A 144,179-nucleotide genomic window follows, 5' to 3' on the forward strand; every position below is an offset into this window, starting at 1 on the left:
CCCCTCAAAAACAAAGAAACAAAGTACTACAAAGTTATTATTATTATTTTTTACTTATTCTAGTTCCTTGAGTTTTGAAATCACACAAGGTCCTCACCATTTACTCAAATCCTCTGCATCTTGGTTTCTCCATTTGCCAAATGAAGATATGTAGATTGTGGTGAGGATTACGCAAATGTAAAAGTGGGCCTGATACAAAGTACTCAGTAAGAGTTACCCTCTATCGCTGTAACCATTTGAAAGCGGATGATAGTATATGTAAACATGCATTCAATTAAAAAGTAACTTTGTAGTGCCTAATGGTTTCTTTGTTTCTTTGTTTTTGAGGGGACACACTGAAGATTTCTTTTTCTTCAAAAAAATTTTTTTTACATTTATTTATTTTTGAGAGACAGAGCACACGTGGGGGAGGGGCAGAGGGAGAGGGAGAGAGAATCTGAAGCAGGTTCCAGGCTCTGAGCTGACAGCACAGAGCCCAACACAGGTCTCAAACTCACAAACCGTGAGATCATGACCTGAGCCGAAGCCGGACGCTCAACCGACGGAGCCACCCAGGCGCCCCTGAAAGTTTCTGTAAGTGAAGAAACAAGGCTTCTAGCCTATAGACATAGAGACAGGACAACGAAGGAGAGCTGGACTGCTTGGCCCTGAGATCCCCATGTTTTCTCATTAAAATTTTGCTTCCTCGGCTGTCTTGTTCAACATTGCTTTCTCAGCACCCAGGTATGCAATCAATATTAGCTAATGAATGAATGAATACATTTATGAAATCTGTCCAAAGCCAGAGAAACGGAGGATGGCCACAAAGAAGAAAGTCTGGCTCACATCATAGATTTTTCCAGGAGAAAGGAAATAGAAGGAGAAATATATATGTAGGAATAGTGTAACTGTTGCCTAATGGATAAAGAGTCAATTCCTGGAGATAAAAAAAAATAAATAGCTGTGCAGTTGGACATGCTGGCCCAAAGAATCATTGGGTTTGTTTTTGTTTTTAGTGAAGTCAGGTATCTTAAGAAGGTAGTGGAGAGCACTCGATTTTGACAGTGGTATTCTGCAGAGATTTCCAATTTTTAAAAGAGATCATTCTGCAGGTGTCACAAAGAACACCCTATTAGAGTGTCTGTCTCCCTGAAAATGAATCCTTCTTCTTTGTACTCAGGGTGTTTCTCTGTTAATAATAGCCTCCTACGATGACCCCAAGTTTCACAGCCTCCCTGAAAGTAAAAGCTGCTCTTTGTGTAGGCTGCCTTCCCCCCCCCCCATTCCTAAACACACTCCTCCCCAACTGGGGTCATGGTAATGCCATTGCTACTAAATGTATCACCACTGAATCAAAGGACAAGTCAGAGCAACTGTCTTTGTTTCCTTCTCTACCTCATCATGTTTATTTAGGTTGAAATGGTTTTCAATAAAATTTGACAAGCATTTACCCAGCACCCATTGTGAACAAAGCACTGTGCTAGGTCACATATGCAACATAAAGTCAATTAGGCATGGTTTCTGGCCTTGAGAATCTTGTATTGACTTGCAGATTATTATGACTGGCAAAATGTTTCAGTATCTCTCTTCAACATGTCCAGGCTATAGGTTTCTCTTAATTTGATTTGTTGCTCTAGAATTCAGTTGAAGGTGAATTTGAGTACATTGGATTTAACAGAAGTCTTGAAAAAAACCTTCTTGATCCCTCAGCTAGATGTTCTCTCTGCACTTTATAACTCTTATAGCACTTAGCTCTTTTACATTGTATTATATTTATCTATGTACATGTCAGCCTTCATAATCTAGGGAGAGAACAGGAACCGGGAAAGGTGCCCAAGGAGTGGAGCCAGAAGACTGGTGCTTGTTTGGGAAGGCAGACCCAGATATGAATCAGCCATGAAATCTTAACCTCTATGACCCTCATTCCTGCATCTAGAATTGCAAGATAATAATAATTCCTATTTCACAGAATGGATATGAAAATTAAGGTAGTTAATGGGAATGTGCTTTGTAAACTAGTACTCACACGTTAATTTTCTTATCCCCTATGGGACCTAGCAAAAGGCCTTGCCTATGAGGAATATGTTTTTAACATTCATTAACTTATTACAAAATGACATCAACCACCTTATGGTGCATTCTCCTTCTTACATTCATTTCCTAGCCCACATTATTAGCAGGACTTATCGGTAGTGCTCTAGTAGGTTTAGGGTGGGGTAATTGCAGGGATTAAATGGGATCAAAAGGGCCTGCTTGCTGGTGGAGCTACCCTTTTGGATTGTGGGGTCCAACGCCCTTCCCCTCATACTTTATATGTCTTGTTTCTATCTTAAGGGCAGGTAATGTCAGGGAGGCCCTAGTAGTTAAAACACGGGCTTTGCGGAAGGACAGTCCTGGGTTCAAATCTTGGATCTGCCAGTTTACTAGTTGTGCGTCATTGGCTAATTTTTAAATTTTTCTGAGCTTTGGTTTTCTCACCTGAAAAATGAAGAACGCAGGATTTTTCAGTAATTAAAATTAGATAATGTTTTAAATGCAAAATGAGGAGGCATTAGTGAGTCACATCACCTTAAGCGTTAACTGCAAAGACATCCATCCTTAGTCCCTAAATGTTAATTGAGCAACTACTATGGGGGCTGAGCAATGTACAGGTGCTGGCGAAAAACCCTGTCACCAGTAGGAAAGACAGCCCATGAGAGCAGGGTGCTCTGGGAACAGTAGGGGAACCTATGTGACAGCTCTGACTGGGATGTGTCAGGAGCTGTCCGGGAAGGCTTCTTGGAGGAAGTGATCACTGTGAAGAGGCTTGTCAAGTAGGAGTAAGCCAGGTGGACAGAGGGACCACACCGAGGACACGGAGACCTGAGAACACGTGCCCTTCTGGGAAAATGGAGAGCAGCTCTGACAAAATGAAGCCATACAGGTTTGTCGATGCCAGGTCACGGTGGGTGGCAGTTTGCTGTGTGAAAGAATTCATGCTTTATTTGGAGGAAACAGAGAGGCATTGGCAGACGCGCTCCCTCACCTAGAGAGAACGCTTAAACGGAGAGCATCGAGTCAAGAAGAATATCCTGATGTAATGAAATTAACACAGGTGTGGCGCCTCGCAGGTTCTCAATCCTGGCGAAGCCCCGTCCGTGTGTGACTGCATCAACGCAGTCAACGCCATTCATCTCTATAATTTCGTGGTCAACCAGCGAGGACACCAAACCCTGTAGGGTCACCTCGAGCTCCAAACGGGCTTCATGCATCTCAGCTTCGCAGCAGGCTGTGTGACCCATAACAAGCATTTTAACGAATGTCAGCGCCCTTTGCCTCACCACTGGGTCGCTAAAGTACGAGAGCTATTGCTAGGCCTTTCCCTCCCCTCCCTTCCTTCCCTTTCCTCTTTCAGCGGTGTAAGCAGCAGCCGCAGCAGCCAAACGCCAGGGACGAGGAGGATGTCCACTCAGGCGAGCGCTCCTAAGCGATGATTAAAAAACAGCCGCACCGAAGCCGGGGCGCGGGCGGGAGCGAGGCTGGGCATGCTCAGAGCGCCGGGCTGGAGCGCGGCCGGGATCTCGGCGGCCGGAGGGAAGCGGGGCGGGGGCGCAGGCCGGAGCGGCGCCGGCGCGCATGCTCAGTGCCCGCTTCTGCTCGCTCCATCCAGTGCGGCAGCCGGAAAACCGCAGCGGCGGCGGCGGCGGCTGACGGGGAGCGACCGAGCCGGGCGGCAGAAGGGGGGAAAAAAATACGAGGGGGCATAGCTGATAAGGCAGGACTGAGAGCCCGGGATTCACGGCCTCTCGCGGGCCGCCGCCTTCGCCGTCCGCAGGGAGGAAGGCCCGGGAGGCGGCGGCGGCAGAGACGGCGGCCGGAGAAGGAGGAGACGGCGACGGGAGGGGAGCGCAGAGGAGGGGCCGCGCCGCCGGCGGCCTGGGAGCCGCAGTGATTTTGACGTTTTCCTCCGCTCGGTCTCCGGCGGCCCCCGACCGGGCTGCGCTGCGGGGGGGACGCCCACCCCGTCCCGCGCGCCCGGCTCGTCCCTCCGCCCGCCGGGGCCTGAGGGGGTCTCCGCGCTCCGCGGGAAGGGAAGGGGGAGGCGGGGGCGTGCGGGCACGGCGATGGCGGGGACATTTTCCACAACGTGATTGTTAAAGCCTCCCCCCCTCCTTAAAATTCCGGGCCCTTCCAGCCTCCCCCCTCCCCCCCAGCCCGTGTGACTAAACGGAGACAAAGGGGAGGCGGCCTCGCTCACACGCGCGCTCGCGGGGCGGGTGGCTCGGCGGGGCGCCGGCGCGGGGCGGGCGGACGGACCGACGGACGGACGCTGCGCCGTCACATTCCTATGCCCGGGAGGAGCGGCGGCGGCTCCCGCGGGAGGCGGCAGGCTCGCGGCGCGGACAGCTGAGCTTCTCCTCCCTTGTCGCCGCCCGGGCGGGCCTCGCCCCGGCCCCGATGGTTTGAGCCCTTCCCTCGTCCGCTCCCGACCCCCGCGGCGGCGCGGCCACACCATGTGAAGGTTAGAGCCCGGACCTGCCGACGAGCCGCCGTGAAAGATGGGGGATGCTGCAGACCCCAGGGAGATGAGAAAGACGTTCATTGTTCCAGCCATCAAGCCCTTTGACCACTATGATTTCTCCAGGGCCAAAATCGCCTGCAATCTGGCCTGGCTGGTGGCCAAAGCCTTTGGGACAGGTAAGTGGCGTCTTCCCTTCCGTCTTTCTCCTTAGGATGTACACATCCCGGTTTTTTTTTTTTTTCTTTCTTTTTTTTTTTTTTTTTTTTTGGTTTCCGATCATCGGATGCCCCCTCGGTGCGTGTGTTCTCGCACAGGTTCAGGGAGATGATGGGGGACTGGGAAGACAAGAAAGAAAGGAGAAATTAGGCAGGTTTGGTCTTCAGCCAGGTGCTCCTGAATGGTCAGGCGGGATTTTACCCAGATTTCTTTTATTGGGTAGCAGAGGTGTTTTGTTGTGTCCAGTAAGCTGTTTTGTCTTGTTTTTACTTGGGGCGGTTTTGTGGTTATATGCCTCGTCGTGCTGCGTACATTTTCCTCTCGGTCATAATTGTGATTACACCACCAAGAAATCTGAGCTGGTTTCTTTGATTATTGAAGGACGTGGACGGCACATAGTACTATATTGATTTTGACATTTGTAATGATGGCTGCTGTTCAGGCTTCCTAGAATGTAAGGTGGCCTGTGTCGAAGTGCAGTGTTGATTTTTGTTGTCATTCTTAAAGCCTGTATCATCCTTCCCTACACATTCCAGGCTCTATTAAACCAGTTATTTAAAACCAATATTCAGCTTGCTGATTGTGGGATGCTATTTTCATTTCCTATTATCAGTGAGATATATTCCTTTTACCAACGGTATCTTGGTTTCATAAATTAAGAGAAACAAACACTCCCTACTATGGGATTTTTTTTTTTTTTAATAGTAGAGTTTCTTTGAGGGCATGTGCTGTTGACACAGATTGTACAGTGGGGTAGCAATTAAACATTCTCTCCGTTACCCAGTCTTTGCAAAATAACAGGAAAAGGGCCTCCTGTTGTAATTCCTTAGCTGTTGCTTCAGGAGCCCATGTTGTAGAGCCCTGAAAAAATCAGAGAGCTTTTCATAGGAAGATGCTCATGTAAGGAAATTTCCTCTGATAACTTCAGGAATCATTTTGTAAGGTTTCTCTGCCCTAGTTTAAATAAAGTTTGGATGTGTAAAATATTGGTTGAAAAGTTTCTCAGTTTTTGCAGATATTTCTCCAGATGTTAAATAAATCTGTTTGGTTTTTGTTTTTTGTTGTTTTTTTTTTAATTTTTTGCGGGAGGAGAATGACTTATTTCCACTCTGAAGGCTGTGAAAATATGGGGGTTAATGCTCTCGTTCATTCTTCTTAAACATCATGCATAGCTGGATGTTTTCAGAGCTGCACATTTTAGTTAACTAGCAAAGGAATCTCAGTGTTTGGGAAATTATTTTAATTCATTTTGAAGGAAACTTTAACGTGATTTTATGTTTATGACAACTTTGTTTTATTTAAATTCTCATATTTTGATATTGAAGTAGAAAGATGTTAAGGTTTTAAAACTGGCATCAGGAGTAAGTGTAATTGAAACTCATCTTGAAATAATTTACATTTTAAAGATTTATTTGGAACTAAATGTGTAGAGTAACACATAGGAAGGAAGAAGCACAAAGTGTCCGTGTATTTTTATTTTCTGGCACCATTGATATCAGCAATGAGAATAATAGATGTATTTTGGTTTTAACGTAAGCAGCATGCTGAAGCTGATATCCATTTGGAGGAGAAATGAAAGCTGTTTAAGTATTTTGGAAAGACAGAGGGAAATTTACGTGGCGACCTATGTGGAAAAGCAATGTGTATGAAATGGAAGGTAGGGGAATAACACGGATACTTTCTTTCCTTCTGAAACTGAGAGGATGCTTATAGTACAGATGTCAGAATGTTGCCCTCGATTCACAAAGGCTACTAACCAGAAAGTGGCCTACTTTCGGGATATATGTCAGGCAAGTTTGCCAGATTCTGGACCGCTTGAGGAACACATATTGAACACACTTAAAAAGAAAGGAAGTGAAAGGAATCTAATATCAATGGAATCTGTTGTGTGCCAGGCACTCTGTTAGATGCTTTGCATGAAATTATACATTAGGGATTCACAGCAAGTCTGTGATGTAGGTAGTTTGTTCCCCATTTTTAAAAAATGAGGATGCCAGTGCACAGGGAGGTTAAACAACTTTCCTATGATCACACTTTTAGTAAGGGTGGAGATACGTTTTCATTTGACTGACTCCCAAGGGCATGGCATTGGTGGGGGCAGGGTATACCTGCTGTATGCCTAGTACTTTAAGTACATTGCTTCATTTACTCCTACAGCAACCCTCGAGGTAGATACTGTTCTCATTTTACAGATGAGGGAACAGGTTCAGAGCTTTTAATTTGTTTGAGATTAAACATCTGGCAGGTGGTGGATTTTGCATGCCAGCTCAGGTCTTTCTGACTCTGAAGTCTTTGCTCTTCATACCACTGTGCAGAGTGTGAAAAATGTGCACATAGTACATGTTAGAAGTCTTATTTATTTATTTTTTTATTTTCTTTAAAGAGTGGGCAGATCTTAACATACTCTCCGAAGGCTTAGATGAATATTATTGGTACTTGGTTACATTTGCCTTGGCAACAGTTGGAATGGATAAAAAGATCATACTCAAAATGGAATGAGAACCAAAGTTAAAAGACCTTAAGAGGGTAACTTAGTAACAGAACTTAATACGTTATTGAGAATGTTATGTTTGTACATTTTGTTTATTCTTTAATCAACAGACTTTCAAAGTATACATTTATATGGAGTGAACAGAAGAAAAGTCACTTCATTTTTTTTATGTAATTTTTTTTCTTCATTTTCTGCAAACATTTAAGTGGCAAATGTTAACAGACAACGTATTTCAAAAGTATTACCTAAGGGTATTCAGTTAATCTTTCAAAAATATTAGCCCGACTTGAAGTTGTGATTTACCAAATTGCTTCTTTAACGATGATATAAGAATCTTCAGTTATTAATTTAGTTTTTTTTTTCTATGAGAAACTTTCTAACTTTTGATGTATTAAAAAGTAGTCAATTTTAGAATCATATGTGTTGGAAAAGTCATTTAAAATGATAGCTAGAAATCAATGATGGACATAGAATGAAGTTATTGAACCATACAAAATAAATTACTAGTATTGTAATACCTAGAAAGCAGTTGGAGGTTTTACTTCATTTGAAGTCTTATTTCTGAAGCTTTGAATTATATTCTTCTCATTACATTGAAAATAGTCCAAAGAGCCCAAATCTTAATAGCTTATTTTGTAGAATAACACAGATACAGTTTTGATCAAATGAAGAATAAGTTTGTTTAGATGAATTTTAATAAACAGATGCTCATTACTTGAAGCAAATTCCAAAAGGGCAAGTTAAGCTGTACTGTCTCTGCTGTATTTGAACAGCTTAACCCATTTAAGCAATGGTATTGCTGAGTTTGCTTTAAATGTTCTGCTCCTCTAAATCTTTTAGGGAAAATGATGGGTACAAAACCTCTTTATGAAATTCTTGAATTTGAAATTCTTAACATGGAATTTAAGGCCCACTTCCTAGTGTTAATATATCATTTCAACTTTATCAACTATCATTCTCCCTTTTTAAAAAAATTTTTTTAAATGTTTATTTGTTTTTGAGAGAGAGAGAGAGCGAGAGAGAGAGCGCACAAGCAGGGGAGGGGCAGAGAGAGAGGGAGACACAGAATCTGAAGCAGGCTCTAGGCTCTGAGCTGTCAGCACAGATCCGATGATGGGCTTGAACTCAGGAACCGCGAGGTCATGACCTGAGCTGAAGTTGGACACTTAACCAGCTGAGCCACCCAGGTGCCCCTTATTCTCTCTTTTTAAAAAAAATCATTCTCCTTTTCATACTGTTTAGTTTAGTAGTATAAAATCATTTATCCAAACACATTTTGCTGTCAAAATCCTATGTAAGCTCTAATTTATATACATGTGTAGGTTGTGATGACAATGGGTGGCATTGTGGTTAAGAAAGACTAATAGCAGAGAGGCCAGTTAGGAAAGTTATTGCAGGAGTTAAGGCAAGATATCAAGAAAGCTTATAGTAGAGTGGAAATGATAAAGCTGCTAATATTTATTAAGTACTTGCTGTGTATCAGGCACTTTGCATGTATTACATAATTTTAATTCTCATAACAGCTTTTAAGAGATGGAAACTATTAATCATTCCAATTTTACTGATGAGGAGAATGAAGCTCAAGGTTTAGGGAACTCATCCAGAGCCATTCAGTTTATAGAGCTGGGGAGGGACACAGAGAGAGATGGAGACAGAGAATCTCAAGCAGGTTCCAGGCTGTCAGTGCAGAGCCCAACTTGGGGCTTGATCCCACGAACCATGAGATCATGACCTGAGCTGAAATCAAGAGTCTGGACAGACTGAGTCACCCAGGCAGCCCCATGTTGCCCAAATATCTTATCTGAGAAATCCAATAAAGTAGGTAGCTAATAATGTAGATATGGAGTATGATTGGTAAGTTGAGGATAGAAATAATAATTTCAGGGTCTTCTGTGCATAAAATGTAACTGAAATTGTAGTAGATGTGAGGGTGATGGAATGTAGGGTAGTGAACACTTTACTTTGAGAGGGGGTGCTGAAGAAAAGGAGGCAGAATTAAAGCAATCAGAGTTAGAAAGAGAATTAAGAAAGTATAATAATACTGAGGCCCTGGAAGGAAAAATTTCAAGGGGGTGGTCTCATTAACAGTGTCAAATGCTATAGGTTTTTACTTTGTTTTTATTTTTTTAAAGATTTTATTTTATTTTTATTTCTTATTTCTTTTTTCTTTTTGTTAAGTACGCTTCATGCCCAGTGTGGAGCCCAATGCGGGACTTGAACTCATGACCCTGAGATCAAGACCTGAGCTGAGATCGCGTCGGACACTTAGCCGACTGAGCCCCCCAAGCACCCCTAAAGATTTTATTTTTTTAAGTAATCTCTACACCCAGTGTGGGGCTTGAACTCACAGGCCCAAGATCAAGAGTCACATGCTCTACTGACTGAGCCAGCCAGGCGTGCCTATAGGTTTTTAAACCATGCATGCCGTTCTGATAAGGGAGATGTGATACAGGTTGTGACTGTAGTAGAGTTCAGGAAATATATAAGGGCCATGTAACTGGAATGGTGACATTCAGAGGGAGGGAGAGGTAAGGGAGGGGGAAAGGGTACCACCAGCATCAGTGATCTGTGAAGGAAGACCTCTGAAGTGGAGGGAGGTGGTAGTTAGACTTGATCCTGAGGTGAGTCAGACTGAATGGAAAGTAGGCATTGTAGATGCGGAGATAGTTTGTGCAGGCATGGAGTTCTGAAACCAACATAGACCAGTAGGATTGGGGAGGTTTATGTAATGAAGTGTAGTAGGAGATCCAGCTTGAAAGGTAGATTGGAACAGAATTGTTTGAAGAGCCAGGGTAAGGAATTTGGTATTTATTTTGTAGATAAATTATTCTAAGCATATTGGATTGAAAAAGTGCTATGACTAATTTGTTAAACACATACTTTGTGCTAAGTACAATTTTGAACATTTTATATTTATTATTTCTTTTAATTCTGAGAATGACCCTATTAAGTGGAAACCATTTTATTTCTTCTATAACTCTAAAGCAAGGTTTCCCAACCACAGAACTAGGGGATGGGTAATTCTTTTTTGTGGAGGGCCATCCTATGCATTGTAGGATTTTAGCAGCATCCTTGGCCTAGTTGACAGTAGTACTCTCCACCGTCATTTCCAGTTGTGACAACCAAAAATGTCTCCAGACTTTCTCAATGTCTCCTGGGAGGCCAAATGACCCCAGCTTGAGAACAATTGCCATAACAATTTTAAGATATATATGCAATTTAAAAAGGGTTTTTGTACATTAAAGTCCAAATTAATTGTAAGACAACCTGATTTCAGAAGTATTCAAATGGAACATAAGAATTTAGGAAATTGGATAGTTTGCCCTTTTTGTTAATGAGCAAACAGGTTTAGAGGGCTTAAATAACTTGCCTTTGATCAACTTGTAAGTGGTGGAACCAGAATTATAGTCTAAACCTTTATGATACTAAAATTTGTATTTTAACCTCTATGTTATATATGCTTTCTGTAGTTCATCACAATTTTATTTTTTTAATGTTTATTTATTTTTGAGAGAGAGAGAGAGAGAGAGATTGAGTGCAAGCAGGGGAGGGGCAGAGAGAGAGGGAGACACAGAATGCGAAGCAGGCTCCAGGCTCTGAGCTGTCAACACAGAGCACGATGCGGGGCTCGAACCCATGAACCACCAGATCATGACCTGAGCCAAAGTCAGATGCTTAACTGACCAAGCCACCCAGGAACTCCAGTAGTTCATTACAATTGTATAGTATTGGAAGTGAAGGCATGAATGCATGAAAACCTTTCAAATATAAGTGTTAAATTTGTTTTGCAGAATTGAAAGTTTATTTAACCTGGGGCACCTTGGTGGCTCAGTCCCTGAAGCATCCGACTTCGGCTCAGGTCATGATCTCGTGGTTTGTGGGTTTGAGCCCTGTGTTGGACTCTGTGCTGACAGCTCAGAGCCTGGAGCCTGTTTCGCATTCTGTGTCTCATTCTCTCTCTGCCCCTCCCCCACTGTGCTCTGTCTTTGTCTCTCAAAAATAAATAAATGTAAAAAAATTTTTTAAAGCTTATTTAATCTTAAACAAACCTGGTATTTGATAAATTAGTACAGAAATATAAAATATATTTAGTATTGGTCTGTCATTTCAGAGTCTCCTCCCCCTCCCTAAACCCTGGTGAATCTAGTTTTCCATGTATACTAGTTTATGGACCTTTTCCATTGGTACATTACAAATAATAATACTTTATTTTTAATTTTATTTTTTTAAATTTACATCCAAATTAGCGTATAGTGCAACAATGATTTCAGGAGTAGATTCCTTAATGCCCCTTACCCATTTAGCCCATCCCGCCTCCCACATTCGCTCCAGTAACCCTCTGTTTGTTCTCCATATTTATGAGTCTCTTATGCTTTGTCCCCCTCCCTGTTTGTATATTTTTGTTTCCCTTTCCTTATGTTCATCTGTTTTGTCTCTTAAAGACCTCATATGAGTGAAGTCATATGATATTTGTCTTTCTCTGACTAATTTCACTTAGCATAATACCCTCCAGTTCCATCCACGTAGTTGCAAATGGCAAGATTTCATTCTTTTTGATTGCCAAATAATACTCCATTGTATATATATATACCACTTCTTCTTTATTCATCCATCGATGGGCAACAAATAATAATACTTAAATGTTACACATTTATTAGTAGTGACAAGCTTGGTGCTTTAGCTGAGATAAAAGTTGTTTTCATTTATGACATTGATCACTTTCCATCCTGTGCCTTGCACAGTTTTTCCTTTCCTTCTTTAACATTGATTCTTCATCAACATAACATTTTAGATTAAAGGCGTGTACAGTAGTATCTTTGCAGTTCTCATACTACCACTTATTCCCTTTTTTTTCTGGGGCATTTTCCTGAAGTACTCTTTGTCTTGGTTTCCCTACTTGCTGAATAGTCATGGTAATAAGCATGTGTATGCTGCTTTGAGTTCACCAGAAGAAAAAATTGAGAAGTGTTAGAATTTATCAGTCTCACACTTAGGCTACCTTTACATATTCTGTGAGCAGTGTGGAATAGGATTATATTTCTTATAGTAACTTCAAAGAATTATTTTTATTGAAAGTATTTTTCACTACAAACTAGACAAACTAGAGGCTGGGCATATAGCAGTAGGGAGGCCACTGAGCTCGTCCTGTAATCCTTATAGCTGTACTCTGCGGTATTATGCCTAGTAATGTTTGTGGAGTATTCTGTTTTCTTAAGACAAAGAGATGGAATTTCCGTTAACCGGAATAAGTGTTCATCTCTGCACTCCATATTTCATAAACATAGGTTCCTGGGAGTGTGTGTGTATGATCTTAAAAAGGTGTTTTGGAAGTGCCATATTCACCAATTCCCAGCTCTCTCCTTCACACCATTTTTCTTTTTTCTTTTTTAAAATGTTTATTTCTTTTTGTGAGAGAGAGAGAGAGAGAGAGAGAGAGAGAAAGAAAGAAAGAGGGAGTGAGCAGGAGAGGGGCAGAGAGAGAGGGGAACAGAGGATCTGAAGCAGGCTCTGTGCTGACAGCAACAAGCCTGATGCAGGGCTCAAACTCATGTGACCTGAGCTGAAGTTGGACGCCTAACTGACTGAGCCACCCAGGTGCCCCTTCTTTTTTTTCTTTTTCTTTTTCTTTTTCTTTTTCTTTTTCTTTTTCTTTTTCTTTCTTTCTTTTTTAAATTTTAGAGAGAGTGGAAGCAGGGGAGAGGGGCAGAGGGGAGGAGGGAGAGAGAAAGAGAATTTTAAGCAGGCTTCATTCACCCTCTTGTGTGGAGCCCAGTGTGGGACTCCTTCCCACAAGCTGGGATCATGACCTGAGCCACCCAGGTGCCCCCACACCATTTTTTGTCTCTAAAATGGGAATTGTCTCTCTCACTCTCTCTCTGCCTTTCCCCTGCTGTCTCTTTGTCTTTCAACATAAACAAATAAACTTAAAAAAAGTAAACATTAAAAAACACCCAAAAATCTTTTCAAATGGGAATTGCATGCAGATTCTGAGTACTTTAGGCTCTTGGATAAAAGACATTTGATGAAACATTTGAAATATTTTAAAAGACGTTTGTCCTCAACCACTCACGGTAAGTTTCAAAATACAGTTGACCCTTGAGCTGCATGGATCCATGTATATATAGATTATTCTCAATAAACATATTGGAAAACTTTTTGGAGATTTGTGACAGTTTGAAGAAACTTGTAGATGAACTGCATTGTCTAGAAATACTGAAAAAAAATTAAGAAAAGTTAGGTATTATGAGAATACAGTATATAATACAACATGTAAAATGTGTTATTAACTGTTTATATTACTGGTGTGGCTTCTAGTTGACGGTAGGCTCTTAGTAATTAGTTTTTTGGGGAGTCAAAAGTGATATGCAGATTTTTGACTACATGGCGGGGGCGGGGGGTCGAGTTGGTACCCTTAACCCCCTGGGTTGTTCGAGGGTCAAATGTAGATGGTTTCATTTTTTTCTGCTGGCATTTTCTACTGCTCTCCAGATTCTCTTTTTCAGCTGTCTTCTTGTTTTCCCTTCTCTTTTTTGATGACATTCAAATAAAGGGGTTGCTGACCTTGTTAATTTTTCTCTAATTCATAGTTTTGTAGAACTTTGTAATGTAACAGATTTTGACATAGCAGAAATTTGTCTTTTTTTCCAGCCACCTCCATTTTTAAAAAATACATACTAAAGATTGTGATGATATCTTGAAAATTTACTTTTTGACCCCAAAATATTTTTTGAACAGATGAGAGAGGCACAGATTGAAAACTCAAAAGGTATTTCAGGGTAGTTCTAGTGAAAAGTCTCCTTCCCATCTGGACCCAGAGTCACTGCCATTTATTTAAAGCTAGGTGCCATCATCAGAAGTCTGCTTTTTAAAAGATCTCTTAAAGTACACTTAAAATGATTAAAATGATAAATTTTATGTTATGTGTATTTTACCACATTAAAAAAAAGATCTCTTAAAAACAGTAGAAAATGTATTGAAAAGAGACTAAGATTTGCAAAGGGGAAATAAGTAGGAAGTCGTAGTCCAAGTGAGAGATGATGACAACTTGAATTTGGATTGCAGCAGTGGATATGGAAAGAAGTGGGTGAATGTAAAAGATAAGACTTGGTGATTGGGCATGTGGGAACAAAGATGAGATTGTGGGGAGTGTTACGATTGCTTCTGTTTACTGAGAAAGGGAATAATGGAAGAGAGCCAGGTTGTGTGTATGTGCAAAGAACAGCATGGAGTTTGAGGAATATCTAAAATGGTGGTGTGTGCATTAGGCCTTAAAAATTCATATGTGGAATTTAGAAGATCTTTGGGATGAGACACATACATGGTTATAAAAAGAGTAACTGCCAGTCACTTTGAAGGAAAGTACAGAGGAGAGACAAGGGGACCTAACACAGGAGAGCCAGCAAAGGAGCCAGACGCAGAGTAACCAGAGAAGAGGAAAACAAGGCAGGGAAGTATGGAATCTCAAGCATAGGGAAGAGAACACTGAAGATGAGGGAGGTGTAAGGTTGTGCTGAGACAGATTAAGCAAGAAGTCTTATAAAATTCCATTGAGTTAACACCGATGAAGTTTTTTTTTTTTATTTAAAAAAAATTTTTTTTTTTTTTTAATGTTTGTTTATTTTTGAGACAGGGAGAGACAGAGCATGAATGGGGGAGGGTCAGAGAGAGAGGGAGACACAGAATCTGAAACGGGCTCCAGGCTCTGAGCTGTCATCACAGAGCTTGACGCGGGGCTTGAACTCACGTACTGCAAGATCATGACCTGAGCTGAAGTCGGATGCTTAACCGACTGAGCCACCCAGGCGCCCCAACACCGATGAAGTTTTTGATGACTTGGCTGAGGACATGTTGAGGGCAATGTAGAAGCAAAACTGTGACCATAGTAGGTTGAAAGTTAATGAGAGTATCTTCACTTGTGGTAACAGAAAATCCATCTCAAATCGGCTTACAATACAGAGGACTTGTTGGCTCATATAACCAAAAAAATTCTGAGATAAGTTGGACTTTTGATCTGATTTGATCAGGTCCCATTTCCATTTCTTTGTGATTCCCCTAGCTATGCCCTTCTTTATGTGTGAGTTTCATTCTCCAGCTGTCTTCTCTCATGGTAGCAAATGGCTGTAGTAGTTCCAGGCCTCACATCCATCCACGTCCATATATCACACTACTCAGAGCTCTTTCTTAATCATTGAAAGTTGTGTACACTTCTTTTTTTTCTTTCTCTTGAAATAAAGCCGTTTGATTTCAGAAAATATCAAATATGTCCAGTAACAGTAAACTGCCATGTACTTTTCACCCAACCTCCATGATCATCAACTCATAGCCAATCTTGATTATCATTTACATTGATTTTTCTGGCCACACTGATTATTTGAAGCAAATCCCAGACATTGTATCATTTCATCTATAAATATATTAGTGTATATCTCTAGTCAGGAATACTCTTTTTAAATATAACCATGGTACTGGCATCATCACAGCACTGTCTGTTATACCACTCCGTATCCTTAGTATTAAGATTTCTCTGATTGTCTCATAAATCGTCTTTATTTTTTTGTGTTTTGCACTTCATTTGTTCCAATCTATATCCAAATAAGGGTCATATTTTGCAATTGGTTGGTATGTCTCTTTAAGGTTTTTTTTTTTGAAATTTTTTTAATATATGGGCTCTTCCTCTGTGTCATTTTGTCTTGCTTCCATTTATTTACTGGAAGAACCAGAGTGTTTGCCCTTTAAAATTTCCCAATTCTGGGGGCGCCTGGGTGTCTCAGTTGGTTAAGCGTCTGACTTTGGCTCAGGTCATAATCCTCCAGCTCGTGAGTTCAAGCCCTGTGTCAGGCTCTGTGCTAATGGCTCAGGCCTGGAGCCTGCTTCCAATTGTGTGTCTTCCTTTCTGCCCCTTCCCCGTGTTTGCGCTCGCGCACACGCATGCTCTCTCTCTCTCTCTCAAAAATAAACATTCAAAAAAATTTTTTTTTAATTTCCCAAGTCTGGATCTCCATGGTATTGTTTAATAGGTTTCCATAAATTGGCAGTTAGATCTAAAGAATTCTGTAGATTCAAGTTTATTTTTTGGCATACTTCACAGGTGGTGTGTATTTTTACCAGGAGGTGCTTAATGTCTAGTTGTCTCTTTTTCTATCATGATTTCATTTATTAGTGAGAAAGGTCTTTTAAATAGAAACTTCTCTTGGGGCGCCTGAGTGGCTCAGTCGGTTAAACGTCTGACTCTTGATCTCAGGGTCGTGAATTCCAGCTCCACATTGTGATCTGTGTGGGGCATGAAGATTACTTAAAAATTAATAAATAAATAAATAAAAAGAAAAAGAAACTTTTAGTATATGGTTACCCTTTGTGGGAAATTACCTTCATAAATGATAGCCTCCAAGTAAATTACCAGGCAAACTACTCCAGAGGTCACAGAAAAGAAGAGCTCACAGACCTAATTAAAATGGTTAAATCCTATGGTTTGTTAAATCAATTTACAATGAGAAGCAAGGAGAAAGAGATCAGGTAAGTTAACACATTTTAGATAGAGTGCAAGCAGGGAGAAAGAACCATACTCTGAATCCTGCAATATACAGGGTTTATATGTCCATCTCTTTCTGCTACATTAGCCTTCCCTAATGATGATGGTATGGTCACAGGACCAGAGTTGAAGTTTCAACAAGGAGGCCCACAGTGACACATAGGCCAGTGATACACACTTGCTCTATCAGACAGACACAGGGAACAAGCATGCCAGGCACAGCTGTGGGTTACCAATAAGCCTGATGAATAGCCTTGGACTCTGTGTTACTTGGTCAGAGGACAAGCAGGCCGGAATGGGTGTTACCAGTAGGTGGCCATATTAAGGACTCATGGATATTAAGTATTCATGTATATTTAGTGTTCATCGTCTCTTGTTCGTTTGTCTCCTGCATATTCAATATAGCATGAATATTTAGGGCTTTACGTATATGTTTAGTATATCATGAATATTTAGTGTCTAGATACCTCATGAATATTTGATATCTTTTGGGGTTTTTCATTCTTTTTTTCTTTTTAAACATACATGATACAATCCACTTACCTTTATTTAACATATTTGAATTCTATGTTTAACAAACTTTTTGCTTACTAGTGCTTGTCTATACTTAAAAGCTTTCACCTATATTTTACAAACTACAAACATATTCTTTTGTAGAATTGAAGAGTCTAGAAAGTGAAAGTACATTACACTGAGGTACAGGGAAGGCAGAATAAATGCTACTTCCTTCCCTTAACCGGGGGGAATTTGTGCCAAACTGTGTGGGTCACTGGCCCCCAAGAATCTGAAAGGGTAAAGAATAGGGAGAAAGAGCATTCTAAATAGTGACCAGAATATGCAAAGGCAAAGGCTCTGAAGTGTAAGAAAGTGTGATTGTTGGGAACTGAATGTGGCTAGCAGGGATGCATAATACAAGGTGGTGGGTGGAGACAGGGATCTTCCTTCTAAGGTCAGAGGGAGGATTTTAATCCTTAAAGAAGTTGGAAATCATTGAAAACCCTAGAATTCGTGGTGGCGTGTGCGACATGATCAAATTTGCTTATTGCCTATAAGCAATGGGTGGAGAATGCTTTGACAAGAGTAGGGACAAGAGTAGATGTGTGAAGACAATTAGGAGTGAATGAAGTAATTCACATGAGAAGCACTGATTGCCTGGGCCCAAGAGATGTGAGTTGAGACTGTGAGAAGGGGATGGATTTTATTTGGGAGTTGAAGGAGAAGGAGGCATTAATGATGACTCCTAGGTTTCTGGCTTAGGCAACTAGATGGATTGTGGTATAGTTTGTCGATGTGGGGAATGCTGGAAGATGAACAAATGTGGAGGAAAAGACTGATTTGGGACATTTTGAGGTTTCATGGTGTTTTCAGTGTAATTTCAAACATGTAAGAATAGTACAAGGAACTCCTGAGTACCCTTTAGCCAGATTTATCAGTTGTGAACATTTTGTCCCATTTATCATTCTCTTTCTCCCTCCCACACAAACATGTGTGTATATATATACACATAATATTTTCTGAACTGTTTGAGAATGCATGAGAGACATTGTGTCCCCTACCCCCAAATACTTTAGTCTATCCCCTAAAATGAAGGATGTTTCTTATATATAATCTCAGTAAAATTATAACAATAATGAAACTTAACTTTGATACAATATTATTATCTAATCCACAGTCCAAATTCTAATTTGCCAATTATCTTAATGTCATTATTGCAATTGTTTTTTTTTCCATTCCAAGATCCAGTCCAGAATCATGCATTGCAGTTAGTTGACTTGTCTCTTTGGTCTCCTTTAACCTGAAATAGTTCTTCAGTTTGTCTTGGTCTTTCATGATGTTGACACTTTTATAGACTGAGCACCCTGAGCTGCATGCTGAGCTGGGGCTCAAGCCCCTTCCTTGGGCACTGTCTTAGCTCTTGCCAAACCTCCTTTGGCCTGTGGTACAGGCAGCCAGTTCTCTGCAAGGGCCACCTGGGCTGCCTCCCCTCTTTAGGTTCTTATACCCTCCTTTCGAGTGTGGGCCCCTATTTAGCAGATATCCCCTCTGCCTTTGGTCTGAATGACTGGGATGGTGGCTGCTGGTGCTGGCAGTGTCCCAAGAATGCCCAGACAGTATGAAGAAAAACAAAGTGCACAGAGACGTACCTTCTCCCAGGCAAAAATTGATGGAGATCCAGGAACTAGACACCATTTCCCAATCCATTCCTCCTCCTGCCATCTTCTTTGGCTTTCTTTTTTCTTGTCCTTTTCTCTTCTCTCCCTTGGCTGACCTACCCTTGTACCCCCTCTCATCACTGCTGCCACCGCCACCTGTCTTTCCACCAACAGATGTACCCTCTTGCCCCCTTGCATGGAACCATCTCTGCACTGTCCATAGGATTTGGGCAAGAGTGCCCGGGAGGCACCCAGAAACCAGTTGGCATCTAGGTAGCCCCCAAGGACAGATGTTTAGCCAGAGGGACATTTCCTTAACCAAGATATAGGTGCTAGGCTGATTGCTACTGGAGTTTAGCAGACAGAGCTAGGAAACACACATATGCATACATAGCATAAAGTAAATATATTTCTTTTTCTGTATATAGATGGATGCATAACACCATGTGTTCAAACTGACACTTGGCATTTTAGTCCCAACACCACAGAGTTCGTTCTAGTCTTTCTAGTTCATTTCTAGTCCCTTCCTATATTTGTAGCTCCCCTTGTCAGTGAGAAACTTGGCACCCATTTTGAATTTGGGGTTTCTTTGTGACATCCAAGTGAAGAGTTGGGTAGGGTAGTTGGCTTATAAGGATCTGGGGCTTGGAAGAGGTGCTTTAGTCTCACAGGGTAGTGGGAGGAGTGGAGGAGGTAATTTAAGCTCAGGAATGCTGAACAGCACTTAACACATCATTTGGTAAGTGGAAGGGTAGAGGGAGTTCACTTTTAATTGGCATCTCATTTGAAGGCAAAGCTCAGTGTTTAGGTACTTGTCATTCTTTTAGTAAACATTTGAGTGCCTGCTGTGTTCCAGGCACTATTATTCTAGGCACTAGTGACACAGGACAAAGAAGTATCCTGCTCTCCTTGAGGTTACGTTGTAGTGGAAAGAGGCAGAAATAAACAAACATATAGGATAGTAATAGCTGTTATATAGAGAATTAAAATAGGATGACTGATTGGGTGGTCAGGGAGGGTATATCTGAGGAGGTGACATTTAGCTGTCATCTGAATAGAATGAGCTATCTATGTGAAGGTTAGATTGAGGAATGTTAGAAGCAGAGGGAATAGCGAGCGCATAGACCAAAAGGCGTGAACTTGGCATGCTGTAGCAACAGAAAGACTTGGGTGTCTGGAGCATAGTGGGCTGGGGACGGGAGAGGAAGTTGAAGCTGGAGGAGGAGGAGCTGGTATGTGTGCAAAATATGGAGAAACTTGAACTCAGAGAAGTTAATTAGTGCACTCAAAATCCCCTAGCAAGTAACTGCTAAAATTCAGACTCATCTTTTAAACTCCATTGCCCATATTTTTCCCAAAGCCCCAATTTTCCCCACTATATCATGCTGCCCCACCCCCCCCCCCCTTTTTTTTTTTTAAATTTCAAAGCAGGGGAAAAGAGCAAGGGGAGGAGAGAGAGAGAAAGAAAGAAAGAATCTTAAGCAGGCTCCATGCTCAGTGCGGAGCCCCAGATGGAGCCCCTGACATGGGGCTCAATCCCCACCCAGCCCTGGGATCATGACCTGAGCCGAAATTAAGAGTTGGTTGCTCAACCGACTGAGCGACCCAGGTACCCCATATCATGCTGCCTCCTAATGGTAGTGAATGTAGGTTAACTGAAAACAGGTTTGGTTTTGAGCGTTTTACTTCTTTGCAGAAGTAAAGCGTGGCCTAGGAGATAACTTTAAAGTTTTCCAAGTAGGTGCAAAGAATGAATTATGATTATTAGCACAGAATCTGGGAGTTGAGGGGAGTTTTGAAATATTAGAGTTGTTTTAGGACAAGACTAATGACTAATATTTTTTAAAGAATAACATTTTCATTCATTTATCAGGTATGTATTGAGTGCTTACCATGTACCAGGCATTAAGTTAGGTGCTGGGGATTTATATCCTGGTGAATAAGATAGACCTGGTCCTTGCCTTCTGGTCATGTATAAGGGTACTCATTTTAGCACATCTTTGTCAATAGTGGGTTTTAAAAATAATTTTCCATTTTTTTAGGTAAAAAAATGACTCATTGTAACTTTCTCTGATTACTGGTAGTGTCGGGTTTTTTGTTTTTTGTTTTTTCATGTTATTGATCATTTTTAGGTCTTGGTTAATTTCAAGTTCAAGGTCTATGGATTATTTTCAGTTGGAGTTTTTGAAACTCACTAGTTCTCTCTCAGTAATTGTTTTAGAAATAATTTTTTAGGTTTGGAAAATAAGGCAATATTCACATGACCGAGCATTATGATAATTTCTGAAATGCATTCCCCTCTTACCTCTCTACTCTTCATTGTTTTAAAGAAATCTGTATCATTTGCTGGCATATGTATGCAACTAGTAACTAGCCCATCTTTATAGAAAATTGCCTTGAGTAAATTACTGTCTACTCCCTTTACTTGTACTTCAAGCATTTCAGGTGATTGTTAATTTCAAAACTTAGATCTAGTTAGGATTTATGATACGATTAAGGTAAGTTCTGCTTAAGTCCTGGCACACAAGAAAAACTTGTCTCTTATCCTTTGCAATTCTAGGAGTGGTGATTCACTCATCCATTCCTTAAGCATTAATTTCTTACCTTTTGTGTTCTGGAGGTGAGGGAGAGGGTGAAACCTTTTATCTTTGATTCTGTCTGTTTCCTAAAATGCTGTCTCAGTTCATTTGTTTCACAATGTGCTACCGTTCCAAACTTAAAAAAATTCGTTTTGTATAGTTAGCAAAATGATAGACATTTTTGAAGTCGTCTTTTAAGCATGTTTAGTTCTTTAAGACTTGTTTTTGAAAGTGACCTATTTTATATTACTCAGTATGCAGTTTTGCATTCTTTTGGGGGGGGGGGTGGGAAAATCTGTTTTTGTAATATTCTTTGGCTTGCTGTGGATCTTTTCCCTTTTTCTTGTGTCGGGATCTTTTTAAACTCTTTTTTTTTTTTTTAAGGTTTATTATTGATTTTGAGAGAGAGAGAGAGAGTGAGCACACATGTGCATGAGTGGGGGAGGGGCAGAGAGCGAGGGAGAGAGAGAGAATTCCAAGCAGGCTCTGCAACGTCAGTGCAGAGCTTGTTGTGGGGGTCCAGCTCATGAATTGTGAGATCATGACCTGAGCCGAAGTTGGATGCTTAACCAACTGAGCCACCCAGGCACCCTGCCTTGGGATCTTTTTAAAACTTACACTTTCATAACTTGGGTTTGTGGGTATTCCATAATAAAATGGAAGTAGCCCCTAGCTGCACGTCTTCTACCTTCTAGCCTTGTGATGTTGGCCAACCATTGTTATTTAAAATATATATATATATATTTTGTGAGAGAGCGAGTGGCAAAGGGGCAGAGAGACAGAGGGAGACAGAGGATCTTAAAGCGGGCTCTTGATGGACAGCAGAGAGCCCATTGTGGGGCTTGAATTCATGAACCTCGAGTTCTTGACCTGAGCTGAAGTCTGACCCTTAACTGATTGAGCCACCCAGGCACCTAACCATTGCTACTTTTTAAGCTAGATGGCTTAGAGCTAGGACTGCGTTTATCAGCTGTGTGCCCTTGGCAAGATAACCTTTCTTGGGTTCCTTATCTATAAAATAGGGGTAAGAGAATTGTTAATATTGAATGACAGAAGGCATGTTTAGGACAGTGTCTTGACACACAAAGGTCCTTAGTGTTACTATATTCTAAATATATATCTGCATATTGTCTGATTTGCCGCTTTCACCAAGTTGTTAGAAAGATTAGTGAAAGCAATAGATGAATGTTAGGTAGATGTACAGGTATGGTAGAGAAATTTGTAATCCTGATGATGTTAGTAGTCACTTTTCTTTGCACACCTAATGTTTAGATACCAAGTCACCTATATAAGTCATTTTCTTTATTGTTACAGTAAATAAAAATCTACTAGGCCTACATTTTATAATAATTACCTTAAATAAATTCTCTTTTAGAGTTGTACTACTAAATAGCTTCTTTTCAGTTCCTATGATGCTAAATTTAATTTACCAGTACTGTATTCTGTAGTTTATACCTGGGCTTATGTATCACGCTGAGGCAGCTATTAAGGCTGGCTCACTACTGGTTAATGTGGCTGTGAAGGAAGAAGTGTTTTCAATTATTAAATGAGGATGATATTTTTAGATGTCACCAAAATTCCAAATTGATACATCTACTCTTGACCTCTTTCCAGAGTCCTATATCCCCAGCTGCTTTTTGGATATTTTTGCTGTCGTTTCTAATCAGCATGTCTAAAACCAAGTTTATGATCTTGCTTCCAGAATTAGTGCTTCCTGATTTTCTTTTTTCTATTAATGATGCCACTGTTTCCCAGGTAACCCAGGCCTAATGGTTTTTGCCATCTTCACCCCCTCCCTTTGCTTTATTCCTGAGTCCTTTTTGGGTTTGTTTTATAAGCAGTCTTTAAAAAAATTTTTTTTTTAACATTTATTTATTTTTGAGAGAGAGTGAGAAAGAGCCAAGAAGGAGCAGAGAGAGAGGGAGACACAGAATCTGAAGCAGGCTCCAGGCTCTGAGCTGTCAGCACAGAGCCTGATGCGGTGCTCGAACCCAAGAACCATGAGCTGAGATCATGACGTGAGCCGAAGTCTGGTGCTCAACCGACTGAGCCACCCAGGCACACCCCTAAGCAGTCTTTTATGTCTTTTATTCTTGACTTCATTTCCTTATTTATGTCTGATATTTACCTCCATCAGTATTGAAGACCAGATTATTTGTCCCCAAACGACATATCAGTCTTCTTCTTTAAAACTAAAAGTAATTCCTTGTTAGCTATTAAATAAATGTTTGGCTATTATATATGTGTTCAAAAGAGATATTACTTTTGTCTTATCTGAACCTCCCATTACAGCTTTCCTGCTTACTCCTATCCTACATGAATGCCTTTCTCCACCCAAATTGTTCAGTTTGGTATCTCTTCACATCATTTCTTTCTTTCCTTCTTTCTTTCTTCCTTCCTTCCTTCCTTCCTTCCTTCCTTCCTTCCTTCCTTCCTTCCTCTCTCTCCTTGCTCTTACCTTTGTTTAGATAGACTTTTGTTTTTTGACTAAGCAAATTCTGCCTATTTTTCCTATCCGATTTCTTTAAGATGAAGTCAAGTCAGCCCAGTATGATGCTTCCTGCTTTGAACTTTAAGCACTTAATTATTCATTTAGAACAATTGTTCATTTAGCATTTAGTTTCTTTCAGTTGGTGCTCAATCATTCATTGTTTCTGAATTGCTTAACTTTATTTGTCTGTCTAGTCTTTTTGTACATTATTGGCTTCTTGAAGGTACGGATTATTTCTAATTCCTTGGATTTCCTCAGAACCATGCTGGTATATAAAATGAACATGCAATCATTACTATAATATTTGATGAAAATATTTTTCTTCTTTTCTTTTTTTATTTTAGAGAGAGAGAGTATGAGCAGGGTAGAGGGGCAGAGGGGAAGGGAGGGAGAGAGAGAGGGAGGGAGGGAGAGAGAATCTCAAGCAGGCTCCATGCTCAGTGTGGAGCCCAATGAGGGGCTCAATCCCATGACCCTGGTATTATGACCTGACTTGAAACCAAGAGTCATATGCTCTACTGATTGAGCCACTCAGGCACCCCATGATGAAAATATTTTTCTAAATAATAGGAACTCTTCAAAAACTTTAGGATGAAAATTGCTAAGAAGTATACTAATACTTTGTGAATACATTTAAAAAATGTTCACTTTGATTAGTACTATGGCTTATTTTGAGCTTATATTAAAGCTGCCTATTCAGAAGACTCCTAAAATCAGTGATGGGGGGTGGTTGGCCTCAAAACCTCACTTTTCAAAGAGAAGGCAGGCAAGGAAATGGCTAAGTGTCATGCCAGACTAGCCAGACCTGTCAGGTTCTATGATTGTAGCTCCATGTTAACTTTTAACTTAGATGCCTGCCTTTACTTTTGGAAGACAAACCTCATTCTTGTGTTGGCTTTGATTAAGAGCACAGCTCACAGGTAAGGAGTGGGAAGAGGAAGGCAAGATACCTTGGTAAACACTAAGAAGTGCTTTGTTTGTCTTGCTTTTTTAGTGATCTGGCTGCCATCAGATGCAAAAGCAGCTCCTGAGGTTGATTTAGAAGTAGATGTTGGGAGAGTGGGACTTGACATTCTTCAAGGGAAATGGCTAGCAGAAAAGAAACTCAGACGATTTTGGTTTCCTTCTCATGTCCCATTTGTAGACTCTCCTTTCTGTGTCTCCACTGAATGTGTTAGTTGGGTGTCCAGGAGGGATTTTTGGGGTAAGATGGAGAGTGATAAGGCGGAGAGAACAGTGATTTACTAGGTTAAGGGATTTAAAAAAAAAAAAAAAATGTTTGTTTATTTTTGAGAGTTGGGCAGGGGGGTGGGGGGAAGGGCAAAGAGAAGGGAGAGAGAATCCCAAGCAGACTCCACACTGCCTGCCAGTGCAGAAGCTGACATGGGGCTTGAATTTGTGAACTGTGAGATCATGACCTGAGCTGAAGTCCAGAGTTGGACACTTAACTGACTGAGTCACCTAGGTGCCTCTAGGTTAAGGGATTTAAAAAAAAGTTTTTTTTAACGTTTAAAAATTTATTTTTGAGAGAGAAGGAGACAGAGCATGAGCCAGGGATGGGCAGAGAGAGGGAGACACAGAATCTGAAGCGGCTACAGTCTCTGAGCTGTTAGCACAGAGCCCAATGCAGGGCTCAAACCCACAAGCTATGAGATCATGACCTGAGTCGAAGTTGGACGCTTGACCAACTGAGCCACTCAGGCACCCTTAGTTTAAGGGATCTTTGAGAGTAGTTCTCCCCTAAACTATAGCTGTAACTGCCCCTCAGTAGATTCATCAGGCTAAGCAAGAAGGGTGAGAGACCAGAGAGCCTGACATAGAGGGAGAGAATAAGTTAGGCAGCTTCTGTTTTGCAAGTGATTAGCTATACAACTTCAGTTAAGTGATTTTATGCTGTCAGTTGGCAAGGCCTAGCTTCCCCTGTAATAGCCGTTAGAGTGCGTTTTCTGGTTGACCGCTTGTATGTGAGAGTATTCGCTGAAATTAGTTTTTAGGAATCTTTTATCACATTCTATGGATTTGAGTGTGCATGTGGGAATACTTTCCCCAGAGTCATTAGACTTAGAAAACTTTTTCTTTGCTTTGTAATCTTGTTTTAGAGTATACTCGGAACAATATCTTCTGTAAAGCAAATTTCTCTTTTCCATTCCAGATTAGCTGCCAAGCTCTAATAAATTACCTTTTCAGTTAAAGGGTATTGTTATTTTTGGAAGGAATCTTCTGTGACATAATAATTATTAAATTGTGTTTCTTTATAAACATATTGTAAGAATTTCCCCCCCTCCCCCCTTAATCTTTATAGAAAATGTGCCAGAGGAACTTCGAGAACCATTTTACACAGATCAGTATGACCAGGAACACATCAAACCACCCGTGGTTAATTTGCTTCTTTCGGCTGAACTATACTGTCGTGCTGGGAGTCTCATTCTCAAGAGTGATGCTGCGAAACCCCTTCTGGGCCATGATGCTGTAATCCAGGCTTTAGCGCAGAAAGGTCTTTATGTAACTGACCAAGAAAAACTGGTAACTGAACGAGATCTGCACAAGAAACCCATACAGATGGTGAGTCTTTGTATACCCAAGATTACTTAGTTTGAAGTGTATACTTTTGAGTGTGAATTGTATTGTAAAATGGAGGAAATTATGTTTTGAGATTGGATTGTCCTCTCTGCCTAGAGTTTAAAAACTTAACATTTTCTTATAAACCTCGTTTCCAAATGAAGGAAGATTTTAATAAACTATTTTGGAATGTTTGGTGTCATCCTGATACCCAGGAGAAACAAATTCTTTCCAGCTACTTTAAAGTGATTTTTATGTAATTTAAAAATTTAGTTTTCCCATCATAGAGGCTATTTAGAGGAGATAGAAAATGTATCCTTGATTTTATTCTCGTTAGGAAAGAGATGAGATTTGTGAGTGTTCATTTGCATGCTTGAATGACCTCTTGGTGAATTTCTGCATATCATATATATTTTAGTTTATTTAATGACTAGTAATACATTCTTGTGCACAACATACAGAATGACGCTCTCTAAGCTGGCCTGGGACAAGCATGCAGGAGCTTTGTCATGAGTCTCTGGAGACAAATTCAAAGTTTAGCTTCATTGTATGTTGCTTCAGTTTGGTGTGCTACTTTCGCCTAAGTTCACAAAATGCTGAGCACCATCAAGCAGGGTATTAGAAGGAAAAACACATTTGATTAAATCATGCTCTTATATGAGACTAATAGAAAGGGAGAGATATATGTAGAAGAATATATTTAGAAATATATGAAATTATGAAGTTGAAGAAGGATGAACAAAAATTAGTTTACCAAATCTAGTACTAAATGAGGTGGTGACCTACTTTCTGCCTATTTTCCTTCTTTAAAAAAAAACAAAACTGTTTTGTTACTTAAGAGGAATAGCAAATAATGTCCTAAGAAAAATTTAGTTAATAAATTTATGGATTCATAATAGAATTATTAAGGATAACTAAGAATGTTTATTAGCTGATATGAGATTTTCAACTTGCATTGATGACTCTACATTCACCTCGTGGGTTACCCTCTGATTTTTATATTGTGCTTTGTGTCCATATCACATATGTGAATGGTTTGCCAGCACTAGGGGTGAGCAGAATTCCACTTTGTCCTTGCAGTACGTCACGTTTGACCTCTCCAGAATCACTGCACGGATTGGAAGCTCCTGCTATGATTGTTTCCGCTTCCATTATTTCAAGGCCAAGTAGATCATTTTAAAGCACATCAATGACTTTGTGAATCTGTGTTTGCTTAGTAGCTGCCCTTTCAGACACCATTTGATCTATCAGGTAACTTAGTTGTCCTTAGGATAGATTCTGTATTTTTTAGGTCCTCTTTAATGAGAAAGAAACAAACTTAACATTTTCTACATTATTTTCTTAGTGCAGTTTGTGCATGTGAAGATAAAATATGAAGGTATTTGTACAATCTATTAAAAAATGAGGGGTTTGGAAGACTGCCAGTTGCATTACCATCAGGTTTATTTCACACTATATTGATCCTGGTGATAGCTATGAACACATTTAAATTTGATTGCAGGAAATAGTGTTTAAGGAATGTGACTTAAGTGATACAGAATTGCTGTTTGTCTGCTTTTAACTTCTCTCTGTGGGTTTTTAGGACACTTCATATTTGACTACATCATCTTGACTCTTTACAGTGTCACCTTTATTGACCTGTGTTTTAGGTGTATACTTTCAGCTTTTGTCACAATTTGATTTAAAGCTTCTCCGTTGCTGTGAAATTTTGATTGATGACAGTGTAATATTATATTACCATTTTTCTAAAATGTATGTGAGAAAATGTCTCTGAGTGCTGTTAAAGACTGTTCTTTAAGAAACTGTTTTGTTTTGTTTTAGAGTGATGAGAGCAGTAAGTTTCAGTTTTCCTTCTTTGTCCTGCCTTTTGGGAAGTATAATGAAAAATGGTGTGTTTAATTGCACTGGGTGTATTGACTGCCAGTTCTGCCCCCCACTTTCATCTCCAAATTATCTTAGTGCTTTTGGGGTCTTTTTATCTCTGTATGTTGCTTTGCAGACTTTTGGGAAAAGAGTTGCATGGTGGTAGCAAAAGTATCAACGTAACTAGAAGGCAAGTTTGATTAAGCAGTTTTTATTAATTTTGGGTAGGTGAAGATTGAGAAAAATGCCTTTTTTTTTTTTTTTTTTTGAAAAATGAGAACACATGTTGGAGAACATGTTTTTTTTTTTTTTTTCTTTTCTTTATCACAGTGCTTTTATAGACCTGTTTTGAGAGTATAACCTTTAAAGTGTTTTCTTCTATATTTACATCAATGGGAAAGTATTTCAGAACTGCTTTAAAGCCAGTTAATAATTATAATGTATTAAAATTCATTCAGCACATAATCATCATCTGTAGGATTGTTAGAAGGGATTGTAGTTATGATTTGCCTGTTGAATGTTATAAATATTGTAAGACACAAATGAAAAGAATATACACAGTGTTAGAATGCATACTGTTCTGAGAACTGACCTTAATGTGTGTTTGAATCAGCATAAAGTGTATGACTGAATGGTTACCAGAGGAGGAGTTGTATACACTAAAATCATAGGGGAATATCCTTCAACCAAAAGTATTGTAGCCCAGATCATGTTATCTGTCAAATTATTTGTCAAAATAAGTACTGGTATTTAGGATAATGTGAAAATTGAGGGATTAGAGCAAATGGAGCCAAATGCTGAAAAAGACAAGAGTACAGAGAAGATTTTGAACTTTTCTTCCATAGCAAAATGAATTTGCATGTGAATTGCATTCAGTATCGTCAGGTTGGGCTGGGGGATTTGATCAGTGTCATAAAATCTTAAATTCACAGAATTTTATAGCCAGAAAGAATGTTAGAAATCAGAAACCAGTATATGTATAAAACTTCCCAATGATGAGGAACATGAGTACCTGGGAACTTTGACTAAGTTCTCCAGTCCTCTTGTCAGAACTGCGAAATTAGGACGTTTAGAAGAGGATTTTGGATATGTATTTTTAAACAGGTGTTGTGGGTGATTGTTATGACCAAGAATGTATGTGAAATTTTATCTAACCCAGGGTCATTTTGTATATGTGATACTTAGAATTTAGAGAGGTTAAGTAATTTGCCTAAGGTAGAACTGTTATGTAGTAGTAAAACTAAACTTAGAATCTGTATGAACTAGAATTGTGACTTTCTAATTTACAGTGCTATAATCTGAAGTAAGTTTATGCAATTAAGTATCTGAAGTCATGTTTACCTAGCTGTCTAGCCTGGTTACAAATCAAACTCTTGATTGTGAATCAGTTTTCCAACCATTTTTGCATATGTGGGAAATAAGAGTTGATATTTGCAAAAGTCAATTAAGTAAATCTGTATATATAGTATGTGTGGTATGAAATAATGAGATTGATTTTCGTATGACTTGCAAAATAACATTAGTCAAATCTTGTTTTGGAACAATCATTATATAAACAAAATTTATTTTGAACTGCTTTCTTTTAAATTTTTTTTTAATGTTTATTTATTTTTGAGACAGAGACAGAGCATGAACGGGGGAGGGGCAGAGAGAGAGGGAGACACAGAATCAGAAGCAGGCTCCAGGCCCTGAGCCTGATTTGGGGCTCGAATCCACGAACTGTGAGATCATGACCTGAGCCGAAGTTGGACGCTCAACCGACTGAGCCACCCAGGCGCCCCTGAACTGCTTTCTTTTAATGATTACCAAAAAAAGATTGAATATTTTATTTGCCTAATGGAGATTAGAGTGGGCTGTTAGGCCACTTGATGAGTAAAGCATAAAATGTTCTCTCATGAAGTGTCAGTATTGTTATAATGGATATTTTTGGATATTTAGAAAATATAAGCTAAAAAGTTGTACATTTGTGCTACTAGCCATTAAACTGCTTTATTGTAATGGGAAGGGCAGTGAAGCTGTGGTTAAAACATAGAAAGATGATAGAAATATTTTTTTACCCTAAAGAAGGATATTTCTGTATGTTAAGAGGTGTTATTTCATTTTACCACATTTTGTGGTCTGTATTCAGCTGACCATTAATGTCTCCCTTGAATGACATTGAGAAAGAAGCCTGCAGGAAAACTTCATTAGCATGAAGTAGGTGCTCTAAATGTAAGTTTAAGCAACAGGGAACTGAGAGGTGGATGTGATGACTTCTGCTAGGGAGGATCTGGGAGGGCATCTTGGGACAGAATGACTAATAGGGTTTCAGTGGGTAGGAAAAGGGATGGGGTAAGAATGGTAACTGGGTTGAAGGAGTTGTTTGACTCAAGTTTGAAGTGTGAAATTAGGTTCTGTATTGCCAGTTACAGTGTTGACTGCATGGAGACATAAAAGTGAGATGAGGCTAAAAAATAGGTTGGGGTTAGATCATGAAGAGGCTATGAGCTGAAGTTAAGGATTTTTAAATTTTCTTTTTGGTTACAAATCAGGATGTAAGTTTTCGTATTTTTTTCTTTGGTTTTTGTTGATGGTGGTGGTGATGGTAGTGGTGCTTTGTTGATTTGTTTTTTCTCTGCCTATAGTAAATAAATAAAACATTGCAAAACACTGTGGAATACTTTGTGAGCTCTTATAGTGTCAACTTAGTGTAAAATATTGCAGTTTATTAATTCCCAGATCTTTCTGATTTGCTTACATCTGTGTATACTTGTTCACTTCTCAGACTTTCTGGTGGTTCTTTTTATTTAGTTTATTGTGTCAGGCAGTGTGATTACACTTTATATACTGATCTCACATAATTTAATTCTTAGGATAACCCTAACAGGAAAATATATTGTCTCTGTTCTACTGATGAAGAAACTGAGGCTTTGAGAACCTAAGTAAGGTCACAGAGCAATCATAGTAACCAGTGAAGGCAATCTTCAGACCATCTCTGTTTTAACTATAAATCCTAGTTCTTAAGTACTACATGTGGGGTCTGTGTGTGTGTGTGTGTGTGTGTGTGTATTTTATTGGTTGATTGTCTTTGCCTGGATAATGGGGAGGTAATTAGAATACGATAGTAGGAATAGGTAATAGGAAAGTAGAAAGTGGAGAGGAAGAAGGAAGTAGAAATGGTGTGCTACCAGGAAATCTGACTGGTGGTTTAAATCTTGGTTATTTGTCCATGCTTCTTTTCAAAGTAACTTACCCATTCTGTTCCTGTCTTGAAGGTTATATTAATTTCCTCTGGTAGGGAGTAACTGTAGCCTTTGACTTGTTTGACTGTTAATAGATGATGAGGCAGAGTTACGACAGAGCCTGTCTGGGTGGATATGAGTGTCTTGATTTTAAAAATGTGGAAGTTACCTAGTTACCATTATTTTTGCTGGACATATGAAAGGTGTTGAGAACAGAGAAGCTGATCTCAGGAACATTGTGTTGTTCCTTTTTTCTTTGTCTTCCTTTCTGCCTTTCTCCCTTCCAACATACTGAACCTGTTTGGGAGCTATTCTTATGGATTTCCATGGTGGCATCATTTGTTGGAACCCAGTGTAATTTACTCACGTAAAGGCTTAAAAAAATTTCCTCCTACTTAAGAAGATTAGAAATTGTGCTTTAGAGGAAGAGGATTATATAAATGTAACATTACAATAGTAGTTGAGATATTAATTTCTAGTCACCCTTGTATAATGCCTTGCAAAGTTATGAGCAGAACTTGTCTGTGAAAAATTATTTTAAATGCTCCTAGTTGTTGGTGAAGAGGGTTTTTAAAATTTACCTGTGGTGCTGGATCTCAATTTTCTCTTTCCCAAAAATCATGTACCTAATTTGGATTCCATTATTTCTAGGTAACATATTATATATACCGTAGTTACCAGTTCATGTTATCTTTTGATATTTTATAACCATGTTTATTATGTTTGAATTAGTGTTTATTTGTAGTAATTTATTTAGAACTCCAGGTTTACTTTCTTGTAGGAATAACTTGATGACTGGTGTTTATTTTGTCAGATGATCTCACAAAAACCTTTTATATTCATAATAAAACTAAAGTCATTCAGGCCTTTTATTAACTTATTTAGTTAATTTATGGAGCTTCTGCTATGTACTGTGTATTATCTACTGTGATTAAAAAGAGTTTCTGTCCTCTAGGGTCTTACTTTCTACTGGGAATTATAGAAAAATAATCAAATTATAATACATATATTTTAGGAGTATAGAGGCAGCAAACTTGGTTCTACTCTTATGCTGAGTTTTGAAGGAATTTACTAGGTAGGCACATGAAGGGCGTGTTATAAGGTGCTATATATGAAAATATAACAGGATGTTAAAAGGAAATGTGAGAGCATCATGATATGCTTAGGGAAAAGCAAGGGGTTTGTTTGATTGTAGCTTTAGAAATTGGGTACGTATTAGAGAATGATGAGAAATGAGACCAGAGAGTTAGATGGGGACAGGGCATGAATGACCTTTTATGTCATGCCAAGTGTGTACTTTATCCTGGAAATGATAGGGAGCTACCAGTATAAGGTTTTAAACCAGAAGGGATACCATCAGATTTGTGTTACAGAATTTCACTCTGGTGGTATTGTGAAAGAGATAGCACTTACGAGGCTGTTAAAATAACCAGAGACCTGAACTAAAGCAGAGGCCTTTGAGATGCAGAAGACAGTTTGATTGGGAGAAGCATTTTTAAGGTAGAGAAGATTTTTGACTCATCAGAGCTGGGAAATGAAGGAAAAGAGAAGCCAGAATAGGACCAGCAGAAAGATTTTATCCTTTGTATCAACTCTAGTTGGTGATTAACTACTAGAAGCTGAGAAAAAATAGCTTCTTGGTTTCACTCTCTTCTGGGAGGCTAAGGGTCTAGATGTTAGCTTCTCCATCCTCTGTTGCTCCTGGTGCTTTTGAACCCTGATATTTTCATATAATGATGGTAAAAACAAACAAACAAGTAAAGTGACAGCTTTGTAGTTTAGAAATCTTAAATCTCTTATTTTTGATGAGAAAGATAGAGGTGACTCTGTTTTGTCCTGTTTCTTTTTTCTTCTTAGTGACCATTGGGGAAAAAAAAAGGTTGTACGTAAATGAAAGTGAGTCTTTGTATATACAGAAAATGAAATAAGATTGATCTGCATTTTGTTAGACTATCTTGCTGTTTTTTTAGTTTATGTTATATATTTACCATGAGGACAGATAGGAATTCATTTATTTAATAGATATTTAGTTCCTACTGTGTACACTAGGTTAGACACTGGTGAAGAAGTTGGATGATCTCTGCCCTAGGGGTTATGTGGGATTGAAAGAGCTGCAGTGTGGAACTGGGATGGGACCGAAGGTGCAGCTTTGTGAGGATGGAATGAGGGATTAGCAGAATTGAGCATATTTGACAAATGTCAGTTGTTAATGCAACATGTGAGAGAAGTGGCTACAAGTTGTCTAGGTGAGGAAACTAACACCCCTAAAGGTGCATTAACTTGCCCAAGGCCAAATAGGTGATAAAGCATGATGGTAGGATTTAAACCTTGTGTCTGCTGCCTCCAAAGCCGTGTTTATAACATTTATACCACATGGCCTTTCAAAAAGTCCAGCCAGGCTAACAAGTGGGAAAACAAGTGAGATTGTATGTAGAATCTAAAAAAACGAAAAGCAAAACAAAGAAGCTCATAGATACAGAGGACGGATTGGTGGTTACCAGAGGTGGCAGGTAGGGTGTAGGCAAAAGGGGCAAAGGGGATCAAAGGGTACAAATTTAGAGTTATAAAATAAGTAAGACATGGGGAAGTAATGCACAGCATGGTGTCTACAGTTAATAATATTATATTATGTATTTGAAAGTTGCTGAGTTAGTAAATCTTAAAAGTTCTCACAAGAAAAAAAAATTCCACATAACTATGTATGGTGACAGTTGTTAACTGAACTTATTGTGATCATTTCACAATATACACAGATACTGAGTCATTATGTTGTACACCTCACTTGAAACTAATATACTATTATATGTCACTTAGACCTCAGGTAAAAAAAGCTACTCTTTCTATGGTGCTTCATAGTTTATAATGCATTTACATTTTTGTTTTTTCTGTAATGGAAAAGATAGGGCAGTTACTATCATCTCCTTTTGACAAGTGAGGAAACCTTATGGATGGATTTGTTTAATAGATCTTTTTTTAAACAATTTTTGTAATGTTTATTTTTGAGAGATGGAGAGAGACAGCATGAGCAGGGGAAGGGCAGAGAAAGAGGGAGACACAGAATCCAAAGCAGGCTCCAGGTTCTGAGCTTTCAGCACAGAGCCTGATGCGGGGCTTGAACTCACGAACCACGAGATCATGACCTGAGCTGAAGCCGGACACTTAACTGACTGAGCAACGCAGGCACCCCTAATCGATTCTTATTTAGTTCCTTCTGAAAGAGGTATAGAAAGAGGAAGTGAACAGATCATGATCAAATAGCTAGTTAGTGACAGAGCAGAGATAGTTCCCAGGTTTTCCTGACTCCTAACCCAATACTTGTTCTACAGATAAATTGTGCTGCCATATTTTTCCTTGTCCTTGTCGATTATAATGTGCACTTATTCCGGGGAGGTCTGCAGAGAATGTCAGCATGAAGTACAATGTCATAACAGTGAGAGACTGTGCAGCAATGAAGGGGAATACCAAGAATAGGAGTAGTAGGGGGGAAAGGAGATTGTTTTGGTCACTAAGGGGACTGTCTTAGTCTGTTCAGGCTGCTGTAACAAAAATACCATAGATTGAGTAATTTAAAAACAAACTAATTTTTCTCAGTTCTGGAGGCTAGAGAGTCCAAGATCAAAGATCAGCAGGTTGGGTTCTGGTGAAGGCCTCCTGGGTTGTAGACTGCCAATTTCTCATTGTGTCCTCACGTGGTGGAAAGGGCAGGGATTTCTCTGGGGCCTCTTTTATATGGGTATTAATCCCATTCATGAAGGCTCTGCCCTCATGACCTAATCACCTGCCAGAGGCCTTATCGCTTAATACCATTCCCGTGGGCATTAGGATCCAACTTAAGAATTTGGGGAGAATACAAACATCTAGACCACAGCAGGTACTCTTTTCTTATATAAGTGATGTATCTCATTTAGTGACCATTGGCATATAAAGTTACATATTTTAAGAAATAGAGTGATTCACTTTGCAAAATACTGTTTTTATTTTAAAAATATTTTAGGATTCGTTTTCATAACGCTGGTTTAGAAAAATAGAAGTTACAATATCTAAGTTTTTAAAAACACGTGAAATGAAAAATATTGTAACGTTCAGTATATTTTCATTATATTTCGAGTTTTGTTCTTATATCAAATCCATTTTCTTCTTTATATATTGAAACATATTTTGTAGTTCCCCTTTTTTATCTAGCTTTATTGACAAAAATTGCATATATTTAAGGTGCACAACTTAATGTTTTAGTATACATATTGTATATATTTATCATATTGACTCAAGTATTGTGTCAGGTTCATAAGGGCTCAATAAATGAAGTGCTAATTTCTGGCCACAAAGATCAGATGTTTTAGACGAATGGGATGGTGGACAACTTCTTAATTCTCCAGAGACCATGTATATACTTCTGACCCTGCTCCTGGCCGTTGCTGATTTATCTAAGGGTGAAGATACCTGATGTATGGTGGGCTGATTGGATTGTTTACTGAGAATCTCTGAAACCCTAAATGGAGAGCACATCACAGCACAGTGATAGTAGGTGGTTGGAACTACCCCGTCATACCAAGGCAGTGCCCTAGGCAGAGAAGTCTGTGAGCCCCTGCTGCTGAGTTCCTTGGAACTGCTCAGTGCCTGTCGTTCCGAGCTTAGTGGTTCAGCTCTTCTGTAGGTTCTATGAACTATTCCAGTGTCCTCTCAGTAAGTCCCAATTTTTGTTTAAATTAGCATAGTTAATTCAACATTTATATTTGGTTGCTTGCTATTAGAACTGTAGCTATACGTTAAGTAAACAAAAAGCCATTAACTGATTTTTTTCCCCAGTTGAAGACTGATTTTAGCTATAGGGGTAAAATTGATTTTTTTTTTTTTTTTAATGTTTATTTTGAGAGAGAAGGAGAGACAGAGCGTAAGCAGGGGAGGGGCAGAGAAAGAGGGAGACACAGAATATGAAGCAGGCTCCAAGCTCTGAGCTGTTAGCACAGAGCCTGACGCGGGGCTTGAATTCATGAACAGTGAGATCATGACCTGAGCTGAAGTCAGATACTTAACCAACTGAGCCACCCAGTCGCCCCTAAAATTTTAGAGCCGAAAGACCCTAGCAATCATTTGGTCTGGAGTTTTGAAATTGTTTTGGCTGTGACTCACAGAAGTACATTTTACTGCAAATGTATTTACCATAGTCTACTTAGTTATATGTATATTACAGAAACAAAAGTATTTATACTTGTGACTTGATTTTTGTTCAGTTTAGTTGGAAAAAATATTAGTTGTGACTAACTGAATTGACTTCATGTTACGACCCATGAATGGATTATAAACCCACGTTAAAAAGCCAATTTAGGGGCACCTGGGCGGCTCAGTAGGTTGAGCGGCTGATTTCAGCTCAGGTCATGATCTCACCATTTTTGAGTTCTAGCCCGCATGGGGCTCTGTGCTGACAGCTCAGAGCCTGGATCCTGCTTCAGATTCTGTGTCTCCCTTTCTCTTTGCCCCTCCCCTGCTTGCCATCTGTCTCTCTCTCTCTCAAAAATAAACATTAAAAAAATTTTTTTTAAAATTAAAAAAAAAAACAACTCAGTAAATTCCTTTATTATGCTAGAGAAGAGCAATAAATGACAGTCTTGGTATTGAAAACTAAATAACATTCCCATGTTTTTCTTAAAAATGTATTTTGGGGCTCTTGGATGGCTCAGTCGGTTGAGCATCTGACTTCGGTGCATGTCGTGATCTCACTGTTTGTGGGTTTGAGTCCCTTGGCGGGCTCTGTGCTGACAGCTTGCTCAGAGCCTGAAGCCTGCTTTTGATTGTGTCTCCCTCTGTCTCTGTCCCTACCCCACTCATGCTCTGTCTCTCTCTGTCTCTCAAAAATAAATAAATGTAAACAAAATTTTTTAATTGTATTTTAATATGCCGTTGTCAATGGCTTCTGTTTTAATGAGAAAAAATATGGGAATAGAGTTTGTATCTAGACTTGCCTTCTTAAGATTTATTTTATCTAATCTCTATGGTATACTGCTGCCAGATTAATTTTCATGAAATGACACTTGATATCTATCTTATTTCCCAATTCAAAAACTGTAATCATTCCCTTTTTTTTTTAAATATGTTTGGCTTTTCATAGTTGGCCTCTAAAGATGATGGAAAACTTTTTAAAATATTTTTTGGTTTTTTTATTGAATTATTTATTACATAATTGATATGTAATATTAGTTTTGGTTGTGCAGCGTAATGATTTGATGTTTGTATGTATTGTGAGACAATCACAGTAAGTCTAGTTAACAGGCATTATCATACATTGTTACAAAATTTTCTTTTCCTTGTGATGAGGACTTTTAAGATTTACTCTCTTAGCGGGGCGCCTGGGTGGCTCAGTCGGTTGAGCACCTGGCTTCGGCTCAGGTCATGATCTCATGGTCTGTGGCCCACATCGGAATCTGTGCTGACAGCTCAGAGTCTGGAGCCTGTTTCGGGTTCTGTGTCTCCCTCTCTTTCTGCCCCTCCCCAGCTCACACTCTGTCTCTCTCTCAAAAATAAATAAACATAAAAAAAAAAAAATTAACTCTCCGCAACTTTTAAATATACAATACAGTATTATTAACTGTAGATACCATGTTATACATTATGTCCTCATAACTTAAGTCATGTAAGTTTGTACATACGTTTTGACCCCCTTCACCCATTTTGCCCACTCCCCACCCTCCACCTCTGGTAACCACCAATCTGTTATCTATATCTGTGAGCTTTTTTTTTGTTATTGTTGTTTTTTAGGTGTCACATACAAGTAAGATCATATGATATTTGTTCTCTGATTGACTGATTTCACTTATGCCCTCTAAATCCATACATGTTCTCACAGTTGGCAAGATTTCATTCTTTTTTATGGTTAAATAATATTGTGTGTGTGTGTGTGTGTTCACATTTCACATTTTCTTTATCCATTGATAGACATGTAGGTTGTTTCTGTATCTTGGTATTTACAATATTAATTCTGTAATAAACATGGGAGTACATATATCTTTTTCAGTTAATGTTTTGATAATTCACTCTGCAATAATGAAAGTTTTATATTCTTTTTGTTTGTAATTAATGCCATCTTCGTAACTCATTCAAAGTAGCAAAAGCTAAGATACTTAGGACGTTGTCTGATATTACAGACCTGCCAGCAATAATTTTTAATGTTTATTGAAGATTAATTAAACATATATTAGCTAGGACTTTTCATCTTTTTCTTTTTTTTTTTTTAATTTTTTTTTTTTAACGTTTATTTATTTTTGAGACAGAGACAGAGCATGAACGGGGGAGGGGCAGAGAGAGAGGGAGACACAGAATCGGAAGCAGGCTCCAGGCTCTGAGCCATCAGCCCAGAGCCCGATGCGGGGCTCGAACTCACGGACTCACAGACCGTGAGATCGTGACCTGAGCTGAAGTCGGACGCTTAACCGACTGAGCCACCCAGGCGCCCCAAGGACTTTTCATCTTTTGAAACAAGAAGAAAGATAAGTATATATTCGCTGTTGGTTACTAAGCTTCAGTAGATGGTACAGTAGAAGATAGTTTATATATGATACATAATTATTACTATGTAATTATACATATACATATATAATTGGAGCACAGAGATTGAGATGTTTCAGCAGGTTTGATATAGAAATGTAGATTTTTCTAATTTGCACAATTATAGTCCATTGCTATAGAGCAGTGGGTGTTCATAGCAGTTGTCTGTAGGTGTCCCTCCCCCCGCTCCCCTGTGTGTTGAACAGAGGGATCTCCCACCTCAACCCTGTGATACCAACCCATTTTTGCAGCTTGGTGGATTATAGCAGTTTAACAAATTGTTTTTAATTCATGTCAGTGATGGGGATTTAAAAAGAATAGAAGATCATTAAAAAAAAAATAACTTTAACAACTGTGCCATTTGGACGCTTGCTTGTGTTCAGACACCTGGATAAATGAGCTTTTGTAATAAAAAAACAATCTTTATAATACTCAGATTCCTTCCGAGTCTGTACTGTTTTGTGGCTGAAGAGGGTTACAGTGAACTATGTTACAAAGTGAGATATGTTACAAAGTTGTCCCAGAGATCTTTCTTTTCAGGAAGTTCTTCTGATAAACTTGCAGGAATGTAAGAATGCTGATTATTTTTTGCCTGAATCTGTACATTTTACTTTATGGTTAAGCTGTCAAACAAGTAAACAAAACAAGGTAACTTCAGAGAATGGTAAGGACTATGAAGAAAGTAAAAACAGGATAATGTGATCTGAGGGAATTGTATGCTATTCTCTTTAATTAGAATAGTTAGGGGCATCCTTAAATGGAATGTATTCAAGCAGAGGTCTAGATGAGGATCCGGTTAGGCAAAAATAAGGGGAAAGTGCATTGCTGACAGAAGGAACAAATTCAAAGGCCCTGAATTGATAGGTTGTCCAAAAAATAAATAAACTTCATGTCTGGGTGATAAGATTCCTAACTAAGAATTTCCTGGAGGAAACATTTTCAGGAATTGAAGTTTTAGGGTTGCATTTATTTACCATAAGCTTATATAATTTGTATAATATGAAGTACATGTTTCAGTAAGCATTTGTTGAAAATTTCTCGGCGTGGGCAATGGGATGTAGTAATGAGAAGACAGACTAAGCTCTTGCTTTCACAGAGCTAATATTTTAGTAGCAAAGACAAGCAGTAAAAAGCTAAACAAATCGCAACAATTTCAGATAGTTAAAATGCCGTGAAGAAAATAAATCCAGAAGAAGTGGCTAGAAGAAGCGGAACATGATACTTTCATAGGAGGTGGTTAGGGAAGTCCTGTCTGGAAAGTTGACATTTGAACTGAGACCTAAATACCAGAGGGAATGGGCATGTGACAGTCTGGGAAAAGAACATTCCAGGCAAAAAGGAATAGAGTAAGGTTAATGGCCTTGATGTAGGAGTGAGTTTGGTATGTTTTAGAAACAGAAGGCCAGTGAGGTTAGTCATGAGCAAGATTGATAGGGAGAGTGGTATGAGACCTGGTTAAAGACTGTAGCCAAAGCAGGTAGAGCCCTGTAGACCACGATAAGAAGTTTGAATTTTATTCTGAGTGTACATGGAAATCATTGGAGGATTTTAAGTAGGACGATGAGTTTGATCTTGTTTACTTTTTAAAAAGTGCTTTCAGGTTGCTTTGTAAACAATAGGTGTAGAAGGTGAGGTTGGGGGCAGCGAAGGGTGGGTGAAGCATCTGGAGAATCAGGAATTGTATTTTAGACATGTTAAGTTCTCAGTGCCTTTTGGCTGTCAGTACTTGAATATGTGAGTCTGAAGTTCGGAAGTCCTGGGTGGAGATTTAAATTTGAGAGTCATGAGCATTAGAAGTCCATGGGACTGAATGAAAGCACTTAGGAAAAGAAGGTGAATAGAGAATCATTAAAAGCCATTATAGTAATTATAGCAGAGAAGCTTCCTTTCTCAGGATTGTCAGTATTTTAATATAGTAACATTATAGTAAGACAAAATAATTTGAGAAAAGACTGGAAAGAAAAGACGTGTGTGAGAACTTTAGTAAGTACATAGTACTATGTGCTAATATAAAATCACTATTTCTTATGTGGTGAACCAGTGAGTTAACAGGTAAGAACATTCAAAAGCTTCTTCCTCCTATCATAAAGTTCTCCCAAGCATATTCTTTTGAAAAAATTAGTCTTAAGTGTTGAAAATGCAAAGAGTTGGGTGCTGTTATCTTAGTATTTGGTCAGGGAGCTGAGGAACATTCATGTTGTCCTTTGAGTAAGACTTCAGATTGCTTTGTAGAGAAATACTTAAAAGAAAAGGCAGAAAAAGCAAAGCAAGGCAGAGAAAACATTTAAAATGTGTTAGCTCAGGTTTGGTTCTGGCCCCCAGTACACAATTCTGGTGCTACACTGGCCCAAGTGAAAGGGCTCTTGTCCTTAGTTATGTTGGCCTAGAACCAAGTAATAATAAGATGTCCTTTATTTTCCTGTCACAACCAAACGTTGGACTGATTACTCCAGTAGGGCAGTGGCTATCCTGCCTGTTTCAGAGGAAAAAGAACCTGAGAATAAGAGAGAGAAGCCTGGGCAAGGGTGCAGGGAGGGCAGGAAAAAGTAGAGAACTGTTCAGTGGTGGAAGGAGTGGGAGAACTTGAGTGAGAAGCAGAAGGAGGGACAGGCAGTGAGGACTGAAGGTGGGGAAAGGAGCTGGAGTGGGGAGAAGATAGCATCCAGGCAGGTGCTGCCTCTAGCTCTCTTGGAAAATCTCTAAAGAAGAGGGAAAGAACTTGGTTTTTCTCACAGATCTTCTTCATATCTTACTGGTCATAGAGAAGAGAGAACAAGAGAAGGACGACTGGCCTTTCCTTTACAGGGAGCAGGTCCTGAGCTCATGAGCACTGCTGACACATGGGCAGCCAACAGAGAAGAGGCCGTGCATGACCTAGTGGTGACATTGATATTTAAATACACCATCCCTGCAAAATGTGGGGGCCTAGTCAGTGTTTTGGAGTGTATTTCTTACCAGTATTTCTCTTTCTTGGGTATGGAGTAAAGGAAAGGATGGGGTTGCTCAGAAGAGAAAGAATATTTCCTTCTCCTTAAGTCAACTTTATGATTAAAAGGATTCAGATTTTAAATTTTTTGTCTATATGATAAAGCTACTTCAAAAAAACACTTAAAATTAGTTGGAGGAGACATGGTGAAACATCTTGTATAATAATCTGAAAGGGCATAGAATATTGCATTTATCTCCGCTTTTTCTTTTAGTGTCTTGTTTTTATTGAGATGTAATTGATATATACCACTGAATTAGTTTTAGGTATACAACATAATGATTTGATACATGTATATAAGCAAAACCTTGGGTTGCGAGTAATTTGTTCTGTGAGTGTTCTGCAAGACAAGCAAACATTTCTAATAAATTTTAACTTGACAAATGAGCGATGTCTTGCAACATGAGTAGTACGTGATGGCGAATGTCACATGATCACAACTGAGCCAGTGGTTATTCTCTCTCTCTTTCTCTCTGAGGGATTGTGGGTGATCCTCTCCCATGCTCGGATGCTTGGTCTCAGACTGCAGCGTTTGGCAGAAATCAGTGATTTTTCAGAGCATTGGAAGGTGCCCACAACTGGCAATAGTGTATTTTTTGTCACTTCAAAGCACCTACGGACAGTTATTTGTTTCACCATGCGAGAGTAAGCTTCATTCTAGGTCATTCTGGCTACCTGCAGACAGAGACCCTTTCCTCTGCTGCCTTATTGCCAGTTACATTAAATACAGTATATGACAAGAGTTTATTAATACTGTACTGTAGTCAACATCTGTGCAAGTGTATACAATGGCCCCCATGCAGAAAAAGATTTCCATTGAACCAACAGATATCAGTGATTCTGTTAGTGATAGTGAAAGTTGTCCTACACAATAACCCCCTTCCCTCCTGTCTCTCTTACACCAGCCACGAAAGTTTACAAAGGTAAGTGCAGGCTAATTTGTTTATTTTTCTTTATATTTTGTATTTTCTTTATTATTTTGTGTTACATTACAGTATTGTAATCATTTTATATGAATATTTTTGGGTTGTGGAATGAATCATCTGAATTCCCATTATTTCCTGTGGGAAAATTTGCCTTGATATACAAGTGCTTTGGATTACAAGCATGTTCCCAGAATGAATTATGCTTGCAAACCAAGGTTTTACTATATTGTGAAATGATTACCACATTTGTTATTTCTCCATTATTGAGACTTTTATTTCTGTGATAAATGAAGAAAGATGGTACTGATACACTATAAGTACTAAAAAACTTTATCTGTTAAAGCCTGTTTTTGTAAACTTCTAGAAGTCATTTTTAGGAAAGGTGTATTATAGATTTCAGTTTATTTATGTGTTCGAGCCAAGGTGCAATTCCTCAAATCAAGTTCTTAATAGGGAAAAATGTTTACTACTTTACAGTTGTTCCACCCAAGCAAGGCTAATAGAAAGTATGCTTTTTATACAGAATCAGCTTCACAAAGATAGGGCCATGTTGATCATTTTTTCCTATTTCCAGTACCTGGGCCATAGAAGATAACTGAATCAGTGAAAGAATAAGAGATGTTAGTGAACATTTAAATGAAGAGTTAAGTATATTTTGAAAGAGAAGTCATTTAGAATTACTACTAAGAGAGCAGTGGAGATTTGGTTTTGGTTTTCCTACAGATTTGAATAGAGTGAACTGTAATTATTTCTAAAGTGAGTATTTATTGAGTTTCCAGCATTAGGTGTTCTGGGGGAGGCTCCTGAACTCAGGGAGTTTATAATAGAATTTGATTAAGTGATTAGATTGTTAGCTGTCTACTTTATCGTTTTAACATAGTAAGTGTCTATCCACTTTCAGATAATCATCGGTAAGAGAGTATAGACTTTTGGTTTCAGTTAGCTTACTTGCTGACTCCCCTCTCTACCTTTGCTTTTTGTGTTCAGCTGTGTTGTTAGAATATAACAATTAATATGGGTGTATCAAATCACCACAATGTACACTTTAAGTTTCTTACACTTTTATATGTCAGTTATTCTTCAATGAAGGTGAAATTAAAAAAAAAAATTTAACAATTCTGTTTCATATGTAACACCTGTATTTTTACCAATTTGTTTTCATGAAGTGAAGCATGCATGAGATATAATTAGGTCTACTAATACTAAGGATGTATTTTAGGAACTAAATCCAGTTACAATATAGTTTAAATTTTTGCTCATATTCTTTCATTATGTAGTTGCATTGTATTGATCTAGAAATATGTTAATTATAAAAGCTGATACAGAGTTTTATTTTTTTGGCCAGAGCCATTTTTTGTAAGCATAGATAAAATTTAAAGAGTAGTAAGTGACCTGTGGCTTCTGCTCAGTTGCCCTGCATAAGATGATGAGTGCAGCGATCAGATTCTTTGCCTCAGAAATCTGAACAAATCATGGGAGGAATTTATTTGTTAGCAAATTAGGAAATTAAGCAGAGTCCTGAGGTAGAGTTAGGGCTGGAGGAGCCATGGCAAACCATGTTGTTAGGGATATAGGGAGAGTGCCTAGAAAGGCTTCATAACCATCTTTCCATATTGGTGAATATAGATTCATACACTCATTTTTGAAGGCTTCCCAATACTCTGTGGCATGAAAATACCATAATTTAGTTGCCTAATCCTTTGTTGTTGATGTTTTGGACTTCTTCACACCAAAAGGTTTTTAAGCAAAACAATGACATGATCAGAGTTCAATTTTTAAAAGATAGAAATAATGAGGCTCTGTTACCTAGCCTAAGCAGGCTGAGTATATATTGTAGTGACCTTTATTGAAATAGGGAAAAGAGGAGAGGAAGGAATTGAAATGGGGGAGATAGCTATGGTAGAGTGAATAATTGATCATGGATTTAGTTTTGGACAGATTTAAGTTTAAAATGCCTTCAGGACTTCCACTAAGAAGACATGCCCTATGAGGTGTGGGCTGAAGACAGAGATTTGGGAACCACCTGAGTAGTAATGGTTAGTTGAAGCCATGGGGTTAAAATTCCCAGGGAGGGGATATTTCAGAATGGAAAGAAGGCCATGGATAGAAGCACAAATATTTAAGTAATGCATAGAATAGAAGATACTGTGGAGAAGAGTCAAAAGTGTAGGATAAAGAATTGAACAACCCTGAGTTGTATCAGAGTCTTCTTGATCTATATGGTACCTACTTCTGATTTTTTCCCCCAGTTTGCTAATCATTTTTTGGTCTTTTTATCTCAGATAGGGAAAATATTTTAGCAGCCTGTTTAATAAATACAGAACATCAGGATATATGTATAGTAATCTTACAGATTTTTCTAAAGTAGTTTTGAAATAAAAACTAACAGTACCGTTTTTTTTTTATTAAAAATTTTTGCGGCACATAGGTTCAGAAATTTGGGGGATATTTTGACATTTTATCACCTGCAGTACTGTGTCTTGGTACCACTTGTGTATAATAAGCTTTTCCTTCTCATCTTTAACAAAGTTCATGTCATACCACTAGCTTCCCTATAGTTATAAGAAGAAGGCCTTGGAGAGGGCCTGAAAATGCAAGGAAAACTAATTTTTAATCTTTTATTAAATAACATTATTTTTTTTTTTTTTAAATTTTTTTTTTTTCAACGTTTTTTTATTTATTTTTGGGACAGAGAGAGACAGAGCATGAACGGGGGAGGGGCAGAGAGAGAGGGAGACACAGAATGGGAAACAGGCTCCAGGCTCCGAGCCATCAGCCCAGAGCCTGACGCGGGGCTCGAACTCACGGACCGCGAGATCGTGACCTGGCTGAAGTCGGACGCTTAACCGACTGCGCCACCCAGGCGCCCCTTAAATAACATTATTAAATAATAGCATCATTTGTTGAATTTTAATGATCTAAATTAGAATTTAAGTTTAATAATGTCAATATTTAATGATTCATTACAAATTAATGTTTTAATGGATTTATATATATCTTGGTCTACCCAAATTATGAAGGTGGCATTTTATATGGGCAGTACTTGTCCACTTTTTGAAGCCGTGCTAGTCATGTGTTGCCATCCAAGAGGGTAAAACAAAACTTGAGACTTTTGATCTCTTTGCATTTTTCTTCACCTTAGAGTTCACAGAGTAAAGATTTGACAGTTCTGTTGTAGGTAGGAGCATTTCTTGAGAATTATGTCATCAGGTTATTGGGGGGGGGGGCAAGGAAAATTGCTTTGTAGCTGACTAGCATCCATTTTAAGCACACTGGTTCACATATTTGAACTTCTTTCAAGTGAGCATCCCTGCAACTTAGCTGGTGAGGTACCTCCCAGATCTATGGCTCTTTGCTTTTTCTGACAGCTGTTGCTCTGTGGGGTCTGGTCAGTGTCTGTGTGTAGAGGCCATGAGACTGGCTTAGGTAAAATGTAATCATTTAGTCCCACCACTATGCCATGTTAGTCTGGGCACTGCTTGCCAACGGGCATTCATCTAGAAGGAAGTGGGTGACCTCTAGATACTTGGTAGGTTGGAGGAAAGGTATTTGTGCTTTTACTATGCTATTTGAGTTTCTGCCAGAGCTATGTTCAAATGTGGTGAAACTTCCCCTGTTGTTTCTCTGTCTTAAATTGTCTTTGCATTTTCTTAAACCTAGGTTTGGTAGTTACCAAGGAAGACATCGTGACCTTCCTTTTTGTCTTTCTCATAGGTAGTGTTGGGAAATGCAGCCTGACTGGGTGGTAGGGCCAAATTAGAGACAGCTATGATTGTGTTGTGTTTCTTTTTTTTCTGGTAAAGTGAGTACTGTCAGGAGCATTTTTCATACACTCCCAGCTGAAAGAAATCTGCTGACAGACTTCCTTTCAGGCAGTTTTTTCAGGGTTAAGTGGAGCTTTTATTGATGCTTATTTTCATATGATAAAGCATATTTCAGTGTATTTTATGTAGCTTGTTTTAGATTTGAGATTTGAAGCAGTTTTTGACTCAGCATCACATATGCCTGGGAAACTTTCAAATCTGGAAAGCTGTAAAGCACAAACATACTTTGAAGTACACCACATGTGACTGGTTAAAATATACTAGGAATGTCATCTTGGTTAGCAAATGAAAGAACATAGCTGTCATTTTACATTGTTGGCATAAGGTGGCAGTAATTATGTTGAGTGGTGGTGGACAGGCCTGAGCTGCCATATATAAACTATCATAAAAATAAATCTTGCCCAGGTCACTATGGTTAGGACATTTGGAAAATATATATATTCTGTACTTAAATCTGCATCTGTTGGATATAATAATCTATTCTAGTGTTTTTTTCATAAAGACAGGGGTTTATTATCTTGGTGCTGGTTGTTTCTTTCCTGCTTACATGTCTTTGATGGCTCATTGGCAACTCCTTTATTAATGGACTAGGCACGTGAAGGTGATGTTACAGAAATCTCCTAATTTAATTCCTTAAACTATTAATGGATAATACTGTTTGTTTGGGAAAACATAAAAATAAATGATTACAATGAAGTTAGAAGATTATCTTTAAATAATAGACTGTTCTGTAGGTTAATTCCGTAGTCATATACTGACTAATACCTTAAGTAATAAAAACACGTAAATCTTTATATCACTTAGAACTTTTTTGACTACTTTGGTACACATCTGAAGTGATGTTGTGAGGGGATAAATCAGGTATTATCCACATTTAACAGAGGAAGGTGAAACTCCATGAGGTCTAAATGACTTCCTAAGGTCAGATCTTTCCTTTTAAAAACAAACCTTGTTGAAGCGTTGTTTAAATAAAATAAACCTGTTTGAAGTAAATAGTTTTGAGTTTTCACAAATGTATGCATTCATGTAACTACTATTCCAGTTAAGATATAAAATGTTTTTATCACCCTCTAAATTCCTTTGTGTCTCTTTGCCTTCGGACCATCACCCTACTCCAGGATCCCATTAATCTCCTTTCTGTCACTGTAGGTTATTTTTGCCTGTTCTAGAATATCACACAGATGAAAGCATAATGTATGAATTCTTTTAAAATTGGATTCTTTTGCTCATATTTTTGAAATTCATCCATATTATGTGTAGATTGTTCCTTTTATTGCTTAGTGTTATTCCATTGTGTGAATATCACAATTTGTTTATTCACCTGTTGTTGTTGGACATTGATGTTTCCAGGTTTTTCACCTATTATAAGTAGGTGAACGAACATTTGTGTTTCTCTTAGGTAAATACCTGGGAGTTGAATTGGTGGGCCATATTTATGTAAGTGTATATTTAACTTTTAAGTAGCTGCTGAGCAGTTTTCCGAAGTGGTTATGCTTTTTATATTGCCACTAGCAGTGTATGAAAGTTCCATTTGCTCCAGATCCTTGCCAACAGTTTTGGTATCATCATTTTACTTTCAGCCAGTCTGGTGTGAATTAGTGTCTTCTTGTGAATTAATTTGCATTTCCCTGTTAACTAATGTAATTTAGTGTTGTTGTTTTTTATGTGCTTGTTGGGTCATTCATAAATCTCCTTTGTGAAGTGTCTGTTTAAATCTTTTTCTGATTTTCTTATTGGGCTTTTTATTTTCTTATTACTCTGAGAGTTCTTTATATATTCTGACTACAAGTCTTCTGTCAAATACTGTACATCTATTGCAAATATTTTCTCCTAATCTGTGCTTTACCTTTTCATTTTCTTTAAAAAAATTTTTTTAAATGTTTATTTATTTTTGAGAGAGAGAAAGAGAGACATGAGTGTGAGCAGGGTAGGGGCGGAGAGAGAGGGAGACACAGAATCTGAAGCAGGCTCCAGGCTCTGAGCTAAAACTCACAGACTGTGAGATTAAGACCTGAGCTGAAGTTGGATGCTCAACCAACTGAGCCACCCAGGCGCCCCTACCTTTTCATTTTCTTAATGGTGTCTTCTTTCAGGGAATTTTAAATTTTGATGGAGGCCAATTAATTTTTTCTTTTTTCTTTTTGTTGAGAGCGTATGTTCACATGCACATGTGGGGTGGGGAGAGGCAGAGAGGAAGCGGGGAGAGAGAGAGTTCCCACAAGGTGCAGAGAGCAGTGGGGGTGTGGGGGGGAAGCAGGGCTCACCCAAAGCGGGGTTTGTGCTCACCCAATACAGGGGCTCGAACTCACAAATCATGAGATCATGACCTGAGCTGAAGTCAGATGCTTTAACTGACTGAGCCATCCAGGAACCCCTCCGTTTTGTCCTTTGTATGAGATTTGTACAGGTTTTATAAACCTTAGAATATTTTTCTTTTTTGGCAAGAGTTTTAAAAAACTAGAGAAGCAAAATCTTTCATATTTGTGTGTATATAAACTTTTTTGGTGCCTTCATTTCTTTGATTAGATTTTAGTTTCCATCTGGTATTATTTTCCTTCAGCTTGAAGAACTTCCTTTAACATTTTTTGTAGTGCATATCTGCTGATGTCATCTTTTCTCAGTGTTTCCTTATCTAAAGATGTCTTTATTCTTCCTCCATTTTTGAAGGATATTTTTGCTAGTTATAGAATTTTAGGTTGGCAACTTTTTTCTTTTAGAACAATAAAGATGGCATTCTACTTCCTGGCTTGCCTTGTTTCTGAGAGAAGTCAGATGTTATTCTTACCACCATTCTTCTGTATGTATGTGCCATTTTCTTTAGCTACTTTTAGATTTCTTTCTTTATTATTATACAGTGTGGTTATGATATGCCTTAATGAGCTTTTCTGTTTGGGATTTTTTTTTTTTTAACTACTTGAATCTGAGTTTGTAGTTTTCACCAAAATTGGAAGAATTTCAACCATTATTTCTTTGAATATATCTGTCTTCCCCCCCTTTTTTGTACTACATTTACATAGCTGTTGTCCCCTGGGTCACTAAGGCTCTGTTCTTTTTTGTTATTTCATGCTTTTTTTTTTTTTTTTCTTTTGGTGCTTTATTTGAGATAATTTCTCTTGATGTGTCTTCAAGTTTACTTCAGTGCTTCCTCTGCTGTTAAGCTCATCCAGGAATCTTTCATTTTTTGTACATTTTTTACACCTTCTTAAAGGTTTGTTTATTCTATTATGAGAGAGAGAGAACAAGCTAGCAGGGGAGGGACAGAGAAGGAGGAGAGAATCCCAAGCAGGCTCTGCACTGTCAGTGCAGAGTCCAACATGGGGCTCAATCCCACAACTGTGAGACCATGACCTGAGACAAAATCAAGAGTTGGACACTTAACTGACTGAGCCACCCAGGTGCCCCTCCTCTAAAGTTCTTAACGTTCCAGTCTACATGGTAAGTGAATGTTAGACTGAAAAATGACTTGGTTCTAGAGGATTTAGGTAGAGTGGTGTTTACTCTTTTTATAATAGTAATTATTTTTAAAGCATAGCATTATATCTTAAGGTGTCTGATTTAAAAATAATTAATAATAGTCTCCAGCAAGGGGTGCCTGGGTGGCTCAGTCAATTAAGCATCTGACTCTTGATTTGGTTCAGGTCATGATTTCACAGTTGTGAGATCAAGCCCCATATTGGGCTCTGTGCTGGGCATGGAGTGTGCTTGGGATTCTCTCTCTCTCTCTCTCTCTCTCTCTCTCTCTCTCTCTCTCTCTCTCTCCCCCCCCCCCCCCCCCCCCCCCGTCTCTCACTCTCTCTCTGCTCCTCCCCCACTTGTGCTCACTTTCTCTCAAAATAGAGAAGTAAACATTAATATATATATATATATATATATATATATATATATATATATATATGTATGTATAAAATAATTGCCTTTGTCAAAATGGGTGCCATGGACAAGCACATTGTATTCAATGTCATGGAAGAACTAGTTTCTAAGTCTTCCAGTCATTACTATAATATGTGTTTCATGCATATTCATTCAGCAAATGTGATCACTAATGTGTGTTAAATATGGAGCTTCATCATGGGAACACATTCCTTGCTTTTAGGACACTTAGAATCTGGAAGGGGAAGCAGACAAGAAACTAGGCAGTTACTTTATGGAAACTGCTACTGTTAAGTGCTGTGGAACCTATCAGAGGGCACCTAATCCTAATCTAGTCAGAGGTAGGGATTAGTGGTGACAGGGAACTTTCTGGATACTGTGATATTTTGTCTAAAAACTAAAGAAATGCATAGAAATTAGCTTAAAATTTTCTCATGGGTAAAAGGAATAGTTGACTGATGATTCCATTTAAAAGCACAGAAAAGAAGATGTGTATTTTATTCATTGCCACATAAGTACTTGTGAAATTTTTAAATAACATTTTTAGACTTTTATGGTTTGGCAGTTCTGTGTGTGTGTGTGTGTGTGTGTGTGTGTGTGTGTGTGTGTGTGTGTACATGCATGCATGTGTATTTGTGCTTATATGAGTATCTCTGAGTAGGCTGCCTTATATTACTACTTCTTTGATAATTTGAAATATTACTGCAAGTTGAAAACAAGAAAGTCTTATATTTCTGGTCTTATTCCTGTGTTCTCCTTCAAAGGTATATTCTGGGGCAGCTGCCTTCTGTGATTATTTCCTTTCCTGAAAGACCCTCACAGGCGTTTACTTTGTGTATGAACTAGTTAGGTTAAAAATTAAATTAATACTGACCAAAAATAAACTATTTTAAGTAGGATCCACACCTGGTGTGGGGCTCGAACTCATGACCCTGTGATCAAGAGTCGCACGCTCCATGGATTGAGCCAGCCAGGTGCCCCACTATTTTTTTAATTTTAACTGTGCCTATAACTTGGGGCTCTTCTTTTTGAGAGTAAAAACTTTAATTCAGTTAAAACTTTAAACAAGAAAGGTAAATTGGGAAAATTGAGCTACCCATTATATTAAATAATTTAGTACTTCAGTTTACTATATTTAGCAGTCTTCTAAAGGTAAAAGTGAGATAGTTTGTGTTGCATGTTAATGTGTAGTTCAAGCTGATGTATTCACATTTATAAAAGTATTGATTATTGTAATCTCAAATCAGTGTTTTAAGAGGATTATTGGAATACTACTCAGCAGTAAAAAGGAATGAAACTGTGGATATATACAATAGCTTACATGAATCTCCATAGAATTATGCTGTTTTAAAAAGACACCCCAGAAATTTCATAGTGGATAATTCCATCTATGTAACATTCTTTAAATGACAAAACTGTAGAAGTGAAGAACAGATTAATGGTTGTTAGGGTTTAAGGAGAGGGAAGGGCAGGAGGGAAGTACATGTGGCTAGCAAAGGGCAGCAGGGAGAGATCCTGGTGACGGAAGGTTCTGTAGTTTCATTGTATCATTGTCAGTATCCTGATTGTGATACTGTACTATGGACTTGGAAGTTGTTACCATTGAGGAAGCTGGGTAAAGGGTCCATGGAATCTCTGTGTTGTTTCTTACAATTGCATGTTTTCTCAAAATAAAAAGTTAATCACAAAAATGATTTTGAAGAATAGATGTTTAAGATTAAAAAGAAATGCCACAGTTTGGAGCAGAAATAATTTTGGTGACTTTTGGCAAATGCTTCACTGCCAGCGAGGCTGAATTGTAGTGATTGAGTATTTTGTTTCTAGAGTAGGACAGACTAGGGTTTGCACAATTAGCTGTTTGACTTTGGACTAGTTCTAAAACTGGAAGCTATGGTTTTTTATTGGTATTGAAGAATGAAAATATTGTCTACCTTCTGTGACTGTGAAGATTAATAGAATAGTGCTTGTGAAGCATCTAATGTACTTGACCTATAATAAGAGATCAGTAAACTTTAGTAATTATGATGGGTTTTTATTGCCCGACTTCTATTCCTAGGGTTTTTAAAAAGTTGAATTTATTTCTATACAAATTAATTCAAAATAACATAGTTAGCTTTGTATTGTTTTTAAGGTTATTTATTTTGAGAGAGAGAAAAAACGAGAGAGAGCATGTGCGTGAATGGGGGAGGAGCAGAAAGCAAGAGAGAGAATTGCAAGCAGGCTCCACAGAGCCTGTGGTGGGGCTCGATCCCATGAACCATGGGATCATGACCTGAGCCGAGATTAAGAGTCAGACACTTAACAGACTGAACCACCTAGGCACCCCTCTATGTATTGATATAAGAAATGGTTACTTATAACAAACAAAAGTCCAGGGTGAGATGGCTTTATAAGTGAATTCTATTGAACATTTAAAGAAGAGTTAATACCTATCCTTCTCAAACTGTTCCAAAAAAAAAAAAAAAAGAAGTGGAAGAATTGCTTCCAAATTCATTCAATGAAGCCAGCATTACTCTGATACCAAAACCAAAGACACTACAAAAAAAAAAAAAAAAAAATACAGACCCATATCCTTGATGAACATAGATGTTAAAATCCTCAACTAAATATCAGCAAAGTGAGTTAAAAAATACATTAAAAGGATCATTCACCATGATCAAGTGGGATTTATTCCCAGGAAGCAAGGATGGCTCAATATATGGAAATCAATCAATGTGATATATTACATTAACAAAATGGATAAAAATCATATAATTATCTCAATACATGCAAAAAAGCATTTGACAAAATTAAACATCCATTCATGATGTTTAATTGAACACAGTGGGCATAGAAGGAACATATCTCAGCATAGTGAAGGCCATATATGACAAACCCATAGCTAACATTATACTAATTTAATGTTTTATGTCAATTATACTTTAAAAAAATATTGTGTTTTATATTTGAAAGTTGCTGAGAGTAATTCTATCTTCTCACAAAAAATGATTACTTGTATATGATGAAACAAAATAATAGCTAAAAGGAATACAATTTATTTTCACTTCAGATCTAAAATTGCGCAAGAATAAAATTGGTCTTGGAAGGATTCCTGCAAAGAAACCTGATTCATTTGGATGTTACTGATGCCAGGACAGTGTTGTGACCTAAAAACATTTGCGTCTTGCTTTCCATATTTATGGTATCAGTAAAGTGGCCTGAATTTTTTTTTTTAAGTTTTGAGATTATGAGAGAGGCGAGTGGGAGAGACGGTCCCAAGCAGGCTCTGCATTGCCAGCGTGGAGCCCGATGTGGAGCTTGAACTCACAAACCGTGATTTCAAGACCCGAGCCGAAGTCAGATGCTTAATTCAGGTGCTGCAGTAAAGTGGCTTCTATTTGTTTTGAAACCCCAGTTGAAGGCATTTCATTCTTAAAGCTGTTTTTCTTGATTTTTTAATCTTTTTTTTTCTTTTTTTTTTTTGGCTTATTGAAACTTTCTCAGGTACTATATCTGATGGTAGCAACAAGACTGACAAGTATTGCTTAATTGGAACTACATTAAGGTTTTGTATTTTCCTGTACCCATCTAATGACTTCTTTTTTGAACAAATAAACATTTGAAATACATTCCTTATGAGGTATAGTTTGGGAAGAAAGCCACCAATAACCTAGGAATTAAAAAAGTAAACAGAAACAACTTATTCTGTGGATGTATTAGCAGCTCCAGTGTTAGCCAGATATCACTCAGACAGAGCTTGCTCTATAAACATAATGTTTTGGGATAAGAATATCAGTACAAGATCTGTAAATTCATCTTTAGACCTTACCTGACTTAGGTATAGCATATATAAGGATGTATGTATAAAATGTACTTAACTGATTTCTGTGAAAAATGAATATGAGTTTTATGTTTAGCAAAACTTTATGTTTTGCTAAAAAGTTAAAAAATATTTGACACTAACATTCTGTCATATTTGCTTTTATCTTCTCTTTCCTTCCCTTCCTCTCTCTTTCTAGAGTCTCTGCTAGTGTGTGTGTGTGTGTGTGTGTGTGTGTGTGTGCGCGATCATTCCAGAATCTTATGAAAACAACATTTTTCTGCATAATCACAGGGCCATAATTACACCAAGAAATTAAATGTTACAATAATATTATCTAACACATAGTCCATATTTTTATTTCTGCAATTATCGTGCCTAAAATGTTCTTTATAGCTTTTTCTTTTCCTTTTTCAAGCCAGGGACCAATCAAAGTTCATCTGTTACTTTTTGCTGTCATGTTTTTGTTCTCTTTAAGTCTAGAACAGTTGTCTCCCCCCACCTTGTTTTATTATTTCATGACATTCATATTCCATAGAATGGAAGCAAGTTAGTTTGTAGACTATACCCTAATCCTGACTTGTCTGATTGTTTCCTCCTAATTAGATTCAGATTGAAATTTTTTGGCATGAATGCTACATAGGTCATGTTGTATACTTTCAGTTGAATCTCATCAGGAGGCATATCATGTCAGTTGGTCCCATTATTGGTGATACTAAGTTTGACCATATTTTCTTTTGTAATTGGGAAGCATTGTGTGGAGTTGATTGCATATTGTTCCTAGTAATGCTCCACCTAGTGGTTTCATAGTCTGTTGATGATCTGTGCCAAATTAATTACAGCATTGGTGGTTGCAATATGGGGATTTTTAAAATACTGTCATTCCTTTTACATTTCTTACTTGGCATTATTCTGTAAAGAAGAGCTTTTTCTTTCTTTTTCCCTAAATGATTATCATCATGAACTCATGAATGCTTTTTGTTTTTAATTCCTTGTATTATAATTCATTATTGTCATTTATCTTTTATTTTAAATATTTATTTTTGAGAGAGAGAGAGCATGCGTCAGGTAGGGGCAGGGGGTGGGGGGAGACAGAGGATCCAAAGCGGGCTCTGCGCTGACAGCACAAAGCCCAATGTGGGGCTCCAACCCACGAACTGTGAGATCGTGACCTCGCCGAAGTCCGATGCTCAACTGACTGAGCCACCCAGGTGCCTTTGTCATGAATCTTTTTTATACCCATGTGGGCCCATATTTGGCCAGTGGGAGCCCCATGCAAGCTGGCTTGTATAATCTTTTGACATCTCCCCATCAGTCTTTGAATATTTTTTTTCTTTTTGACATGACTATATTCCAAGATCACTTTGTATTTTTTTTTTTTTTTTTTTTTTTTTTTGCCTCTGACTTGGAATCAGCCATTTTCTAAAGAGCTTTAGTTTTATTTTAATGGGGAAATGTTACTTAGATACCAAGATCTGGGCACAAATGTATTTATTGCTACTTTAGTAGTTATTGCTTTTAGGCCCTTTATTCAAGTTAAGGCTAGGAAAAATAGATGTATATAATCATGAGTTCTTTATTGGTTATAATTCAAAACTGAAACCATAGGGTTCTTCCATATTTGAATCTTACAATAACTACCTGCCCCCAGGATTCCTTCCCAGAGAGGTGCATCCCCAGCCTGATGCAGCTCTTGCCTGGGGACAGTTGCATTGCCACCTGTGCCCACCTTAATACGGCTTTACCAGCTGAGATCTACCTCCATCAGCACTATCTCACCGTCCACCAGCCATGCTCTAGTTAGAGTGCCGGAAGCATTTCTACAGTTGTTTTTGTGCATTTTTCAATGTATACTGCAGCTACTTCCAGCCAGGATGAGCTGTCTGCTTGGACGATCCAGGTTACCTCCTGGTTACAAAATGGCAGGGCTTTTGAGTAGTCCACCCCAACGCTATTCTTAACATTAAAACCATGTTCTTTTTAGAGCATGAAATGCCTTGTACTATTATTATCATCTCATTTTCCAGATGAGGATATTGAAGCGCAGAGAAATTGAGGACTTTGCCCCAAACCATATGGTAGGTGGCAGAGTCCAGGTTGAACCCAGGCACTCTACTTAAATAGCTCTTGCTCTTCTTAATTTATGCTATTAGACCATAGGGTTTAAATAAGATGTAGTAGAAGATGAGACCTGATGAGTGATTATTTTAAGATCAGGAAGAACTTCATCAATCAAATAATTTTGGACGTTTCTGCTAGGTTCTAGGAAGTCATGGAAGGCTTTTGCTTGTAGAATGTTGTGATTAGAGATGCGCTGCAGAAGGTTAATTTCTTGTGGCTGTGGAGACTGTTGGAGGCAAGATTCCAGTTAGGATGCTGTTCTGGGGCCTCTTTGGGGATCTAAAGAATCACCATCTCTAAGGTTTGGGCTAGGGAATTTGTAATTTTTTGATGATAAGCCAGATTTGGAACCACTGCTGTAAACTATTTCCTTTGTTTACCATATTTACTTGACTACTGGTATGCTGTTCCTTTATATGTCCACCCAGCGGAACCTCATTTAAAGTACACTTACTGTTAGACGTTAAACATATTCCAGATGAAGTTGATGGAACTCCTCAGGACACATAATATCTTTCATTGGTCAGGGGCTTTTAATAGATGTTTGGGCTGTACTGTTTTTTTGTATATGTTCTTTTTCAGTAAAGATTAGTATCAGTTTGCTTCAAGTGATCTTGAAAATAGTTCACCATTGGGTACTGTGATTGTCAAATTCACCAAATGTAAATGACAGAATATAAACCAGATGCTCATACTACCCTTATAGAAACAGATTAAAGAGAACTCTTAGCTGTTTTGTTGTGTGCTCTATTTGTTAAATTTGGGCAGAACTAATGTTGAATCTCATGAGAGGGGTATTTTGAATCCCATGGACGTCGTCTCCTTTGGCATAGCTGCCGTTTTCACCATTCCATCTGGTGATAGCAGAGCAACAGTGGCACTTTTGGTCCTGACCATGTTTAATACAGCTTGGGTACAACATCAGTATGTCAGGAACAACAGTGCCCTAACTCTCCTGTAGGTTACAACTAAAATCTTTGTTGGTCAACGTATATTCCTGACTTTGTGTTTAAGGCTAGTGCTTTTTGCTCTTTGGATCAACTCACTTTTGATAGGCTGGATTTTTGATATGTGAAGATTTCCTTATACCAGAGGACAGACCTTATGATTAGAAGCATAAATTTTTGGGCGCCTCAGTCAGTTAAGCATCTGACTTCCGCTCAGGTCATGATCTCCAACGATTAGTGAGTTCAAGCTCCACATTGGGCTCTGTGCTGACAGCTCAGAGCCTGGAGCCTGTTTCAGATTCTGTGTCTCTCTTTCTCTCTCTGCCCCTCCCCCACTCATACTGTGTCTCTCTCTCTCTCTCCCAAAACTAAACATTAAAACAATTAAAAGGCATAAATTTTTTTGTTGAAAATTTCAATTTTCATATCAACTGTAGACATCTATCTCTTAAGATTCTGGCTACTTCAAGGTTGAAGGGTGATTTATTTTTCTAAACAATGAGGTATTTTAGATATTATTAAAAATAACATTTGCTTATTTCCATAAGTTTGCATTCTGCATATCTTTAAGCAGGAAATATCTATATATTGATGATAAAAAGAAAAGTAAATAAATATGCTAAATTCTATTTTCCTTTTGCAGTTTTTTATTTTCAATTTCTTATGGCTCCAACTAATCTAGATAAAATATATATAGTTTACTTTTAAAGATCATCATTTATGATCTTTCTCAGACAATCCTTAAAATACTAAAATACTTCACTACCTAGAAAAATAAATCACCTTTCACCTTGAAATATTTATAAAGATACTTTGCAAACATATGGAATGGATTACTTAAAGCCATAAATGGTGATTTATGGGGATTTATACTGAAAGCATGGGAGGAGAGCATCAGAAATTAATCTGATTTTTTATTTTGGCAATAGGTTGTGTTATATAATTGACGTACCATATAATTCACTCATTTGAAGTGTATAGTGCAGTGGGTTTTAGTATATTCAGATGTGTGCAGGCATTTCCACAATTTAAAAAAATTTGTGTCACCCTGAGAAGAGACCGAGGCATCTACTTAACACCCTTTACTGTCACCCATCCTATCTCCCCACCCACCCACCCCCAACCCTAAGTAAGCATCTACTTAACTACTTTCTATCTCTATATATTTGTCTATTCTGGACATTTCATATAAATGGAATAATATGATATGTATTTTTGTGTTTATGTGATTGGCATCTTTTACTTAGCATATTATTTTCAGGGTTCATCTGTGTTCTTATATCACTCTTTATTGCTGAATTGTATTCTATTGTATAGAATGTATATATTTTGTATATCCATTCATCAGTTGATGGACATTTGGGTTGTTTCTACCTTTTTGGCTATTGTGATATTTGTGAACAGTTTTTGTGTGGACACATAGTTTCATTTCTCTTGGATATATAGGCCTAAAAGAATAACAGGATCAAATGGTAACCTTTGTTTCACTTTTTGAAGAACTGCCAAACTGTTTGCACAGTGGCTACATCATTTACATTTTCACTAGCAGTGTATAGGAGTTCTGATTTCTCCACATTCTTGCCAACAATTGTTATTATCTGATTTTTAAATTATAGCCTTCCTAATGGATATGTAGTGGTATCTCAGTAGGGTTATAAGTGCTGTTTTACTTTTATCTCCATGTTAATTAAAGATAAATGAAGCTTACAGTAAACTTGTTTTATAAATAAATGATAAAGTATAATTTTCTGAATTGGAATTAACTCTGACAAACCCCCGTCTGATATGTATATGCTGTGCATATCACTTTAGCAGAACGATTCAAATACTTCATGTTCATGATTGATTTGTTAAGTCTTGGCTCCTTCTTATACCCTTCTAGGACTACTTGGACATGGGCACTTAGAGCTACTATTACCACAGTAGGCCAAGACCTGGATTCTTCTTAGGAATTTTTTTTAAATTCCATGTCTAAATCTGATATAAGAATAATAAAAGACATGCAATACTAGGACTTATATCTTAACTAATTTTTGAGACTAATAAATTTCTCACCTATAACACTTAAATGCTTCTCCTTATTTAATAGCTATTTTTATATTAAAAAAACTTTTCTGTCTCTCAAAAAGTAAATAAACGTTAATAGAAATATATTTTAAAAAAACCTTTATTTTTGAGAGAGAGAGCAGGGAAGGAGCAGAGAGAGAGGGAGAGATAGAATCCCAAGCAGGCACTGTGCCTTCAGCACAGAGGCTGAGGCAGGGCTCAGTCTCCCCAAAATATGAAATCACAACCTGAGCTGCTATCAAGAGTTGGGTGCTTAACCGACCGAACCACCCAGGTGCCCCTTTAATTTTTTTTTTTTAATTTTTTGAGAGAGTGAGAGAGCATGTGATGAGTAGGGAAGAGGGGCAGAGGGAGAGAGAGAGAATCCCAAGCAGGCTCCACACGGGGCTCCGTCTCATGACCTGGGACCATGACTGGAAGTGGAAATCAAGAGGTGGATGTTCAACCAAGTGAACCACCCAGATGCCTCTGTGTAATAGCATTAACTTTAATTTCTAATACATAAATGTAACTTGTTTTGTGTAGAGTCCACTGATTGGAGGTAACAAAAATAAAATTTTTGTAACACAGATACAGAACCTAATACTGGCCTTTGTATGATACTTTAAGCTCTATTCAGTAAATTCAGTGGAATTCTGTAGCCTTTCCTTTTTCATTGGAACTGCTTTTTATTCCGTAAGCAGTCTTCATACTGCTGATCATAGCATATTCTGCTCTGCCCCCCGGTGGCCTCAGTGCACAACTGTTGCTTCTGCCACGGCTGTTGGAACTGCAAGATTCTGTCTTGCCTCCTGCTGCAGTATGCAGCCCCATAGAGTGGGGCACTGGGAGGAGTCTGCAGTGTGGATGTGAGATGGTTATGGGCTCTAGAGCCAGACCTCTGGGTTTGAATCCCTACATCACTACCTCCTTGCTGAGTAACCCTGAACAGGTTACACAATTTTCTCATCCAGAAAACAGGTGTAGTAATAGTCCCTCTCACAGGGTTGTTGTATTAAATGAGTTTAATACAAGTGCTGAAAACATTGCATGCTGAAAATATTACATGGCACATAGTATCTGTGTTAGCTGTAGTTGTTGTTATTCTGATCTTAACTCTTTAGGTAAGAAATTAAATATGTGTGCTTTATCTAGAGATATAAATTACTCTATATTCATTGTGACCTAGAGCTTATTATTTTTTTCTTAGTACTGATCTTTTCTAGATTCGTTATATACTTTCTGTTTTATATAATTTTTAATTTATCTGTACCTCATATTGTAAAATTAAAGGGTAAAAAAAGTCATATTAAAATTTGAAAGTTTAGTTTAAAGAAGTGGGTGATTATCATATAGACATAACTATAAGGACAATATGAGAAAATGTTTTTATTTTGAAAATGCATTACTAATCATACTTAGTGTTTAGCATCCTAATTTTTGAAGTAAACTATAGATTTTATATGTGTGTTTTGCATACTATAACAAGGTAATTTCTAAGTAAGTTTTTTCTTTGCACCTTTTCCTTTCCTCTTTTTATATATATTATATGTATATATCCATACCTGTATGTATATACATATATGTATGTGTATGTATAGGGGCGTGTGTGTGTGTGTGTGTGTGTGTGTATCTTGAACATTATTATAGTACGGTGTTTTTTCCACTCAGTATTGTATTGTGCATATCCCTATTGTTAAATAGTTCAGGATACCATAAATAGCTCATTATGGTTGTAACATTGTTTCCTTCCTTTTTGTTATATATAATACTGTAATGGTCACTTTCATTCACATAGCTGTTTTTTCCTCTCAAATTATGTCTGTAGAATAAATTGCCAAGAGAAAAAATCTTGGTAAAGAGTACATGAATAGTTTTGTGGCTCTTGAAATGTTTTCCCACCTTTTTGTTCAAATTATGCTTTTTAATGCTATCAAATACTGATTTCTGAGAACTTTCTTCCTTAAATCATTGTGCTAGGAAGAAAGATGAGAAAGACCGTCTGCTCACTAGGGCCAGAAGAGTTGAATGGAGAGGACACATACAAATAAATGACTTGAGTGAAAGGAGGTGCTAGAAGTGATAACAGTGTGCCGCTTCGACTCTGAAGGAATAACCGGGCTACCTGGGCAGTAGCAGTCGGGAAAAGACTTACTGGGTAGAGTAGAACGTGAAAATATCTGAATTTGAAACAATTATTTATGGCTATTTTTCTTTTGTGCATATGTTTATTTAGAATTTCCAAAACATATTTCTTGCTTAACTAAATAACTTAATTTCTGCCAACGGCATGATACAATAGAAAGAGCCCATTAGATTTGGACAAACTATTTAGTTGTCTGAACTTCAGCTTCCTCACATATAAAATGTGTAAGTGATACTTCCTTTAGAGAGTTGTGAGGGTTGTAGAAAGTATATGATCTCCGGCTTTATTTCAGAAGAGATTTGACATGAAAGAACTAGTATATTAATGACATACTTAGCACAGTATCTGGTACCTAAGTTAGACTTAATAAGTAGGAGTCACCATTGGTTGTATGATTGTTGTTATTAAGATAAAGTATTTGCCTTTCTATAAGTAGTGCTAAATTTTTGATAGGCTAGTCTACTACCTCCTAGTCGAAACCACTTTCTTAAGCTCCAGTGAAAAGCTAGCTCCCCATTCCTTCTGGTGACCCCCCAGACTAGCTTCTTCCCTTCCAACTTTCTTCAGTTCTTGCTAGTTGCCAGGTACCATGTTAGGTGTAGGAAGTATGAATATAACTAAGATAATGTCCTTGCCTTCAAGAGTCTTACTGTCTAACGAGGGAAACAGGGTTGTATACAGGTAACTGTACTATGATGAGAGAAGTCAGTGATTCTCAGCCCTGGCTTCTGGGGAACTTTTTAAAAATACCAGTGCTCATGCCCTACTTTAGATAAGTCAGAATTTAATGCAGGTATAAACACTATTTTGTAGGAACCTGTACTCATTCTGTAGGAAAAATGAGTCATTTTGATTGGAAAGTGAATTGGAAAAAGCCTTTAGAATGAAGATAACAATCAGGCCAATGTCAGGACTTAGTCTAGATTATAAGGAGGACAGCAACAGCAAGGGCATGGAAACTTGAAAATTGGCGACAGATTTGGGGAATGGCAGTCTTCTCTGCCTATTTTGAAAGGAGTGTGATTTGGTGGAAGGAAATGGTAAGTTAAAAGGCTAGAGTAATAGGTAGGGACCAGCTGTTAAAGTACTTTACCTCTGTTTAAGGAGTATGGACTTTAATATAAAGTAAATGAGGTAGACTTCATGAGAGAATGTGATATGATGAAATCTCTGATTTGGAAAAATAACTAGTCCCTAGTTTATAATATCTTCAAAAGCAAATTCTAGATAGATTTAAAGCAATAGAAAAAGAGGAAAATATTTCTGTATTTGTGGGGTGGGGAAACCTTTTGCAAACGTGAGATAAGTTCTGGGTCATAAAGGAGAATAGCAAGATTGACAGATTTTACCAAGTATGTATTTAGAACTTCTCTGTAGCTAACTATACTACAAATAAAGTTGAAAATCCAAAGGCACACTAGGAAGATGTATTTGCTATTTGAATGACACAGAGCTAATATACCTAATATATAAAGAGCTCTTACAAATCAAGAAATAAAAACAGATGAACATCTCAAAGAGAAAAACAGGCAAAAGATATAAACAGGCAGTTTTCCAAGGGAAAAAATACAAGTTGGTTGCTTAACATGTAAAAAGATGCTCATCGTTATTCAGCGTAATGCAAAGTCAAATGAGTGTGTGTGTGTGTTTCTTTTTTTTAAACTTTCAGACTGACACATATGATAAAAAGTGAATGGTACCAAATGTTGACAAAAAAAAAAATGTGGGGAAACAGGCACAGTGATAACATTCTTGGTGGGAGATAAAGGTTGCTGCAGACTTTCTAGGGAGCAGATTAATGGTTATTTATGAAATACATTATTTAATTATTAATTATTAATTATTTATGAAAACTTAAAATGTGTAATGTAATTAATGTAAATGTTTATCTATTTGGTGTGCATTAAATTTTTTTTGTAAGAATACTTACCAAACTGTTCACATTGCTAGGGGAGGAGGACCGGGAGGGGTAGTTTCTACTTTATGTATTTTGTAATGTTTGGAACTTTTAAGCGACAGGGTGTAACAACACTTTTGTATTTAAAAACAAACAAACACGCACAACACAAAAAGGCAAAGGAAAGACTGGGGGTCCTGGGTTGCTGGACGAATAGGATAAGGAAAAAGCTGGAGCCAGGAGAATCAGAGCGTCCTTTGCCTTGTTCAAGTGTGAGAAATGTTGATGGTCTGCGCGGGAACTGTGGCAGTCAGAAAGAGGAAGACGGCAGATTTGAGAGACATTTTAGAAGCAGGATCTATAAACTTTTTCTACTATGTGGTTATGAAGCTTGAGGAAAGAGCATAGTCAAAGATGCTCTGAAGTTTGTAAATTGTATTGCTGGGTAAATGATTACAACATTATCAAAAATAGGAAAAACAGGAAAAGGAACATTCCCTGAATAGAAGAGAATGAGTGTCTTAAAGATCCTCACTAATTATTTCAGTGATAAGTTTGTTTGGTTCAGTTAGCTTATCTCTCATTTGTGCTTTCTTATTAAGGCTTATCTTCTGTAGTCTTTAGTTCTGTTACTTTTTGTTAGGAATTGTTACTAATATTGTAAAATATATCAATAGCAGTTTCTAAGTGTAATTTTTAAACTCTGTTCTTGTTTTATATTTTCAGAGTGCTCATTTGGCCATGATAGATACCCTAATGATGGCTTATACCGTAGAAATGGTCAGTATAGAGAAAGTAATTGCCTGTGCTCAACAGTACTCAGCTTTTTTTCAAGCCACGGATTTGCCCTATGATATTGAGGATGCTGTCATGTACTGGATAAACAAGGTAGGAATATGCTCACTTGAGTAAAAATGAGTCTCCTAACCAGGAAAAGTACAATCTTTAATCATATATTGCCACTCTGCTGTAGATTGCAGGTTTTGTCTGCTCCAAATTCTTATTCTGAAATATATTTTTTAATGTTTATTCATTTTTGAGAGAGAGAATGTGAGCGGGGGAGGGGTGGGAAGGGGGGACAGAGGGTCTGAAGTGGGCTCTGCACTGACAGCCCCAAGCGTGATATGCGGCTCGAACTCATGAACCATGAGATCATGACCTGAGCCGAAGTTGGATGCTCAACTGACTGAGCCACCGAGACACCCCTCTTATGTTAAAATCAACCCCTGATGTGATGGTGTTAGGAAGTGGGGTTCTGGGAGGTGATTAGGTCATAGCCCTCATTAATGGGATTAATGCCCACATGAAAGAGGCCCCAGCAAGCTCCCTTGCTCCTTCTGCCATGTGAGGTCACAGCAAGAAGATGGCCGGGAAGCAGGCCCTCCCCAAGCACCAGAGCTGCTCGTCCCTTGATCTTGGAATTGCCTGCATCTAGAACTATGAGAAATACATTTCTGTTTATAAGCCACCTATTCTGTGATTATTGCTGTTACAGCAGTCTGAACAGACCTAAGGCACACTCCATTGTTGTTTTTGTTTTAAATCAAAATGAAAGCTAAAGTTGTTTAAGTTACTTAAAATTTCCCATTACCTTTTGATTAAAAAAAAAATCTGTTAAAATGATGAAAATAGATTTCTGTATATTCTACAATATCTGTAATTACATTTAATAATGATTTAGTTCATATCAGATTATTAGAAAATTTCCAGCACTCAGAGTAGGGTGTTGTATACACTGTGGGTGTTCAGTGAGTATTTTTTGAATCTAATAATGAAGTAATTCCTATTTCCTATTCTCTGATTCTTAGGTTTGCTTGACTGAGTTGCATAAGACTGTAATGATTGTAGATTTCTCTTGGAAATTTTTATGGAACTGTGATTAGTTATTTATGCTCTGAAGATGCTTAAATTGTCAGCTTATTACTCCCTTTGCCAAATTGAGTAATTCCTCCTGATTTGCATTTGTTTGTAACTATCACTCCAGAAAAAAATGAAACCTTACCCATGAACAAGACCAGAGCAGATCTAAAAGAAATTGTACCTTCAGGTATCCTTCCTTGAATGCTTGCATAACGAGAAGCTAAATGTAAAAAACTTCATTTATCATCGTTATCAGTATCAATGTAGAAAGCCCATTTAATACTCTGCTCCTGGAGTTCCTTGATTTCTTCCTCCTTAGCTCTGGACAATCATCAGGATGTAACCTTCACATCTTATTGCAAACATCTCATTCATTCTTTTTTTTTTTTTTTTTTAATTTTTTTTTTTTTTAAATTTTAGAGAGAGTGTGAGCAGGGGAGGGGGGCAGAGAGAGAGAATCTTAAGCAGGCTCTGCATTGAGCATGGAGGGGCTTGATTTAATGGCCGTGAGATCAAGACCTGAGCTGAAATTAAGAGTTGAACACTCAACTGACTGAGCCACCCAGGCACCCCACAAACATCTCATTCTTAAATAATTCCTTCACTTACTCAAATACCCCTACCGTTAACAGTGTTCAGCTTTATCATGAGTTCCAAACCATTGTGGCTGTTAATTCTTACAGTCTCAGTTAAGATTTCTTTTTTGAACTAGATTCTTGCAAGTACTGTCAGTTACTTTGCCTCCTTTTCTCTCCCTGTGATTTATGTGACACAACCCTGGTTGAGCTCAGTTACCTGCTTTCTCTCTAGGGTGCAGCTATGGATATAAAGGAGAAATTTACACAAGGAAGCTAGTTTCGCTTTAAATTTATAAGCACAGACTTCAGATAAACACTCAGTGCTTACTGCCAGGCCAACAAGTGTGTCCCTAAGAAGTTCACTTTCCCACACTTGAAAATTATTTCATCCTTTCTTCTCTAATCCTCAGACCTTCCATAGCCCATCCCTTGTTAACTGTCAGTTGAGGACCTTGCCTCATCCTTTTTTTGAGACGAGAGATGGGAAGTCATCAGGTGGGAATTTTCTTTTTGCTACCAAATCTGTAAACCTTTCCACATCAGTATTCATTGTCTTTCTGTCTTTCCTGCTTTTAAAGTGGAGAAAGTGACCCCTCCCCCTTCCTGTCAAAGACCAGTTTCTCATTACTTATTACTCTAGAACTCTGCTTTCTTCCCTTGTCTTTGTCATTGGTCCTCTGTTCAGTTCTTGTCATGCTTCCATGTGCATTAGAGTCCCCAGGGAACTTGTTAAAATGCAGGGTCTGACTTTATGGGGTTGGGGTGGAGAGTCTGCATTTCTAAGAAGCTCCAGTGATGCTAATGCTACTGGTCTGTGGACCACACTGTGATTCCCTCACTCTCCTGCATCATCCAGTTCTCCCTCCCTATTGGACCATTCTTACAAGAATACAGACTTACACTAGTGTTTCCCATTCTGATAAAACTTCCCCAACCCAATTCCTCCATACACAGAACTTCTCCAAAGAGTTATTTCCTCATTCACCGGCCTTCTCTGCATTCTCTCCCATCCCCACCCCTATACTGAGTTGGTTTGGGAGTTGGCTTTCATCTTGACAAATCAAGTGAATACTTCTCTGTACTTCTCTTAAATTCAGCCTTTACTTCTAAATCATGTGTGACCCTTCTAAAGTTTTGGTGGAGAACCCAAGGTGTTTACCTTGGTGTTGGACTCGAGTGCCACACCAGCTCCCCCGTAGCAGGCAGCTTCTTCAGCCTCTCAGCAGTTGTTCCCCCCTCCCCCTCCCTCCCCCCCTCCTCCCCCCCCTCCTCCCTCCCCCACCGCCCCCTTGACTCTTTTGAGTCTTTCCTACACGTGCATAGTTCAGGGCTCAGCCAAGGATTTGAGGGCAGTTTAGATGTGCAACTGGGGTGTCCCTCCACAGTGATTCCTTCTTTTCCAGGATCTTCCTCAACATCCAGCCATTCTGACAGTCTCCGATTTCTCCCTCAGTTCTTCAATCCAACACAACTAGTTTTCTGCTTGGTTCTATCCACTGTGCATTGTGTGAATTGAGGAGAAAGCCCTTGAAAAACATAGATTTCACTCAGCATATTGCCTCCTTTCAAAGGTCACATCCTTTCCCATTTCTGTCTGCTTTTGATTGCTCTCCAATACCTTCGGCAGTTGCTTTTTTTGTACTTCGTCCAGTTTATAACTGCTGTTCTGGGGAGCTTAGTGTGATACATGCTATTCCACTGTTATCAGAACAAAATCTCAGAATATCTTTTTAACAGTGTAACTTGAATCATGTCATTCCTTTATTAAAACTTTTAGGGGCTTCATTTTACACTTAAAATGCAGAATGCACCATGGCCTACATCCTGTGCATTTCTCCATTCTCAGCTTGGGGCCACTGTTCTCCTCTCACACTTCACTCACTTCATTCTAGCTGTCTGCCTCCCCACAGGGCCTTTGATCATGATGTGTCCCGTTCCTGGGCAGCTCATCTCCCGGTTTTTGCATGGCTTCCATTCCATTGTTTCTTTCTTTGTTGATAAATATTTTTTTATTTATTTTGAGAGAGAGAGAGAGAGAGAGAGAGAGAGAGAGAGCAGGGGAGGGGTAGAGAGAGAAGGAGAGAGAATCCCAAGCAGACTCCACACTGTCAGCACAGAGCCCAGTATGGGGCTCAAACTCACAAACTGTAAGATCATGACCTGAGCCAAAATCAGGAGTCAGACACTTAACTGACTGAGCCACCAAGATGCCCCATCTCAGTGTATTTATGTTTTTAATGTTTATTTATTTTGAGAGAGAGAGAGAGAGTAAGCAGGGGAGGGGCAGAGAGAGAGGGAGAGAGAATCCCAAGCAGGCTGCATGCTCTCCACGCAGAGCCCGATGTGGGGCTCGGTCTCTCAAACCTTGACATCATAACCTGAGCCAAAATCAGGAGTCAGACACTTCACTAACTGAGCCACCCAGGCACCCCACATCATTTCTCAATTTAGACAGCACTTTTTCCTCACAACCTTGTCTGAAGTGGGCACCTGTCAAGTCTTATTTTCTGCTGCAACACGTCTTCTTTACATCATAGCACTTCCGAGAGTTTGTAATTATTTTGCTTAATTGCTTAAACAAACTAGGATGATCTTGGGGCACCTGGGTGGCTCAGTTGGTTAAGTGTCCGACTTTGGCTCAGGTCATGATCTCACGTTCATAGGTTCAGGCCCCACTTCGGGCTCTGTGCTGACAGCTTGGAGCCTGGAGCTTACTTCAGATTCTGTGTCTCCCTCACTGTCCGCCCTCCCCTGCTTGTGCGCGCACAATGTCTCTGTCTCTCTCTCTCTCTATCTCTTTCTCTCTCTCTCTCTCCCCAGAATGAATAAATACACATTTAAAAAAGAGAACACTAAAAAGAAATCTAAGTAGAGTAATCTTTGTGAGGATAGGTACAGTGCCCATCTTTCTTTTTTTAGTCTTGGTGCCTAGACTAGTGCAGTGTTTGGCAGAGAGATGATGTGTAATAAATAAAAGAGGTAGGTACAGCTACAGAATTAAGCTAGGCCTTTTAGAACTTTGGGAATTTATAGAAGGATAAAGAAATCACTTAATTAAGAATGTTGAGCACCTTTACGCGGCCATATCCATCCTATTCAGTTTTTAGATAGAGGTTGAAAACATTTGATTCAACCTGAACCTCCTAGTGTACTTTTTCTTGCTCCATTCTACGAACACCAGGTTTGTTACTTATTTTCTCATCATGACTTCACTCTGGTCTCTCAGATTTAGTATGTCCTTGTTCCTTTTGGCTCTTATTTTGGGTTACCCTAACCCAGTTGCCATTTTTTCTGGATAATACACCCATAGGTATAAAAAACCTACCATAGAAAAGTGAGAATAACATGGCTAAAATAGCATGATTGGCAGAAAATGAATTTGAATTTAAAAATAAGCAAAATCACAGAAGACAAGATTGTACTAAATGACTGACTCATGCAGGGGTACCCACAAGTTATGAATACATGAACCTTAACATTATTTGGTTCTACCTCTCTTTCCGGTTTCATCTTGTAACCCCTCCTTTCCTCGCCATGTTTCAGCCATACTGTTTTTTCAGTTCCTCAAACATACCAGATTTTCCCCACCACAACGCCTTTGCTTATATTGTTTATTCTTTGTCTGGAATACTCTTTTTTCTATTTTTATCATGGCCAGCCTCTCATTTTTAGGTCTCAGCTTAAGTTACCTCTCATGGAGGCCTTCTCCGACACACCCAGCCTTCCTAAAATAGGTCCTCCCTCTCACCCCCATTATTTTCTTCTTATCTCTGTATTTACAACTCTCCTAATAAATTGCCTTTTTGGCGGGGTGGAGTTGGGGGTCTCTTGCCCTTTTTTTTTTTTTTTTTTTTTTTGGTCCTATGAGGATAGGGACCATTCTGGATTTATATATATCACTGTATCCCTAGCCTCTTAATACAATGTCTGTTACATAACTAGCATTCAGTAAATAGCTGTTGAATGTGTGAATAAATGAATGAATAATGGTTTAAAGTATCAATATATGACCGATTTGCTTTTTGAACAGAATTTAGATAAAAACTTTTTAAAAAATCATGAAGACATTTCCAAACTGATAGATCAGTTGCGACTACATAGCAGTGAATTAGAAAGTATTTCTTTTTTAACCTAAAAAAAAAAGAAGACACACACACCACCCCCCCAAAAACAACAGAATAACTTATAAACTTTCCCAGGTTTTAGTCCCATCACCTCTTTCTGCCTAACTCTCCCCACCACACAATTGGTAAATTGATCAAAATATGTCAAGATGCATGTGAATTATAAAGCTGCTTTGTAGCACATAAATTACCAAGACAGAAAATGTTAGTGATTTTGGCAACATGTTGGATTAAGACTACAACCTCCTGCTTATAAACACCTAGACATATGTTTGATAAACTGTAATTAGAAAAGTTTATATTACAGAGGTGAGCTTTAAAGAAGGAAAAGGAAGTTCTCAGGTGCCAGGAAAAGTGGGGCCTGGAAGTTTTGGTGGCTCTCCCACTGGGCTGTCAAGCATATGCTAGAGTTTTAAAGTCATTTGGACACAAGGAAAGGCCTTGGTTTTGCCTGCTGTGGGAAGTAGGAACTGCAACCTCTATTTAGACCCACAAAAGATGCACAGAAAGCTGGACCCTCAGTGAAAGGGAGCACATCAGCCATGCTTTAAGTGCCAGAAGACCCAAATACAAGTAGCTTAAAGGATTTATTATCTCACATAGCAACATCACTGAAGGTGGGACATATCCAGGGTTAGTTAATTTAGGGACTCAACAGCAGCAACAAAAATATAGGGGCTTTCCTTCTTTCCTATTCTGTTATTCTTTTTTTTAATCGTTTTTATTTTGTTTTTTGAGAGACAGAGACAGAGTGCTAGTTGGGGAGGGGCAGAGAGAGAGGGGGACACAGAATCCGAAGCAGGCTCCAGGCTCTGAGCTGTCAGCACAGAGCCTGATGCAGGGCTCGAACCCACAGACTGCGAGATCATGACCTGAGCTGAAGTCAGACCCTTAACCGACTGAGCCACCCAGGCGCCCCTCTATTCTGTTATTCTTAATTCTATACAATGTTTCCATTTGTGGTTGTATAATGGCACCAGTGATTGCAGGGATCATACCCAGTCACAATAATGTCTAGCAAAGATGAGAGGGTATTCTGGACTCTTCTGTTTACAAAGAAAACTTGCCCTCAGATTGTCTTCCCACCAGGAGGTCCTGTTGTCTAAGACAGATTCTTTTGCCTGTACCTAAACCATCTTTTAGCAAGAAGAATGAGGCTATCATGATTTTCTTAGGCTGATTATGAGTTTCCCTCTAGGTCTGGGAAAGAGGCCTCCTTAACTGAACATGCAGGAAGATGAGCACTCAGCTGATGATCAAGGAAAATGGGAGAAGGCAACAAAGTAACAAAATACTAGTACTAGGCCAGTAATAATCTTTCTGGCACCTGTCAGAGAAGCAAATTTAAAAATACTCTGAAAGTTCACTTCCACATCCAAAGGCAGCGGGGGAGGGAGAGTCTTTGCTGCAAATTCAAAAGTACTGACAATCAAAAATTATGAAACACATGGAGAAGTGAGGGTTACATTGCAAGAACCTCAGAGAGTAAGGTTCTGAGACTATAAAAATAAATGTGTGGGTTTTTTTTTTTTTTTACATTTTATTTATTTATGTTTGAGAGAGAGCGAGCGAGCACAAGTGGGGGAGAGGCAGAGAAAGTGGGAGACACAGAATCCGAAGCAGGCTCCAGGCTCTGAGCTGTCAGCACAGAGCCCGACCCGGGGCTTGAACTCACAAACTGTGAGATCATGACCTGAGCCGAAGTCGGCCGCTTAACTGACTGAGCCACCCAGGGGCCCCAAAAATAAATGTTTAAATGACTGGAAATAAAACATGGAATAAAAACTATAGGAAAGAATAAGGCCCCATGGGGACATAACGGAAAAATAACCAAAATAACTTCAGAAATCAAAAATGTTGTTCATTAAAAATCAAAAGTTTAAAATAGAAGATTAGATGTAAAGAGGGAATTACTTGCCGAAAGGAAGTTACCCAGAATGAAGCCCAGAGAGATGAGATGGAATATATGAAATCAAGATTAATGGAATTCCTAATTGGAATTCCAAAAAGAGATTACCAGAGAGAAGCGGGGAAGAGAGAATATATTTGAAGAAATACACAATTTTCTACAACCATTGAAAGATACAAACTTTCAAATTCAGGAATCACAATGAGTTCCAACCAGGATAAATTAATACAGATCCATACCGACACATATCATAAATCTTCAGAACTCTAAAAATTCAAGACAGAGCCTCTGAAAAGAATGGCAGTTAGACTGTAGTAGCCTTCTCAGTAGTAATATTTGCGCACAGAAGACAATGTAGCAAAGTCTTCAAAGTGCTGAAGAAAAATAATAATGAACCTAGGGTTCTAGACCTTTTATTCAAGATTAAAGGTGATACTAAGATTTGTTCAAAGAAAGGCGGTTCATTACTCACCTTTGCAGAACTACTGAAAGATTGTACTTCAGTAAGAAAGAAATTGAACCTAGAAAAAAGAGGTGGGATGTAGGAAGCGATGATAAAAAGCAGAATTGTTACACATTTGTGTAAATCTAAATAAGTATTATAAAAAATCATAATATCTCATTTTGAGGCCCATAAGAAGCAAACTATAATTCTGAATGAAAAAGCATGGAGATGAAAGGGTATGATTTGATTTAAAGGCTTTCTGAGGTTTTTGTATTATTCACGAGGAAGGTAAAATACTGAATAACTTTAGACTTATACTAAGGCAAGGATACACATTACTATTTGTATTTTAAATAAAAAAAAATGTTTAAAGTAATCTATACACCCATCGTGGGGGTGGATCTCACAATGCCCAGATCAAGAGTCACATGCTGTATAGATTGAGTCAGTCAGGCTTCCCGACAGAACAAACTGAGGGTTGCTAGAGGGGAGATGGGTGGGGGATGGGTTAAATGGGTGATGGGCATTATTAAAGAGGGCACTTTTTGGGATGAGCACTGGGTGTCATATGTAAGAGATGAATCACTGGGCTCTACCTCTGAAGCCAAGACTACACTGTATATTAACTCACTTGAAATAAAATTAAAAAATCAATCAATCAATCAATAAATAAATAAAATGAAAAAATTAAAAGCTAATGTATATTTTTAAATTAATAGATATTTTAAATCTAATATATCATTTTAACAAATTTATTTTTACCTAATTCATACTACTAAAGCCAAATATTGTTTTTTGTTGTCTAGTTCACTAGTCCTCAGCACTTGTTCAGATGGTGACCTCCCTCTGAGTCATGATGAGCTCTCTAATACATCACATCCCTTTAATTTTTTTCCTTGAGATGTACAAAAAAATATCATGATTCAACTTCAGTAGTAGAACTTTCTAACCAGCATTTGGGAACTAATTATTAATAATTATTAATAAGCCAATTATTATATTCATAAAGCTAATTATTATAATAAGCTAATTATTTCACTTCACTGTTTTGGGTACCCAGGTAGGTTAAGTAGCATGTCATGTCTTGTCATGTCTGCAACATGTCTTGTAGTTTTCTTTTTTTCTATTATGAAAGTTAATGAATTATCAACATGTAAAATTTTCTCATTATCATGATTTTGGTATTTAGGATGACTTATACCATTACATCACCTTAAAGTATTTTATTAAGGTTTGTTAAAGCCCCTATAGAGATTTAACTATCTGGTATAACTTTGAGGATATATTGTTTATAAGAATCTATGGAACATGTGCTATGTATCATGTACTTTACTTGGTATATTTTGTATATTATTTCTGTTGTCCTCTGTGTTTTCTCAGTTGCTTATTTATTTAATCACCTATTTATTATAATAATTTCAGTATTATCAGTTTCTGTGGGTCACAGATCCAGGCCCTGCTTCCTTGCATCCTCTCTGAGTCCGGCCAGGTTGCAGTCAAGGCATTGGCCAGACCTGTAGTGTTATCTCAACGTATGACTACAGAATGATCCACTTCCAAGTTCATGTGGTTGTTGGCAGTGTCCATTGCAGGCAGTTGGACCGAGGACCCCAGTTTCTTACTGTCTCTGGGCTGAAGGCAAGGTTGGCAGGTTCTTGCCATGTGGGCCTCTCCACAGGGCAGCTAACAGTTTGGCAGCGTGCTTCATCAAAGCCAGCCAGAGTTGGCTAGCAAGATGGAAATTAGAATGTTATGTAACTTGATCTCTGAAGTGATATCACCTTAGTTGTCACCTTAGTTGTGTCCTGTTGGTTAGAAATATAGGTCCAGCCCACACTCCAGGGGTTCAGTGGGGACCATTTTAGAGCCATAATATCCCAACTGCTTTATGAAATAGCTTTTATTAAAAAGTATCTAAGGCTCAGAAGTATCAAGAAATTATTGAGGTCACAGCTTGTAAGTACAGGTTTTGAATCTAAGCTAGGTCTTTTCTAATTCTGCTGTCTCTTCTATTTTGTTTAACCAAACCGATGATCGAAGTAAGAGAGCAACTAGGAAATCTTAGAACGCTGCAGATTCACGTGCCAAAATAAATTTGTTGATTAAATTCCTTACAACCCCTTAGAAATATCATGAGTATAGAAGACTCTTAGTGACTATTGTTCATTAAATTTATCATAAATTAAAATTCTCTATTTGTTTTTAGCCACTGAACTGAATTTTAGGCAATAGAAGAGTTCAGAAAATTATTGATTTAGTTTAGAGTTATAGTGGTTGATAATGGCATAATGTTTTCCAGAGTGCCAGACTTAATAAATTTGAACTTTATTATTATTAGAGTGACCTTAAAATTATTAGCTCAAAATCCAGAATTGTTTAAACTATTCTTAAGAAATATTTTATGCAGTACATAGACTGTTTCTTAACCTTTTTGGATTATGGACTGTTTGAATAATCTTTGGGAGATAAATTAAACCTTCTCCCAGAAAAGTTCTCATACAGAAATTTTTTTCATCTAATTTAGCTGTGGCATTATGACCGCACTAAAACCCGCTCATGGTTCAAGGACATATCTATGAAATTACAGATTAAGAACTTGATTCAAAGGGTTTTCTATACATATATATATATATATATACACACACACACAATAAAATATTATTCAGTCACTAAAAAAAAGGAAATCTTGCCATTCGCAACAGCATGGATAGATCTAGAGAGTATAATGCTAAGTGAAATAAGTCAGAGAAAATACCGTATGATTTCACTCACATGTGGAATTTAAGAAACAGAATAAACAAAGGAAAAAAGGAGACAAACCAAAAAAACAGACTCTTAACTATAGAGAACAAACAGATTATTATCGGGGGGAGAAGAGAATGGGTGAAATAAGTGAAGGGGATTTGAGAAAATGTCTAATCTTTTCTGGATTACTTCACTAACCTATCTCTAGTATTTTTCCTAGAATATACCTAACAGGTGGATCCTTTTTCAAAAAAGACATTAAAGTTGTCTCCTAATCCAAAAAAAAAAAAAGAATATACTTATCTTAGGGTGCCTGGGTGGCTCATTCAGTTAAATGACTCTTGATTTCGGCTCAGGTCATGATCTCATGGTTCTGAGCCTTGGCTCTGTGCTCACTGTGCAGACCCTGCTTGGGATTCTCCCTCCCTCCCCGCCCCCCTCCAAAAAAAAAGTTTGTCTTGATGAGCACAGAGTAATGTATAGAATTGGTGAATCACTGTATTGTACACCTGAAACTTGTGTAACTATAATGCTGTATGTTAACTATACTGGAATTGAAAATAAAATAAAATAATGCTTTGTGCCATTTGAAAAAAAACCCTAAAGTGTTTTTTTTTCTTTTCTTTTCTTTTTTTCTTTCTTAGTGCAAGCGGGGGAGAGGGGCAGAGGGAGAAAGAGAGGGGGCGGGGGGAAAGAGAGGATCTTAAAGAGACTCCATGCTGTCCGTGCAGAGCCCGATACGGGACTTGATCCCGAGACCCTGGGATCATGACCTGAGCTGAAATCAAGAGTTGGACACTCAACTGACTGAGCCACCCAGGCGCCCCTCCTAAAGTGTTTTCTAACAATAAGAAAACATTAATTCTAGGGAAAATAATTTTTTTTGCTAATCTCTTTTATAAGAGATTAGAAAAAATTTATTAAAAAAATAAAGTTTTATTGTTTCCTAAGCATTAAAATTAGAAGTTGTTGAGTACCCTTTTTTCTCTAGCACTCTAAGCAATTCTTGACATATAGTAGGTACTCAACAAATATTTAATAAATTAATGAATTAATTTCAGAATATCAAATGAAACACTTGTAAAATACTTTTTTCTGGTTGGGAAAATGAAACTTTCTCATTTGAATAGTACTGATATTTGACATCAGAGATCTGACCACAGGCCTTTCAAGGTGCATGTTATTTTATCATCATATTTGAATATAAATTCAAATTAGTGTTTTTATATTTTAAGGTAAATGAGCATTTGAAAGACATTATGGAACAAGAACAGAAATTGAAAGAACATCACACAGTTGAAGCTCCAGGAGGTCAAAAGGTATATATTTCAAAGAAAATAAGGTGTCTTTATGAGACTATGTATGTTCACATGTATGTGTTGTTTGGGAAATACATATATTAATTAATAGATATGTTCATTAAATTGTTTTTTGGTGGTGTTGTGTGCCCTAGAAAGCAGGTCATAAATACCAAGTGAGTAGAAGTGCAAAATGAAGGTTAATCGGGTGGAGGTATTTAGGAAAAATTGTTAATGATTAGAACTCAATTTGTGGAGTACTTGGCAGAAACAATGACTTTGCCTTTGGCAAAGTGTATGAAACAACAGAAAACATTTTCAGTGTACCAGCCTTACAATGACTTCTCTTAAGACCAGCCTTTTAAATATATTCCAGTAGTTGTAGGTTGTACATATGGTTATTCTGTGAAGAAAGAAGCAACATTAATATGGATTCATTCTTTAAAAATTCGTGTGGCTTTTAGAGTTTCCTTCTTTGAAAATTTGTGTTTTTGTTATAATGAGAGCTCTTTAATCATGTTGTGTAGCATTTGAATTGAGGTGTAAGAAATTATAATTATTCAGCGACCTTATTTTCCAATTTGGATTATTTAAAGTTTATTATTATACAGTTTTTCTATTCATTTTGGGCTAATGCTCCTGGTCACTGATACCTCTGTAAGAAGAGAAAGAGAAAAAAGGAAGGAAGGGGAAAGCTGTTTTGTGTATTATCAACTGCAACAGAAAACTTTGTGGGAGACCACCTAAAATTTTGTCAGAACTTGATGTTTCGGCATCACAGTGAATTCCCTCATTTAGCTTACTGACTAGCTCCTGAAAATACTATCCATACTTGATTCTTCATCCTAACTTTGTTGATGTCCTTTCCCCCTAAAGGTACATGAGAATGGAAATCTTTTTTTTCATCACCCAGATCACATACTCCATTTCCCTGCCTTCTACCAGCTTCTGCCTCTCTCTTCCCTCCTGCTTCCTCACCCTCCCCCACCTCCCGCCATTGCCGTCCTTTCCTATTAGTTTCCCTCCTTTTCTCTTTCTCATCCCGTAGGAGTTGAAACCTCTGCCCCCAGTTTTGTGCCTGGAACTAATTGGGAGTAAGTTAGATGGCATCATCCTAAATTATAATACTAATGGCCTTTTTCCATGATATTTAAATGATTAAATCCTATAGTATTGCATACACATCATGAACTAAATAGGGATTTTATATGCTGGCATAGGACCCAATAAACATTATTTCTGTTGGGGGAAAAATGCCATTTATATTCCGACCAGAGTAAGTAAGCCTTACTTTTCTTAAAAGCTATATGGAATCTGGACACTACTTGTATTATACCTCTTTGACTTTTTTAAAACTATTTTTTAAGTTTATTTATTTATTTTGAGAGAGAGAGAGAGCATGAGTAGGGGAGGGGCAGAGAGATGGAGAGAGAGAGAGAGAGAGAGAGAGAATGAGAATCCCAAGCAGGCTCTGCACTGTCAGCACAGAGCCCGACGAGGGGCTTGAACCCACTAACCATGAGATTGTGACCTGAGCCGAAACCAAGAGTTGGATGCTCAACCAACTGAGCCACCCAGACGCCACTACCACTTTGTGTTATAATAGCACTTCCCCATGCAATTTCACATATTAACCTCACAACCAGTATTTGTTAAGTGAATGACTGAGTAAATGAAGGAATGAATGTGATTCATTTTTAAATATGTGGATTAATACATATTTTTATCTTAGCACAACACATGTTTTTATTTTCAAATGAATTTTCTTTTTTTTCCCATTGATAGAATCTCTGTGAAATCTATGTGAAATTGACAATGTCAATTTTACATTACATAGTCTTACTGCAAAGTAGGTATCATCATCATGAAGAATCACTCTGTGACAGCATAAACTAGGGAAAGCAGTCTCTATTACCTAGCAGTGAGATTTTTGGCATTCGAACTAGTTGATTTGGCTGGAAATTTAATCATTTCATTCTTGATTTTTATTCCTACAAAAGCAACATTCTTGACCCTGTCCTCTTTTTAGGGATGAGAGAATGACTTGCTCTTCCTTATTGCTATGCGATTGGTAGGAAGTTGCCATGCCTTCCACCTACTTAAGCTAGCTTGCCTAGTGACCCAGATGCTAGCCATGTTTTCTATGATTTATCCAGCTATAGACAGAGCCCATGGTGTTGGATGATATTTCTTACTTTTTGTCCTTGCCCACCTATTCCCAACTTAGATGTTCAATAAAATCTATTTTATGAAACTTTTTTTTTACAACCATCTTCTTGGTAAAATACATACATACGTTGAGGGATACTTGCACTGTATATTGTTAATGCTGGATGAAAAGTAGCATTCCAAAGCTATTTTCTTTAGATTGTTAAATCTGCTAATGGTGTATTTCTGACTGTTGGATTGGTTGGTGTCCTTAAAAGGAAGGCATTTTAAGTAGTGCCATGTTTTAGGAAAATGTTTTGTTTAAAAAGTTTACTAATGTTATTTTCTGTTTGTTTTTTTCTTCAAGTTGCTCTTTTGCTTCTAATATTCATTTTTATTCTAAAGAGGATGCCTAGTTAAATGTGAATTTCAGATAAACACCAAAAATTTTTTGGTGTAGTTGCATGAACATCTCATATTTTTATTTGCTAAATCTGGCAACCCTACGTAAAAGATCTCTAAAGTTTATAGCCATGACATGAAGCCCAACATTCATTCTCTTAAGGGGTTTGTACAGAGTGCTATGGCAAAATGAGTATAGACAAAGTAGAATAGTTCTGCCACTGATTAAATTCATGACTTTCACCAAGGCACTTGACCTCTCTGGGCCTCATTTTCTTTATCTGCAAAAATTTTAAAGTTGAATTAAATGGCTTCTAAATTCTGTGACTAAAATGATTTTCAAATTTTTCCTTCTCAATATATTAGTAAAAGTAAGGAATTCAAAGCAAAAGGTTAGTGAAAATATTAAGCAGTCGGTTATCATAAAGTTTCATATGTGTATATGTTACTTGTAGTTTTATGATAACTGTGGAATACCTAAGAAGGTTTTCTAGAAGATGTGGGACTTGAACATGGCCTTAGTAGGTTTTATGATATTTGCAAAGGAGGACACTAGGTCATAGGGAATAACATAAATTACAAGGAAAATGTATATTTAGGAATTGGTAAGTAGACCATTTGGATATTCATGGGTTTATATTCCTAAATTTACAGTAGTAGCTCTATAGAGAGTAAAGTTTGTTTCTCACAGTATTAAAAGATACATGTCTACTCGGTGCAACATTCTTCACTTTTAAAACAGAAATACTGGTGAGATATTTTATAGAAGGGTGGGAATTAGATTAAGGAATTGCCTTTGGAGAAAAGAAATTAACTGAGTTCTAGTTGCTTTTCATTTAAAGGTATAGTCTCAAAATAGACCACACTTTCCCCAGTGAGACAGTAGGTGAATGCTTCTACATCTTTGCTTGATTACCTCAGCGTATGTGAATTTCCACTTTGACCCGAGTTCCTTAGCAATTAAAAACTATGACCAACTTTTAAAATTCTTTTTATTCAAACAGTACTTTAGATACTATTGGAAAGAGATTTTTTAAAATAACATCAACTTTTTAAAAGTTTTGTTAAATCCAGTTGTTTTTGTTGTTTGTTTTTTAAGTAAGCTCTAAAGCTCTGTGTCCAATGTGGGGCTTGAACTCACAACCCCAAGATCAAGAGTCACATGCTTTACTGACTGAGCCAGCCAGGCACCCCAGAAGAAAGAGTCTAAAGTCAAATACATTTGGGAAATGCTGCCTTGTCTGTGCCCCTTTAAAAATGTTACAACCCATTTTAGTACATTGAAGGCCTACATAAGAAGCCTGTTTCTCAAATGTATTTAATCTTTGACCTCTTCTGTGAATGACTTCTATTAACATCCTGTGGAATTACTGTTATTTGCAGCATGCTTTGGGGAACATTGATTTGTAACCTATAATTTTGTAATTGATGAAGTTGCCTATTTCATATATAAATATATAAAACATTTAAAGTTCTAATATAGTACATCATTCTCAGATACATCATTTGATTTGATTCTTAGACTTATTTACCTGGTTTCTTTTTCATACCATTATTTCAGTCAAATAATTTTGAAGACTTCACCTGCCTAAATTAGATCATTTTTAAGGAACTCTACCCCTAAGATTCTATTCTATAATCATAGTTTATTCTTGTGTGGACTTCTGTGGTCAATGCTGATTCTTTCTTTATACCTATTGCCAATATACTATTTTTCTTTCATAGTCATTTACTTGTGGTTACTGGTAAAGCAACTTCCCAATCTAGAATATGCCTGTGTTGTATTATCAACCTATTTAGTATAGTTAAATGAGGAACTTAGCATTTTAAACATATTTAAAATTCAGAGATGATACCGTGATATTTTTTTCTCCAAGCAATATTTTACAAAGGTGGCTTGCCCTAGAGAGATGTAAATATGAGTTAGGTATGCTAGCACTATGATTTTCATCTTTGCCTAAGAACATTGTAGAACAGATTTCTTTAACAGATATATAGGTGGTGTTGGATACAGACTCAACAAAGACTTGGACTGGTATAGACTTAATATAACATTTTTTTTAATGTTTATTTTTGAGAGAGAGAGAGAGAGAGAGAGAGGAGAGAGAGATGAGTGTGGGCAGAGGAGGGGCAGAGAGAGAGAGGAGACACAGAATCCAAAGCAGACTTCAGGCTGTCTGCGCAGAGCTTGACATGGAGCTCAAACTCTCGAACTGTGAGATCATGACCTGAGCCGAACTTAGGTGCTTAACTGACTGAGCCACCCGGGTGCCCCCTTAATGTAGCTTTTTAAGAACATTTATTTTGAAATATTTCAGACTTCTGAAAGGTTTCAAGATAGAAAAGAACCCTGTATACTCTTGACCCAGATTCATCAGTCTAACATTTTGCTGCATTAATTTTCTCTATATATTTATGTGTGTGTATACAGGTATGTATGTGTGTATATATATACACACACACACACATATACATCATACACAAACACATATGTATGTAAATGTTTCTGAAACATTTGAAAGAGGGTTGCACACATCATATCCCATTACCCCTTCGTACTTCAAGGTGTATTTCTTAAGAAGAAGGCTGTTTGTTTATATAATCAAAGTACAAGTGATTTAATGTTAGTATCATACTTTGATCAGACTTAGAGCCTATATTCCACTTTTGTCACTTGTCCCAGTTGCATTCAATTGTACATTATAATTTTTTTTCAGTACAAGATCATGTCATGTATTTAGTTGTCATATCTATAGTGTTTAAACAGGACTAGTTCTTTAGCTATTCTTTTTTGCTCGTGACCTTGACATTTTTAAAGAAATCCCTCCATTTGTTTTCTTCTGATATTTCCTCATAATTAAGTTGAGGGGTTGTTTTTTTTAGACTGGAATGCTATATAAGTTGTGTCCTTCTCACAGTATTATATCAAGAGGCACATGATACCCATTTGCCCCTACTGGGTGATGTTGATTTTCATTAGTTGGTTAAGATATTGTCTGGTTTCTTAACTTTATGGTTATTATTTTTACTTTTACAGTAAGTAATTTGAGATGACATACTTTGATATTTACATTTGACCCTTGAAAAATGCAGGATCTTAGGGGTGCCAACCACCCATGCAGTCAGAAATCTGATTATAACTTTTGACTCCCCAGAAATTTGGCCACTAATAGCCTACTCTTGACTGGAAGCCTTACTGATAACATGAACAGTTCATTAACAAAATATTTTGTATGTTATATGTGTTTTATACTGAATACTTATGATAAAGTAAGCTAGAGAAAAAATGTTATTAAGAAAATCATAAGGAAGAGAAAATACATTTCCAAGATGGTAATGTATTTATTAGAAAAACCCATGTGGAAGTGACCTGTGCAGTTTCAAGCCTGTATTGTTCAAGGTCAACTGTACTAATTTTAATTTGCTCAGTACTACAATATGTATATAATAGTTTCAGAGTCTCTATGTGTATACCAATGTGAAAAAGAAACCCACTAAGGAGTTTAAGATTTGTTTGCAATTCTTTTTTCTTCTTCTTTTTTGGTTTGTTTTACCCTTATAATGCTTTTATATGTTTCCCAGTTTTATTGAGATATAATTGACATATGGCACTGTATATTGGTTAACATCCATCATCTCTTGTAGTACAATATAATTCTTCTTTCTTTAGATTGATAATATATGGTCAAAATACTGTGTTCTGAAGTTGCTTGGGTTATTCCTTTGAAATATATTTGGGTTTATTGGTTTCTGCTTTCATTTAGTTGTAGTGACTTTTTTGCACCATCCTTGTTGATTTAATTTTGTTTTTTTGAATATATAGAACATTATATGATTTCCAAATTATATTAATTCCAAAAGTCAAAACTCGACAAAAGTGATAATCAGAAAGGTATTACTCCCTCCCTGTATCTCTTCTACCTCTTTCCTTCCCCTCACTCCCTGCTAACCCTTGTAGGTAACCAGTTGGTTTATCCTCATTTTTGTTTTTATATATATATATATATAAATATATATATTTTTATTTTATATTATATATATATATGTTTATATATATAAAATTTATATAATATAAATATATATATATTTATATTATAATATAATATATATAAATATATATATATTTATATATAATATAATATATATAAATATATATATATTTATATTATAAATATATATATTTATATTATAAATATATATAATATACATTATTTATATATTTAATATATATTAATAATTAATATATTAATATATATTAATATATTATTATATATTATATATATTATTTATTATATTATATTATATATATTATATATATATACTTTTTATGGTTATCATAACTGCAGTTGCCAAAGACTTCTGGTTAAATGACAGATTAAAATATATATTATATATATTATATAATATATATTATAATATATATTAATATATATTAATATATATTAATAATAAATAATATATAATATATATATATATATATTATATATATAAAATATAAATATAATATAAATAAATATATATATAATATAAATATATATTTATATATATATATATAAATCACAGTATTATATATTGTTTTATATATAGGTAACAGATATATAACAGATATATATACTGTTTTGTATATATATATATATATGTGTATATATATATATATATATATATATATATATATAAAATATGTTTTTTCTCCTCTAACAAAATATATTTAATCTTTTGCAATTTGTGTTGTTCATTAACAGTATATCCTGGAAATTACTCCATACAGTCCCTAGATACCTTCCTCATCCTTTTTTTGCAGCAGCACAGTACTCTGTTGTGTGTATGTACCATAGTTTATTCTACCACTTTCCTATGGGCATTTAAGTGTTTTCTAGTATCTTGCAATTACAAATAATACTACAAAGAATAATGTCCTTCTGTATTCTTGGATTTTCAGGGTAAATACCCTAGGACTTGGATTGCTAGATTGGAAGGTAAATGCATTTGTAGTCTTGGTAGCTAGTGCCAAAGTCTCCAAGGGGTTTGTACCATTTTACACTCCTGTTGGCAGTGCAGCATAGCTCTCAGACCTACAAAAGAGAAGACATTTCGGTCTCACGAGTCGTGAGGTGACAGGTCACAGCTCTGACTAACTCCTTAAAGAATTCCAACTTTGTGAGGTCTCCAGGAAAGGCCCGGTCAAACCAGCATCCTCCCAAAGTGGCTTGAGAACACCTAGAAGAAGTTCAGGAATTATCCCAAATCCCAGAGAGGTTATAGATACCCAGAGGATGACATAGAGCTATTTGGGGAGTATTAATGGCAAGTCCTAAAACAACTAACCAGAATTTACGATGAGTCATACATATGTGTGTTGAAGACAGTGCAAAGGAATGCTGGAAATGGGAACTATTCCAGAAAATCTGAACTGCCCCCGTTGGCCCCTGTCATCAGTAAGGACTTAATAAAAATAAGAAATTTTTCACTTGTCTGTGGCCTTTTAAAATGTTTTGGTCTCATAATTACATCTTAAAACAGGATTTGAAGTTGCTGTTTGCCTAGTTCTCTGAAAAGTAAAAGGAGGGGAAGTTGCTATTCACTTCAGAAATACAGTTGTCCTTCAGCAAGAAAATTTTGCTGTATATTTGAACTTATTGAAGTATGAGTTTACAACCATGAATAGCATAGATATTTATTTGTTCTTTTAGTATATTTACTTTTTTTTTTAGTCATATTTCCTTCAAATAGCCAATCTATATGGTTTTCCTATTCCCTTGAATAGGATTGCTATCACTAAATTAGGTCAGTGGAGAGGTGGGAAGAAGGCCAGAGCAGTCTGAATTAGTGAAAAGTCACATTGAATATTTTACAAGATATATGGAGTAACTTGAACCTTCACACCTCTCCTGTTTTGAATAATTGGCAATAAATTGCTTTTTATCAGTTTCCATATAATGGATTTTTCTAGTCTCAAAAAGAAGAAAACCCGTTTTTGAAGTTTCTGTTATCCGTTGGAATCCTGACACATTCTCAGTGGCTTCCTTCTTTTTGCTTCTGCTCTTATACTTTTTATGGTTATCATAACTGCAGTTGCCAAAGACTTCTGGTTAAATGACAGATTAAAATATATGCAACAAAATTGTTAAGGTTATTCTTCCTGATGCAATAAGAAAAACTTACTGGACATGTTCTCTCTTTATGGAAAGTTGGAATTTTTCTGAGTCTTGAGATGACATTTTTTCTGATTCTTGAAGTTCTTGAAAATACTTTATTCATATTATTTTCCAAATAGTCTTATTTTTACAGTTAATTTTATGTAGGAAAAACTTTTTTTTTTTAATTTTATTTTTAAGTAATCTCTACATCTAGTGTGGGGCCTGAACTCACAATCCCGAGATCAAGAGTCACACTGACTGAGCCAGCCAGGAGCCCCTGTAGGATAAACTTTCTACATAAAAGTTGAATATGAATTTTAATTCAGACCCCATTTAGTTTGGTTCATTCAACAAATGTTTATTCAGGGCTGTTAGAAATTGTGCTAGGAAATACAGAGTTAAACAATCACAAATTATTAATTCATATTAACTGAAATTATGAGTTTATTGTATTTATCATTTTGAAGAAATAAAATTATATTCTTTGGGATACCTCCAGATAGTAAAATTAATAACATTTATATTCTCTTTATGTAAGTAGCTACTTGCCCTAGAGACTCTGTAAAAATCTTAGTAAGAATTGCCAACTAGTCTTCCGTCCATTAATTAAATGAAATTGTCATATAGTTGAAAGAAATTATTATGTTTTTCAAGTCTGCAATGCGGTTTGCTTTATTCGTATATTTACTGATACAGTCTTCTTTTCCCTTGGGAAAGAAACACTGCCTGATCAGACTTGCTCTACTAATGTTTAAGAATGATAATGATTGCAAATCTAGCTCTAGAATCTTTCTACTTCCCTTTTTGTGATACAGTTTTATTTTTTATTTTTATTTTATTTTTAATGTTTATTTACTGAGAGAGAGAGAGAGAGAGAGAGAGAAGAAGAAGAAGAAGAAGGAGGAGGAGGAGGAGGAGGAGGAGGAGGAGAGAGAATCCCAAGCAGACTCTGCACTGTCAGTACAGAGGCTGATGCAGGGCTCAAACTCATGAACTGTGAGATCATGACCTAAGCCAAAATCAGAAGTCAGATGCTTAACTGACTGAGCCACCCACGTGCCCCTGGATTTATTTTTTAATATGATGTGTGATTCTAGAACTCAGAAATAAAATTCTTTGCTGCCAAAGTATACAGAATATCCTGAATATCTGAAAAATGAATTTTTGTATTGGGAGAGGAGATGAGGGGAGGAGAAGGTGGAGGTCTTTATTAGTAGGAACCTGTATATTTAAAGTATTAATTAACATTTAAAAAATACTATGAGAACTATAACTTGGAACTCCACTTTCAGAAACTTTACTGTCACTTGTTAATTAAAAACCATTCTGATGAATTTTCCCTTTACCTTTTGCTTTCCCTTTTTTCCCTGCTGCTTCCTCTGAAGTCTCCTTCCAAATGGTTTTGGAAACTGGTTCCAGTAAGTTTGCCCAACTACTTCAACTTGCTCTCCAGAAGTGTAATTACAGAATGGTATTGTTTGTGTCTTGCTGGTATAATCATTTCCTATAATTCTGTTAGTTGCTGCATAGAGATTGGATTTTATGGTATTTGATCATAATGTAAAATAAAGAGATAAAAAAAAATCTGGCCAAAATTTGGATTAGAAGCTTTAAAAATAGTTTAAGGTAACCATTATTTTGCTAGTCCTACTGATATTTACAGACTGTCGGTAAATAGGTGTAAAAAAAATGTATGGATAGAGATTCTCATTAGTTTTAATAACTTTAGGAGAAAAGTGAGTATGAATTGTATATGTAAATTTTTTGTATTTTAAAATATTTTTGAAGGAATCATTTCCTTTCAGCCTGAGTTGTAGGGTACATTTTTTGTTTGATAAAAAGTGACATATTCCCTGTGGTCGTACCAGTATTGGACCTAAACTGTATTCAGTTCTGATTTGACCTGAAGGGTGATTCTTTCAGGATTAAATCTGGGTGGATAGACCACGTAAGAAGTATTTTATGCCCTCAGAAATAAAAATATAACTTAGAAATACAATATAATGTTGAAAGAGAAAATATGATGCCCTTTTAAATGCTAAATTTCTCAGTTGGTAGAAAGAATACAGAATGTCTCCATGCAGTAACTTTATAAAGCCATATAGTAAGATAAAGTGCAAAAGACTCTATAATTCTCATGAACTGCAAATGGGAGTTGTACAGGACTTGAGGATTAAGTTGATTTACCTGACACATCTTCTAGGATATAAGCTGCAGGAAAATGTTTTAGCATACCACTCATAAATCCCTGATAGTCTATTCTAAACCATTGGCATTTAGTGCTAAAGCCTCACAAGGCTTTGTGTGTGTGCCTTGTACAGAAGTGCTACTTGGCAGCAAGCAGTAGGACAAGTTACACAATTCAGTTCTTTGTTTCATGACCCTGAGTGCTCGACTCAGTCCGGTTCAGACTGTAGGCTGAAAACAAGCTACTCCTAGAGATCTGGGAAGTTTGGGAATGAGCCCAGACAGTTTGGAGGATTTCTGAGAGGGAGACTATTTTGTTTCTAGCTGGCCAGAGAAAGGGGTGTAAGGATCTGGAACTGTGGCTTACTTACCAAATGTGAGGAGGGTAGCCTAAGGCTAGAAGATGCTACTGGTTGATTTCTTCTTTCTTTCTCTCCTCTCCCTTCGCCTCCTCTCTCCTCTTTTTTCATGGTTGAATTTTAAACTGTCTACTAGCAGCAAAGTAAGGGAGTTTTCTAAGGATATTAAAATCAATAATCCATTGAAGAATTTATATAATGCATGTATGTAAATTTTTTCTGAATATAGGTACTCTGAGTTTGGAACATACCATTCAGTGTGGATGCCTGGTGTGCACTGATTAAAAAGAACAAGCTCTCTGAAAATCTTCAAAAGGAAAAAAATGTTCCATGAATCTTGGGTAGACAGAAATAGGAATAAATAATTCTTCATTAATGCATATACTTTGCTGAGGGATATCACTTCACCACCTAATAGTAAATATTCTTTTTTAGTAAATTATTTTTCTGTTCTTATTCTCACAAAAGTATTTTATTTCATAATTATATTTGAATTATAAAATGTAGAGATGACCAGTTCAGATGGAGTTAGAAGAAAAATTAGTTTTGGTTACTTTTTAAAAAACTTAAAATGTCAGTAACCAATATAATCATACGTTTTCCTAATAAAACACTTCAGTATGCATCTTCCTTAAGTCATCAGCATTATTCTCTTGGCTTTAGGAGAGCTAATAGCTAGTAGCAGGCCAGCCTTTAGTTGTTGCTGGCTATGTGCCCAGCAGTGTGCATGGCACTTTACGGGCGTCACCTTACTTCATCCTTCAGTGATCCTGTGAAATAGGTATTATTATTAACCCCATTTTACCTATGGGGAAACTGAGAAATGAGAGTTTAAATGATTTGTCCAAGATCACAGAGCCAGTAAATGTCAGAAACAGGATTTGAACCTAGGTCATCTGACTCAAGGGCTTGTTCTTGTCACCACTGAGTTCTACAGCACATCTCGGTTTTTAGAAAACTCTTGTAAAGTTGTGTCTGGTCACACCAGGCAGTCTTTGGAAAACAAAGATTTCTTCTGTTTTTCTGAGGGGGAACAGAAATCCTTACATTTGCTCTGTCCTTGAAGAAAACCTCACTTGGGAGGGTTTTTTCAGTTCCACAGTTACTACACTTCATTTATGTTATCTTAACATTCAGATACCAAGCCAGAATATCTTGGTGATATTCCAGTTCCTCAAAGTGATATTTCTTATTGCCAAATTTCCTGTAGGAATAGTATCATATTCTTAGACCTGCTCCCCAATTTTGAAAATTCTTACAATTCTGCTCAAGTGGCACTCTTGCTCTTCCCATAAAATAACTTGTGGTCTAAATTCTAGCATTAAAATAAATGCATTTTATTATCTGCAAAAGGACAGAACTGACAATTTGGATACAAAGTGTTCAGAATCTATTTTGTGATGCTTTTATATTTAAATGTTTAGGCTAAATGTCATTTCATATAAATTGGCAACATCATGTTATATTAAGTACTTTGGAACTATAATGCTGTTGCTCTGTATTTTACTTTGGTAATATTTGGTATTATTTAGAAAAGAAGGATGTTGGTGAGTAGTTTTTATTTCTCTTGATTTGTATTACTGATATAATCTACAATACTGGTTTTTTTTCCTGTATGTTGGCTGCTAGTTACTTATTTTCATCTCTCTCTTTTTTTTTTTTTTTATTGTAGGCTCGTTATAGGAAGGAGCAAACATTGCTCAAGCAATTGCCTTGCATTCCATTGGTAGAAAATTTGTTGAAAGATGGTACAGATGGCTGTGCTTTAGCTGCTCTTATTCATTTTTATTGTCCCGGTGTGGTCAGATTAGAGGGTAAGTGTTCCAGTGAAATATTGCTGGACTACAGAAAGATGGTAACAGGTATTAAGACAACAGTAGCAGTATTTAGTAAGTAATGAAGGCTCTTTAAAGAACCTTCTTACGTATCATCCTGAGGAAGATAGTTGAGTAGGGGTGGTAGTGCTAAGTCTTTTTGTGGAGTGACCACTATGTTTGTATGAGTCTGTAAACCAGATTCCACGTAATTGGGTGTTTGTTCTAAGCCACTAGTTACAAAATGAATATGAAATGCATATTATCAAATTAGCCCCAAGTCATCACCTTGCTCTTTTCCTATTTGAAGATATTTGTTTGAAAGAAACCATGTCTTTGGCCGATAGCCTGTATAATCTGCAGCTGATTCAAGAATTTTGCCAAGAATATTTGAACCAGTGTTGCCATTTTACCCTGGAAGACATGCTATATGCTGCTTCATCCATAAAGGTAATTTGTTCTTGGGTTTTTTGGGTGTTTTGCTTTAAGTTTTTGGAAAAAAGTATAACTAGATATATAAATGGCATAGTAAGGTTAGAAATTAACTGTAATACTAGTCAAAAGAGCTTTTGAAAAAAGTTTTATTTTTCTGCTTATTTTATGTCTCTGTGTGTGTGTGTGTGTGTGTGTGTGTGTGTGTGTGTGTGTTTAAATACACTGTAAGCTATAGGTTTCTTTTACAATATAAAGCTAAACTTAAAGTTATAGTACAAAATTGATCTATTGCCCTAATGTTAGCACAACGGAGGATAAGCCACTACATGTTTCTGAGTCTTAGGTAGATGCTAATACAGCATAAAGGAGGGAGCATAAAGGAGGTTCTGGTCACTTTCACCGCTCAACAGGTCCATGGAATATGTCCAGAAGAAGGAATCGTTCAGGTCCCAGGACTTGAGACAAAACCTAGGGAAAGAAAGAAGGGAAGGAAATGTGAAAATAGTCTGGAAATGAACCTTTTAAAAAGGACTTCAATTTCATGAGTGTGTGCTTTGCTTCAGAATATCATACACACACTGCCTGTGAGTCTTAGGCCACTGCGCACGGCCATTCTTTCAAGAACTATTTAGTGAGCACCTAGTAGTATTCTGGGTGCTTGGGATAATTAAGTGGACAAAACAAAGATCCCTGTTCCAGTGGAACTTGCTTTGTAGTAGTGAAGAGAGATGTGTGTCAGGCATAACTGCTTCTGAGTGAGTTAAAAAGCAGCCACTTGTCCCAGAATTTCATGATGTGACACAATACCTCATTATTCCCAGCAGCCCACAGCTACAAAGTTCTTTTATGTCTTTTATAGACCTAAATTGACCACTTCTGTTTCAGGATTTTAGGAATAAATCATCTGATAATAGATTTTTTTAAGTCTGGCTGAGAGGAACAGCTTTTTTATCATTCCAATCACAGTGTCAGCCTTAACAGAAACTGCTAATGGACCCCTCTTACCATAAGATTAGTGCCTTGGGGTTCTTTAAATTCTTATTCTCTGATACCTATTTTTTCTTTCACTCATTTCTGGATCACCACAGGTAGAAGATAGAGCCAATGGTAAAGGCATTTCCAAAATAAGCCACTGTTTGTATTGACCAAAAGTAGTGCCCACTCCCCACTATCTGATGCATCAGAATAAAAACGTTAATTTATTTTGATCAAAATGGAAGTTGGGGAATAACTATTTCCATATATATTTTGTTAATGCCTTTTCTTAAACTTATCTGTTAAAAAATTTAAATACTACCTCTGTAATCACAAAGAAAAGAAATCATCTCATTAAATACATGGTGACATAAGATCAAGTACATTTGTTTAAGTTGTTTACCTTGGACTGCCGACACATAACATGTAGCCCTGATGTTTAAATCAACTTGGGCATGATCCAGATATAAAGACATTTTCTTACATCAGGCATATTTAAAATATATAACTGACAGATACACCTGGCTAGAATCAAAAAGACAAGAAATAAGTGTTGGAGAGAATGTGGAGGAAATGGAACCCTTGTGCACTGTCGGTGGGAATGCAAATTGCAGCCACAGTGGAAAACAGTATAGAGGTTCCTCAAACAATAGATCTACCATACGATTCAGTAATTCCACTACTGGGTATTTACCCAAAGAAAATGAAAACACTCTGGGGCGCCTGGGTGGCTCAGTCGGTTGAGCATCCGACTTCAGCTCAGGTCATTATCTCACGGTTCATGGGTTTGAGCCCCACATCAGGCTCTGTGCTGACAGCCCAGAGCCTGGAGTCTGCTTCAGATTCTGTGTCTCCCCCTCTCTCTGCCCCTCCCCAGCTCATGTTCTGTCTCTCTCTGTCTCTCGAAAATAAACATTAAAAAAAAATTGTTAAGGGGCACCTGGGTGGCTCAGTCGGTTGAGCGTCCAACTTCAGCTCAGGTCATGATCTCACAGTTCGTCAGTTCGAGCCCCGTGTCGGGCTCTGTGCTGACAGCTCAGAGCCTGGAGCCTGCTTCGGATTCTGTGTCTCCCTCCCTCTCTGCCCCATCCCCACTCACGCTTTGTCTCTCTCTGTCTTAAAAAAAATTGTTAAAAAAGAAAATGAAAACCCTAATACAAAAAGAAATAAGCACCTTATATTTATTGCAGCATTATTTACAATAGGCAAGATATGGAAGCAGCCCAAATGTCTGTCGATAGACGAATGGATAAAGGTGAGATGTGTACACACACACACACACACACACGTTACTCAGCCATAAAAATTAATGAGATCTTGCCATGTGCAACAACATGGATAGACCCAGAGGGTATAGTGCTAAATGAAATAAAAAAGAGAAAGACAAGTACCGTATGGCCTCACTCATATGTGGAAGTTAAGAAACAAAACAAATGAACAAAGAAAAAAAGAGACAAAAAACCCCCAGACTCTTAGATACAGAGAACAAACTAGTGGTTGCCAGAGGGAAGGTAGGTGGAAGGATGGGTAAAATAAAGGGGCTTAAAAAAAAAAAAAAAAAGTAACTGCAGAGAAGGCTTTGGTCACTTTCCGTATTCTTTGCTAAATTATTAGAATCACAACTTTGACTTCCATTGAATATTTGAAGACTTCAAACCTTTAAGGGATTGCTTGGTCTGTGATACTGGGCACCTTGTTACTTGGTTAACTTTAATAACAAGTGTTTATGAGAATAAAGGGAGTGAGCACTCTCTTCCCCTCTTGGTGGATGTATAAACTGGTATGGTCCTTTTAGACACCAGTGTGCCATTGTCTAATCAAATTTGAAATGCACAGAAGTCATGTATGAGGATTGTTTATGGTGAATAGTTAGAAACAATTCATCTTAGGAAGGACATAATTAAAATATTTTGTCATATAGCCGAGCTGGTTGAAAGGAAGGAGGTGTAGGTATTTTTTATTGATTCAGAGAGCCCTCCAAGATGTTATTAAAGTACCAAACATAGTATGATGTAATTTATATATTAAAAACAATTTTTTTTGTATTTGTATGCAAATCAATGCATGGAAAAAGGTCAATTAGAAAGATAAACACAAAACTGTTAACAGTGATTTCTTCTGAGTGTGATTAGAATTTAGGGGAGAGTAGTTAAAGCATACTTTAAATTCTGTGTTTTTTGTATCTTAATTTTTTAGCATTGTTTACATTGTTTAAGAATGTTAATATACAGTTGTCTTTTATTATTATTATTTTTTTTAACGTTTATTTTACTTTTGAGACAGAGAGAGACAGAGCATGAACGGGAGAGGGTCAGGGAGAGGGAAACACAGAATCTGAAACAGGCTCCAGGCTCTGAGCTGTCAGCACAGAGCCCGACGCGGGGCTCGAACTCACGGGCCGTGAGATCATGACCCGAGCCAAAGTTGGCCGCTTAACCGACTGAGCCACCCAGGCGCCCCTACAGTTGTCTGTCTTAACTAAAAGGAAAGAAAAGCTTTTAAGTGAAATTAATTTGGTATCATGCCTGGAATATGGTAACAGATTTATTGCTGTTTAATTATCATAAATCCAGAAAGAAATGATTTTTTTTAAGCTTTAGTTACTGGGAAAACTGTCTCTTACTATGCTGACATCTTGTGGTCAAACATGGTATCTTCCAAAAAAAATACCAAAGTATTTTTTCCCCTGAGCTTTATTGAATATAATTGACATACAATATTGTATAAGTTTAAAGTGTGCAAAATGATTACCGCTGAAGATTAGTTAACACCTCCACCACGTAACATAATTACCATTTCTTTTTTGTGGTGATCTACTCTTTCAGCAACTTTTGAGTATACAATATAGTATCATTAACTATAATCATTAGATTCCCAGTTATTCACTTAGAGTTGGAAGTTTTTACCCTTTGACCAAAATTTCCCCATTTCCCCAACCGCCCAGTCCCTGGTAAATACCACTCTACTCTCTGTTTCTGAGTTCAGGTTTTTTAGATTCTACAGATAAGTGAAATCATACAGAATTTGTCTTTCTTTGTCTGACTTATTTACTTAGCATAATGCCCTCACGGTACATCAGTGTTGTTGCAAATGGCAGGATTTCCTTCTTTCTCATGGCTGAATAATATCCCACTGTATATATGCATCACATTCTCTCTACCCATTGATCTGATATTGACAGACATTTAGGCTGTTTCCATATATATATATATATATATATATACACGTGTATATACGTATATATATATATACGTATATATACGTGTATATATATATATATATATATATATGTATGTATGTATGTATCTTGGCTATTGTGAATAATGCTGCAATGAACACAGGAATACAGATTTTCTCTTCAAGATCCTGGTTTCCGTTTCTTCAGATAAATACTCAAAAGTAGAATGGCTAGACCCATATGGTAGTTCTATTTTTAATTTTTTGAGGAATTGCCACACTGCATCCCATAGTGGCTCTACCAGTTTACATTCCCACCAACAATGTACAAGGGTTCCCTTTCCTCCACATCCTTGCCAACACATCCTTGGCAAGATAAGATTATTCTTATCTTTTTGATGATAGCCATTCTAACAAGTGTGAGGTAGTTATCTCCTTGTGGCTTTGATTTACATTTCTCCCATGTCTAGTGATACTGAACACCAGAGTCCTTAAAATACTAATTTCTTATCAATTGACAATTTAGTTGAACACTTAGTGTTTTTCCAAAAGATCTAGACAGCTTTCAGTTAACTATACACTAGTAGAGTGGAACCTAGGACCAATACTTTAAATATAATTATGTACTTTGGCTTTAGAAAATACCCTGTGGATATAAGTGTAAAGAAAAACTGTAAATCATGGTGATCTTATTCCCAGAGATATTGCCTGTCAATAGTTTGGTATTTTGCCAGGTGACCTTTTGTTATATATTTATTCATTCAATAAATATTTATTGGCCATCTATTATGTACCAGGCACTGGTTTTGTTTGTTTGTTGGTTTTTATTTGTTTTGTTTTGTTTTGTCTTGTTTTGTTTTGGGGAGAGAGAGCACATGATCAGGGGTAGGGCATGGAGAGAATCCCGAGCAGGCTTCATGCTCAGAGTGAAGCCTGATGTGGGGCTCCATCTCACAACCATGAGATCATGACCTGAGCCAAAATCAAGAGTCCTAAGCCCAACTAGCTGAGCCCCCAGGCGCCCCCCAGGCACTGAACTGAAGATGTAATGATGAACACGAGCTTTGTCCTTCTAGACTTTATAGTCTGATAGTCTGAGGAACCCTGGAAAATACGGTATTAGATGAAGCTGGAGAAATTAAAAAGGGACCCAATCAAGTACCTTCTTAAAGCCCATAACCAGTTTCCCAAGAGCAGTGGAAGTAGAGGAAGGGGTGTTATACTTTGAAAAGTTTGTTTGGCTTAATAGTCAGAAAGCTAGTGTGTTCTAAACAAGAGGTGGAAACAGTTTGAATCAGAGTAATTATGATTAATATGGAGAGGAGGAGGTGGATTCCAAAAATATTTAGGATATGCAAAATTTGCAGGCTTTGGTGATGAACTGGATATGTGGAGGGAGAAAGAAGGAGGCATCAAGGAGGACTCCTAGATTTCTGGCTTGCATACTGGGATAGTGATGCCATTCAGTGAGATAAGACTGGAATAAGGTCAGATTTGTGGGGAAGATCACTAGTTCAGTTCTGGACATTTGAGGTGCCTTTGGAATATCCAAGAGAATGCTCTGTAGACCACTGCATATGTAAGTACAGATGGGAGTTATTTGGTAGCTGATGGGCGTGGATGGCAGTTTACAAAGAGGGGAGACATCAGGAATATCAGATGCTGAGAGGTCAAGTAAGATGAAGACTGAAAAATCTGTTTGATTTAGCGACATATGTAAATCATTGGTGACTTGAGCAAATGCTGTTTTGGAGGAATGATGCACCTGAAGGCCAGACTGGAGTGGATTAGGGAGCAGGAAGGATGAAAGGAGATCGTTAGCACAGGCCTACCATAGAGAAGTGTGTGAAGAGGTAAGAAGGTGGGAGTAAGGAAAAACCAGAGAATGGGGAGTTACTGAGTGAAGGTTTTCTTTTGTTTTTCATGTGGGAGATTTGAGCATGTTTAAAAGCCAAGTAGGAAGGATTCAGTTGAGGGGAAGAATAAATATATAGAAGAAAGAAATATAATTAAGAATGTAAAGTTTCTGAGGCGGTAAGCAGGGATGGGATCCAACTCATAGCCTTAGGGATTATGAGCATTCTCATTTCCTTTCTAAAAATATCAAATTTTAATGACTGCTTAAAATAGTATATATTGTATATGTTTGAATATTCTGGGAATTTATAGTTCAAAGCAAATGCTGAAAGTAGGAAACTTACCAAATTCTCTTCACCAATCATGCCTGATATTGTATAACACTCCAAACTCCTGCATTCAACCACCTACCTGACAAGGCCACTTAAATGTCTAATGAACATCTAAGAGTATTAACTCAGAATTCCTTCCACTACCTATTTATCCCAATCTTTCCCATTTCATTAAATGGGAAACTATAAGTTACTAAAGACAAAAACCTAAGTCACCCTTGACTCTTCTCTTTCTCTCACTTCCTACACACATAGTAGCCTTCTGGAACTGTCAGGTAAGAGATGAATATTTGAAAGTCACCAGCTTAAATATGAGAAAACAGAGAATGGATGAACTCTAAATGACAGTATATAGAACTCTGAGGATTATTCATAATTAACAGGTAGGAGAAGGGCAAGGCATTGGAAAACACTGATATTTCCAATGATAATTTTGAAAACTGAAATTTAATATGAAATAAGATCTCATTAAATATTAATCAGTAGTAACAATAAGATGCCAAATACCCACAATTTAAAGGCATACTATTTTAAGTATTATAAAAACAGATTTTGTATAGTGCTATATTTTAAACTTGCCAGATGCCTACAATTAAAATAACTTTTCATGGTTTATAGCTTTCAGGATATATACATCTTAAAATATAAGCTTGTAGTAGAAATGTGCTTTTGAGGACCCTCTTAGTCTTTTCTTGTATTTCTTATAATTTTAAGCTATTTTAAAAATTATTCACGTTTTCAAATATAAATCATAAGAGGCAAATGACCTTGTTAACTTACTATTACCTTTTCAAAGTTAGGTAGATATATTATATAAATAATGTATTTCAAAATGAATAATTTTAACAATCTAGAATCTTTTTGTTATTTAGTACCTGAATTACTGTTGAGTTTAGCATCATCAAGCCAATAGATACCTGATGAAGGTTTGGAGAAATTTCTAGGGATCTGGAAAGAGCTTAATTTTTTTTGTTTTTGTTTTTTTTTTTAAATGATAGACCCTCTTTGGTGTCAAAGGCTGTTTTTCTTTTTACCGACTTTGGATGAAGAGTATCTTACATATTAAAAGTTCTACACAGAGGTATCAATGCCTGCCACATAAATTGGACTGCAATCCTGGAAATGTAGAGAAAAGCAGCAAAGAGGTTTTGAATAGCTGTGATAAATTTTACCTAAAAGTGTTAATACTCTGTCCCAGATTTAATAACCTAGGGTAAATATAGTCCAATGATGAATGAGATTTAAACCTGTGTTTTAATAAGTAAAACAGAATAAATTATATTTATCGTTACTTTCTTGGTCAAGTTTTACTTATTTTTTTTCTGATTTTCTTAACTCTCTTATGTAGAGTAATTATTTGGTGTTCATGGCAGAACTCTTCTGGTGGTTTGAAGTTGTGAAGCCATCATTTGTTCAGCCTCGTGTTGTTCGTCCACAAGGAGGTAGTAAGTGTTGCTGTAAACAAACAAAGTTTATATAACCTCACCTGGTTATTCTATTTGAGAGAATCCTATTATTGTTATAAAACAGCTGAATTCTCTGAGATACAGGTGATTTAGGAGAGAACGGCTCTGAATTTGAAGCCTTGTGTGGTGGAACTTTTAACTTCAGCTGTTTGCCTACTTCTTGTTGTATCTTTTATCGCCATCTCTAGCTTTTATTCCCCGTTAGATTCTGAATTTTTAATATTGTTCCCTAGAATCCATTTAAATGATGGCTTGGTTTTAATCTAGAATTTGAATTTACCATTAAACCATAAAAAGGTTTATATATATATTATATATAAAGCCTGGTATGTTTTATGATTATTACAGTATCACGATGTATTGATTGCACATAAGGAAACTAATACGGAATAAGAGGGTCACTGTAAAGATCCCTAGAAATAAAGAACAAAAAAAATCATTTTTCTAAACAAACAGATTTTCCATTGGCTTCCATTATGAAACCAGAGGTTTATTTCTATTGGGAAAAAAGAATCCTAAATTATAAGTTTAGTTCCACTAAAGAATTTTCTTCCAGGGATGCCTGGGTGGTGTCTGACTTCAGTTCAGGTCATGATCTTCCAATTCATGAATTCGAGCCCCCTGTCAGGCTCTGTGCTCACAGCTCAGAGCCTAGAGCCTGCTTCACATTCTGTCTCCCTCTCTCTCTCTGCCCTTCCCCCCTGCTTGTGCTCGTCTCTCTGTCTCTCAAAAATACATAAACAAAAAACAAATAAACAAAAAGAACTTTCTTCCAGCATAACTATGGGACCAGTTCTTTCTGCTGCCAGTGGGTGTCCTGCCAAACACAAAACATGATTACTGTGCATCCCAGCTACCTAGCTGCTTTCCTTGGCTCCAGATTTTGGTATTTTTCTCGCCATTACCTTGTTTTCTTCCCTGTCTCCTCCCTTCTAAGAAAATTAAAAGAAGGAGATCAAGAAGAAGGAAAAAAGATGTAGTCAAAGGAGAGGCATGTAACTCTAGTGAGTAGAATGAGCTTGCTTCCAGCTTTCCATCTCAGGCAAAATTCTGTGAAATACGCAATAAAAAGAGTATTTCATCTGTTCCATCTCTAAGCTGCTTAAGGCAGACTCTGAATATTAAGCCATCCTGTATCAAAGAATACCTACAGATAAGCTGAGATCTTCCCTAAGGCCATGAAGTGAAGTCAGGTGTCTTTAGTAATTATCATAACCAATATTTGTACAACTTTTTACAATTAACATAGAATTTTCACATACACTGCTTTCTGTGATTTTTTTTTTTTAATGTTTTTTTTATTTTTGAGAGAGCACGCACAAGCAGGGGAGGGTCAGAGAGAGAGAGGGAGACACAGAATCCAAAGCCGGCTCCAGGCTTTAGGCAGTTGGTGCAGAGCCCAATATGGGGCTTGAACTCACGAAATGTGAGATCATGACATTAAAGTGAACCGAAGTCAGATACTCAACCAACTGAGCCACCCAGGCCTGCGCCCCTGCTTTCTGTGATTTTTTATCTGTGAAGCCCACTATTCAAAATACTCAACAGCTATTACATTAGGTTTCAAAGGCAAAAAGTAAATGGAGTCTTCCCCCGAGTTATTTACAAAAATGTAAACTCTACCAATGGGTTTAATTATTGACCAGTGAAATTCTGTCTCCTGATTACCAAAATACCAGCTATTTCATAAAGGGACAAAAATGACTGTATGTAACAGATTCTATAAGAGCTTCGGCAAAATTAGACATTCAGATTTATTTTTTAAATATCTGTATTTATTTTATGTTAGGCCTCTTCCCTGCCCTACCCCCATCAGTTAGCCTTAATCAAGTGAATTTTTTTAAGCCAGAACAGTTTAGGAAGAGTTTTAAAATTTACCTTTGAAAATTATTTAAGAAGAAAATTTTAAATAAAGAAAAATTGGGATTAATTCATGAAATAATGTTGGAACATGCTAAGTACATAATTTTGAGGCTTTTATCTTTCGTTGTAGCTGAACCTGTGAACGATATGCCTTCAGTTCCTGTCTTGAATGCTGCCAAAACAAACATTGTGGATGGTTCGTGTAGTTCTGACTTCACTTCAAGGTAGATTCCAGAGTGACTTTATTTTCACTATTTCCATTCTACTTGCTAATGAAATAAAAATAAAATTTTGTCACTTTTTAAAATTTCAGTTGCACTTTGAAATAAGTTTTAATTAACTTACGGTATTATAGCCTGTTTTAACTTAAATGTAATTGAAATTTACACAGAAATGGGTGTTTCTTAAATAGGTTTTTATGAATCACACTGAAAAGTGGGAGAATACATTCTGAGTTCAGATAACCAGCTTAAAACCATACTTTCGCTGTAGAACTTGTTTATAATTGAGAACTGCTTAAATGTAGGCAACTTTTAGGCCTCGGGGAAATTTTAAAATTCTGTTTGTATTTAAAACTTTTTAATGATTTTTAAAAATCTTTGACATTAATTTTCTCTCTTGTTTTCTTTGCTGGTTACTATAGCTAATCAAAGATCACAATAAAATGTTTACTGTATTACTATCAGGATAATCCTGATTTCTGACCCAAAACATGTGGTAAAGACATTAGTTTGTTTAAAAATGTTTTTCAGCAGATCCTGTAAGTAGCTTTTTATGTGTATTTATCAGAACCTAACATTTATATTGACTTTGGACTCCCTAATTTATCTGATTTTTTAAAGTTTTAAATCGATGTATTTTGTGGTGTTTTAGAAATTCAAGCAAATCCATTAAAATACATTTTAAAAATGATGAGTAAGACATTGAAAATACTTTATGAATTCTTGGCTTAATGTAAAAATATGAGCTTGTACTGAGCTGTCCCCCACTGCTCACACTTAACACTCTCTCAAGTGGGTGTAAATGAGTGTGAAACTGGGACCTTGACAGAACCCTCAGAACACCCTCATCCCTTTGTGAGGGCTTCTTACCTCTGAATTGGCTGATGTCTGTGAAGTACTTCCTACAAATTAAGAAAGCATTTTCCTTCCCTTACCCTCTGATTTACTACTATGAATTGTCTTACTACTCCCATTAAGTTTTCTATTCTGTAACTATGCCTGAGATTTTCCAGAAAGAGGTTAAGATATTGCTGATCTAGGAGCTTCTCTATGTTTTTTCCCATGGGAAACATTTTTCTACGCGTTAATTTCCTCATTGTTTTCCTGGGTTGGTTACATAGTGACATTTCCTTTCTTTGAAAATTTAGAAGGCATTCAGTATTCTGGGTTCTAACTCTTGTACTATTAAATCTTTAAAATCTTTACGGGGTGCCTGGGTGGCTCAGTCAGTTGAGCATCTGACTTCGGCTTAGGTCATGATCTCACGGTTTGTGAGTTTGAGCCCCGTGTCAGGCTTCATGCTGACGGCACCAAGCCTGCTTGGGATTCATTCACTCACTTATTTTCTCTCTCTCTCTCTCTCTCTCTCTCTCTCTCTCTCTCTCTCTCTTCCTCTGTCCCTGCCCCTTTCCTACTCTCTCTCTCTCTCTCAAAAAAAAAATAAACATTAAAAAAATAAAATCTCTAAAACTTACCACTTCAAGACTCAATTACCCCATAATTATTATTTCTAGGAATCTGAGTTGGACACTTTTCACATTTCTGACATGTCTTAAGGCCCTCTGGAAAATTCTCTTTTCTGTTTCTCGGATTAGCTGAGTGGCTACCCTTACTCATTTTTCCTACAGATGGATATCTAAATTCTTTTCCTTGATGAGATACTGTGTAGCTGTCAGTCTAGGATCCTAGTAATCCTCTCATTTCCGAAAGTCTCCATGTGGTCCACTGGAGTTCTCCCATTGTAGAATTTTTCAGGAAGGAGGGGCGCCTGGGTGGCTCAGTTGGTTGAGTGTTTGACTCTTGATTTCAGCTCAGGTCATGATCCCAGAGTCGTGGCATAGAACCCATGTTGCTTAAGATTCTCTCTCTCTCTCTCTCTCTCTCTCTCTCTCTCTATTTCTCTCTCTCTCTTTCTCTCTCTCTCTCTTTCTCTCTCTCTCTTTCTCTCTCTTTCTCTCTCTCTCTCATTCACTCACTCAACTCACTCTGCCCCTCTCCCCTGCCTGTACGCTCGCTCACTGTCTCTCTAAAAAAAATAAAAATAAACTGCTTTTCAGGAAGGAGTCAAGTTTCGACACTTTCTGAGAATAATGCAGTCACATGTACAAACACGATTGCCTCTAAATAATGAAGTTATGAGGGGGAAAAAAAAAAAGGAAGACGGAAAGAGCAAAAGACATTTGTAGCAGCTACTCCACACACTTGGCTACTAAGTTGCTCAGCAGTTACACCAGATCAAAATTCTCTATGCAGATGTGGAAGTGAAACAATTAATAGGAATTTAAAACGCTTTAGCCATTATTTGGAAACGAGAGTGAATATATTTTAATTACTAACTTGTATATTCAGGATTAGCCTCCCATCATAGATGTAAGGGAGAGTAGAAACTGGGTGATTTTAGAGGCAGGGTTAACAAACAAACATGACAGGGGGCAATTGAGTATTCCCTGATAGTCCCTAACAAACGATCACAGACAAAACTGAGAGAAAATATGGTCTGCAGTTCAGGGAGGAAAGGCACAGGGAAGCAGATAAACATCTGCTTTGGAGAGAACAAAGGCACGCAAGTTCGTCAGGTGTTGTTGCCTTTAGTGAGCTTTTGCTCATTTGAGCATTCATTGTTGTTTACTTTTGAACTTTTTGGTTGACTAGTGCATCTTCTTAGTTTACAGTAGCCAAAAGATAATGTGATTTGAGGGATCTACAGAGTCACTACATACAACCTGTTCCCCAATTTATTCGCAACTCATTGGGGGTGGGGATGCTTGTGCACTTGACTACATGGTAGGCTACGACACACTTGAAACTTGGCGAAAAATTCAGGCCAAATTTCATTATTAATTGGAGAACTAGACTACCTAATCCCCTGCATTAGTTTGAATAGGGTGGAAATAAATAGGAAGAAATAACAGGAAGGCTTCATATCTTTATAGGAATTGAAGTCTTCAAGGTGCAGCTCGCGATATTGATTTTGATGTAATTGTTAGAGATGTACAGACAGAGGTATGTGAGCAGGGAGGCTTCCAGGATCTTTTGCAAGGGTTTTTATTACACCTGTATTTTCAAGAGATTTAAATTTGACCAAGATATTTCAAACTGATGGATGACTTTCATTTAACTTCTTCATTTCTCGGTTTTTCTATTTGTAAAATGAAAATAATATGCCATATTTCACCTCACAAGGACACTGAGGTGTGTATGAAAATATTTCAGGCTCTTTGACTAAAAGACATAAAATATAGATACATATATGCACTGCTATTTTTGGTTTAAACAATATATGGTTTTCTTAATTTTTTTAATTTAGGATAAAGAATCAGAGGTGATAATGTTTCTAATTTCAGCCATTTTATGCAAAGTTTATATAAAAGAACTAAAACATGTTAAAACATTTTTAATTTATTTTACATTGCAGTGGGGAAGGAGCTGCATTTACACACTCTCATCATCATTTGCCTTCTAGACATTCACACCCCCAAGCTCATTCTTCAGCCTCAGGTAATATTTTTGAAAAAGCCTTGGTTAACTGGGAAATGATTGAGAATAAATGTAAATAAAAATATCCAGTCTTTTTTTTTTTTTTTTGAAGTGTTACATACACACAAATAGGTTGATCTGTTTCTCTGTACTTGCTTTTCTTTTTTTTATTTTTTTTAATTTACATCCAAATTACTTAGCATATACTGTAACAATGATTTCAGGAGTATATTCCTTAGTGCCCCTTACCCATTTAGCCCATCCCCCCTCCCACACCCCCTCCAGTAACCCTCAGTTTGTTCTCCATATTTATGAGTCTCTTATGCTTTGTCCCCCTCCCTGTTTTTATATTATTTTTGTTTCCCTTTCCTTATGTTCATCTGTTTTGTCTCTTAAAGTCCTCATATGAGTGAAGTCATATGATATTTGTCTTTCTCTGACTAATTTTACTTAGCATAATACCATCCAGTTCCATCCACGTAGTTGCAAATGGCAAGATTTCATTCTTTTTGATTGCCAAGGAATACTCCATTGTGTATATATGTGTGTGTGTGTGTGTGTATACACACATACCACATCTTCTTTATCCGTTCATCCATCGATGGACATTTGGACTCTTTCCATACTTTGGCTATTGTTGATAGTGCTGCTATAAACATGGGGGTGCATGTGTCCCTTCAAAACAGCACACCTGTATCCCTTGGATGTACTTGCTTTTCTTAATAAAATGATATCTGCTTCTCCATATATAACTACTTACTTTTTAGTGCTATTAATCTGCAAATATTTGAAATCTGTTAAGTTGCTGTAAGTTAAAATTTTTTACATACTTTCAATGACTTTTTCTTTTTTGCATTTGAAGGCGGAATTAGAAGGTCTTCATCTATGTCCTATGTTGATGGTTTCATAGGGACGTGGCCCAAAGAGAAAAGGTAAACAGAGGGAATTATTTTTAGTATATTCACATTATCAACAAGTGCAGTTTTTTGAATTGCTATATTGTATACCTGCAACTAATGTAACATTGTCAACTATACTTCAGTAATTAAAAAAAGAGAGAAAGAAATGCTAATTCTGTTGATAGCTGTTGTTGATAGCCAAGTTGCAGTAGACTTTTAATTAATTAGTACCTAACTTTGAAAAGGGCAATACAGGCAAATGGGGCTAAATTTGTTAAAGGTCGCCTGGTAGCCCTATGCTTACCTTGAGGACAATAGGATTATGAGAAATGGGAAAAGAAAGGAAGTATCATTTCAAATAATTATTAAAGGATTATCAAATCATTTCCGGGAGTGTTTAAGGATTTTCTCTTTCAATGTTTTTTTTAGATCATCAGTGCATGGAGTTTCGTTTGATATTTCTTTTGATAAAGAAAATACTGTACACAGATCCACTCCAAACCGAGGAATCACTCGTTCTATTAGTAATGAAGGACTTACTCTGAACAATAATCGTGTATCTAAAAATATTAGGAAAAATTTGTCCTTCAAGCCAGTAAATGGAGAAGAGGAAGCAGAAAGCATTGAAGAAGAACTTAATACAGACTCTCACAGTGACCTCAAATCTTACATGCCCTTTAATACAAGTGAACTAAATTCTAATGAGAATATTCATTATAAGCTTCCAAATGGAGCTTTACAAAACAGAGTACTTCTGGATGAGTTTGGCAATCAGATTGAGACACCAAGCATTGAAGAAGCATTACAAATAATTCATGATACTGAAAAATCTCCCCATACATCTCAGCCAGATCAGATTGCTAATGGCTTCTTTCTTCATAACCAGGAAATGAGTATCCTAAATTCAAACATCAAGCTAAATCAGTCTAGTCCTGATAACATAACTGATACAAAAGGTGCCTTGAGTCCCATAACTGACAATACTGAAGTAGACACTGGAATTCATGTTCCTTCAGAAGACATCCCTGAAACTATGGATGAAGATTCTTCTTTGAGAGATTATACTGTAAGCTTAGACTCTGACATGGACGATGCCTCTAAATTTCTTCAGGATTATGATATTCGAACCTGCAACCCCAGAGAAGCTTTGAGTCCTTGTCCAAGTACTGTAAGTACCAAGTCTCAGCCAGGGAGCAGTGCTTCTTCTAGTTCTGGAGTTAAAATGACCAGCTTTGCAGAACAGAAATTCAGGAAACTGAACCATACTGATGGGAAAAGTAGCGGAAGCAGTTCTCAGAAAACTACACCAGAGGGCTCTGAACTTAATATCCCTCACGTGGTTGCTTGGGGACAAATTCCAGAAGAAACAGGCCTTCCACAAGGACGGGACACTACCCAGCTGTTGGCCTCTGAAATGGTGCATCTCAGGATGAAACTTGAAGAAAAGAGACGTGCTATAGAAGCCCAGAAGAAGAAAATGGAAGCCGCTTTTACTAAACAGAGGCAGAAAATGGGAAGGACAGCATTTCTTACTGTTGTGAAAAAGAAAGGGGAAGGGATTTCCCCTCTTCGAGAGGAAGCAGCCGGTGCAGAAGATGAGAAAGTATATACTGATCGAGCAAAAGAAAAGGATTTGCAAAAGGCTAATGGACAGAGGAGTAAGTCTCTGGCAGATATCAAAGAAAGCATGGAGAATCCTCAAGCCAAATGGCTAAAGTCTCCAACCACACCCGTTGATCCAGAGAAGCAGTGGAACCTGGCAAGCCCCTCAGAGGAAACTTTAAACGAAGGAGAGATCTTAGAATATACAAAGTCCATTGAAAAGTTAAATTCATCTCTGCATTTCCTACAACAAGAAATGCAGCGCTTGTCCCTTCAGCAGGAGATGTTAATGCAGATGAGGGAGCAACAGTCCTGGGTGATTTCACCTCCTCAACCCTCTCCACAAAAACAGATTCGAGATTTTAAACCCTCCAGGCAGGCAGGCCTGTCGTCAACCATCGCACCCTTTTCGTCAGACTCCCCCCGTCCTACCCACCCATCTCCACAGTCTTCCAACAGGAAGAGCACATCTTTTTCTGTTAAGAATCAAAGGACTCCTAGGCCAAATGAATTAAAAATAACACCTTTGAATCGAACACTGACGCCCCCTCGGTCTGTGGATAGTCTTCCTCGGTTACGGAGGTTTTCACCAAGTCAAGTTCCTATTCAGACTAGGTCGTTTGTGTGTTTTGGGGATGATGGAGAACCTCAGTTAAAGGAATCCAAACCTAAGGAAGAAGTTAAAAAGGAGGAATTGGAACCCAGGGGGACTTTGGGAGAGCATGTACATAACCCAGAAGAAAAGGAGATCAAGCCTCTTGAGTCCACAGTTTCTGAAGTCCTGTCGCAGCCTATCACAGAGACAGTACGTCTGACACCAAATGAGGACCAGCTGAACCAACCCTCAGAGCCTCCTCCTAAACCTGTTTTCCCACCTGCTGCTCCGAAAAATGTTAATCTGATTGAAGTTTCCCTCTCAGATCTGAAACCTCCTGAAAAGACTGATGTATCCGTTGAAAAATATGATGGAGAAAGTGATAAGGAACAATTTGATGATGACCAGAAAGTATGCTGTGGGTTCTTTTTTAAGGTAATACTAATCTTCCCAGTTTTAGGCATTATCATTAGATGGGTGTAGCTTTTTTAGTTGTAGCCCCTTTTGTTACAAGCTGCCATTAACCCTGAAATACACTTTGGTGCTCCCCTTGGTGGACCATAGTAACATTAAAGCACAGCGAACAGGCCTCCTTTCACCACAGCCACCAAACGTGTGTAGATACACTGTTCTTGCTCCACTGCCTCTCTTGCTCACTTTCACAAAAGCCTTTTAAAAAATGTTCAGCTATTTGGATTTCTTCAAAGATTGCCAGTTTGTGAAAAGCACATAACTTGGCATTGTATGTAAGCGTATTTTAGGTTTTGTTTTTTTCTTAATTTTCAACATCTTTCCTTATGTTTGTTTCTTAAAAATCTAAAAAAAAAAAAAAAAAAAAAAAGATTTTAAATTGAAACAGCAAATCCTACTGGAATAAGAACCCAAGAATATTGAAGTGATTACAACTGCTAATTCTACTTTTGGTTATTTAATATTGGAAATTTGTAACTTATTTTAAAGTTGATCTCAGGGTGATTGCCCTTTATGCCTCTTTTAATGTTTAGAAATTTGAACATGAGTCATATTTTGTCTCTTAACCATGTAAAATGACTATTTTTTAGTAGAATACGACTAAAGACATGATTGGATACAGTTTACTAATTTTGGAGACCCTTGTTACCTATGTTCCTTGCAGAGAAAGGAACACAGAGGGGAGGAAATGCTTTAGTGTCCAACGGGCAAGCACATCTACACCTTCATTTCCATTCCATCATTTATGTGATAGAACTGTGTAGGTAATTTTTTGGTGCTTTTACTTGAGTTTTCTTTGTTGAGTATATATTTTAAGCAAAATTTTAATGCAGTTTTTTTTTTTTTAAAGATTTTTAAGTAATCACACCCAACGTGGGACTGCTCAAACTCACTACCCTGAGATCAAGAGTCACATGCCCTTCTGACTGAGCCAGCCAGGCGCCCCAATTTTAATGCAGTTTTAAAAACTGAGGGGAAACTCCCTACTTTTAAGTTATTTATTAGGGTCCAAAAAAATCTTGTCTTTACTTCCTTTTTATGGTTGTTCTTTGTGAACTTAATAGGTTTTGAAAACATGTAATTAAGTAAGTTTAATTCATTTCTTCCTCCATAATTTCTGCAATGTGTCCATGTATGGTAGGGTTGGAATAGGAATAGTTCATATTTTCAGTTATAAATGTGACCACAATTGAAAATAAGAATACAGGTGCCTACAACATTTCATGTTTTTCAATGAATTCCTACTTAGGATGATCAAAAAGCAGAAAATGATATGGCAATGAAACGGGCAGCTTTGTTGGAGAAGCGACTACGGAGGGAGAAGGAGACTCAGCTTCGGAAGCAGCAGCTGGAAGCGGAAATGGAGCATAAGAAAGAAGAGACGAGGTAATAGACAACTGAATTAATGCTGATTTCTGGTGCTTTCTTTTCCCGAAGTATTGGTTGCTTGTACATTTTTATCCTCAGTTTGAGGCATTTCAAAGTAAAGTTCTCCAGAAACGTTGGTTTAAAATAACTTCACTGGTTTTTACACACAAACATATTTTTTTTAAAGCAGTCATTTACTAATGGTATGTTTATTTTAACATTCTAAATGATCTCAAGCATATTTTAACCAAACCATTTTTTCCCAAGGTGCTGAAATATAATAATTCTCCCTTCTCACACCACATACTCTCCAGTGTCTGGTTTCTTTAGTATGCAGAATAAGAAGTTTAACCATTTGGTTTCTTAGGCGTAAAACTGAGGAAGAGCGCCAGAAGAAGGAAGACGAGAGAGCACGCAGGGAATTTATCAGACAAGAATATATGAGGCGAAAACAACTGAAGCTGATGGAAGACATGGATACAGTAATTAAACCCCGTCCTCAAATAGCAAAACAAAAAAAACAGCGTCCCAAATCTATTCACAGAGACCATATCGAATCTCCCAAAACACCAGTAAAAGGTCCTCCAGGTAACACGGCTTACCATGAAGAGTCTGTTCATAAAAAAAACACCAGCCTGCTCTGTCATACTAACTCAACTGTGCCTTGGTATGCTAAATTGGATCCGTTATTTGAGATGATGCATGCTCCTTATTTGGAAAACCAAAATGAGCAAAGCAAATGAGCACATTGATGACTTGATGTGTTATGTGTGCATGCATATATTCAATAGAACACATGTGAATGCTGAAACATGCAATTTAAATACTAACCTAGTAGGGAACTCTGCCCTCAGATATAATCTCTCTGAATTATTAACTACCCTCTCTATACTCGTACATTTAAGGATCAACATTGTGTGCATGGAAATATGTAGAAACACACTGGTATAATAAGGAATATAAAAACAAGAGTTCATGAGTCCCTCCTTTAAGACAGAAATGGTCAAATGTCCAAATCTATAATTTTTGAAACTTAGAGAATGTGTCTTTTCTTAAAATTTAACATGCATAGACATTTAAAAAAATTTGCATTAAAATTAAACACCGTGGAGAATTTTAGAGTATTCCCATAGTGATTCTAAAACTGAGGGAAAATAACAACATAACATTGACTGTTTAAAGAGACCTCTTTTGTTAACTTTTTTCTTATGATTAAAGTATCAATGTATATTACCACTTTCCTTGTGGAATAAATCCTAACAGTTAGTTTTACTGTTATTTCTTAAAAGCTAATTTTATTTATTGCTAATTTTATTTATTTTTTAATGTTTATTTATTTATTTTGAGAGAGAGTGCATGTGCACATAAGCAGGAGGGTTGGGCAGAGAGAGAATCCCAAGCAGGCTCCACATGGTCAGCTCAGAGCCCAAGGCAGGGCTCGATCTCACAAACTGGGAGATCACGACCTGAGCTGAAATCAAGAGTCAGATGCTTAACTGACTGAGCCACCCAGGTGCCCCAGTTCATTGCTAATTTTAATTGTGTGTGTGCTAATTTAATATAAATTGTGTATATATGCATGCAAGCATATTATGTGTTTAGATTAAAAGAGAAAAAAAAACTATAGAAGCTCAATTTTCATATGCTGGTGTTCTCTAATGAACAGACTCTTTTCTAGCTGCTCCTTTTAAATTTCTAATTTTGTTTTTATTCAGGATCACGAATTTATCGTGTTTTTTCAGTCTCTAGCCTTTCTTTGGCATCACTGAACACAGGTGATAACGAGAGTGTGCATTCAGGCAAGAGGACACCAAGGTAAATCCATAATGTGAACATTTTTCATAGAAAGAATATGTTCCCCACAGTTATGTTGTATTTTATAATGAATGAATCATAGCACAAATTTTTATAGTTTTGCTGACCGGGACTATTTGTGTTTCCGTTAAAAGAAATTTACATATAAAGAGGTCTATTCATATTTGACTGTTTTTTATCTTTTAGAATTCTAGTTCCTGACATTGATAAGGTACTTTTTATAAACTGTAAAACATTAACAGTAATTGCTGATATGGTTGTGATAAAATCAGTGTGCAGAAATAGTACATGTTTTATGTAAGTGCCAGCCTCTCTAGTTTATTTCCCATGCAATATAGTTTTTTCCCCTTAGAATATTTCCGAAGTAGGTTGCCTGACTTAGGAAAGATCTCTTTTGTATTACTGTCTCTGTCGGATATAGATTAGAAACTAAAGGTCATATCTTACTACGTTATACTATAATACCCATATATAAAGAGAGTGTTTGTAGTGACAGGCATCAGCGTTGAGTTTTAATCTTTGCATTACCATCCTAAGCCAGTAACTGCCAATTTTCATACGGAAAACATTCATCCTTTCCGTCAGCAAGGACTTACGGAGTGCCTGCTGTGTCCAGACACTTGGATGTATAGCTATGAGTAAGATAGTTACAGCATCTTTTGACTTGTAAGCTTCCAGGGTGATTTGGGTTGGCACTGTCACATATACCCTTCTGGCCCCCAAATGTTCTTCTTTTGTTTGAGACATAAAAAATATTTTATTTACCATTTAGATCCGAGTCTGTAGAAGGCTTCTTGTCTCCAAGTCGTTGTGGCAGTCGAAATGGGGAAAAGGACTGGGAAAATGCATCAACAACTTCTTCAGTGGCTTCTGGAACAGAATACACAGGTTAGTGTTTGTCCATTTTTAGGGAGACATTTTAATTTAACACAGTCATGAGAATAAATACAGGCTATACTACCGTTTCATGGGCTCATCTCTTGGTCTAGACATGGGAAAGTATGATCAAGAACACTGAGTGCAGATGGTCCCTCTCAGGGAGTTCAGTTTCAATGATACAGTTGCACTTAGGGAGGTAGTGACTTGTCCCAGATGAATTGAGATCAATTTCTAAACAAAATTAGCAATAACATTTACACCTCATCCGTCTACTTCTTTAAAATGCTGGCCATTTCTGTGTTGTGGTTTGGGTCTGAAGAAGTTTGAGAGAGGTTCTATTCAGCAATACATAGGTCCTAAGTACCAAGAAAAGGCTAGAATCCACAAAGGCCTCTCTAACATCGGGATTTCAGGTATCTAGAGTTGTGCATCTTTAAAACATATTAAGGGGGGGTGGGGCACCTGGCTGGCTCAGTCGGTAGAGCATGTGACTCTTGATCTAGGGGTTGTGAGTTTGAGCCCCAAATTGGGCATAGAGCCTACTAAAAACAAAAAGTACTAAGGGGCTCTAAAAGATAAGAAGAATGCATTGGATCCAGGAGATCATCCAGCCTCACATACCTCTATCAGGTCCTCTTCCAGCCTTTGTTTGGGTAGGCGTTATTGAAGCAAAAGCAAGCTGAAGAACAGAATGTAGGTAAGATGCTTTTAAAGAAGTGCAGCAGGAGGGAAAACGAGAAGAAATGTGAGCAGCCGTTGAGATCTGAAGTGTTAAAGGCACAGAAGGACATGCAGGGGTGGAGCAGGGGGCAGTGGAGAGTGCCTCCATCTGCTGGTGACCCACTGGAAATGGAAGCCCCATGAAGGTCTAAGGAGGCTAGAACTTGCCAACTTTCCATGTGTACTTCACTCTGTTACTTCCCCCCTCCCTATTCAGTGGCTTTTAATAGCCTCCTCCTGTGGCCAGTTTGACAGCCTTTAATGCTTGGAATTGGACAGTATTTCCTTGGTTTTCCCCTCTGCCTCTACGTTAGGTTCACTTAACAACCATGTTTACCAGGTTTGCTGTTCCAAACTTAGAGCTACAGAGTAGCAGTGATGTGCCCGACCAGCTCCTGCTGTAGGGCTAAACTGCTAAATTTTCAGGAATTATGCAAGCTGTAAAACCATTGGCAGCTTGATATTAGCCATGGTAGGAGTAATTTATATCCCAGAAATAGGTAAATGCTAATTCCCCCCCCCCCAAAAAAAAACTGGTTTCTCAGCTCACTACTGAGCGTAAGGCACAGTCCCTGCCTTCCAGGATAGAGTTTAGTTAGTATGAAGCGAGGAGACTTCATAGTAGAAAGTTCCCTTCATAGTAGGAATGTTCCAGGAAAATGGCAAAAAGTGCTTCTGTGCTTTCCAGACCAAGGAGTATCATTGGTTAAAGAAAGCAAATGCTTAAAAAACTAATATATGTGGAAGAAGAAAAAGATGTAGCTTTTTCTTGTCTTTTTAAAAGGTGTATTTGTTCATGGATCCATTCTGCTTGAAGTTCACCAGTAACCTTATCAGATCTGAGAAAGGTGACGCAGACAGTGTGACAATCCTAGCGATGTCTAATTTGCAGCACTACTCTCCCAGAGCAGCTTTGGGAATATCCTCAAGATACATCCCTGTGTGGATAAGACTTTTCTAATGGAGTATACAGCCGGTCAGGAGAGGCCTTCAAACACAGAATTTGACTTCTTGTTATAGTGTTTCCTCAGTATAGAAACAATTGTATCATTTAAACATCGTAGTATTTCTCACTTAGGAATGGTATTTTTATTTTGCTTCTAAATTCTTACTACAGGACCAAAGCTCTACAAAGAACCCAGTGCAAAATCCAATAAGCACATAATACAAAATGCTTTAGCTCATTGCTGTTTGGCTGGAAAAGTAAATGAAGGTCAGAAGAAAAAAATACTGGAGGTAAGCATGTTTGCATAAAAATTAAATTTGGCAACAACTGTAAAATTGTAATTAAGAATCTTTCCTATCAATCCAAGAGAAAATGCTCTTCATCCCCTGCTGGGATTTCAACAGCATATAAAAGATCTGTAACTACGTTTTAATTTTAGATTGAATTAGTTCACTTTTCTAGAAGACTGCAGGCTTCATTAAGATTGGGATAGACTTGGATGATAATGTAAAATTATAAATTCTTTTTTTTGTCCAGAGTCACTCATTCATGTTTCGTAAATGTAAATAACATAATTTTCCTTTTTTGAAATGAGGCTGTATTGCAAAGGAGATCATCAGTGCCTGGTTTGTTAATGCTTGTTTGACTAAGATCAAGATTTGGCAGCTATTTCTACACCAGGGGTACCTGGGTGGCTGTCGGTTAAGCATCTGACTCTTGGTATCAGCTCAGGTCATGAGCTCATGGGTCATAATTTCAAGCCCCGCACCAGACTCCGCACAGACAGTGCAGAGCCTGCTCAGGATTCTCACTCGCTCTGCCTCAAAATAAACAAAGAAACAAACAAAAAGTTTCCTACATGATAATATTCACAGAAAGCCAACCGAACCTCAGTAGTAAATGTTCACATACATTTTTAATTAGAATGTAGTTTGCTTTTATAATATACATTTTATCTTGCCTATTCAGAATTAGTTATATAAATTTTATACAGCAAAATGTTTAAGAGTTTTTATTGTTGTTTTGTTTTGTTTTGTTTCATTCTAAAGGAAATGGAGAAGTCAGATGCCAACAACTTTCTAATCTTGTTCCGGGATTCAGGCTGCCAATTCAGGTCTTTGTATACTTACTGCCCAGAAACTGAAGAAATTAATAAACTGACTGGGATAGGCCCTAAATCCATCACTAAAAAAATGATTGAGGGACTTTACAAATATAATTCTGACAGGAAACAGTTTAGCCACATACCTGCTAAAACTTTATCTGCCAGTGTCGATGCCATTACCATTCATAGTCATCTATGGCAGACCAAGAGACCAGTAACACCCAAAAAACTCCTACCTACTAAAGCATAGGACTTGGGAAATATCTGCTTCAGAACATTTACGGTAAATTTGCACTTCATCTTTCCTGCCTATAGAGAATCTTTCTAATTGCCAACAAGACTTTTATTAATTGAAACTGAACACTGAGCTCTGTTGTCATGAACAACTGGAATGTAAACCACAGTATTTTGGAGCGCAGAAGGTGCTGACGTAGGTGGTAAGTCCAAGTCCAGGTGATGAAGGACACGTTCTGATTCACAAATGGAGATTTGTGTCATCGGGTTTGCCTGCTTGATATCAGACACACTGAAGCACTGAATTCTCACGGACAGTAGTTGGACTTAGGGTTGAGATGTGGCTAAGATTACAAACTGTATGTTTTGTTTGTTCCTTTTTTTTTTTAAACCTTTTAATGTACATGCTTGTCTTCAGATAGTTGATTTTGCTTTTTTTTCTCTCCTGGAGGTTTATTCTAAGATACCTTTGTATTTTGTTTCATGTGGAGACCATGAGCGTAGGAAATGCGCCTTCAGAGGTAACTTGCACCTTTCTTACGATGCTAAGAGAAACACTAGTGTTTAGTTTCACAATAACCCTCATGTTTTAATGGTGTTAGAGCATTTGCAAGAATTATTCTAAGTATTTACAATTCTGTATTTATTATTCACTCAAGTATTAACATTTCTCTGTTAAATAAGAGGAGGTTTTGTCAAGAGCTGCTAGTAGGTTCGCTTTAAACCACATGAGCTTAACCAAGAACGTGTATAAGAAATTGCTGATTAAATCAGTGCTGTTTTTACACCACTTCTGGCCAACTCAGAATAATTTAGATCGTCCTTTTAACAAAAAAGGCTTTCTATCTCTTTTAAAGTAAGTCACTTTATAAGCTGGCAGAAGTAAATGACACTTTGAGAGTAGTCTTTCAATCTGAAGATGTAGGGCCTCTGTCACAAGTTCTCGAGAGGTCTTTCCCTTATATTTATAACTGACATAAAAATTATATTTAGGATTTTTAAACATGTACAAAGGGCTACATTTTAATTTTAAAATAGCTTCACATTATTTTACTTATATTGGGTTTTTCTTTTTTTATTCTCTTCAAGTGGAACAGCCTAAAGTACACACTTGAAATCTTCTCTTCATGATCTTTGTTCCTTTAACAATGTATATCAGAGGGTTAGTTGGGGAAAAACTTCATTCTCAGGAAAAGACTTGAATGATCATGTGACCCTGTTATGTTTCAGTGTTGTGATAACTGTGTAAACGTAGAGGGGAGAGACAGTATTGTATCATAAATGAGATGCGGGGTTTGTTTTCTTTTGTGGGAAGTAGAGACTAAAATATATACATTTCTCTAATCGAGGTGTTTAGAGAAATAACTAATATCTCATATGATGTATTTACTTATTTTAAAAGAGAATAGGAATGAGATGTCCCTGAACTGTACTTTTCTATTATTATAAGGCCTTTAGGCATCAGTGCATCTGGGTTATCAACATTTTCTCAAACGCTGTCAATATTTTACTGTAATTTATGTTCTTATATTTATGTATATTTGTTAAAACTGTAAAGAAAATTTCAGATTTTTTTCCAATACCTGTGCAAGATATATGTGTAGCTCAAAACTATTTGTGATCTACTGTTTGCATGTAAGAGACCAGGATATGTAACTCTTATATTTTAAGTGTATACATATTGTGTATATAATATATGAATATTAAGAATGGGGAATTGCACATTTTACCTTTCGGACAACAGTTTCTATCACAGAAGGAAATGATTGTCAGATACATGTTTAGATTAAGACTAGTTTAAAAAATAGTAAATCTAATCAAAATGTGGTAAATAATAGTCAAAAGGAGAATAAGCACTTTACATTACTAAATTTGTTCTTTTCAATCAAATTTCCCTTATCAAGTCCATCTTCTTTGTGATATTACCTGGCCATTAAATTTTTAAAAATTGGATGCAAGACAGTGGAGGGACTGTTTAAAACTAAGTAGGACCACCCTTTCTTAAATTTATGTGTGTTCAACAATGAATGTCCATAATGTCTAAAGGTAGAATGTGAACATTGCTACAAAAGTTCATTGCTCTCAGTATAATATTTTACTTTATTAATACAGAAGGAATATGGATATATTTCTTTAAGTCTGCAGATTTTTTTTTTATTATGGTGCAGCTTTTTAAAAAAATTATGTTTTAAAAATTATACAAAGGAAAATCATGCCATTTCATGAAGTCTGGAGATTTCCATCAACCTTGTTGAAACACACTGGTGCTTTCATCATTAGAGGTCAAATTACTATGACGATTATTCACTTAGGTTTTGCCAAACACTTGTCATGGTTTCCAGTGCAGCCTGTCAAATTCTGCTATTTGACACAGCTTTGGAAAGCTTGTCATTCCTCCTGACTTTTCAGTTTTGTTTTAGAATGACTGTTACAGTTTTTATTTGGCTGTTTAAAGCCAAATTCAGCTTTTTAATTATGGTTTCACGGACACTGTTGGGCAATGTACGGCGTATGGTGTGCTTACCTGTCCACTCTAGAGCATTGCTTACAGGTTTTTTTAAGATGCTGTGCTGTAAAATACTGTCCTATTTGCTATTTCCTGGTACAGTGTAGTTTTTCCCCTTTCATTTGAATAAAAAGCATGGCACCAAATGACTCCTTTTCTGTTTCTTGAATAAACTGTGGGTTTTTTTCCCTAATGTTTGAACTTGGGTGAACTCATCGTATGGTTTTTTTATCTCTTAACCTATGTTTAAACGTAACAGTTTGAAGAGGCAACTTTTAATGATATTAGGCACTATCTGAATACTGACTTACGCAGTGTTAAAAAGTCTATAACTTTCTGTGCTAGTGGTGTATAAATGCTTCTGTTCATCTTACGTTAATTCTGTCCATGTTAAATCACTTTCCTTTGGTGAATCATTAAATTGTACCACAGTTAACACTGTGTACCTTTGAAATTGAATGGCTGATGAACTCACCTTAGCCAAAACAGTTCCTGATTTACTCTGTAAGTTTCACTTTGATTTTGAGGATTCTATTCATTCAGACCGGAGCAATTAAAAAAAAAAAAGACCTGATAACAAAACGACAAAATCTTCATTAATAATTACATACCTGAAGAAATATCTGCCATTGCTAAACAGAAGCATGGCTCTCTACCTTTGATCCTTTGACAGGGTACTCAAAGCTCAGAACAGAGCCGTGCTTCCACAATACTTTCTAATGTAATTTTCAGAAATAAAAATACTTAACCATAAGACTCAGGCAGTATTGGAGAAGGACATAGAAACCGAGGTGCCTTAGAACCCACACATAATTTAAGAGTGTGCTCCACGATCTGGCTACTCGATAGTTCCTAACTAGGCAGAGGAAAATGTTCTGCAGTGCAGAGGAGCGTTTTTATTTTGTAACCTGTCCACACAGAGGTAATAAAGAATAACATCCAGTGAAAGAAACGTAGTTGTGATACTCTGACCTAAGAGTCAGGCATTGGAAAAGCACACGTATAAAATGAGTGTGAAGTTCTGTCATCCCTTGGAAGTGTATAAATGCTTAAAATACAAATCTGTGTCTCGTTAAAGGACAGTTTTGCTTTCAAAAGAAGCAAATGAAAACTTCCGAGTCCTTTTGGGGAGGGAGCAGTGTGTGTGTCTGGGCTGGGGCATCCCAGCTGCTCTTCCCGTGAGGCTATCTAGTCTCTAGCTTCGGTCGTGTGCTTCTGGCCTGTGTGGTGTGCGGGCCTGCGAGCACCTCGGGATTCCAAGTCCAGACGCTCAGACAGCAAGAATTAGTCTGTGCTTCTGTCCGTGTCACTGTGGTGTTTGCAACTAAACTCCTCTATCCACAGTGGCTTATATTTATGTCAGAAAAAGGAAAAAAAATGACTTCTTTCACTTTCCATTGAAGAAGATACAAGCAAACAAGTTGACAAAAAAATGTTTTAAGACCCACTGAGGCTTTTTTTTTTTTTTTTTTTAGCCATGTTAAGCAAAGTCACCACGGCAGTTAAAAGCACTGATGTATTTTATTCTGTTTAACCTCAATCCGTTATTTTAGGTGGCTATCTGTTCCTTTCTTCAGTAGCCTCTGTTGGCATCAGAAGCATCACAGGGCTCAACGACACACAGGATGGCATGTGTCGTTTGCTGTGCCACAAGTTTACGATTCTATTCAGCTGCAGTGATTCCTGACTCCACCCAGTTATTCATACTTTACGGTTTGCATGTTTACATGAGAAAGGAAGTGCGGCTCTCAAGACTGAAGTAAATCGAAACTCTTCACGTTAATACTGCTTTAGGATTTAAAGTTTCTTATTATTTACTTATTTCTTTTGCTTTCTGTGAAGAGCCATTAACATCTCTATTTCACAGATGAGGTTGATGAGGCTTAAAAGGTCAGGAACTAGCAGGGACCCAGAGCTAGGACGTGGCAGCATCACAGCTGGAGCCTAAATTCAATTTCACGTCCCCTTCACTGTGCCACACACTGCACGTTTTCCACTGCTGTAATAAAACTACTTAGAAGTCTGGGGGCGCCTGGGTGGCTCCGTCGGTTAAGCGTCCGACTTCGGCTCAGGTCATGATCTCGCGGTCCGTGGGTTCGAGCCCCGCGTCGGGCTCTGTGCTGACACTCAGAGCCTGGAGCCTGTTTCGGATTCTGTGTCTCCCTCTCTCTCTGCCCCTCCCCCGCTTGTGCTCACTCGCTCACTCTCTCAAAAATAAGTAAACGTTAAAAATTTCTAAGAAAAAAATACTTAAAAGCGTGACGGTTGCACTGGTCAGTAACGTATTTACCATTGGAGGAAAACTGAGAACTCGCCTAATAATTGTAACCAGCATCCACGCAACAGCAGCCAATACCAGACTAGTGTCCCTGTGCTCTCAAACATCTCGACTTCTAAGGACAGAAGAATGGAGAAATTACAGGTGTGGTGGAAATAAATGAATGCTGCCAGCAGGCTGATCAAATGTATCCAGAAAACAGTAATTAGGTGCAAGAGACCGGGTCACAAAGACACGGGGGCTCCTCCATCAAGGAGCCCGCTGTCTGGGGGCGGATGCGGTTAGACCTTTACAAACATCTGATAAACTCTATGCGCTAATAGAGTGTGGACCCAAAGTAAAGGGCAGGTAAGCCAGTAAGACGCCACATCCTAGTGTTCTTTCAACTTGAGTTTTGAACTGCAGAGACCTCGGTTCTGGCAGCTGAGCCTTAGAGGCCTACTTTATGATCATCATCGCTTGACAAAACTAGCTGATTGTCAGCTGCGTCCTCTTTACTTCCTTAGCCAGAGGCACCTGTGTTGCGCTGTTTTCGCTCCTCTGTTGTCCCCTCCCACCAGACACAGAAAGGCTGGCTGTGCAGTCCCCTCAGAGGGCTGACCTTGAACACTTGAGAGAACCACGGACACATCTGCACGTGAGGCAGTTCATGCTTAGCTTCTTTTTCCTTATGGTCGGTGCCTAAACACAACAGGTGTTCCGAAGTTATTTGTCAAATGAATAAATGAAAGAAGGCTGCCTCGTACTGTCTGGGTCAACTTCAAAATCACGCCCAAAATTTAGTTTGATTTCTGCTAGGCCCCCACGAATTTCCTGCTATAGATACTCCTGCCCTAAAAATGGAAATTCGACGTTGACTTCCCTGCTCTGACTCCCTGTGGTTCACACGTACCATTTCAGGGGACCCAAGTGCAGCCTGAAAATTCAAACCACTGGTGGCTGTGACAGCGACGTTCCGATTCCCTACTTTCTCTCTTAGCTGCTCGTACTCTGCCCCTGCCCGAATTACGGCTCAGTTCTCCTCCGTGCCCTGCTCGTCCTCCTAGTCTCCGTCCAAGAAGGCCGCCAGTTACCAGCTCCACTGACCCCTCGGCCCGCAATCTCCATTTCCAGCCCCGAAAGCGGCCTGTGGCCCCACTCGTGCATCCAGCTTCCATCTTGGCCTTTCACCTGGAAATTCCGTTGTCCTCAACCTCAAAAAACTGGTATCAACCTCCTAGTAAAACCGACTCCTTCCTGGCGTACAGGTAGCCACCGTGGCCGGAACCTTTCACGTTTTCTTACTCCTTCCTCTTCCCCACACGGAAGGCGCCTTATGCCCAGACAACCACCAAATCCCATCAGTCTTCACACTTTTAAACTGTTCCTCATTTTCACTGCCACCAGTCTTGCGTCCAGGCACTTCAACTTTGCAAGAGCGTCCAAGTAGTCCTTCCCTCATTCTGTTGCCCGCCCCCCCCCCCCACAAACAGTCCCGCCAACCGGTACTCAATTTTCCTCAAACACTGCTTTCACTTTGTCATCCCCACTGGTCAAAAACTCCCACAGGGCCTTGTGTTCACAGTATAGAACTCAGACTCCTGAGAGCGGCATATAAAGCCCCCACAGGCTTGCCCCAACTTGGCTTTTCAGCGACATCAGAACATCTCATAGACACCCAAGAGGCACACTAAAACTCAGAAAAAATTGACATTTCAAGGTAACTCATCCAAAGTAATCACGAGAAGTATCATGATGGGGGTGAGAGAGGAGGGGGCTGGGTTGTTGTGAACTGTAACCCTTTGGCACTTGGGAATACTAACGGTCTCACTCGCCGTGTTGTAAGTGCTCCTTCCTATACACACACCTCTTCTCCAGAGAGGCTGACCTGCTCTGACCTTGATAGAAGGCAGGATATCACAGTCAGCCTCACGTCAAACATGTATAGTTCATTTTCTCGGGTAGTATGTGAGCTGCTTGAGAGGAAGCACCATGTCAAAATCTTGGTATCCATAATGCTGCCTGACAGACAGACAGTCAGTCCTTGGGGCGCCTGGGTGGCTCAGTTGATGAAGCGGCCGACTCTTATTTCGGCTCAGGTCATGGTCTGGCAGTTGCTGGGTTGGTGCCCTGCACTGGGTTCTGTGCTGACACTGTGGAGCCTGCTTGGGATATTCTCTCTCTCTCTCTCTCTCTCTCTTTTTCTCACAAATAAATTTTAAAAAATTTAAAAAAAGAAAGAAGGTGCTTGCCCCGTGGTAGGAAGGGGCTGTTTACAGTCAGTCTGAATTGAAGGTGACCTTAGAAACTGGTTTCCCTGGTCAGTGGTGGAATCACAGCACTGGGGTGGGGCATCCCTATCCACGCACAGGGAACACTGCTGAATGCCTGCTGCGAATGACTGGAAATGCACACTAACGTTCCCACTCCAGCTTTCTGTGAAGTCACCGAAAAGTTAATGGCAAGTCCCAGTTTAGAAGCTTCTGTGGGCAGAATCATTGCAAAGAGAAAATGTTACTTCCTTTCCAAACAAATTCTGGGTCCATTTTTATATTGAGGGACTTCCCTGCTGCTGGTCTTTTAAGTTTCTGATGGGTTGGTTTTTTTGCCTTGAACCTTTGAGCTGTGGAAACCTGCGAGGGAGGGCAGATAGATGGGAGCCTTACTTTCCTTGAAAGCCACACTCTTCCCCTCACCCTCCGCTTCCACCCTAACTCCTCCCCCAGGCCTCCTAAGGACCAACAATGAAGTCTGGGGGGTATCAGGCCGGGGGACCATTACACAGCTGTGGGCCACAAGGCTTTCACACTGAGTCACCCCTCAGCAGCGTGGGCTGGAACCCAAACACTCATGTCTAACTCAGATGCTGTCTTTTCCCGGCCACCCCAGATTTAGTATCTGAAAGTTTCGGAAAGAAACATCTGAAACATTCTGTGTGGCCTCTGGCATCCAGGGTGGGGTCCCTTCCCTGGTGTGTGCCCGCCATCCCTCAGGTGGTTAGGCTGCAGGGCAGGGGCAAGGACTGTCCTTGCCTTTTTTAATCTACTACTCCCGCCTGACATGCGCGCGCACGCACACACACGCGCGCGCACACACACACACACACACACACAAGCTTCTCCTGTGGGGCTCAAGGGGATGTGGTCTATGGGAAACCTCATCTTGGCAACCAGTCAGGAACAGTGAGTAAAACAGAGGACTCCCCATTCCCAATTCAATAACTCAGCAAGAGAGGGCGTGGACGCCCAAGGAGACATGGCTTTCAAGGTCGCCCTCCCACTCAGGACGCGGAGTCGTCACCGTTAACCTCCCTGTCGGCCACAGCTGCGCTGGCGTAATGCCATCTGTCTGCGCTTTGGTCCTGTCAGCAGTTTGTCTGCAGCATTCTGTCACTCTGTGAAATTCACCATCGGTGACGCCAGGCCCAGGGAGCTCTGGTTGTCTAAGGCTTGAAGACACACACCCCCCCCCCCCATGGGGATTATCTCCTGGATTCCCAGTGCAATCCCAAAATTATTTGCTGATCACCCACTGTGTGCAAAGAAAGCATCATGTCCTGGAGGGGAGGAGAAGCGGCGTGAGGAGGCGAGTCTGGCATCAAGACAGGTGAACACAAGGGCAGTCTTCCGTGACGCGGCGCAGGCTGGGACACAGTGTGCTGGGGGTGCAGGTGCAGAGCCCATAGGGAGGGGAGGGCCTCTACCGGATCCCCCACTCGGGGTCTGGGCCTTCATTCCGCTGGGGCTAGTATGACCTTCACGACACCCAATCAGGTACATAGAATCACACCCATTTGAAGATGTAGAAACTGGAGCCCAAGATCGCCCCGCTGTCACGTTATGAAGTGATGCAGAAGCCAGACTCGTGCCGCTAATAATCTGACCTGTTCTGTTTGCTCACTGACCACAAGCAGACACAATGACATATAAGATACGTATTTAATAAGTTTGACATCACAACACCGCAGGGTTTAAAACAGTATTTTTAATTCAACAGTGTTGGGAAAATTGGACAGAAATCTAAAAAAAAAAATTACACTTTAGGTAGATTAAAAAAAGATGCTAGAGAATTATTTTTAACAAGAATACAATTGAATGTTTTCAGATCAAAGAAAAAGTAACATTCTAAACTCTGAAGTTGCTAAGAGCAACACATTTGACCTTAAGAAAATGTAAAACCAAAAAAAAAAGAAAAAAGAAAAACAGCTAAGAAAAAAGTCTGGAAAAATATTGGAATTAAATGGGATAATGCTTGGGGCGCCTGGGTGGCTCAGTCGGTTAAGCGTCCGACATCAGCTCAGGTCATGATCTCACAGTCTGTGAGTTTGAGCCCCACGTCGGGCTCTGTGCTGTCAGCTCAGAGCCTGGAGCCTGCTTCGGATTCTGTGTCTCCCTCTCTCTCTGCCCCTCCCTCACTTGTGCTCTCTCTCTCTCTCAAAAATAAATAAACATTATTGAGAACACAAGCTGGTGCAGCCACTCTGGAAAACAGTATGGAGGTTTCTCAAAAAACTAAAAATAGAACTACCCTACGACCCAGCAATTGCACTACTAGGTATTTATCCAAGGAATACAGGGATGCTGTTCCAAAGGGACACATGCACCCCCATGTTTATAGCAGCGCTATCAACAATAGCCAAAGTGTGGAAAGAGCCCAAATGCCCATCGATGGATGAATGGGCAAAGAAGATGTGGTATATATATACAATGGAGTATTACTCAGCAATCAAAAAGAATGAAATCTTGGGGCGCCTGGGTGGCGCAGTCGGTTAAGCGTCCGACTTCAGCCAGGTCACGATCTCGCGGTCCGTGAGTTCGAGCCCCGCGTCAGGCTCTGGGCTGATGGCTCAGAGCCTGGAGCCTGTTTCCGATTCTGTGTCTCCCTCTCTCTGCCCCTCCCCCGTTCATGCTCTGTCTGTCTCTCTCTGTCCCCAAAAAAATAAATAAAAAACGTTGAAAAAAAAAATTTTTTAAATAAAAAAAAAAAAGAATGAAATCTTGCCATTTGCAACTACGTGGATGGAATTATGCTAAGTGAAATTAGAGAAAGACAAATATCATATGACTCCACTCATAGGAGGACTTTAAGAGACAAAACAGATGAACGTAAGGGAAGGGAAACAGAAATAATATAAAAAACAGGGAGGGGGCCAAAACAGAAGAGACTCATAAATATGGAGAACAAACTGAGGGTTACTGGAGAGGTTGTGGGCAGGGGGATGGGCTAAATGGGTAAGGGGTATTAAGGAATCTACTCCTGAAACGTTGCACCATATGCTAACTAATTTGGATGTAAATTTAAAAAAATTAAAATTAAAAACAACAGGGGGCGCCTGGGTGGCTCAGTCGATTAAGCATCTGACAGCTCAGGTCATGATCTCACAGTTTGTGAATTTGAGCCCCACATCGGGCTCTGTGCTGACAGCTCAGAGCCTGGAGCCTGCTTCGGATTCTGTGTCTCCCTCTCTCTGCCCACCCCCCACTTGTGCTCTGTCTCTCTCTGTCTCTCAAAAATGAATAAATGTAAAAAAAATTTTTTAATAAAAAATAATAAAAATAAAATGAATAAACATTAAAAAATAAATGAGATAATGCTTAACACTAAATAGTTCATATAAATAAAAAATATAAGATTATAGTAGATAAATGTATGAAGGACATGATTAGACAGTTCACATAAGAGGAATTAAGTACAGAAAGACTTTGAATCTTATTTATATTCAAGGGAATGTAAATTAAAATGAGGAACCACTTTTACCCCATTACCTATTAAAGTGGAAAAAGTATATTTTGCTGACGAATATTTCTGACACGACTATGTTGAACCTGTTACCCTTGCACAATGCCATGCAATGACTGTCACTATAAGCATCTATATCAAGCCATTTTCAGACTTTTACCTTATATCATGAGAACGATGTGAAAGAAAAAGTTCATAAGTGCAACTATTTGTTACAAATTTCTAGAACAGCAAAAAAAAAAAAAAAAAAAAAAACCACTAGAAAAATCCAAAATATTCAAAATCAAAGTATTAGAAGCAGCCGAGAAAAATGCAGATTTATATGGCATTAATCGAAAAAAGCAGCCTATAAAAGTATGTACATTCTAATTACAAATGACTCTGAAGTAGCTGTGTAAAAAAATATGTGGAGAACCTCTGAAATGGAATGTGAAAAAAAAATCTAAGAATATGGGATTACAAATAAATTCTCTCCTTCTCTGGTCAGAAAGAAATTCACCAAAGTGCAGTACCAGGCCTGAGTGGACTTGGCTTGTTTTATATTCTGCAATCTAGTTATATGGCTTTTATCATGAAAAAGGCAAATATAACGTTCAAAATTTTCCCTAAAGGTTAAAATCCTGTGTACGGAAAAATTAAAATTGGCGGGGGAGAAGATGTAAGAGCTTACACATATAGCTCATAAAAGGGCAGAAATTAAAGGAACCTACTCTTGAAAGTAACCTAGTTCAAAGCAATGGGTATTTTGTTACGTAGCTTGTTCTCAGGCTCGTACCAATCATGGTGATGGACAGAGAGAAGCTCTATGCGCAAGGCGAGGCTGACCCACATAACAAAGTCGGTCCAGAGAGAGGAAGGCCCATAAGGTACGGAGGCCAGAGAAGGCTCCTGAGGGCAAGACGGAGAACGAGGGAAGACCACTTCTGCTTTGCTTTGTTGACACCTGTCAGAGACTGGCCAAGATTCTCAGCTAAGCAGGAAGAATATTCTATTCGTTGGCTTGTTTCTAATCCTGTGGGGAGTCCCCCTGAGGAGGAGAAGAGAGAGAGTATCGTGGAGTTAGTTAGCCTTGGTCACTGAAAGTTGGATAGAAATCTATCCGGTCTTTGATGCCTCCTCCCCTCCAGACAGGTCCACAAAGGCCCACAGGACTTGGCCATGGCACAGAGAATCCACCACGTGGCTCTAGGCCACGACTTCCCTCGGGTATGAGACCATAGCCCCAGGAAGCCAGAATCTCTGTGTTTTTGCTAAACAACCTACTTCTCCTTCCCCCTCAATCCCCTGCCTAGGCTTCCCTCTCAGTCCCCTGCCCCATTCTTCTTTCTCACCTGGTGGTTTCCTGGCCCATTCATCTCTAGCTTTCACGGTCACTCATGCCTTCTCTGCCCCAGACTGACTGTGCCTGAGGGGAGGTGAAGTCCAGCAGCACTGGGCCCGTCCCCGATTGTCCCCAGGCTCTGGCAAGCAAGCGCTGTCCTTGCCAGCCTTGTAGGGGAGGAGGCTGAGGCCCCCTAGGCCACCCAGCCTCAGTGCCACTCACCAGCAACCGTGTGACCAGACATTAGAAAAACTGCTCTGAGTCTCCAGCAGCCCACAGGTTCTCACCCTCTCTGGGTGGTCTTCAGAGGAAACTCAAGCCTGAGGTTTGGGATGCCCATGGAGGGACAGGCCAGAAACCAACGACTCCCTGGCCTCTTCTCCTGCGTGCCTGTCCCCCTCTTGTAATTGGCTGGGCAGAAACAGTCTTGACAAGAACAGCCTAGACACAGACATGCCCAACTCTCCGTAATTTTTCCCACTCCCTGGGCATTCCCATGGGCCACAGGGACCTCAAGCTAGGGTGACCAAATGTCCCGGTTTGCCCAGAACAGTCCTGGTTTGTGGCCTGAGTTAATTACCATAGATCCTTTTTCACTCTCAGAAGTGCTCCGGTTTGATCATACATGATTTCATCACCCGACCTCAAATCAACAAGAAACAGAATCCATACACACACAAGCCTCTCTGTATTCCCGGGCCCAATGAACAGCATTCATACAGTTCCCAAACACAGCCACCCAGACCCATCTTTTGACTCCTCTCTGCTGAGATCCACAGTGTTACAATGATCTCTTGAACAGATCCTCGTTTTTCTGTCCCCACTGCCAGTAATCTATTTCATATGCTCCCTATCCCCACACAAATAATCACAATAGTCCACTCTGGGGCCTGGGCCTCCACCCTGTCCAATCCATAGTTCTGCCAGTGATCCTTTCAAAACAGATGGATGTCATGCCCTACTCTCAAAGCTCCAGTGGCTCTCCACTACCTACAGAATGAAATCAAGATCACCCTGTGATCTGCTCCCTGCTTCCTCTCCTGCCACCCTCCTCCCACCTTGGGCTCTGGTCACACTGGGCCATGTACTGCTGCTCTGTTCACCCTTCAGCTCCTTCCTGGACCTAAACTCAAGGGCCGTCTCCTGGAAGACCTTTTCTGATACCCCCTCCCATCAGAAGTAACTGTTCTTTCCTCTAAGCTCCAAGAGAACTTGGCTTTTCACATTTACCAGTTCGACTTCTGGCAGGTTGGCCCCTGCACATACTGTATATGTATCTATCTCCCCTGCCTAAACAACGAACTTCCAAGGTCAAGGTGGCATCTCTCTCTCAATGCCTGAAAACAGTGCCTGCCACACGAAGGAGCTCACTGTTAAGTGAACTGAATCAAATAAAACTGACAATCCACCCAATGGGTCAGTCACTCGCTCCTGGTGACAGTGTGGTGGGGTCTGGGAGAGCACACATATTGAAACATGGGTTCCAGCACAGCATCTCATGGGAGGGATGTTTGCTAGGAAGAATTCGGACCCAGAACTAAAGCAAAGATAAACAAGCAGGACCACACCAAAATAAAGAGCTTTTGCACAGCAAAGGAAGCCATCAACAAAATGAAAACGCAACCTACTGAATGGGAGCAGGTATTTGCAACTGATGTATCTGATATGGAGTTAATACCCGATATACATAAAGAACTTACAGCTCAACACCAGAAAACACAAATAATCCAATTAAAAAAAATTTTTTAACATTTATTTATGAGAAACAGAGCATGAGCTGGGGCGGGGGGGGGGGGGGGGCAGGGGCAGATACTGAATCTGAAGCAGGCTCCAGGCTCTGAGCTGTTTATTAGCACAGAACCTGGGGCAGGGCTCGAACTCATGAACCATGAGACCATGACCTGAGCTGAAGTCAGACACTCAACCGACTGAGCCACCCAGGCGCTCCAAAGAATCCAATCTAAAAAATGGGCAGAGGAGGGGCGCCTGGGTGGCGCAGTCGGTTAAGCGTCCGACTTCAGCCAGGTCACGATCTCGCGGTCCGTGAGTTCGAGCCCCGCGTCAGGCTCTGGGCTGATGGCTCGGAGCCTGGAGCCTGTTTCTGATTCTGTGTCTCCCTCTCTCTCTGCCCCTCCCCCGTTCATGCTCTGTCTCTCTCTGTCCCAAAAATAAATAAAAAACGTTGAAAAAAAAAAAAATTAAAAAAAAAAAATGGGCAGAGGACATGAGCAAACATTTTTCTAAAGACATACAGATGACTAACAGACACATAAAAAGATACTCAACATCACTAATCGTCAAGGAATTGCAAATCAAAAACACCACGAGAGATCACCTCACACCAGTCAAAGCGGCTAATACCAAAAAGACAAGAAATAACAAGTGTTGGCAAGGATGTGGAGGAAAGAGAACCTCCACGCACTGCCGGTGGGAATGCGAACAGGTGCAATCACTATGGAAAACAGTATGAAGTTTCCTCAATAAAAACAGAAATACCACACATTTGGGAATCTACCCAGAAAAAATGAAAGCACTAATTAAAAAAGATACTTACACTCCTATGCTCATTACAGCATTATTTACAATAGTCCAGATATGGAAGCAACTTGTGTCTATTGGTAGACAAATCAACAAAGGAAATGTGGTGTGTGTGTATATATACACATATATGTAAGTATATATACACACGCACTGTCTATTCTATGTATACGCTAATTCTATGTAATGAAATATTAATCAGCCATAAAAAAAGACCAAGATCCTGCCAAGTAAAATATTCAGAGAAAAGCAAATGCCATTTGATTTCACTTATATGTGGAATCCAAAACAAAACAAAAAAACCCCACAAATAAACAACAGAAATAGACTCACAAATACAGAGAACTCGTGGTCGCCAGAGAGGAGGAAGGTTGGAGGGTGGGCAAATTAGGTAGGGGATTAAGAAGTACAAACTTCCAGTTATAAAACAAATAAGTCACAGGCATGCAAAGTACCGCATAGGGAATATAGTCAGTAATATTGTCATAATGTTGCACGGTGACGTGATAACTACATTCGTGGTGAGCACTATGCAATTGTCAAATCACTATGTTGTGCACCCGAAATTCATCTAATATTGTATGTCAACTATACTTTAAACACAAAACACAAATAATCCAATTAAAAATAATTTTTAAAATTATAAAAACTTTTTGAAAAGATAAAAAAGGAAGCCTTCTGCGCAACCAAGGAAATCATCAACAAAACAAAATGAGGAGAAGAAAGGGCACCTTCTGGAGTAAGGGTGAGCTTTCTCTCACCCATCCTCTCCTGGGGCCACCATTCCTTTCAAAGTCAGGCATCATTCCCACCCTTTCATGAATCTTCCCCTGACTCCCTCAGTAGGTAAGGGATTTCATCCTCCTCTAAACTCCTGACTCCTAATTAAAGACAACTAATGTGCGGCGAAATTGGGTACCATCTTAACTCATCTTTTGTACTGAGCTTACTTCTGTGTTTGGCTTAATAGGGACGTTTGGCCAGATGAGGGCAGATAGAGAAGAGCTGCGATTAAAATCCCAGGCTCTGATCCTTTCTAGCTGGGTAGCTCTCCCTCTCTAGCTGAAAACCTTCCCACGTGGCTCCATGAAGACTTGATTTGGTCAGAAAAGCCACTGTTTGAGTTAAGACATTGAACCTACAACAGCTGAAGAGCTCTGATGGCCGATGCCTGCTTAGGAGGCAGGCCCCGAAGCCACAGGCTCCCCGGTTCACCCCGACCCCGTTGCACACCAGATAGCAGAACCCCTCTTTCCTAGAGGACGGGGGGCCCGCAGCAGGCTGAGGCACTAGCCTTACAAAACCCTCAGCTGGGGTTCTAGGCCCTCGCCCCTAATAAAACTAGAGAAAGCAGCAGCGCGGAGCATGGGAAGGAGCGAAGTGGGGGACGAGAAGGGAGGAAGGCTCTCGGGCACCCGCCACCTGTTGCAACCTGACATCAGACTCCCCCTGGGGGGGCAGAGCGGGTCTCCCAGCCCCGAGGCCTTGTCCTCGGAGGATCCAGCTGTGAAGCCCCCCTCCGCCAGGTCCCCGTCTTTCCCCTGGGGCCAGCCCCAAATCGTAGGCCTCTACCCCCACGAGCCTGCCCCTCCCACTCCACCCCCTCCTCCCCCACCTTCCTGCCCACGCATTTGCCTGGGTCGAGGGTGGCAGGAAGGGAGGTGCTGGGCACCGGCCGTGAAGAGCAACCCCCCACCTCTCCCTGGGAGAGCCCGCACCCAGGCTGCGTCCGGCACAGGCCCGACGGCCCCCGCCATGCACCCCACCGAGCCCAGGAGCCCCAGCCCCGGGACGGCGTCCTGGGACTACTCGGGGTCCGGCGCCCTGGAGGAGCTGGAGCCTTGCCTGGCCCCGGACCTGCCCTACGGCTACGCCTACATCCCCGCGCTCTACCTGGCGGCCTTCGTGGTGGGCCTGCTGGGCAACGCCTTCGTGGTGTGGCTGCTGGCCGCGCGGCCTGGCCCGCGGCGCCTCGTGGACACCTTCGTGCTGCACCTGGCCGCCGCCGACCTGGGCTTCGTGCTCACGCTGCCGCTGTGGGCGGCGGCGGCGGCGAGCGGCGGCCGCTGGCCCTTCGGCGAGGGCCTCTGCAAGCTCAGCGGCTTCGCGCTGGCCGGCACGCGCTGCGCAGGCGCGCTGCTGCTGGCGGGCCTGAGCGTGGACCGCTACCTGGCGGTGGTGAAGCTGCTCGACGCGCGGCCCCTGCGCACCCCGCGCTGCGCGCTGGCCGTCTGCTGCGGCGTGTGGGCCGTGGCGCTCCTGGCCGGCCTGCCCTCCCTGGTCTATCGGGGGCTGCAGCCCCTCCCCGGCGGCGGGGGCAGCCAGTGCGGGGAGGAGCCCTCCGACGCCTTCCAGGGCCTGAGCCTGCTGGTGCTGCTGCTCACCTGCGTGCTGCCCCTGGGCGTCACCCTGGTCTGCTACTGCCGCATCTCCTGCCGCCTGCGCCGGCCGCCGCACCTGGGCCGGGCCCGGAGGAACTCGCTGCGCATCATCTTCGCCGTCGAGAGCGCGTTCGTGGGCTCCTGGCTGCCCTTCGGCGCCCTGCGGGCCGTCTTCCACCTGGCGCGCCTGGGGGCGGTGCCGCTGCCCTGCGGCCTGCTGCTGGCGCTGCGCTGGGGCCTCAGCATCGCCACCTGCCTGGCCTTCGTCAACAGCTGCGCCAACCCGCTCATCTACCTGCTGCTGGACCGTTCGTTCCGCGCCCGGGCCTGGCGCGGAGTCTGCTTGCGCGCCGACCGCCCGGCGCGCAGGGGCAGCTCGGTGTCCTCGCTCTGCAGGGACGACAGCTCAGTGTTCCGGAGTCCGGCCGGCAGCTGGGAGCGAGCCCGGACGGCGAACGCTGGCTCGGCAGTGCCGTAGCCGCCCCGGCCCGGTGGAGGTGGCGGCCCCGGAGCCCGCGGGGGGGGACGAGACCCGCGGGAGTGCGTGGGTGGTGGGGGTGGTGCCGGCTTCCCCAGACATGCCTTCTCTGCTGGCTGCGGGCCGCCCCAGCCGGCGCTGCCTGGACTCCCAGGGTCTCCTTCATTAGCTTTCTCAGAACCTCAGCGCCTTTTGAACTCTCTCCCACCCCCGCCCCCAAACCAGTCGGCTGAGACCAGCTGTTCTCTCAGCCCAGTGGGCTTGGGGGGGGGGGGGTAATTTTCTCCAGTCCCATAAAGGTCCTATGAGACCGTGCAGACAGCAATCTGGACGCCCACATACATGTTCGCCAAGTAGAAGGAGAAGTGGGTTTCCTCCTCTGCCCCATCGGGAATAACACTGGCCAGAATACCAAACCCAGACTCCCCCAAGAGTGACTGTTGTCTCCGGCTATGCTTTCTCTGAACCCCTACAAATAGCTACTACCTTCTGAGAAATACCTTCTCGAAGTCGGACTCTCTGGCCCGCTCATTCTCCAAAATTTCTATAGAATATGGGAATCGACAGCCCTTTCGTACTTAGTCATCTTTGTAGCTGTCTTTGCTGTATCATTAGTCACTATCAGTTCAGACTTTCGTTTTCAAAGCTCACCAAAGCCATGGGAACCAGCCCCAGCGTGAGCTGCCCAGTTTATCCCTCCGGACAATTTCCCTACATGTGCTTGGCCTGCCCTGGTTTTGTATCTTCTCCCCATTCCCACGAAGCTGAAGGACTCACCCTGGAAAGTATCTCGGCCCTTCCCTCTGGACAGAAGATTCTGAAATCGTTCACCAGAGTCTCTGTCACTTGGCCAGGGACACCAGAATCTCTTGCATCAGTTCACCTTTCTCAATAAACACTGTTGCTAGCCTGAATCTGACAACCGTGTCTTTTTTTACTTGAGCAATGGGAGTGAAATGAGCATCAGGAGGCAAATCCAATACTGCGCCAGACAAAATTCGAGCCAGTAGCTGAGGCTGCCCTCAGGATGATCAGAATTTGGTGTGAGGTCAAAGACCTGTACCACCTGTGGGTGCAGTGATCCTACAGAAAGGCAGCAAATCACTTACTCTTATTATTTCAATTTGTTTTAAATTTTTACATTTATTTATTTTTGAGAGACAGAGAGCACAAGAGGGGGAGGGGCAGAGAGAGATGGAGACACAGAATCTGAAGCAGGCTTCAGGCCCCGAGCTGACAACACAGAGCCTGACTCGGGGCTCGAACTCACAAACTGTGAGACCTGAGCCGAAGTCAGACGCCCAACCGGCTGAGCCACCCGGGCGCCCATTTACTCTTATTATTTTAAAGGACGTTTCACATTTTGAAGGTTACGGGGAGAATAGAAACAGATTTAAGAGCGTCTGCCAGCCAGGTGTCACTTGAAAAAGGGTATCTGTCAATGTGATATTTTAAGTATGTATTGGGCATTTTTTCCTATCCTTTTTGGGCCCATCTATCCATTTTCTGACTATAACTTACCCCTTAAGGTTTCTGGAGGGTTTGGAAATTCGGTGTGTGTACTTTTGATTTAAGGGGATTTGGCCTAAAGAAATGTTAGTCGGGGCAGGGAAAGGAATGTAATTCTTGAAAACCACCTCCCAGCCAGATCCCCACCAGGCCAATCATAAAGTTGTAGGCTCTGGGGGCAGTGTCCACTCAGATCAGCACGGCAATGTGAGGTTGCGTCTGTATCCTGGGCATTCATTCTCAAGCTGCTTAACCCCCTACCTAATACCTGCATTTGCGTTCAGCATTTGGGGCTGTTGGATTAGAGCGCATTGAATGTCACACTCCACCTTGACCCCACCTGTCAGCTGCCCCTAGCAGGTGAGGCTGTTAAGAAACGTTAACCACATTCCTCCCACATACCCAGAGAGTCACAAGCCTTGCAGCCTGTGGGGTTGCTGGTGCCAGTGGGACAAATTTCAGACACACTTTAAGGTTTAAGAACTCAAGTATATCAGGGCTCTTCTCATCCTCACCGTTCCTCTCTGGGCAAGAAATTATTCTGTGTCATATGGTGGGGCTGCAGGATGGGGGAGCCGGCTCTCGTCTGGGTCTGCATGTGGCAAAACGTCCAACGACGAGGCTGTTCTGAGTGAGTCCCCGCCTCCACTCCTGCCAATTTACTTCTCCTGATTTACCAGTTGGGCTCCCTGAAGGCAGGCAGGAAGAAGGCTTCTCCATGCCTGAGTTTTCATAGCCCCCCCTGCAGGAATTATTGAAACTCAGTGTTTCTCTCCCACTGCAGAACTATGGCTGATGGGGAGAGAAAGTTCTCTTCCGTCGTTTGGGTAGGTCACTGAATTCGTCTGCCATGTGTCCCTTGGCAATTTTCTTTTATACTCAGGAATGAAAGGGGACCAGTAAACTTCCAGTTGCCACTGAGGCAGATGAGGCACAGGTTCAGGAAAGAACGGGTTAAATAAGTACTCCCACACAGATTGCTGGGAGGTGTGTAAGTGGCAGATTCTTTTAGAAAGTAATTTGTCAGTTGGGGGGCCTGGATGGCTCAGTCAGTTAAGACTCTGATTCTTAATTTTGGCTCCGATCACGAACTCTGGGTTCGTGAGATCGAGTCCCCGGATGGGTTCCACGCTAAGCGTGGAACCTGCTTGGGATTCTCTCTGTCTCCCTCTCTCTCCGCTCCTCCCACACTTAGGTGCACGGACACACTCTCTCAAAAAAAAAAAAAAAATTAAGGGTAGTCCTACTTAAAAAAAAGAAGTAAGCAATTTGTCAATCAATATCCACAGCTTTAAAAATATTCATATCCCATCCCCCCAAAATGTTCATTCCTTTTACCCTGTGCTTTCTTGTCTGCCACTCTCTTCTAAGCCAGTACTCCTGAATAAAACAAGTTTGATGCACTGAGTTCTAAGACATTCTGAAAGACTTACGCCTGAAAGAAACAACCTGAATGTTCAACAGTGGTGTAATGCCCTCGTTAGTATATGGGACTGTTGTTATGCAAATTTTAAGATGTTGCTTTAATGTCAGATTGGAAAACGTTGACAGTAAATGAAAAGAAGGTAACAGGTACCTGGGTGGCTCAGTCAGTTGAACGTCCAGCTTCGTCGTCATCATATGGTTCTCGGGGGTTTGAGCCCCGCTTCAGACTCACTGCTGTCAGCGCAGAGCCCTCTTCAGATCCTCTGTCCCCATCTTTCTGCCCCTCTCCCTACCCCCCTCTCAAAAATAAATAAACATTAAAAAAAAAAAAAGAAATTTAGGGGCACCTGGGTGGCTTAGTCACTTAAGCATCCAACTTGAGTTCAGGTCATGATCTCGTGGTCCATGAGTTCAAGCCCCACGTCGGGCTCTGTGCTGACAGCTCAGAGCCTGGAGCCTGCTTCAGATTCTGTGTCTCCCTCTCTCTCTGCCCCTCCCCTGCTCGCGCTCTATCTCTCCTTCTCAAAAATAAATAAAAAACATTTAAAAAAAATTTAAAAAAGGTGACAAAATTACTTGCGTTAAATATCCCCACACTTCAAGCTAAATAATTGTTAGCATTGGTTTTGTTGAAGCAAGACATTATATGCCACAAAGTCCTCTGGATAAAAATTATCTTTTGCTCTTTTCTTTCTTTAGCACAAGTTTTAAGCATCCTAGGTATGTTTCTTTCCTCTTGGTGCTAAGGTAAGAAATGCCATCTATTTTACTTTTTGGTTCATTGTTTGTCTCTGCCATCAGAATATGGGCTCCATAGTGAAAGGAGTTTGTCTGCTTTATTTAGTGCTGTATCCCCAGTGCCTGGAACACTGCCGGGCATGCGGTAGGCGCTCATGAACTGCCTGTCGAAGGAATGCTCATCAGAACCACATCGCAGTATAAACTAATATGATGCACTGTGAAGAGGAAGAGGAAGGTTATTGCATTTTATGTATGTTTGAGAAAAGGGTACACAAGAAAGTCTAGAGAATTCAATAAATGTTAGCAGTGATTGTGTCAAAGTAAGGGAACTACAGATTCTTTCTCTCCTCCCTCTCTTCATTCTTGAAATTTTCTAGAACCTTTTTTTTAAGGGCAGTTGTCAAAGGGCTGTGAAACCGCTGATGCGCTGGGGCTAAAATCAGCCTGGGTCCGGTCTCCCACTGTCCCAGCTGGCCGCCCACCCGTCCTGAGGTATCTCTCCACCTCAGGAGCCTCACTTTCTTCATCTGAAGGATGGAGATGATCATGTCTGCTTGGGCTGCCTGGTAGATCAAAGGAAATCATGTCCTTGAAAGTACTTTGCAAGCTGTGGTGTTTTAGACAAACAAACCACAGGAGCCCCGCCCTTGGGATTGTCTTGTTCCAGGCCCGGCTGCCCCCTTCCCGTCCCCGTCACCACCACCCCCACCCAGGCCCTCGCCCTCGCCCTCTCTGTGGAGACAAGAAGGGTGGAGCTGCTCTGGGTTTTTAAAAGGTCAGCATCAACTATACTCAAATTTAAAAAAATATATTAAAAAAAAAAAAAAAAAGGTCAGCACCTGGTCAAAGCCTGGGCACATGGGCTGTGTGTGATTCTGATTTCATTCTTGTGACTAATTCTGGGCTTTTTTTTTTTTTTTTTTTTTTGGTACCTCCTTTGACCCCAGGGTTCTTTCTCAGGGCACAGTGTGGGAACCCAGGGCCTCCCGGGGTGATGAGTGATCTGGGGAGTTCAGAAGAATGGCAGAGTTGGCAAAGCTGTACTTGGTGATATGACTCACCCCCGTGTCACCCCCCCCCCCCCCATGTCACTCTGGGGGTAAAGAGAGGGCTCTGGACGCTTGTGAGGGCATCTCAGGTGGCAGAGTTTATCAGATCTAAATCCCTCCCTTACCCAGGCTGAGTGGCCGGCAGGAAGCTCCCTACCACCCCTGCTGGGCATCGAGCCCTCCAGCCTCAGTCCAGTGGGGAGAATGACTGAAAGACCCACAGCCAAAGGAGCAGGGAATGTTTGGTAAGTGAGAGGAAAAGAGGAAGCAAAGATGTGAAATCACTCTTCCTCGTCATTATCATCAAAGTCAAAAAGTGTTTATTGGGTGTGTAATTAATCACATCTTCCACGAGAGTGGACTGTGCCTGAGATTCACATTTACTCCATCGCAGTAACTTAGAGCTAGAGACCCATTTTCTCCGTTCTAAGAAGACACTGAGGATCAGAGGTGAAAGTCACTTGCTTAAGGTAATAATAACACCACTTAGGTCTCTGTAACACATCACAAATTTTTAAAAAGCACATACACATGATTTCATCAATTATTGTGACCCCGAAGCAAGCGGGAACGATTAGCTCCATTGTATTGATGATGAAACTGACAAGTAAAGAGGCTTGGTCAAGGTCACAGAGAAGCAAACATCGCAGCTCAAACCTTTGTTTAACTCTCCTACTCTCTCTTCCCCTGCCATCCCGCCCGTGTGAGACCCAAAGAGATGATCTCTCCATTCTGAACCCAGTCATACTCAGTGACTCCCTGACCCAGGCTCTCTCTTAAAAATTTTAAGAGTTTCCAAGACAAACACCGTTTGATTTCACTTAGATGGGGGATCGAAAAAATAAGGCAAATGAATAAGCAAACAAAAAGCAGACTCACGCCTAGAAATACACAGAACAAAATGGTGATTGCTCGAAGGACGGGGGGATGCACAAAACAGGTGAAGGGGAGTGCGAGATACAGGCTTCCAGTTACAGAATGAATAAGTCACGAGAATAAAAAGTACAGTATAGGAAATATAGTCAATGATATTGTAATAGTGTTGTATGGTGACAGACGGTAGCTATACACTTGGTGAGCACAGCATAACCTATAGTTTTTGAATCACTGTTGTGCACCCGAAATTAATGTAACATTGTGCATCAGCTGTACTCAAATTTTTTTTTAATTTTTAAGAGTTTTCCTCTAATCGTTAAGTTTTCCCCTAATTTCCCTTGATTATTAATCACAGGTCCTTTATTAATAAAAATGGATAGTATGGAACCCATAAAGGAAAAAATGAAAAACACCCATTATTACACCATGAAGAGACACCTTAGAATATTTTTCTATGTAGATGATAATACAGACGTGCCCTTTTTTTTTTTTTTTTCAGCTAAATTGGGGACAATCTACATGAGACCAAAGACTACTGTGTTCCCAAGTGTATAATCAGTGTCTGGCACAAAATTGGGACTCAGTAACTATATGTGGAATGTATATCATATACATTATTTTGGTGTCAAAATAATGTATATGATATACATTTTTTTATTTATAATATAAAATTTACAATATAATTTTTTTAATTGAGTAGGCTCTACACCCAATGTGGGGCTTAAACTTACCACCCTGAGATTAAGAGTCACAAGCTCTACCAACTGAGGCAGCCAAGCACCAATGTATACATTATTTTGTAGCCTGCTTTCTTCACTTAGCAATATGCTATATTTTATATCATTAGATATTTTTCTAAAACATGTTTTTAAGGTAACATTACATCAATATATGAAATAAAACCTCATTCATGTAACCAAGCCCCTAATCTTTTTTTATTACGTTTATTTATTTTTTTAGTAGTCTCTATACCCAACTTGGGGTTTGAACCCACGACCCCAAGATCAAGAATCACATGCTCTTCTTACTGAGTCAGCCGGGAGTCCCTAAGCCCCTAATCTTGTTTCAAGTTTTCACCCTTATAAATAATTCTATGATGAACATCCTTGTACAAAGATTTTTATAACAAACTTTTATTCATTTCTTAGGACAAATTCCTAGAAGTGAAAGTATTCATCAAAGATTATAAACAATTTGAGACTTTTGGTACGTTGTGCCAAATTGTTGAAAAATTTATATTCTCTCTAGAGGTGTAGGCATTATTATTTCAACAAACATTTTGTCAGTTTGGTTTCCACAAAACTTTGAAAGAATATGCCACCTTATTGTATTATTCCAAAGACTTTTTATACATAATGTGTGATCACAACATCCCTCTGAAGGAGATGTTAAAATGACAGCTAATATTTACTGAGCACATACTATATGAGAGGCATCGAGCTAAAGGTTATATATATTGTCTTATTTATCCTCACAACTTTATGAGGTATAGAATTTATTGTCCCTGTTCTACAGACTAAAGAGTTGAGTCTCGTTGAGTTTATGTAACTTGCGCAAGTATCTTCTCTAAAGAGCTTGTATTATTATCCCCATTTTACAGATGGAGGAACTAAAGTCCCAAGAGGTTTGATGACTTGCCGGGGTCACACACACACAGCAGCACACAAATCCCATGCATCCTGGACCACAGCTCAAGTCAGTTTCCATCTTCTACTACTCCTCCAGCACCTGCCTTGCCCTGTTTATCACTAATCAGTACTAAACCAAGGGCACACTGAGGTCAAGGCCACCATTACTGGCCCTGCAGAGAAATCACCCTGCTTCTGTTATCAAAAGATCAGTGGTTAATTGATGGTTAATTTAATGTGTCAACTTGACTGGGCCACGAGGTGCCCAGACATTTGGTCAAATATTATTCTGAGTGTGTCCCTAGGTGTGTATGAGATTAATGTTTGAATCAACAGACTCAGTACGGTGGGTTGCCCTCCCCGAGGTGGGGTGGGGGGGGGCCTCATCCAATCCATCGAAGGCCTGAAGAGAACAAAAACACTGAGTAAGAGGGAATTTATTCTCTGCCGTCTGAGCTGCGACATCAGTCTTCTTCCTGCGGACTCAGACTGGGTTTGAACTTACATTATCGACTCTCTCGGGTCTCCAGCTTGCCAGCTGCAGATCTTGGGACTTCTCAGCCTCCACAGGGGTGTGGGCCAATTTCTTATAATAAATGTCTTTAGAGACAGATGGATAGATAGATGGGTGGATTTAGATATAGATCTATAAATAGATATAGAACTATATCTCTTCTGTTGGTTCTGTCTCTTTGGAGAATCCAGACTAATATAATCAGGGTCCTCTCACTAAGGAGAACTTGGGCATCTGACTGAGAGGGTGAATGGGGCTCTTCACAGATGTGCCGAGGTAAGGGGTCCAAATGGGAGAAACAGTGCGAACACCCACCATGTTGCCTGCATAGTCCTAACTGGCAAGCGAAAGTGGAGGGGCTTGGCCTTGGTGGGCAGCAAAGCCTGAAGTGCAGACCCGAGACAACGGCTGCCAGCGTCTGGTAGAGGCTGTGGTTTGCCCCAGGGAGATGTGCTAGACACAGGGTGATTAATCTCAGTCACCCTGCTCTGAAAATGACTGTCTTCATGATGTGCATGCTCACATCCCCTCTCTAATCCAATATGTCTCTTCACTGCAGCCCCCAAACCCCCCAAAGCGAGAAGGTCATGCCTTATACTAGCCCCATACTGGGCCCTATGCACACAAAGACACAACATGCTATGTAGGTCACAAGGCTTGCTGAATTTCTATCTTTTTAAACCAAATCTTGGGTTGTTGTTTTTTTTTATAACCTATAGCTCCAAATCTTCTCAGGTTTCATTTTTTAAGTTCTTATTAGCATAAAGAGAGAAAATGTCATATTAAGAGTAAAATAACTCCAGACCCTCCACCCTAATCGCAGTAATTTTCTTGTTTGCACATTCTCTTCCCGAGCCCTTCTCTATCATGGTCACATTTTACATTGCTGTACTCAAGAGACATTCTGGTGTTTGGGGGTTGTTGTCACTGTTGGGTGTTTTTTGTGTTTTGTTTTGTTTTTGCAGAATATACTGTAAACGTTTTTCTCTGCCCCTATGTAGATTTCATAATGGTCATTTTTGAAGGTTTCCCTCTGTGGGTAAACCACCATGTAACACAACAATCCTCCATATTAGACATTCAACTTGCTCAAGAGCTTTCGCTTTGATAAATACATTGCAGTGAGCAGCTTTCCCATCTAGCTTAGGACTGGTTTTGAACGTCTGTTCCAAACTGAACGAAACTCCCTGACACCTGCTCCCCCTCCTTTAGCCTCTCTCCTTCGCTGCCTTCGTGGGATTCTATCACCTCTTCTGGTCTGTGAGGAGCAGAAACAGGGAAACCCCCTCACCTCAAGAACAGCGGCCATGGACTCATGAACAATGCATTTTGGAAGCACTTTGAAAAGTAGCACTACACATTAGTGGAATGAAGGGCATGTCAGTAGTTGTTTATTGTTATTTTAGACCCTAATGAACCAACGGTGAAAAACAATATAACGTAGGGCTTTAGTCCGTAAACTAGTGCCACTGCCCGCGTTCAAGTTCCAGCTCTGCTTCTCACTTTCTTTGTTACCTGGGTAAGTTATTCAACCCTTTCCACTTCAAAATCCTCATCTGGAAAATGGGAACAATGCTTCTTATGTCAGTGGGCATGTGAAGGAGTTAAATGTGTTCAAATAGGAAGCGCTTAGAACTATGTGACACATATTAAGCATCGTATGTTTGCTACAATTATTGGGAGTAAAACAAACAACACAAACTATTGTTGTGTTGTGTTGTGTTGTGTTGTGTTGTGTTGTGTTGTGTTGGAACTGCACTATACCATGGCTTTGGATTTCTCTTCTCAAATTCATGGATTCAACACATTTTTATTTTGCATTTATGATGCTCCAGTTAGTAAGCGAGGCCATGGGGCTACAGAAATTAAAGACTTCCAGTCCCTCTACAGAACAACCACCGAAGCTCGAGTCTCTGTCCTCCACACACAAATAAGACGGGAAATGTGGGCTTACTGGCGTAAAAGAAGGAAATAAAAGCCATGTGGACCGTTAATTGGGGGCAAAATGTTATCTTTCTTCTTTCCTTTTTCTTGAAACTAAAAAGTACACAAAGACTTCTGTCCTATGAATAAGTCACTTTTGTAGATCATTGATTTCCAGAGAATTGGTTGATCACAATGTCTCTTGAGTGAAAACCTGTGTATAGAGCCAGGTTATTCTGTCTTTCAGGGCTGGGAATTTCCTGCTGAGCCCAAAGCATTCCCTGAAATGAGTGGGACTCAGAGACTTATACACAGCAACAGCCTTGCTGAACAACTGTGTCCAGCGGTGGACGGTCAGCCCTGGGTGGGGGTAGGATGAGGGGACCTCTCTGGTCCCTGTCAGACCAAAGATTCCATAGTCCCATGAATACAGGTCCAATCTGTTTTCCAGAGATATATCGAATTTATTACTTTCAAAAATATTTTAAATATTTTATAAAATGCACTCATCAAAAGGCTGGAAACACATATCCATCATTTAAAAATTAAACAATCAGGGCGCCTGGGTGGATCAGTCGGTTAAGTGTCCGACTCCGGCTCAGGTCATGATCTCATGGTTTGTGGATTCGAGCCCCATGTTAGCTGTGTTAACAGCTCGGAGCCTGGAGCCTGCTTCAGATTCTGTGTCTGCTTCTCTCTCTGCCCCTTCCCTACTCGTGCTCTCTCTGCCTCTCTCTCTTAAAAATAAATAAACATTAAAAAAAATTTTTTAATTAAACAATCAAAGCAGAACAATCCATACACACACACACACACACACAAAGGCAACAATTCGACCATGCCATCCATTACCACAACGAATCCCATCAAAAGGAGATCAAGGCAAGACAAACAACTTACATTAGGTCTGTGTAAAATTCACTTATCAGCCCACTTAATAAACGCTTTTTGACACTTGAAAACCTGTTTCTCTGTGGTCCTACACTGAGAGAAATCCATGCATACATACTCTGGGTACTCTCAGAGGTTCAAGACCTGAAAGACTCCTGACCAGAGCCTGCCAGGGGCTCCCCAGAAGACTGCATGAATAGGGAAGTTATTTTAAAATATAATATAATAAATCAATACAGGCGTCTTTTGGGGGTTTTCTTATATCACAATCTGAATTTGGAAGGTAGTTCAATAAGAAGGTGATTGCTCACATCATAATGCAGTCTATTGCTTTTTAAGAAAAAAATTATTTTATTTATTTCTTTTATTTTGTGTATTAAAAAAATTTTTTTAATGTTTTTATTTATTTTTCAGAGAAAGAGAGAGAGAGAGAGAGAGAGAACGAGTAGGGGAGGGCCAGAGAGAGGGAGACACAGAATCTGAAGCAGGCTCCAGGCTCTAAGCTGTCAGCACAGAGCCCGATGCGGGGCTCGAACCCATGAGCTGCGAGACTGTGACCTGGGCCAAAGTCGTATGTTCAACCTACTGAGCCACCCGGGTGCCCCAGAAAAAAATTATTTTAAATAGAAACAGAAATCACCTTGTGCAACCTCTAAGAAAATGGTTCAGGCAACAATCATCGGTGGGTGCTAAAACCACGAGGCGAGAGCTGGACTATTACAAGATGCTGACGTGTCACCTCAGGGAGTAGTTCTCAGTGATAAGAGAGACAACACGATGTGACAACCGAGGATGGTGAGGGTGAGGGTGGAGGATGACGAGGCGGATGGGATGCCCAGCACCACTTGTGAGGTGTTCTTGCCACAAATGATGAGCCGAAATCTATTTAAGCCTTTGCCGCTAATGTCCAGGTTACAGGAAACACGGGGGTCAGGAGTAAGTTAAATGACAATGTGAGGAGGCAAGCAGATAAAACACAGCATGTAGGGCATGAGACAACTGACCTGATTTCAACAAGGCACTGACATGATAAGAAAAAAATCGGGTGCAGGAAGGGGACTGACACAGGATTAAAAGAGCCAAATGCAAAGTGTAGACCTTACTTGGATCCAGATACAAACGGACCAACTTGAAAAGACCGTGTTGGGACAACTGGGGAGCTTTGAAAGTGACTCGGTGTCAGGTGATATTAAGGAGTTATTGTGATAACAGTCATGTGATTATGTAAGAAAAGTGTCCAATTTTTTTCACAGATGCGTTCTGAAACATCTACAAGTGATATGTCACCATGATTAGGATTTTCTTTAAAATATTTTGCTAAAGGGGCCCCTGGGTGGCTTGGTCGGTTAAGCATCGGACTTCGGCTCAGGTCATGGGTTTGAGCCCCACATCGGCCTCTGTGCTGACAGCTCAGAGCCTGAAGCCTGCTTCAGATTCCGTGTCTCCCTGTCTCTCTGCCCCTCCCTTGCTCATGCTCTGTGTGTGTGTGTCTCTCTCAAAAATAAATAAACATTAAATTAAAAAAAATAAAACAAAATATATTGCTAAAGAAAAGGTAAACCGAGGAAATATAGGGAAATGTTGATATCAGTAAGTCTAGGTGATAGATAAATGAGAGTTCATTATACTAGACTCTCTGCTTTCACTTACGTTGGAAGGTATTCATAATAAAAAGTTTTAAACTATTAATTTTAATTACAGAAATTACACATGAATAAAGACTACATTTTCACAGCAAAAAGTCCACACAGAAATGATAAGTAAAGCTCAACTCCTCTTTGCCCCCCAGTCCCTAGGCCAGACTCCACCCCAGCGTTTGGGTGTATGGAGACTGATTTTCAATTTCTTAGCTGCTCCTGCTAGAATCCCAGCTCTCAGCAGTGGGCAAAGATATAAAATAGACATCACCTACTTTCCAGCATCCAAGGCATTTTCGAAGCTTCTTGGACAAACTAACTGGTTTCTCCTCCCTGGTTTCAGCTTTAGGGGGCTTTTTGTCCATCACGAGCACCTAGCTACCCCTGGCTTCAGGATCCTCCATCAGACCCAGCACGGCGTCTTTCAACCATTCCATAGGACCAGCTCAGCCCTCTCTCTCCACCAACCTCCCACGGAGCTATCAAAGCACTGAGAACACATCAGTGCATGTGTTTATGAACAAATAGATGGAAATGCACTGACCAGGTGCAGAGGGGTTGGGACAAGAGCTTTGGGGTGGGAGGTGTGAAGAGGTCACACATCGCCGGGTTTATGGACCATTTCAATTGATTTCAACAG

The 144,179-nt window shown here is 39.1% G+C and overlaps 2 protein-coding genes and 1 long non-coding RNA gene across 7 annotated transcripts; 2 read left to right on the forward strand and 1 right to left on the reverse strand.

Moving 5' to 3' along the window:
• Window positions 1-4,308: 4,308 nt before the first annotated feature.
• CAMSAP2 (calmodulin regulated spectrin associated protein family member 2) lies at window positions 4,309-117,025 on the forward strand. 5 transcript variants are annotated; one of them, XM_042924573.1, is made up of 18 exons: window positions 4,309-4,656; window positions 26,242-26,501; window positions 64,410-64,571; window positions 76,580-76,663; window positions 86,715-86,747; window positions 89,548-89,689; window positions 90,000-90,139; window positions 97,814-97,910; window positions 99,925-100,018; window positions 103,431-103,513; window positions 104,355-104,424; window positions 104,821-107,023; window positions 108,309-108,445; window positions 108,795-109,015; window positions 110,170-110,242; window positions 111,015-111,130; window positions 112,959-113,077; window positions 113,837-117,025. In XM_042924573.1, exons 1-18 carry the CDS (start codon window positions 4,518-4,520, stop codon window positions 114,140-114,142), a joined length of 4,479 nt encoding a protein of 1,492 aa, XP_042780507.1. In that variant the 5' UTR covers window positions 4,309-4,517; the 3' UTR covers window positions 114,143-117,025. The 5 variants fall into 5 exon arrangements, with proteins under 5 accessions (XP_042780507.1, XP_042780508.1, XP_042780509.1 ...); XM_042924574.1 differs by having other exon boundaries at window positions 97,814-97,907; XM_042924575.1 differs by lacking the exon at window positions 86,715-86,747.
• Window positions 90,315-111,096, reverse strand: LOC122211438. Its single transcript, XR_006198680.1, has 3 exons — window positions 111,008-111,096; window positions 104,323-104,382; window positions 90,315-90,592 (listed from the first exon to the last, which is right to left on the reverse strand). It is a non-coding gene; the product is annotated as an uncharacterized LOC122211438 (long non-coding RNA).
• Window positions 117,026-130,143: 13,118 nt separating the features above from the next.
• Window positions 130,144-132,260, forward strand: GPR25 (G protein-coupled receptor 25). The gene has a single exon (XM_042924579.1). The coding sequence runs from the start codon at window positions 130,243-130,245 to the stop codon at window positions 131,344-131,346; it is 1,104 nt and encodes a 367-aa protein (XP_042780513.1). The 5' UTR covers window positions 130,144-130,242; the 3' UTR covers window positions 131,347-132,260.
• Window positions 132,261-144,179: the final 11,919 nt, after the last annotated feature.

Source organism: Panthera leo, chromosome F3, assembly GCF_018350215.1.
Source record: "Panthera leo isolate Ple1 chromosome F3, P.leo_Ple1_pat1.1, whole genome shotgun sequence".
In the NCBI taxonomy this organism is placed as follows: Eukaryota; Metazoa; Chordata; class Mammalia; order Carnivora; family Felidae; genus Panthera; species Panthera leo.

Coding starts and splice junctions, on each gene's coding strand:
- GPR25 (XM_042924579.1), top strand. CDS start 130,243: ATGCACCCCACCGAGCCCAGGAGCCCCAGCCCCGGGACGGCGTCCTGG.
- CAMSAP2 (XM_042924573.1), top strand. CDS start 4,518: ATGGGGGATGCTGCAGACCCCAGGGAGATGAGAAAGACGTTCATTGTT. Junction 86,748..89,547: donor GGTTTTGGAAACTGGTTCCA/GTAAGTTTGCCC, acceptor TTTTTATTGTAG/GCTCGTTATAGGAAGGAGCA. Junction 90,140..97,813: donor ATGCTGCTTCATCCATAAAG/GTAATTTGTTCT, acceptor TCTCTTATGTAG/AGTAATTATTTGGTGTTCAT.